General features: G+C 50.9%; 8 protein-coding genes, 1 long non-coding RNA gene and 1 other non-coding gene across 17 annotated transcripts; 5 read left to right on the top strand and 5 right to left on the bottom strand.

Moving 5' to 3' along the window:
* The first annotated feature begins 26037 nt into the window (after window positions 1–26037).
* On the top strand, window positions 26038–33411 carry KAT5 (lysine acetyltransferase 5). Of its 4 annotated transcripts, XM_061163460.1 has the most exons (14): window positions 26038–26182; window positions 26282–26348; window positions 26676–26744; window positions 26831–26967; window positions 27254–27409; window positions 27499–27573; window positions 27675–27749; window positions 28097–28345; window positions 28428–28517; window positions 30201–30341; window positions 30424–30517; window positions 32397–32556; window positions 32686–32767; window positions 32861–33411. In XM_061163460.1, the coding sequence occupies exons 1-14, from the start codon at window positions 26171–26173 to the stop codon at window positions 32993–32995; spliced, it is 1542 nt and encodes a 513-aa protein (XP_061019443.1). In that variant the 5' UTR covers window positions 26038–26170; the 3' UTR covers window positions 32996–33411. The 4 variants fall into 4 exon arrangements, with proteins under 4 accessions (XP_061019443.1, XP_061019460.1, XP_061019433.1 ...); XM_061163477.1 differs by lacking the exon at window positions 27254–27409 and having other exon boundaries at window positions 26041–26182; XM_061163450.1 differs by having other exon boundaries at window positions 26171–26348.
* Window positions 28955–34680, bottom strand: RNASEH2C (ribonuclease H2 subunit C). Of its 3 annotated transcripts, none has more exons than XM_061163509.1 (4): window positions 34438–34676; window positions 34066–34244; window positions 33861–33980; window positions 28955–29863 (listed from the first exon to the last, which is right to left on the bottom strand). In XM_061163509.1, exons 1-4 carry the CDS (start codon window positions 34607–34609, stop codon window positions 29855–29857), a joined length of 480 nt encoding a protein of 159 aa, XP_061019492.1. In that variant the 5' UTR covers window positions 34610–34676; the 3' UTR covers window positions 28955–29854. The 3 variants fall into 3 exon arrangements, with proteins under 3 accessions (XP_061019492.1, XP_061019475.1, XP_061019485.1); XM_061163492.1 differs by lacking the exon at window positions 28955–29863 and adding an exon at window positions 30543–31715 and having other exon boundaries at window positions 34438–34680; XM_061163502.1 differs by lacking the exon at window positions 28955–29863 and adding an exon at window positions 33462–33593.
* A 10779-nt stretch (window positions 34681–45459) lies between these two features.
* On the bottom strand, window positions 45460–57670 carry AP5B1 (adaptor related protein complex 5 subunit beta 1). Of its 3 annotated transcripts, XM_061163416.1 has the most exons (4): window positions 57441–57670; window positions 48176–48343; window positions 45853–48076; window positions 45460–45720 (listed from the first exon to the last, which is right to left on the bottom strand). In XM_061163416.1, exons 2-4 carry the CDS (start codon window positions 48323–48325, stop codon window positions 45593–45595), a joined length of 2502 nt encoding a protein of 833 aa, XP_061019399.1. In that variant the 5' UTR covers window positions 48326–48343; window positions 57441–57670; the 3' UTR covers window positions 45460–45592. The 3 variants fall into 3 exon arrangements, with proteins under 3 accessions (XP_061019399.1, XP_061019383.1, XP_061019391.1); XM_061163400.1 differs by having other exon boundaries at window positions 45460–48076; window positions 57441–57669; XM_061163408.1 differs by lacking the exon at window positions 57441–57670 and adding an exon at window positions 48709–48762 and having other exon boundaries at window positions 45460–48076.
* On the top strand, window positions 56359–67473 carry OVOL1 (ovo like transcriptional repressor 1). The gene is made up of 4 exons (XM_061163428.1): window positions 56359–56735; window positions 63146–63363; window positions 65012–65201; window positions 65369–67473. Exons 1-4 carry the CDS (start codon window positions 56636–56638, stop codon window positions 65662–65664), a joined length of 804 nt encoding a protein of 267 aa, XP_061019411.1. The 5' UTR covers window positions 56359–56635; the 3' UTR covers window positions 65665–67473.
* Window positions 67474–67973: 500 nt separating this feature from the next.
* Window positions 67974–98779, bottom strand: LOC133065972 (uncharacterized). The gene is made up of 4 exons (XR_009695047.1): window positions 97943–98779; window positions 95416–95512; window positions 90668–90952; window positions 67974–68121 (listed from the first exon to the last, which is right to left on the bottom strand). It is a non-coding gene; the product is annotated as an uncharacterized LOC133065972 (long non-coding RNA).
* Window positions 98780–108118: 9339 nt separating this feature from the next.
* Window positions 108119–108221, top strand: LOC133041106 (U6 spliceosomal RNA). Its single transcript, XR_009689140.1, has one exon. It is a non-coding gene; the product is annotated as a U6 spliceosomal RNA (small nuclear RNA).
* A 1165-nt stretch (window positions 108222–109386) lies between these two features.
* On the top strand, window positions 109387–113519 carry SNX32 (sorting nexin 32). The gene is given in 17 exon segments (XM_061158682.1): window positions 109387–109500; window positions 109503–109537; window positions 109919–110007; window positions 110200–110264; window positions 110267–110365; window positions 110738–110881; window positions 111033–111110; window positions 111112–111135; window positions 111328–111431; window positions 111528–111536; window positions 111592–111667; window positions 111882–111920; window positions 112688–112711; window positions 112713–112775; window positions 112866–113055; window positions 113104–113180; window positions 113466–113519. Coding segments are annotated over 17 exon segments (1284 nt in total).
* A 1405-nt stretch (window positions 113520–114924) lies between these two features.
* CFL1 (cofilin 1) lies at window positions 114925–118482 on the bottom strand. The gene is made up of 4 exons (XM_061163386.1): window positions 118324–118482; window positions 116150–116457; window positions 115799–115875; window positions 114925–115595 (listed from the first exon to the last, which is right to left on the bottom strand). The coding sequence occupies exons 1-4, from the start codon at window positions 118324–118326 to the stop codon at window positions 115483–115485; spliced, it is 501 nt and encodes a 166-aa protein (XP_061019369.1). The 5' UTR covers window positions 118327–118482; the 3' UTR covers window positions 114925–115482.
* A 2308-nt stretch (window positions 118483–120790) lies between these two features.
* On the top strand, window positions 120791–126623 carry MUS81 (MUS81 structure-specific endonuclease subunit). Its single transcript, XM_061163360.1, has 16 exons — window positions 120791–121239; window positions 121335–121464; window positions 121694–121795; window positions 122586–122683; window positions 122774–122842; window positions 122997–123082; window positions 123380–123520; window positions 123700–123795; window positions 123875–123996; window positions 124090–124187; window positions 124736–124852; window positions 124955–125050; window positions 125239–125367; window positions 125447–125550; window positions 126060–126143; window positions 126233–126623. The coding sequence occupies exons 1-16, from the start codon at window positions 121105–121107 to the stop codon at window positions 126297–126299; spliced, it is 1674 nt and encodes a 557-aa protein (XP_061019343.1). The 5' UTR covers window positions 120791–121104; the 3' UTR covers window positions 126300–126623.
* A 1-nt stretch (window position 126624) lies between these two features.
* Window positions 126625–134674, bottom strand: EFEMP2 (EGF containing fibulin extracellular matrix protein 2). Its single transcript, XM_061163374.1, has 12 exons — window positions 134231–134674; window positions 133807–133866; window positions 133381–133498; window positions 133107–133155; window positions 132246–132452; window positions 131545–131667; window positions 131162–131278; window positions 130898–131017; window positions 128888–129007; window positions 128674–128800; window positions 128241–128436; window positions 126625–127381 (listed from the first exon to the last, which is right to left on the bottom strand). Exons 1-12 carry the CDS (start codon window positions 134503–134505, stop codon window positions 127220–127222), a joined length of 1674 nt encoding a protein of 557 aa, XP_061019357.1. The 5' UTR covers window positions 134506–134674; the 3' UTR covers window positions 126625–127219.
* Window positions 134675–138205: the final 3531 nt, after the last annotated feature.

The raw sequence follows: 138205 nt of genomic DNA, 5'->3' as shown, positions 1-138205 counted from the left end.
TTTTATTTATTTTTTTTCTATTTTGATAATTTTTTTTAAAAAAGAAATCTTTCCCAAACTCAAGGCCACTGTGATTTTCTTCAGTTTTTTTCTAGAAGCCTTATAGTTTGAACTCTTACATTTGGGTCTATAATCCATTTCGAGTTAACTTTTGCACATGGTATTGAGTAAGAGCTTGCTTCTTTCTTTTCCTTTCCTGTTTTACACACAATTATTGAATTGTTTCAACACCACTTCTTGAAAAAAATTATTCTTTCTCCATTGAATTACTTTGGCACCAGCTGACCATATATATACACGGCTGTACTTTTGGACTCTCTGTTCCGTTGCTTGTATCTATATATGTTTGTTTTTTGCTAATACCACAAAGTCTCAATTACTGTGGCATTATAATACATCTTTTTTGTTTCCTTTTGCCCGGGAGACTCGGCCTGTGGAATGTTAGTTCCCTGACCAGGGATTGAACCTGTGCCACCTGCAGCGAAAGCAGGGAGTCTTAACCACTGGACTGTGAAGGAAGTTCCTCGATTTTATTTTTGTTCTTTTTTTTTTTCTTTTGCATTATATCTGGAAATTAGATACTATAATCCTTCAACTTTCGTCTTTTCTTTAAAATCCCTTGCATTTTCTTATGTTAGGATACAGCTTCTTAATTTCTACAATTTGGAGAGCATTGACATCTTAATATTAAGCACTGACATCTTAATATTAAGCATTGACATCTTGATAATAAGTTTCTCAGCCATGATCTCAGGTATATATCTAGCCTTACTTAGGTTTTCTTTAATTTCTTCACGCATTGTTTTGTATTTTTCAGTGTATAGGTCTTACACATATTTTGTCAAATTTATTCCTAAGTTTTCAATATTTTATGATATTTTAATTGTTTTTAAACTTTAAATTTATGATTGCTTATTGCTAGTATATAGAAATTTATTGTTGGAGTTGCATCCTGCAACTCTTGCTGAACAAGAATTTTAGTTCTTGTAACTTTTTTTTTTGTGTGTAGAGGGTAAATTTCTTAGGATTTTCTACACAGATGATCATATTGTTTATAATAAAAGCATCTTTGCTTTTTCCTTTCCAATTCATATAGCAGGATGCCTTTTAATCTCTTTTCTTTTTTACTTTATTGTACTGGGTGGAACCTCCAGTACATGTCTGAATAAAAGTGGTAGAAGTGAACATCCCGGTCTTTTTCCAGATCTTAGGAAGAAAGCATTCTCTTTCACCATTAAGCAACGTGTTTGCTGCAGGTTTTTCTCTAGAGGCTTTTAATTAGGTTGAGGAAGTTCCTTTCTATTACTACTTTTCTGAGAGTTTTGATCATGCTAATGAAATTTTGCCAAATGCTTTTTCTGCATCTATTGAGATGATCGTATTAAACATACATATTTAACTTAATAAAGCCTTTTTAAAAACATGTATTTATTTGGCTGTGCCAGGTCTTAGAATACACAGGATCTTTGCTCTTTCTTGTGACATGTGGAATCTAGGTTCCCTGACCAGGGATCAAACCCAGGCCCCCTACATTGGGAGATCGGAGTCAGCCACTGGACCACCACGGAAGTGCCCACTACGTCTCTCTCTTTCAGTCTTTTTAAAAACAGATTTATTTATTTACTTATTTATTTATTTTTGCTGCGCTGGGTCTTCATTGCTGTGTGGGCTCTCTCTTGTAGCAACTCTTCTCGTTGCAGAGGAGAGGTCCAGGGCATGCAGACTTCAGGAGTTACGGTACGTGGGCTCAGTCATGGAGCACAAGCTTAATTGACCAGCAGCACATCGGATCTTCCCGGACCAGGGATTGAACCTGTGTCCCCTGCATTGGCTGGTGGATTCTTAACCCCTGGACCACCAGGGAAGCACCACTATCTTTTGATATATTACCTCTCCTCCACACTTTCCATGTGTTCTTTCTGTGACTTATTCATAAAATGACTAGAAAATATTTGCAACACAAATACCTGAAAAAGTACTTGTATCCAGAATATATAAAGAATCCCTACATATCAATGATAAAAAAAAAGCAAAAGATTTGAAAAGAAACTTACACAAAAGAGAGATATATGCAGGATAGATTGGGAGTTTGGGATTGACATGTACACACTGCTGTATTTAAAATAGATAACCAACAAGTACTTAAACTGTACAGCACAGGGAACTCTGCTCAATACTTTGTAATAACCTAAATGGGAAAAGAATTTGAAAAAGAATCAGTTCAGTTTAGTTCAGTCGCTCAGTCGCTCAGTCGTGTCCGACTCTTTGCAACCCCATGAATCGCAGCATGCCAGGCCTCCATGCATATGTATAAGGGAGTCACTTTGCTATACACCTGAAACTAACACAACATTGTTAATCAACTATACTCCAATATAAAATAAAAAAATTTTAAAGATGCACAAATAGTCAATAAACACATAAAAAGATATTTATCAGTAGTCATCAAAGAGAATTTCCTGGCAGTCCAGTGGTTAGGACTCTGTGTTTTCACTGCCAAGGGCCCAGGATCCATTTCCGGTAGGGGAGCTAAGATCCAGCAAGGCCAAAAAAAAAAAAAAAAGTCATTAAAGATGCGTAAATTAAAACTACAATAAGACACCACTTCACATATACTAGAATCAAAACAAGCTAAAATATCAAATGAGCTCATGTGGAGCAACTGGAACTCTTGCTGGTGAGAAGGGAAAATGGTACAACCACTTTGGGAAACTGGCATTTATAAAGTTAAGTCTACATTCGCCCCATGACTAGCTATTTCTCTCCTATGTACTTTCCCAAAATAAAAATTTTAAAATACATTCCCAAAAAGTAAAAGGATGTTTATAGCTTTTTTATAGTATGACAAGCTGTAAACTACCTAAATATTTATCAACAAGTGAATGGACCAAGAGATTGGGGTACTACAGTGGACTACAGTTATTGTTCCCTGTACCTCCTGCCACAAGAAAAAGGTGCCATACCTGGTAGATATTGCTCGTATTCAGACAACAGCACACACTATACTCAGGAATTCGACTCGGTTCCGTTCACTGAGTGGCTTGAAGGCTGCCAGGTTTGGCAGGGCCCAGAGCAAGGGAGAGCTCTATGTATATGCAGGCTAGGGTACAAGGTTTGCTTCTGCTTCTGCTGTTAGTTCCAGCAGAAGTGGGAGCGATAGGAGTACTGAGTTCATTTTAGGACTAATTCAGCCTCTCTTGTGGGTTTAGTTCCAAACGGGAGCCTCAAAATCAGTGTTTTAAACTTCTTCTGAAAAAAATTTTTAATCAGAGTATAATTGCTTTACAGTGTTGAGTTAGGGTTCTGAGAATTTTTAAATGTTGGCCTAATGTTAATTATGTTTGTTAAATATTTAAGAATTACAACTTTATTGCCATTGTTGATAAAATTTCTGTTTCTACAAATGATGCACTTTGTATTAACACAGAGTTTAATAAAAGCAATGTAAAATTGGCTATAAAACAATCTAACTAAAAAAAAACCCAACAATCTAACTAGTTCTTTTGTTGGAGCTGATTGTTCTAACAGAGAAGAGTAAGAGTAAAACTAATCCTTGGACCTCCCTGCTTAGCTAAAGGACTTGGAACTAAGTTATCTGTCGGTTCTCTGAAATATATGAGAAATCTCTGCACCAGTTATGGATTTAGTATCTGTCTCAATGTGTTTGTCCCCAGACTCTTTGCAACCCCGTGGACTGTAGCCCTCCAGTCTCCTCTGTCCATGGGATTTCCCAGACAAGAATACTGGGGTGGGTTGCCATTTCCTCCTCCAGAGGATCTTCCTGACCCCAGGATGGAACCCACGTCTCTTGCATCTCGTGCACTGGCAGATGGATTCTTTACCAACTGGGAAGCCCATCTGTCTCTATAAATCTCCTAAAAATGGCACCTTCCCTATATCTGAATATTGTCCTGCCAGTGATGACTTGGATGAGTATGAATCAAAATTCTATCAAACTCGGACTTCCCTGGTGGTCCAGGGGATGGGAATCTGCCTGCAGGGGACACAGGTTCAATCCCTGGTCCAGGAAGATTCCACATGCTGTCGGCAGCTAAGCACTTATACAACTACTGAGCCTATAATCTAGAGCCCGGGAGCCGTAACTACCAAGCCCTTGTGCTGCTACTCCTGAAGCCTACACACCTAGAGCCCGTGCTCCGCAACAAGGGAAGCCACCACAATGAGAAGCCTGCGCACCTCAACAAAGAGTAGCCCCTGATCACTGCAACTAGAGAAAGTCTGCAAACAGCAACACAAACCCAGCACAGCTGTAAATACATACATGCATACATAATAACAAAATTTTAAAAATTCTATCAAACTAGAAGAGTGCACTCCAGTATTTAATGAGGGCACTGTTGTGTCCCTTTCTGGCCGCCCGCCCATTAATTCGCTTCTTGTGTGATCTGTCCTAGTTCACTGGGCTGTGAGCACCAGCTCCCCGCTCAGCAACCACCCCTCCCCTTCTCCACCACAGTAACGATAGTTAATGTTTGCTGAGCTTTGGCTGTGAGCCAGTTGTTGTGCTAAACGCTGCAAGTGGCTGAAGCTTTGAATCTAGTGCTTACAGCCAGCCTTTGGGGCAAGTGTTGTATCACTAGGATGGCTGTATTACAGATTTGGTAATAGGCTCAGAGACACTGGGTAAGACCTGCCCAAGGTCACACAGCTCAGTAGAGGAGCCAGGATTTAAACCCAGTTCCGTCTGACTCGAGAGCTGACATCTTGTTGCAGGAACCTATGGCTCGGGAGCCCCCTCCCAGATGCAGTGACTGGGAAGACACACAGAGGCCCTTTGGGTCTGCCTTGAGGCAAGTCATCTTCCCGCCCCGCCTAACTCTAGCTTCCATGTGGTCAGCTCAGGCGATATCAAGCTCACAGCAGCTCTGGGTTTTCACGGTCCTTTGTGACATAGGGTCAAAATCTGTCTCCTTCTGTGCTCCATGAGATGGTCAGTCTTCTGCTTATGGAGCCTCCCAGAAGGCACTAGTCCGTCTCCACCCTAGGGAATCCCCTCAGATCTTGACCCAAGCGAGGTATTCACTGTGTACCCACAATGCACATGGGACAGAGCAGTGAACAAGACCAAGCTCCAGCCCCGGTGGGATTGACATTTTAAAGGGAGAAATAAAAAGTTCCATTTTGACAGTGACACATCTACCCACCCAGCCCTTCTGGCCTTTCTGGACCACTGCAGATTTCCAGGTTCGAGACCCTTGGAAAGGTGGTCCCAGAGGAGGTAGCCACAGAAAGGCCAGGGCTATGGGGCTGGCTCGGGTGGTACGACACAAGATGCCCTGACTTGGAGCTGGGAGTGGCCGTCGGCCCAGGGCAATCCTAGAGCTTCACGCTGTTCAGATCTTGGCAAAGAGGGAAAGACAATCCTGCTGCCTTGCTGCCATTCACAAACAAGCAGCAGCAAGACAGGCCCATCCACCAGCCTCCCAATCCCCAAACTCAGAGTCCCCCTCCCCCACCCCCAGCTATCTCCTGCATCCGCCCCTCCTTCCCACGGGCACGTGGGACTAAACTCACTCCGCTTTCCCCAGCTCAGTTTGTTTGCCTGTGTTCAGTGCTCTGCCCCCCAGCCCAGCTTCCCAGTTCCTCTTCCCATTCTGGCCTCTTCTACCTTCCCAGTCTCTCTCCAGTCCAGCCATGGCCCAAGACCAAGTGTCAGTGCCATTCCACTGGCCCTCCTCAGAGGTATCTGGAAGAGGGTCACAGGTCAAACACAGACACACACACAAACACACACACTTCCTTTCCTCCGGTGACACTCCCCGTCTAGTCACTGACTCAGGTCACAGTGGAACAAAAGGAGCCACGAGGCTGGTTTCCGAGTCATGAACAATAGATTTGGAAGAACGACTGCTCAGCCACTGAGCCCATCAACTTCCCACCCTCCCCAAGGGGGGATAAGGAAAGAGGGGGAACAAGGAAGGAGCAGCAGAGGCTTCAGAAAGGAGCAGAGAAGTTGGGGTGTACCCAGGAAGAACCTATGTCCCAGTTCCCACTGGGCCCCGCCCTGGCTGAGGTGTAGAAATGAAAAGAGAACCCGGAGAGACTGGGTTGCTCCCAGCCCGGGCGCCTGCACTATGCTTCTGGGCTGGCTGGAGCCAGGGTCAAGCGTGTCTTCAAGGATAATGGCCGATGGGAGCCCAAGAGTGTTCACAGAGTCCCCAGGCATCAGCAGGGATCAGGGCACCGGAGAAGGCTTCCCCCAGCCACCAAGAGCTGGTAGACCTGGAGTGGTCCTGCTCCCAGTGTGGGGAGGACCAAGATGCACCCGAAGGGAGCAGGGCTTTCCCTAGGTGCAGCAGGCGCTGGCTGCCTCTCCGCCAGGAATACTATCTCGCCTCTGTGGAGGGCTTAGAACATGACCCTTCATGTGAATGAATCTCATGTAAACCTCTCAGAACAACCCCATACAATAGTATGATTCTCATTTTACAAATGAGTGAATTGAAGTACAGAGAAGGGAAGACAGTACAGAAGTGGCAGGGCAGGAATTTTCACTTGTTTTTTTTGTATGTGTGTATGTGTTTTATTTTTAAATGGATTTTCTCATACCGATTTATTTTTGGCTGCCCTGGGTCTTTGTTGCTGCGCTCAGGCTTTCGCTAATTGCAGCCAGCAGGGGCTACTCTCTAGTTGCAGTGTGCGGGCTCCTCATTGTGGTGACTTCTCTTGTTGTGGAGCACAGGCTCTGGCCGTGAGGGCTTCAGGAGCTGGGACACCTGGGCTTAGTCACCCCTCAGCATGTGGGATCTTCTCAGACTAAGGACGGAAGGTATTCTGTGTGTTGGCAGACGGATTTCTTACCACTGGACCACTAGGGAAATCCCTTTGGGGCAGTTTTAATCTATTAATTTTCCTTTTCATTATTGGGTCATATTTTCCTACACTTTTGCATATTTGTAACCTTTTGTTGGATATCAGGCCTGATGAATTTCAATTTTTTGTGTGCTAGGATATCCCTGTAATCCTACAAATAGTTTTGAGTTGTATTCTAGGACACATTTAAATTACTTTGAAATAATTTGTTACTTTGGATCTTGCTTTGAGATTTTGAAGGTTTTTTTTTTCCCCGTCACACCAAGCAATTCTCTGACACCAACTGGGTGTCCAACTATTCATTTCAATTCTAACACTAACTATTTGTAGATGATCCTCCTCCCTCAGGTTCAGTAAATCAGTAGAACAACTCACAGAGCTCCGGGAAATGTTGTATTATAAAGGGTATACCTTAGTAACCACCAAATGGAAGAGAAGGTAATGTATAGGGGTGGGTACAGACTTCCATGCCCTTTCTGGGCATTCCACTTTCCCAGCACTGGGTGCTCAGTTCAGTTCAGTTCACTTGCTCAGTTGTGTCCGACTCTTTACTGGGTGTTCACCCCCCGGGAAGCACTCCACACCCTGTTGTTTAGGAATTTTTCTGGAGGTTTCACCATGTAAGTATGATTGGTTAAGTCATTGGCCATTGGTGATTGAACTGAATCTCTATTCCTGCTCTTCCTCCTTCAAGGTTGGGGGAGGGGGCTGGAAGTTCCATGCACCAATCACAAGGGTGGTTTCTCAGGCTACCTGCTCCTATTCTGAAGTTATTTAGGAGCCCACCAATAGTAACCTCATGAGCACAAATTTGGCTATGGTTGAAAGGGACTTATGAATAACAAGACATTTGTATTACTCAAGACATACCAAGGGTTTTAAGAGCTCTGTGCCAGGAACTAGGACAAAGGCTAAATATATATATATAATGTATTACATATATAAAAATACATATAAATAAATTTATATAAATTTATATTTATATATAATAAATATTTAATACTTTATATATTTTGTGCCAGGAATCTGTTAGGTGGAAACAGAGAAGCCTTTAGCCAGGAGCTAATTATTCCTGACTTTTGAGGCATGACCTTTCTAGGAGTCAATGCTCCCTGTAACATTACAGAGTCTTCCTTTCTGACTGGGGGGAACAGGCACTATCTTTGACTGTGAATGTCAATTAGGTTAGGGTTCCCAGGAGGCTCAATGGTAAAGACTCCGTCTGCCAATGCCAGAGACTCAGGAGACTCAGGTTCCATCCCTGGGTCCACTCCAATATTCTTACCTGGGAAATCCCAGGACAGAGGAGCCTGGTGGGCTATAGTCACGGGGTCACAAAGAGTCAGACAAGACTGATCGACTGAGTACACACTCACGTCAATTAGGTCAACTTGGTCGATAGTGTTGTTCAGATCTTCTCTACATTCACTGACGTTCTCTGAACTTGTTCTATTAGTTACCCATGGAGGAATGCCGAATTGTGGTTTTCTCAGTTTCTCCTTTCAGTTCTGTTGGTTTTGGCTTCATGCATCCAGGAACTCTTATTGAGTACCTCCAATTAGGATTTTTATGTTTTCTTGAAATAACCCCTTTATAATTATACAATGTCTCTCCTTATACCTGGTAATACTCCTTATTTCAAACAAAGCTATGGCACTCAGCCACCAGGTCAAATGACCAACACCATGGCTCTGGGGGAGCCCTTCCTTCCTCTCCCTCTCTACCTTAGATGTAAGTCCACATCTCAAAAATTACTGAGATTAAGTACCCCACTCCCAAGGCATGGTTGGTCTCAAAACAGATATAAAGCTGAATAGCGGAGAAAATCAAGGTTCTCTGCTTTGACAGGAGCAATGTGACTGCTGCACAGAAGGATACTGCTTGATGTCAGAGGCTGACTCGACTCTAGTCCTCCTGTGAGGCAGCCAACCCCATAGCATCTCCTTCTTGAGGTGGGGGGGAGGGGGGCTGTGCCCGAGGGATCAATCCCTTTCGGAGTATTAAATCCCTTTCGGATCATCAGGGAATTCCCAGCATCTTCTTTCTCTACTTCAAAATTACTTTTTCCAGAGCCCTCCCATTCTCTTGCATACCCTCCACCAGCCAGATCCTTATGCTCTGCCCAGAAAAGTCCCTACTCTCTCCTTGATCCCTCCGTCTCTGAGGACCTCAGAAGTCCCATGGCTGTCACAAGGAAGAAATTCTGCATGGGCAGCTCCTCCCTGGTCCCCACTGTCAGCTATTCCAGACATTTACCTCCTTTTAAAAGCCTCCAGGGACTTCCCTGGAAGTCCAATGGTTAAGACTCTGTGCTTCCACTGCAGGCGGCGCGGGTTCAATCCCTGGTCAGGAAATGAAGATCCCACATGCTGTGTGGTAAGACCAAAAAGGGAAAAACATTTAAAGCTTCTACATCCATCCACCTGCTACATCCTGGTTTCCTGTGTCCCCCAGAAACAGAGACCAAGGAAGAGGCTCTCAAACCACAGGAGACCTCAGCAGTGCCAAAGCCCCACGATGTCGTAAGATAAATCTGCAGTCTTTGATTCAATGAAGTGTATTTTAGCATCTATTTATTGTATACTTACTCTGCTGGGCCTTTATGTTCAACAGTGATTTATTTCTCACAAACCCCAGTTGAAGGAGGTGTTGTTATTCACATTTTTTAGATCAGGAAATTGAGGTTCAGAGAAGTTAAATTACTCACCCAATCATATAGCTAGTAAGTGGCAGAGTAAGGATTCTTTCTGGAACATTAGGTTTATTCAATAGAGTTAAAACACTTTTATGACAGACCTCATTTCTTTAAATTTTAGCGTAAAGTAAATAAAGAAATAGCAATGTAAAATAAATTCTCATAAAGTAATACTGAAAGACTTGAAAGTAATATTGAAAGTGTATTATTCATTATACTAAATGTGAGAAACCGGATACTTGTAATAAAAGACAAACTGTCAGATCAAGTAAAAAAAAACAAAAACCAGCCAAATAATATAGTGGTAAAACCATCAGACCTTCTAAGAGACCAGAACGTAATGATTCCAACCACTAAAAAGAAAGGATGGTGATGTAAGGATGATGATGTAACCTGATGGGAACCTAACAATGGCTACAATGGCGATCATATTATAATAAATAAAATATCAAATTACAATGCTGTACAGCTTAAATTTCCACAATGTCATCTGTCAGATGTATTTCTCTTTCTTTGATAGATTTTTATTGTTTTAACACTTATTTATTTGGCTGCGCCGGGTCTTAGTTGCCACATGCAGGATCATTAGCTGCGGTAAGTGAACACTTAATTGCAGTGTCTGCAATCTAGTTCCCTGATCAGGGATTGACCCCTGGTTCCCTGCGATGGGAGAGTGAAGTCTTAGCCACTGAACTTAAAAAATTTTATTAAAGTATAGTTGATTTGCAATTTTGTGTTAGTTTCAGGTAAATGTATTTCAATTAAAAAAAAAAAAAAAGACAGACCTGCCAAAAGCACTGTGACCTTGGTGTAACAACAGATACATGGACTAATGGAATAGAGCCAAGATCCCAGAAATAAACCCTCACATTTATGGTCAATAAATTTTTTCCCATACAAAGTTAAAAGTACATTGTATTTCCTTCCTGACCACTTGCGCCCAGTCCCCATCTCATTGAGACAAGCTTCATCTAAATTATTTCATCTGATTGATGATTGTCATTTATAACTTTATTGCTACTTCTGTCTCAGGTATTTCTTTGAAAAAGGTGTATGGATTCATTACATATTCTAATGTATTGTCTATAGATTATAAGATAAAGTGAAGCATGTATCAGTTGATAGTTTTTGTTGACCTGTCTTTATACTTAGAAATGTCTCTTAATAGTAGGCTTCCCTGGTGGCTTAGGTGGTAAAGAATCTGCCTGCAATGCAGGAGACATGTGTTGGATCTCCGGGTCAGGAAGATCCCCTGGAGAAGGAAATGGCAACCCACTCCAGTATTCTTGCCTGGAAAATTTCATGGACAGAGGAGCTGGCTGGCTATATAGTTCATGGGACACGACTGAGCAATAGAATCGGACACAACTGAGTGACTATCGCTCACTCACTCAATTTTAGACAGGAGTGCCAGGACTAGTCAAAGGGGAAAGGACAGTCTTTCAACAAATGGTATTGGAAAAACAGGATATCCACATGCAAAGGAATGAAGTTGGACCTTTTACCTTATACTATATGCAAAAATTAACTCAAAATGAATCAAAGATAAATCTAAATTTAGCAAGAAAAGCACAAATCAATATGAACAGTCACATTTTTCAATATCATATTGAAAGACATGTTTTAAAATGGAACAAATAGAAAGCTATCCTAGATTTTTGGATGGTTAGCCATAATAGCATAAAATGATTGCTTGTCCCCAACATTAATATATACATTTAATGCAATTTAAATTAGTGTTCTACATTTTTTTGGCTACATGGCATGTGGGATCTTTGTCCCTAAGCAGGGATTGAACCCAGACCCCCTGCAGTGGAAGCTCAGAGTCTTAACCACTGGACAGCCAGGGGAGTCCCTAAGTTTCCTCTTTTAATAGCTTTAAATGATTCTAATGGCTTATCTCAAATAATACAAGTCTGGGATTAGTGAAAATATACAAAAAAGAATCGTGAAGGGGCCTCACTTTTCAAGAAAGGAGCCACTATAAGGACACTGTAATCACAGCAATTTGGTATTGGGAAAGAATTAGACCAGCAGATTTATGCAGCCGAATTAAGAATATAGAGTTGGGTTCCTATCTATTTTAGGATTTAATATATGACACATGTGGAGTGTCGATTTAGCAGAAAGGGGCTGTACTAAGTAATGGCAGGTGCCAGCACAGAGTTCACTACCCATCCAGAAGAAAATACAGTTGGGCCTATCTCTTATGCTAGCCTCCAAAATATAAATTCCAGAAGGATCTAACGCTTAAATGTAATAAATTTGTTGTTGTTGTGTTCAGTCACTAAGTCATGTCCAACTCTTTGGGACCCCATGGACTGCAGCACACCAGGCTTCCCTGTCCCTTACAATCTCCCCGAGTTTGCTCAGATTCATGTCCATTGAGTCAGTGATGCTATCTAACCATCTCATCCTCTGCCCCCCTCTTCTCCTTTTCTTACAAGATTTTTATTATGTTTTTTGTTAACATAATAAAAATCTTGTAAGAAAATGTAAAAAAATGAGAAGACTCTCTTAACCAAGACTGGAAACCTAGAAGTTATGACAGGAAGAATAGACATATTTGACTCAATAAAAAATGTAAATATATGAATGCCAAAAGATGCTGGAGACAAAGCAAAGAAACAGAGAACAGATTTAGAAAAAAAATATTTACAGTTACATCCCTGGCAGTCCAGTGATTAAGACTCCACTGGTTAAGTGGAGTGGTTAAGTCCAGTGGTTAAGCTTCCAATGCAAAGGGGCATGGTTTCAATCCCTGGTCAGGGAACAAAGATTCCACCTGCAGTGCAGTGCAGTGTGGTCGATAAAATATTTTTAAAAAAAGAAAGAAAAATATTTACAAAGCAGAAGTCAAGAGCAGCTTACTGTATGTGTGTATGTGTTAGCTGCTCAATTGTGACTGGCTCTTTGCAAACCCATGGATGGCAGCCTGCCAGGCTCCTCTGTCCATGGAATTTTCCAGGCAAGAATACTGGAGTGGGTAGCCATTCCCTTCTCCAGGGGAGCTTCCTGACCCAGGATCAAACCCCAGTCTGCTGCATTGTAGGAGGATTTGTTACCCTCTGAGCCACTAGGGGCCCAGCAGCTTACTATTGCTCTACAAATCAAGGACAAAGAACTCTACGGAAAAATGAACTGAGCATACAATGAGGCAGTTCACAGAAGGAAAATTCCAAATGGCAAAGGAAAAATGATTAAACTGAAAGGTTGGGAAACGCAAATTAAAATGATACAGTTCTGCTGCTTTGCTAACTTGTTTGGCAAAAATTTAGAAGAACTTTAGCATCTGTTGGCTGAAGATGATACAGGGAAACAGAAATTTCCATGCATTTTTTTGTGGAAATGAGATATGTTACTTAAAAAAAAAAGCACTCAGCTAATATTCAGCAAAACACAAAATTCTTGTATCTTTCAACCCAGCAATTCCAACCCTTAGACACTACGAAAGATTTATTGCAGCAATGTTCATATTGGCATACAACCAAGACCAAAGCAAAAACCTACAGGTAGCTGAATTCCACTTGTAGGATATTATATCCATTAAAAAAGAGTGAATTACAGCAATAGCAGTTGACTTGAAGAGAGTTCCACGAAGTATTGCTGAGAAAAGTGCAAAGGTGCATTTGGCACAAACACTTCTAGTAATGAGAAAACCAAACAAAACCCACATCCTGCATATGTACATTTGCACATACTTACAATTATATATAGATTTACTCCTGATTATGAGTATTGACAAAATATGACAGGATACACAGCAGAGTGTTAATCTGGGTTATGGGGGAGCATTGGTGGGAAATATGGGTGAAGTGAGGGAGAAGTCAATCAAAAAGGACAAAGGAAAATTTAGACTGTATAAAAAACATGTATTATGACCATGTATTCATTGGGATCTCCAGAACCAATAGTAGATATAGATATATATTCATATTTTTATATTTGCATTGGCTTCCCTGGTGGCTCAGATGGTAAAGAATCTGTCTGCAATGCAGGAGACCTGTGTTCAGGCCCTGAGTCAGGAAGATCCCCTAGAGAAGAGAATGGCAACTCACTCCAGTATTCTTGCGTGGAAAATTCCATGGACAGAGAAGTCTGGTGGGCTATAGTCCATGGGGTCATGGAGAGTTGGATACGACTGAGCAGCTAACATTTGCACATTTTTTCACTTCATATTTTATTATATATATATTTCTCTTCCTCTACATCTCTGATAAGGAATTGGTTCACATGATAAGGGAGGCTGGGACATCCCACCATCTGCTGTCTGCAAGCTGGAGGCCCAAGAAAGCCAGTGGTCTAGTTCTAGTCCAAATCTGAAGGTCTGAGAATCAATGGTGAGAGTTCTAGTCTGAGGTTGAAGACTGATGTTCCAGCTCACACAGTCAGACAGAGCCAGTTCTCCTCCTCTGCCATTTTGTTCAATTCTGGCCCAACGGATTGAAGGAGAGCCCCGCCAACAGTGAGGAGAGCCCTCTTTTTCACTAGGTCTATTGATTCAAATGCTAAGCTCATCCAGAAACACCTTCATAGACACACCCAGAAATAAGGTTTCATCAAATATCTAGGTGCCCTGTGATTCAGTCAAGATGACACATAAAATTAACCATCAAAGATCATATAGGCATTTATGTAAAATTTTAGATAAGGGATACATCTGAAAAAATTTTCAAACTAAAAAATCTGCCTGGAGTGACTGAACCCTAGGGGCAAGGAGTTGGGAGTTTATCCTCCTTCTCCCATCAGTTACTGGCTGAAAAGTAGCTTCTGAAGGTGTTCATTTCCAGCGTTCCCTATGCATGGGCTGGATACCCTCCTGTGGTCCAACGAAGTCTCTGTCAGAGCTGTAGGCATATGCAATGAGAGACCTTCCCTGTGTACAGAAGAACATGGAGGGGAGGGAGAGGAGCAGAGCAGCACCTCCTCTAGCATATGTTGCATTTTTGCAACGGCAGGCATAAGTGGGATATTGAGAACACTTAACCATGCTATTTGTGGATAAGACCTATTGATTTTTGAATGTTCACCATGCACTGAATATGGTACCCGACCTGCATGGGCATATCTGTAGATGTGACCATTATTACCCCTGTGATAGAGCAAGGAGTACCTCTCCAGTGCTTCCACACAGAAACTCTTCTAAACAGATGGAATGTAGACGGGGCCCCTGTGCTGGCGACATATAGAATGGAAGGCAGGTGCCATCTTGAAGAAGATTGCTCAACCTGACCAGAGGCCCATTTCCCCTAGCACTTTATTCATACCCTTCAAGCCCAAATCCCTGAAACTGATGTAGAAGTGTGGGCCTTTCTCTCTGCTAGCTACTTTGTATGTGGCCAATAAAGGATGGTGATACTGCAGGAGATAAACAGGATTTTTCTTATTTTTTTTTTTATTAGTTCTACCACTTTATTGCTACCAACCCATTTCCCTCCACCCTCGTGCACACATGCTCAGTCATGTAATCCCATGGACTTCAGCCCGCCAGACTCCTGTGTCCATGGACTTTTCCAGGCAAGAATACTGGAGTGGGTTGCCATTTCCTTCTCCATAAACAGGACTTTATAATGTTTGTGTCTAATCAGAGAATAGAAATCTTTTTAATTAAAAAAAAAGTTCATTTCATGTAAAATAAAAATTTTGAGCAGCTTCCCTGACGGTCCGGTGGTTAAGACTCTGTGCTACCACTGTAGGGCGGGTACAGGTTTGATTCCCAGCTGGAGAACTAAGATACTGCAAGTGGTGGGACATGGTAAAAAAAAATTTTTTTTAAAGCCTTCAAAAGCCCTCCATCTTCAGGAGAGTGTTCTAGGCAGCGCTCAAGTTAACCTACGGCTCAGAAGACCACCCGACCTGCCAAAGTGTGTTTATTTGAACAAATAAGAGTAAGCACCAACCAATTAATGCTACCTGACAACAACAATGAAAGTCCACTCTGCCAAAGAAGAATAACAGATAAACTTTAAGATGGCACACTTCAGGATCTCCTGCTCACCAGCCAGCTGCTGCTGTATCCACTTAGACCATGCCCCCAGTCTCTCTGCTGAGGTGGGGGATCTGGGTCTCAGCGTCTCTGCCCCACTGGCTCTGAATTTCCTGGAGCCAGGCTGCCAAGGGTTTGGAGAGTGGATTGGAAGGAAGGGCCTGTGTTTGAATAACGTCTCTGCTAATGCTTGCCTCCGTGGCTTGGTTGAGTCCTCAGAGTTCTCAGCCTTCATGGTTCACCTGTTAGCTGGGTACAGTACCTAACCTGAGGGGGATGTCAGGATCAGACTCACTCCTCTAGGGAATGGTCACTGACAGTCTCTTTTGTGCGGGCACCTGGCTGGCTCTGGGAAAATAGGGATGGATGGTGCAGAAATAGCCCCTGGCCCCATGAAGTCTGAGTTTGAGGAAGCCAGGAGGGAAGTAGATGTCACTGGTTGACAAGTAACCAGGGCTATGAGGTCCGGAGGTCTTCCTGAAGGAAGAGGCGTCTGATCTGAGAAAGCATGATGGAGGGTGAGACATAAAGAACAGGGAGTGGCCTCAGAGAGAGCTTGACGGGGGAAAGGATAGAGTCCAGGACATGGTTTGAGAGGCAACAGTCCTTACTTCGTCTCCAGCTCTAGAGAGTGGGTCTCTCTACCTCCTTCCCTCTCTCTCTCTTATTCTTTCTCTGTTATCCTCTCTCTCTCTCTTCCCTTTCCCCATGGAGGATCCTGCTAAAACCATGTTATTCTTTACAGTATTTTTCTCAATACTTTATATGTTTTTAAATAAAAATGACTGAAAAAAATAAAAATAAAAATGAACATATGTACTAAAAGTTTCTGAGGTTTCTGTAAAAAAAGATATAATAATAATTCAAACATTTATTATTATGAACCAATATATCATAAGACTATGTCAATGACAAGTAAAAATAATCTCTACCCGATTCAGACCTCTGACGATAGAAAAAAGAAAAGAATAAAAGAAAGGAAATAAAAAAAATTAAAAAATAAATTAAAAAAAAAGAAAGGAAATAAACATATTAAATGCAAATTATAAGCCAATGATTGAGAAATAATACTGGAAATATTTAACATTTAGAATTACCATTCTTAAAATGAAAAGGTAAAATATACAAAGCATTCATTGCCCTATCTGATAGTCTTGATAACTGTTTCATAACAAATATTCCAGATGTAAAAATTTTTCTTTCATTTTGCATCGACCTTGGTCAAATTGTTGAACGGGCATCCACAGCATCTTCAACTAGGGAGTACACATTCCTTTGTAAAATCTCACTTCCTTAATCAGGGAAGTATTTTGTCTACTAGTCCTGATTTTCATTTTGCTGTTGAAATCCATACTGTTAATTCAGATCAGTTTCTGGTTTCCTGTTGGAGTATAACATAACATCCACATCTTTTTTTTTTTTCTCTCTCTCTCATCTTAAAGTAGTCACAAAGAACTGTAGCCTACCATGAATATTTAAAATACTAGACTACTGTGAACACTGTTGGGTAGTATTTGAATAATGTTAATATTTGAGTCTTCCAGTAGGATTACCAGAACTACACAAAATCCCTTGGTGAAATGACCAAATTAAGAATTTATTTTACTTCCAAAAGGTGTTATTTCTTGAACGCTATTCACAAAACTTGTATAAAGAATGCAAGCCTATAAATTTATTCATTTATATTTTAGTTGCCAGAATGACTCATTCATATGGAAAATTGTTCAGTCTTAAAAAGGAATGAAAAAAAAAAAGGAATGAAATTCCGATACATGCTACAACATGGGCAAATCTTAAAAACATTATTCTAAGTGAAATAGCACGCGCGCGCGCGCGTGTGTGTGTGTGTGTGTGTGTGTGTGTGTGTGTGTGTGTTCCATTGTTTACGACTCTTTGCGACTCCAGGCTCCTCTGTCCATGGAATTTTCCAGGCAAGAATACTGGAGTGGTTTGCCATTTCCTCCTCCAGAGGATCTTCCCAACCCAGGGATCTAACCCATGTCTCTTGTGTCCCCTGCATTGGCAGGAGAATTCTTTACCACTAGCGTCACCTCCTTGCAGTCCAACTGCAAGGAGATCCAACCAGTCCATCCTAAAGGAAATCAGTCCTGAATATTCATTGGAAGACTGATGCTGAAGCTTAAACTCCAACACTTTGGCCACCTGATGCAAAGAACTGATTCATTTGAAAAGACCCTGATGCTGGGAAAGATTGAAGGAGGGAGGAGAAGGGGAGGACAGAGGACGAGATAGTTGGATGGCATCACTGACTCAATGGACATGAGTTTGAGTAAACTCCGGGAGTTGGTAGACAGGGAGGCCTGGGGTGCTGCAGTCCATGGGGTCGCAAAGAATCGGACACGACTGAGCGACTGAACTGAACTGAACTGAGCGCCACCTAGGAAGCCCAAGCCATATGCAAAAGGACAGATATTCTATGATCTCACTGTATGAGGCACATAGAGCAGTGAGATTCTTAGAGAAAGCCGAAAAGTGGCTATCAGGGTCTGGGAAGGGGGCACTGGGGAGTTAGTGTTTAGTGGATACAGAGTTTATGTTGGGGATGGTGAAGAGATTTGGAGATGGTTAGTAGAGATGGTTGCACAACAAAGTGAATGACAATGTCACTCAACTGCACATTCAAAAATGGTTAAAATGGTAAGTTTTATGTGATGTGTATTTTACCATAACTTAACAAAAAATGACTCACTGTTATTAGCTAGGACCACAAACCATGACTCACATATGGTAACAGCTATTAATACAAGAAGCAAGACTGACTTCATTATGATGACTTCTCGCTTTCATAGCCCTATTTCTGCTTTTTGCTTACCTGACATTGGTGAGTTCTTCTGAAGCAGAATTGCTAAGCCTTAACTGTTGAGGGAGAGTTATAATACCTTTTTTTTCCTGATTTTTTTTTTCCAGAATCAAGTCCAGCTGTGAAATTTGTGGGGCCTGGTACAAAATGAAAATGCGGAGCCCTATGTTCAAAAATTATTAAGAATTTTCAAGATGTCAGTGACAGAGCATTAACCTGAGTGCAGGGCCCTTCTAAGCTCTGGACCCCGGTTGCACTGGTCTTAGAGCCGTGAAGTCGGCCCTTCTCAGGATTTAGCAAAACACAAATTTCCTGAGAAGTACGAAGGTGGCATTCCCCCTGGAGACAGGAGGTGTGAAAGTAGAGCGTGTGGCCCAGTGACTGCAGCAAGCATTGGGCCACCCTAAGGGGAATCGTCTTGGACACAAAGCCAACACGCTGAGCAGGTGTGTGAAGGTGCCATCTTTGAGTCAGAGTTGCCCAGTCTTGGAGCTGTTCCACCTCCAGGGAGGTAAGAACTCCAGTTTATTTGAAGCTTGTTCTTTTGTTTCTTGTTATTTATAATGGATGTACATCTCATCTCTTTTTTTATATAATTTATTTATTTTTGGTTGTGCAGGGTCTTTATTGCTGCCCATGCCACTCTCTCTAGCTGGGTGAGCGTGGCTACTTTTCATTGCCATGCACAGGTTTCCCACTGTAATGGCTTCTTTTGTTGGGGAGTGTGGGCTTCCCTGGTAGCTCAGCTGGTAAAGTTGGTAAAGAATCTGCCTGCACTGCAGGAGACTCTGGTTTGATTCCTGGGTTGGGAAGATCCACTGGAAAAGGGATAGGCTACCCACTCCAGTATTCTTGGGCTTCCCTTGTGGCTCAGTTGGTAAAGAATCTGCTGGTCTGCCTGCAATGACGGGTTTGATCCCCAGGTTGGGAAGATCCCCTGGAGAAGGGAACAGCTACCCACTGTGGTATTCTGGCCTGGAGAATTCCATGGACTGTATAGTCCATGGGGTCACAGAGAGTCAGACATGACTGAGTGACTTTCACGTGGGCTCTAGGCACACAAGCTTCAGTAGCTGCAGCACACGGGTTCAGTAGTTGTGGCACACAGCCTTTAGTGGAATCTTCCCAGACCAGGAATCGAACCTGTGTTGAACTACTATGCATTGGCAGGTGGATTCCTATCCACTGTGCCACCAGGGAAGTCCTGACGCCTGCCTTAAAGAAAGGCCCTTTCTCATCCATGCAGCCCCCTCTGGTTCCCCTCTAATCACGCTCCTTAAAAAAAAAAGAATAGAAATATGTATAAAAATTCCAAAATGTATTAATAAAACTTCACCCCTGAAAAAAAAGAACAACTCATATTAAAAAAAATTTTTTTTTCTTTCAAATATTATCTTTCATGCAAACACAAACGTGCTGCTTCCATTTCCTTGGCCCCTACACAGCCTGACTTTCTCCCACCCCCACCTTTGCAGAAGGTGCCCCCGAAGTCTGGGATGACCAGTCAACTGCCTAGCCCAGCTGGCATTTTCCTACCCTTGCTGCCATCCACGCTGAGGAGTCCCAGACCCAGCCAGCAGCCTAGGAACCCCTGGAAAGTAGCCTTTACCCCTATGCTTTTGTTTGTGTTTGTTTGCCTTAATGCTTAAATAATTTTTTTTCATTTATTTATTTTTTTGTCTGCGTAGCCCAGGGACTGAATCCAGGCCATCAGTACTGAGGGCAGAGTCCTAACTACTGGACCACCGGGGAGATCCCAATTTCTTATTGTTAAAGTTCCAACCTACTGAGAAATGAACACCTTGTCAATCTAGAACAACACTGGCAGTCACTCCTCATGCACTTCAGTAAGTCCCCGGGCTGGTAGGATAAGGTTTATGTTATAACACCTCCTCTCCCACGGCCGCAATGACGGGCCCCTGCTGCCCTTGTTCCTCGCCCCATCCCCACCAACATTCACCTTTCCTACTCCCAAAAGTACAGCTCATGGCAACCTTTTAAAGAAAATTATTTTAATGGGTGTCCCAGCAAATTCACTTTTTAAAAAGCCCCCTCTGACAACCAGAGCTAAGGAAAATGAATTGTGTTCAAGGATTTCTTTTTTTGTAAGCCTTCCCTGGGTCAAAAAGGTGTCGTTCTGAATACTTGAGTTTTGTCTCGTGTACGTATTTTCCTTTAGATCCCCTGAGATCTCAAGCCCATTTTCCTCAATGAGCGAGCCTCTGAGCCCAGTAGGGCTCAGCTTCCCGGCCCCTTCCTGCCTTGGAGTCTTTCCCGGGAACCAGTCATTGCTTCCATGACACTGACAGGGAACGTTCCACAAAGGCCATGAGCCGGATCCCAGCCCACCTGCTACGACAACTCTTTGCTGGAAAACACATGAGCCAGAGAGCTCTCACCCAGAAGAAACATCTCCAGCTCTCAAGATCACAAGACAGAAGACAACAAAATTCTGTCAAGCAATTATCCTTCAATTAAAAAATAAATTAATTAAAAAACAATCTCTCACACATTGTTAGTGCAGTTTAGAGGAAATGTTTTTTACACCCACTTTGAATTCAGCCAGCATTTCGATGGCTCTGGATCTTATAAGCACAACCATAGCACATGCATTTGGAAAATAGATGTCTGTGTTCCTCTCTTCCAAAGAGACTATGGAAAAAGGGTTCTCATTCTTCAGAATCTGAGGCGCCCAGAGATCTGGGGCCCAGGAGGGCTGCCAGCCCCTGCCTTCTTGTGCCTGCCAGGCCTTCTTTCTCACCACACTGTTGGCCATACCTTAGTCTGCAGCCACTGTCAGTCCTTGCCCCTGTAGCAGCAAGAACCGTCTAGCTACACTCAGGCTGCTACTCATATCCTGTTCCCAGAAGCATCATTTCCTCAGGCATCTTTTGAACCTTTAATCAGATACATTATGTTCTCTCTTTGTTTTTAACTTTTTATGTTGGAGTACAGTTGACTAACAATATTGTGTTAATTTCAGGTGGACAGCAAAATGACCCAGCTACACAAATACATGCATCTCCTCTTTTTCAAATTCTTTCCCCATTTGGGTTGTTACATAACATTGAGCAGAGTTCCCTGTGCTATACAATGGGTCCTTGTTGGTTATCCATTTTACATACATGTGTATGTAACACTCCTAAACTCCCTAACTAGCCTTTCTCCCGACTCTTCCCCCATGGTAACCATTGGTTCATTCTCCAAGTCTATGAGTCTGTTTCTGTTTGATAAATAAGCTCATCTGTATAATTTCTTTTTAGATTCTGCACACAAGTGTGTGTGCTGCATATGAAGTTGCTTCAGTTGTGTCTGACTCTTTGCGACCCTATGAACTGTAGCCCACCAGGCTCCTCTGTCCATGAGATTTTTCAGGCAAGCATATTGGAGTGGGTTGCCATGCCCTCTTCCAGGCGATCCTCCCCACCTACAGATCGAACCCACGTCTCTTATATCTCCTGCATTATTTGGCAGGTGGGTTCTTTACCACTAGCGCCACCTGGAAAGCCCCGCATACAAGTGATATCATACCATAATTCTCTTTCTCTGACTTCATCAGTATGATAATCTCTAGGCACATCCATGTTGCTGCAAATGGCATTATTTCATTCTTTTTAATGGCTGAGTAATATTCCATTGTCCTAACCTCTAAAGTACTGTGGCTCAGATGATAAAGAGTCTGCCTGCAATGCAGAAGACCTGGGTTCAATCCCTGGGTCAGGAGGATTCCCTGGAAAAGAAAATGGCAACCCATTCCAGTACTCTTGCCTGGAAAACCCCATGGACAGAGGAGCCTAATAGGCTACAGTCCATGGGGTTGCAAAGAGTTTTACACGACTTAAGCTACTTCACTAAAAAAACCTAAATATTCCATTGTACATATGTACCACATCTTCTTTATCTATCCCACACTTAATCTTCTTGCTCTAAATTCTCCATTGACTCCCACTGCACTTAAAGCAAAACCTGACTTCCTTACAAAAGTTCCATAAAAGGCCAGGACTGGCCAGCTTTCCGATTCCTGGATCATCACTCTCCCCCAGCCCCAACCCCACCCAGGTTCTCTCTCCTGGGATACACTGAACTGCACCCCACCCCACCCCTGCAGGCGGGCCCTGGTTTGTGTACACCAGTAGAGTTCTCCTGGTCACAGAGATTGGCTGCAGCAGAGGCACATGTCCCCAAATGGTTCAATCCTAGGGCTTTCCTTCCACAGCTTTTCTCCATAGATGAGGCCCTGGACACATGTAGGCTCTAGAGCAGTGGTCCTCACCCTTCGTGGCACCAGGGACGAGTATCATGGAAGATAATTTATCCATAGACCGGGAGTGGGGTGGGTGGGGTGGGGACTGTTCAGGCAGAAATGAGAGTAATGGGAAGCTGTAGAGGAAGCTTCGCTGGCTTGCCTGCCGCTCACCTCCTGAGTGGCCCAGTTCCTAACTGGCCGTGAACCGGTACCAGTTCTTGGCTCAGAGATTAGGGACCCCTGCTCTAGAACTGTGGGCAGCTGTGCTGCGATCTTAAGAAGGGGCAACCTTGAATGTAGGAGGAGACTAACCCTGCGGAGGCCAGACCGGGAACACAGAACCCACATTGCTGGTGACTTCATCGAGTCTCCAGATGAGACCATCCTGAAGCCCACGCATGTTTGATCCACACGGATGGAGACATTCCCTCTGGAAGCAGCTGGCAAGGGACACTGTGTGACTCTCTGTGGTAGGAATTCTGCGTGACAGCTTTTAGAGAGGCCCCAGCTGACCAGCTCCTCACACTGTTTCCACGTCGTCACCGTACTCACCGCTGTCCGAAGGGGCTCTTTATGCTTTGGGTTGTCAGCTGCTCATGTCTGACCCACTAGAGCAGGGGACTCATCTGTACTTCAAGTTGCTCCTGCAGGGATGGCACACAGTGGGTGCTCAGCGAATACTGGTGAATGGCCGATGACCTGTTCACCAACTCTTTTATTCTGACCAGGCCGCATGGCTCGTGGGATCTTAGTTCCCCGACCAGTGGCCCCTGCAGTGGAAGTGCAGAGTCTTAACCACTGCCACCAGGGAAGTCCCATCACCAAGTGTTTCTTTTCTCTCTGCTGTTGCTGTCCTCACTGCCTGAAACAGTCCCAACCCCTTTCTCCAGCCAACGCTACCCCCGTCTCAACTGTGGGTCACTTATCAGATGCTCTGAGACCCCTGCCTGGGCCCCCACCTCAAATGGTCTTCCCTGAGTCCCAGGTTTCTCTCCCATCTTACAAGACTGATCACTCTTGGCAGCAAATGTCAGTTCACATCTCTGGCTCCCTATTCTTCATCCATTCGACAGTTTAGCTGAATACCTACTATGAGACAGGCGCTATGGAGGCTGGGAAAATAGCACTGGGAAAACTACATAAATACTGCATTCATGGATCTTACATTCTAGTGAGGGAAAGACAGTAACAAGTGAATAAGGAAAAGACATGATTTGACAGCTGAATACTAGGAAGGAAAATGAAGCAGAGGAGGGAGATGAGGTGGTGGGGGATGAGCAGACTTAACTGGGGAAGTCAGAAGTGACTTAAAGGGAAAGGTGACATTTCAGCAAAGACTTGAATGAGGTAAGGGAGTAAGCCAAGTGGCTAAATAGAGAGGTATAAACTTGAGAAACCTCAACATGTGAATGGTATTTAAAGCCATGAGCTTCTAGGGCATCATGAAGGGACTGATTGTGGATATACAGGTGGAGTCCAGGACCGAACTTGGGGCCTGGGAAGGTTTAGAGGTCACGAACAAGAGGAGCAACCCATAAAGGAGATAAGAAGCAATAGGAAAGCTGGAAAGAAATCAGGAAAGCCTGGAATCCTAGAAACCAGGACAGGAGAGTTTCAAGGTAGGAAGTAACCAACCATGCCAAATGCCATGGATAAAAGGTCTGAGAACTGGCCATTGGATGAAGAATATGGGGGTCACTGGTGACTTTGATAAGGGGGCAGAGACTGAAATTGCTAACATGTTGGGATGAATATGTGGAAAGCTGTATGTATCAAGATGCTCTTTGTGGCACTGTTTGTAAAATGGGAAATCTGGAACTTGAATATTCAACAAGATGAAATTGGTTGTGGCAGATAAGGTGCATATAAGCAACAAAACACTATGTAGCCATTAAAATAGTGCTCTAGAATGTGAGAAGTGTTCGATTTACGTTACTAAGTGAACAAGCTGGTCACAGAACAACATACACATTAAGAACCTATTTTTGTATTTGATATGTGTTAGTTGCTCAGTCCTGCCTGAACTCTTCCAGGTCCCATGGGGAACTCTTTGTGATCCCACCAGGCTCCTCTGTCCATGGGTTTCTCCAGGCAAGAATGCTGGAATGGGTTGCCATTTCCTCCTGCAAGGGATCTTCCCCACCCAGGGATTGAGCCCGTGTCTTCTGCATTGCAGCCAGATTCTTTACCACTGAGCCACCAGGGACGCCCCATTTGATAGCACAATAGAAGATAAAGCATGGGTTGGCAAACATTTTTTGTAAATGGCCAGACAGTAAATGTTTTAGGCTTTGTGGGCATTCAGCTTTAACGTGGAAGGTGTCATAGACAAAATGTCAATGAATGAGATGGTGGCTATGTTTCAATAAAACATTATTTACGGACCCTGAAATTTGAATTTCATGATTTCCATGTATCATGAAATATTCTATTTATGACTCCCCAAGCTTTAAAAAGAGTATAAAGACCATTCTTTGCCCACTGAGTGCAGAAAAACTAGAATAGGATTGGATCTGACCTGCAGGCCACAGTTTGCTTACCTATTCATTCCCTGCACCTTGTGTTTCGTTGTTGTTGCTTGTTTCCCAAAACACTTCTCGTTAATAGACTAGATAATTTATTTTAAAAATATATTTACTGTTTGTGATCCACACCCCTCTTTTCCCTCTCAGCCTCCAAGAATTCAAGTTCCAGGAGCTGCAAGTTATTTTATTCATTGATGTATCCCAGGCTCCTAGATAAATGCCTGGGACACGGTAGCATATTATTAAACAGTTGTTGAATGTATGAATGAATAATACATTAATCAATCCTAAAAGAAATCAACTCTGATTATTCATGGGAAGAACTGCCGCTGAAGATGAAAACTCCAATACTTTGGCCACCTGATGCGAAGAAAAGACACTGACGCTGGGAAAGTCTGAGGGCAAGAAAAGGGGAGGGCAGGGGATGAAAAGGTTGGATAGCTGACTCAATGGACATGTACTTATGCAAACTCCGGGAGATATGGAAAGACAGAGGGGCCTGGCAGTTCATGGGGGTCACAAAGAGTTGACACGACTTAGACGTCGGAACAATAACAACTCGTATAATTAGCAACCTAATATAAAAAACAACAAACCAAAAACCTTCTTCCGTGAGCCCCCAACCCTAAGAAAGCCCACAACTTGCAGGGGTCCTGGCGCCCACTTCTCGAGATCCGCCCCTCAACCCCCGAGCCGAGCACGCACGTCCACTCCCCGCGACGCAGCCTTGACGCCACTAGGAGACGCCCAGGCGGCCGCCCGCTAGGTAAAAACACCAGTCCCACGTGACCGGCGTCGCACCCGGTGAGCGTCACGTGACGGACTCAGTTTTCCTCCAATCGTTGCACATGTTGTGGGGATTCCACCCAGGACCTGACCTGAGCTTTAAAACACCCTATGCCCCCGCCAACCAAACCGGCCGGCTCCGTCAGCAAGCTGGGCGGCGGTGTCTCTTAAGAACCTACTCGTAAAGCCGCTTCGGAGAAGACCCGGCCTACAACGTGCTCAGTCCCGGAAGTGACGGCTCCCAGAGGGGCCGGAAGTGGCAGTGGAGGGAGGGAAGATGGCGGAGGTGGTGAGTCCGGTGCCCGGGGCGGGGCGGAGGGAGCCAGGGGAGGTGGGTAGAGCCCGAGGCCCCCCAGTAGCCGACCCTGGCGCCGCGCTGTCTCCCCAGGGGGAGATAATCGAGGGCTGCCGCCTGCCCGTGCTGCGGCGGAACCAGGACAACGAAGATGAGTGGCGTGAGTGACGTCGGGGGGCGGGGCTAAGGAACCTGAGGGCGAGGGGCGGGGGGAGAGTCAACAGAACCCCGGGGAGGGGGTGGGGCCTCTAGAATATTGGAGCGGGCGGGGCGCAGATACTCAGGAGGGGCGTGGCTTTTAGCCTTTAGAGCTGGACAGGGCAGGGCTTGAAGAGTGGAGGGCACTTGGTGACTAACCGGGGCTTGAGAGAGCATTTCCAAGTGCTGGGGCTTTAGGGTTCGGGCCTGGTGATGGAGTTCAGGTGGTAGGAGGGTGGAGGTTCATGGCCTGGCCCGTCTAAGGCCCTTGCCTTTGCTGTTCCCACAGCACTCGCTGAGATTCTGAGCGTGAAGGACATCAGTGGCCGGAAGCTTTTCTACGTCCATTACATTGATTGTGAGTTCTGGGCCGGGATGAGGTGGGGCTGGAGGGTTGGGGGGCAGCCTCTGGCACTCCTTCCTGAGCCATCCCCACTGCTGCAGTCAATAAACGCCTGGATGAATGGGTGACCCACGAGCGGCTGGACCTGAAGAAGATCCAGTTCCCCAAGAAAGAGGCCAAGACCCCCACCAAGAACGGACTTCCTGGGTCCCGACCCGGCTCACCAGAGAGAGAGGTGGTGAGTAGGTCCCCTGCTTCACCTCTTCTCTCCTGCCTACTTTTCAAATCTCTTGGCCTCAGTGGCTCCCAGATAGGCAAGAGACTGTGCCCTCCCACCCTGGCTTCAGCTTGTAAAGGATGGGGGCCAAACTGCAGATGTAGCTTCCAGAGTCCAGTGACTGTATCTGTGTCCTTGAGAGGGCAGAGGGTGGGGTTTGATCACTCTGTGCTGAGGGGGCCCTACTCCCCTTCCCCATCCCACCACCATCCCAGCCCCAGAGGAAGACCCTGGACTATCTCTACAGCCGGCCTCCGCCCAGGCCAGCGGGAAGACCTTGCCAATCCCGGTTCAGATCACACTCCGCTTCAACCTGCCCAAGGAGCGGGAGGCCATTCCCGGTGGCGAGCCCGACCAGCCGCTCTCCTCCAGCTCCTGCCTGCAGCCCAACCACCGCTCAACGGTACCCTCAGCAATTCCAGGGACCTTGCTTTCCTCTCAGGTCCCACCTTCTCTACCTTCTGACCCACCTGTCCTGGTTTCTCTCTGCAGAAACGGAAGGTGGAGGTGGTTTCACCAGCAACTCCAGTGCCCAGCGAGACAGCCCCGGCCTCAGTTTTCCCCCAGGTGAGTCCCCCAAGCCATCTCTTCTGCCCTCCTACCCTCTGGTAGCCCCTTTTGGGCTCACCTCACAGCCACTCCTTCTGTCCTTCCCTTATCATTTGCAGAATGGATCAGCCCGGAGGGCAGTGGCAGCTCAGCCCGGGCGGAAGCGGAAATCAAATTGCTTGGGCACTGATGAGGTAGGTCTGGGGGGGAGGGAAGCTGGGTGAAACGAAGGGGACATAAGGAGGACACGGGGTTTAGTGACTACTTTAAAAATGAACAAGGGGTACTGGGCAGAAATGGTGTTGGAATTGGGAGTGAGGCAGAACTGATTAAGATCTGGCACTAGGTGATCTTTTTCACCTTCCAGGTGAAAATCATCCAAGTCTGGGTTTCTTCAGTTGGCAAGTGGGGATTACACTACCTCCCCTAGGAGGGTTGCTGTTAGGTTTGGACAAGGAAACCTGTGGAAGGGCTGTGAGCTGTAGAGTGTGCTGCTTGAGTTGTCTTCTGTAACCTGGTATCTTTCATGGGCCCTGGGCAGGACTCCCAGGACAGCTCAGATGGAATCCCGTCCGCTCCTCGCATGACTGGGAGCCTGGTATCTGACCGGAGCCACGACGACATCGTCACCCGGATGAAGAACATCGAGTGCATCGAGCTGGGCCGGCACCGCCTCAAGCCGTGGTACTTCTCCCCGTACCCTCAGGAGCTCACCGCGCTGCCCGTCCTCTACCTCTGCGAGTTCTGCCTCAAGTACGGCCGAAGCCTCAAGTGTCTGCAGCGTCACTTGGTATGAGGAGTCCCAGGGGTCACCCTCCTAGCAGCCCACCCCTCACCTCAGCCCCTGTACCTGATTCTCCTCTCTTCCTCAGACCAAGTGTGACCTGCGACATCCTCCAGGCAACGAGATATACCGCAAGGGTACCATCTCCTTCTTTGAGATCGATGGACGTAAAAACAAGGTCAGTATCTGAGGGGCAGCAGGAAGTCTTTGGTGCCTGGAGTCAGGGGAAGTCGAGTGAGCAGCTTCTTCAGCTCAGGAAGACACTGACTGTTACAGCTAATAGATCTTGGGTGCTGGTAGATACAGAGTGACCAGGAGTTTGACAAAATCTCTGCTCTCTGAGAGCTCACAGGGGAAAACAAACAGGCCAGTAGCAGTTTGGATCCCAGTGTGACATGTTTCATGAGAAAAGTGGGCTGTCAAGATCTTGGGGTGATCAGCTAGGCTTCACAGAGGAGGTAACCTCTGAACCTTGCCACAAGGGTAGGGTGGGTACAGGAACCCCCAGCAGTGGGTTCTTAGGAGTGGATGTACTGGCAGAGCCCAGAGACCATGCAGGTTCAGTTCCAGACCACCGTGATAAGGTGAACATCAAAATAAAGCAGTCACACAAGATTTACTGGTTGCCCAGACTATATAAAAGTTATATTTATGCTGTGCCACAGTCTATTAAGTGTGTAATAACAGTATCTAAAAAAAATTATAGTGGTAACATCCAGAATCACTGATTATTGGAACAAATACAGTAATGAAAAGGTTTGGAATATTATTGCAAGAATTATGAAAAGGTGACAGAGATGTGATGTGAGCAAATGCTGTTGGAAAAATGGCACTGATAAACTCAGGGCAGGGTTGCCACAAACCTTTGTTAAGAAAAAAAATGCAATGTCTGTGAAAGTCATTAAAAAGAGGTGTGCCTGTGTAGATAGCCTCGAAGCGCTGTCCTTCCGGCTGGAGCACAGACAGGATGGGGGAAGGCTGTTACAAGGACAGAGTTCAGGTGGTGGGATTGAGGTCAGCTGAGAAAGGGGGACACTACAGGTCTGGGGCCTCACACCTGCCTTAGTCTGGCTGTGGGGAGGGAGGAGGGAATAGCCTGCAAGGACCTTTAAGAGTGAAAGGCCTCCATCCCTGGGGCCTGGAGGGTGGGGAGGGAGGGCCAATCACTGACTGGCAGGAGAGAGCTCTGGCTTGGGTGCTGGGGGAGCTTAAGAGAAAGATGCTGCTTTAGTCACTGTTTACTGTGTTAGGTGTGGACTTGGGTATCCAAGTGGCCATGCCTAGCAGGTGCTTAAAAAGCCTCTGGTGAAATGCAGGAGAGTTGTGAGCATGGAGTACAGTACCAAGATGAATTTTACTGGAGCAGTCCTTGAGAGACCCCAGACTTCTTCACCTGTGTTGTAGACGAGCAGATGTGTTTTCAGGAGGTGTGACTGGGCAAGAGAGTACTGTGGCTTTTTGACAGCAGAACTTCTGAGACTGTCATACAGGCAGAGTTCTTCTCATAAGCCTTGGTCAGTCTTCCTGCAGGGGCACACATCAGTTTGTTGACTGGTAACTCTGCAGAGGGCAGTGGAGGCCTTCCAGGCTAATTAGGTGGAGGTGCGGGGAGTAGGGGCAAACCTGCCCAGCTCACCAGGAGGTGGGTGCTTGAATACCATCACAGCTGCAACAGGGACTCCTAGACACTAAGAAGGGCCCGTGCCTAGGGACAGCCTGGCCCAGGGATGGGTTCAGGCACCAGGGAAGAAGGCTTATCCCCTTTCAGCCTGGGGGACAAAGAAGCTCCAGGCTGACCCCAGCCTGATGGCCACACTCCAGGAGAGCCACCCGGGGTGGTGACAGACCTTGTCTTTCGCAGAGCTACTCCCAAAACCTGTGTCTTCTGGCTAAGTGTTTCCTCGACCACAAGACGTTGTACTATGACACAGACCCTTTCCTCTTCTACGTCATGACAGAGTACGACTGCAAGGGCTTCCATATAGTGGGCTACTTCTCCAAGGTGAGCGCTCCTGCGGGCGGCGCCTCAGTCCTGCCCTGGGCTGGGTCCCTCCCCTCACGCTCACTCCGGCCGTCTTTTCCAGGAAAAGGAGTCCACGGAAGACTACAATGTGGCCTGCATCCTGACCCTGCCCCCCTACCAGCGCCGGGGCTACGGCAAGCTGCTGATCGAGTTCAGTGAGTACTCAGGCTGCTGGCCGGGGGCCAGGGTGGTAGCAGGCTGGCCCAGGCCCCAGGGGGCTGCACACACAGATGGATGGGGCTGCTGTGTTCCCAGCCGTGTCCTTGCAGCCCAGTCACCAGGAGAACTGGCCAGAAATAAAGGTGGGACCCTCCCAGGGTTCTCTCAGTTCTGGGGTGACTGCCCTGCTTGTCTGCACTAGGCTGTCAGTCCCTCGTAGTTCCTTGGCCACGGTGCTGAGCACCACTCAGCTGTTCCCAAATCTGACTCATCAGCCCCTGCCCAGAGCCATGGGCAGAAGCCGAGTGAGCCACTCCTGCTCAGCTGTCTGGTCCTGTGCAGTTGTACACGTTCCTGGGCAAGGACCTGTGGCTCATTTCCCCACTTGTTGCCTGAGCCGTGTGGACAGTGGATGTCACATCAACATGACTCACAGGGGATCTGGCCTCTGCCCCTTGTCAAATGTGAACTCCGCACTGGCTTCCAAGGGCCCCTCCACTGCCCAGCCTCCTTCCCTCATTCTGTTCACCTCACCATTCACTGCACCCTTGGAATAACCACGCTCTGACCTGGGAGATGAGGAGGGAGCCTTGGCTCCCTGACGAAGACATGGAGGCCTAATTTGATCACGGGTTACCTTGAGTTTTATTGGTAGAAAGATGCCAAGATGGGGTCACATCTTCAGGAAGCCCTCTGCCTGGCAGAGCAGGAGGATGCTTAGGAAACTCAGCTTAAGCCTTGGAGCTCAGACCCAGTGGAGACGTGATGTGTGTGGGGCCACCAAGGACATGTGCTCATTGTGCCTGGCGGGAGCAGACAGGATACCAGAAGCACCAGTCCAGGCAGCTCCTGAGGGCAGGGGGTGTTCACTGGGAGGGGCCAGGAGTCCCTGCCACTGAGGCGGCAAGTGTGGCCTCCAGTTGATTGGTCAGGACTCTGCGTGCCCGCCCAGCAAAGCTGAGTGAGAGTGCCAGTGTGCCCCTTCTCTCTTTCCTGCTTCCTGCCTCCGAAGCAGAGGCCTCTGTCTTCCACACCAGGCTGTTTGGTGGAAATCACAGGAGGCTGGGCAAGAGGGTCAGACTGGCTAATAAAGATGTATCAAAGGGAAAGCAGAAAGGCCACACTCCAACACAAGGCTTGTGATGACTGAGGGTGAAGAAGGGCTTCTAGAAATAGTGGAGACATCTCAGGGCCCTGATGGGAAAAATGAAGACTCTGTCCAACAGACGTGAAACCATTCAGGGTTTTGCAGGGCCTGAGGGTCTCACCAGGAACTGCCTGCCAGTACCTAGTGATCCCCAGGGTAGAGGAGGGCAGAGCAGTCGAATTGGGAGGGAAAGAGCCCCGGCAAAGGCAGTTACTGCTGAGGAACAGCCTCTCTGACTGGGAAGTGCTTTGGCATTACTTGCCTTACTTCCTCCCAGACACCCAGCCTGGTCTTAGAGCCACTGATGCTTCTCTGCTCACAGCTGGGAGACTGTTGTGACTGAGAATCTGAGCATCCCCTGGCCTGGAGCAGAGGGGGGGCCTGGCCCACTTCTCTCCTCACATACCCAGACAGAGAGTCTGGTAGGACCGAGGAAAACTGGAGGCACTTTATTTCCACAAGCCATCCTCTGCACTTCCCCATCCCTCCTGTAAGCCCTTGCTGGCTCCTGGTTGATTGCAGCTTCAGCACACAGCTGAAGAGTAGGCATGCTAGTCCTTTATGAGGAAACTAAGGCACCGAACAGACAAGCCACATACCCAGACCACAGAACCACCACGTGGCAGGCCCAAGGTGGGACCATGCAGTCTACCCGGTCGCCTGCGTTAAGACACTAGTGGCACAATACTGTGATTGTTTATCCACCTCCTCCTGCTCCATTGCTTTAGGCTACGAACTCTCCAAGGTGGAAGGGAAAACGGGGACCCCCGAGAAGCCCCTCTCGGACCTTGGCCTCCTGTCCTACCGAAGCTACTGGTCCCAGACCATCCTGGAGATCTTGATGGGGTTGAAGTCAGAGAGCGGGGAGAGGCCACAGATCACCATCAAGTGAGCCTGGCCCTGCCTACCCGGGGGTGCATGACATGACCTGTTCCTGGGCTTTTTCACTCCTCGGGCTACTGGGGCCTGGGGCAGAGATGGAGGCCCCCAGGGGATCTGATCTTTGCCCTCCCACAGTGAGATCAGTGAAATTACCAGCATCAAGAAAGAGGATGTCATATCCACTCTACAGTACCTCAACCTCATCAACTACTACAAGGTAGGGAGGCAGGCAGGGGGAGCCAGGTGTGTGCAGGGATGCTGAGTGCAGGCCCCATGTGGGCTGACCTGCCTGGCCCCATCTCCTGTCCAGGGCCAGTATATCCTCACCCTGTCGGAGGACATCGTGGATGGGCACGAACGGGCTATGCTCAAACGGCTTCTTCGGATCGACTCCAAGTGTCTGCACTTCACTCCCAAGGACTGGAGCAAGAGGGGAAAGTGGTGACCGGACACTGCCCTGGGAATGCTGGCAAAGGCAGCAGAACTGAAGCTGGCAGCCATCCCGCCCCCACTGGGGTCTCCAAGAGGCACCCCAAGGGAGACAGGGCTGAGGACCACTCCAAAAGGAGAGGACGGGCCTGGTCAAGGCCGGCTGGTGCCCAGCACCAAGGCGAGCTCAGGGCTCACGTCAACTCCACGGTCAGCTGGCAGCAGGCCCAGGCCTGCTGTGAACCAGGGACCAGAGGGAGCCAGGCAGCTGTGTATAGTAAGATGGGGGTGGGGGTGCCTTGTACAGGGGACTGGCAACTGTACAAACTTCTTTTGTAAAGTAGGAGCTGGGTTGTGGTGGGTACTGGCTGCAAAATTCTGGCCTCTTCTGCCCCATTGCCCCCTGGCAATAAATTGTTTCTAGAGGTCAGAGATATGGAAGGTTCTTGTGGGAGAAGGGGCAGTGCTGGCAGACTCACAGATTCTGTGAAAAGCTCCTTTATTGGGTGAAGGGCTCTGGCTTCACACTGAAGAAGAGGTTTACTGGGGTTCAGGGTTCGGTGGCTTTCAATGTAAAGCTCTGGTTCTCAGTCTTCGGGTACCTGTGCGTGAATCTGCAACAGGAATCACCTCTACTGTTGGATTTCTGCAGTGTAGTGACTGGGTGGCCCAGATATTCAGAATCATAGCCCTTCTAGAAGGCCAGAGTGCTGGGGAAGCCATGCTGCCCCTACCCAGTCTAATCCTCCAGTCAGACCAGGTCTCCATCTGCCCCGTTATTCGCCCCAGCCCCAAAGCCCCCAGATTCACTCCAGCGAGGGTGGGGCGGGGCGCGGTGTTAGATAAAGCCTGGGAGGGAGAGGGCCCATCATTCTACTCACCGCTGCAGCGAGGCTGGGCCAGCTTAGGGCCCCACGCAGTTTGGCATCCGGACCAGGGACAGATTCCAGGCCCCACACGGTGAAGCTGCTGAAACTGGCTGTGGCTCCCATAAAGCGGCCCTGGGGACGGGAAGGGGTCCCGGCTCAGCATCGAGGCTGCGGTTCCCACCCGCGCTCCCTCCCGACCCTATCCCCCAGTGCTCACGAAGTCCCGCTCCAGCGCCTCTGGGGGTACCACCAGTTCCTGCTCTTCTCGCTCGCGGTCATTCTGCTTCCCCACCAACACCTCTGCCTTCTCTTCTGTCATCACATATCCCACGAAGCCGGGGGGCACCACCACCTCCTCGCCACGTAGACTACGCCCCCGAAACGATGCTTCCAGTCCTGGAGGAGGCAGGCATAGGGAAAGCCTCCGTGAGGGTCTGATCCAGGCCTAAGGAAGCAAGCCTGGTGGCGGTCCTCCCGCCGCCTCCGGTGGACCACGATCCCCAGGAGGCCTTGCGCCGCTCCTCGCGGAGGAGAGGGCGATGCCGGCGCGGGGGCTGCCGGGAGCCGTAGTCCGGCCGCGAGCGCTCACCGTCGGGACCCAGGCGGATGGCTGGGGTGAAGAAGCGCCCCACCGGGGTGGGCCGGTTAACCGGGACCTCGCAGGGCAGAAGGTGCAGCGAGACGGGGGCGGGGTCGCGCAGTGTATCAGGGCGCAGGTGAACGCGGCGTTTGTCGATGCTTTCCTCGTAGCTGTTCTCCATAGTCCGTCGCGACTCCGCAGCTCGCAGGCTAAGGCCAAAGCTGGCGCGTAAAGCGCGCGGAGCCTGTCGGGGGCGGTCAGCGCAGAGCCTCGTGGGAAGCGTAGTTCTCTTAGGCGCCTCTGCAATCCTGTCTCCCGGCGTTGCAGTCCCAGGGTTTTTTTCTTGAAATTTCCGCCCCCCGCCCCCGCCACCGAAATACATTCTTATTGTAAAAAATTAAAACGATCTCTAAGAGTACACTTTTTACATTGATTAGTACAATGTGTTGTGTAAGGAAGGGACTCCTTCACATGTGAGGGTATTTTATCCGAGTTTGTCTTCCAAACCTGTATATTGGTCATTTTTATTACAGAGAAGACTTTTATTTATTTATAAGTCAAATATTCAATGTATCTGCCTTTTCTTTTCAAGCCTAGTTTTCACAGTACTCTTTGTTAATTTCTTAAAGTTAGTCGCACAGTCGTGTCCGACTCTTTGCGATCCCAAGGACTATGGCCCGCCAGGCTCCTCTCTCCATGGAATGCTCCAGGCAAGAGTACTGGAGTGGGTTGCCATTTCCTTCTCCAGGGGATCTTCCCGACCCAGGGATCGAACCCGGGTCTCCTGCATTGCAGGCAGACCCTTTACCAACTGAGCTACTAACTCTTCTCTGATGTTAATGTGTCCAGATACCCAACTTAGATAGATTTTGACAAGTACTCGCATAAAACGAACTCATACAAAACTGATAATTAAGATTGAAATTGCATTTAATTTATAGATTTGAGAAAGAGAAAAACATCCTTAGACTTCCAGGATCTGGCTTTGGTGTTCTGTTGAACAGGAACAATTTCATAGAACATCTGACGAGGTCACTCTGTGATGTGAGTAATGAAAACAAAAGCAAGATCATTCCGTACTCACCTGAACACTGACAAAAACACAAATATTGTCCAAAACACAAATAATGAACATTCTTCTATCTTGGATAATATAGTGACTGTTGCTACTTTACCAATTGTAGTGTTAGCTTCCATATAGTTAATGTTTGTTAACATATCCCATCGCAGAAATACTCCCACTCTCTGAAGGCATCCAATCCAGAGAAAAGTCCCACTTCTTTAAACACTCTCAAATTCCCTAAAACACAAGTCCAAATCCTAGAAATCCTTCCTGTTGTTTTTCAGTTGCTAAGTCGTGTCCTGCTCTTTGCAACTGCATGGACTGCAACACACCAGGCTTCCCTGTCCTTCAGTATCTCCTGGAGTTTGCTCAAACTCATGTCCATTGAGTCGGTGATGCCATTCAACCATCTCATCTTCTGTCGCCCCCTTCTGCTCCTGCCCTCAGTCTTTCCCAGCATGAGGGTCTTTTTCACTGAGTCAGCTCTTCGCATCAGGTGGCCAAAGTATTGGAGCTTCAGTTTCAGCAGTATGAAAAGGCAGAAAGCCTTCCTAACACCCTCTTACCGAGATACCCCACAGTGCAGAAGTAATAAGTACAGATGTGTTCCTGGTGATCTTTGGCTGAAGGGTACGGACAGTTTTTTTTTCTTTTAATATTTATTTATTTATTTGGCTGTGCTGCGTCTTTGTTGTGGCATGCGTGATACTTTTTTTTTTAGTTGCAGCATGTGAATTCTCAGCATGAGAACCCTCAACTGAAGCATGTGCGATTCAGTTCTCTGACCAGGGATTGAACCCAGGCCCCTTGCACCGGGAGTGCAGAATCTTAGCCACTGGACCCGCCAGCGTGGTTCCTTGACAGATTCGAGTTTTGCTTTAGTTTTCTACTAAGGTGGTGGTGGTGGTGGTTGTTGTTGTTGTTCAGTAGCTAAGTCATGTCTGACCTTTTGCGACCCCAGGGACTGCAGCACGCCAGTTTCCTCTGTCCTCCACCATCTCCTGGAGTTTGCTCAAATTCATGTTCATTGTGTCGGTGATGTTCTCCAACCATCTCATCCTCTGCCAACCCCTTTTCCTTTTGCCTTCAATCTTTCCCAGCATCAGGGCCTTTTCCAATGAGTTGGCTCTTTGCATTAGGCGGATAAGATACATAATACCATTTATTTATGTCTCCTTTTGTGTCTTATCTGTACAGTTGTGGGGTTTTCTTCTTTTATACATATTTTAAAGCTTATTCCTAGATATCTTATATTGTTTGTATTGCAAACAAGATTCTTTTTTTCCACTTCATTACTCTTAATTATTATTTATCTATAGCGGAAGTTGGCAAACCTCGAATTTGGACTCTGACACAATTACTCAACTTTGTCATTGTAGCATAAAAATAGCCACAGACAGTATGTGAACGAATAAGCCTGGCTGTGTTCCAGTTAAACTTTATTTGCAAAAACAGACAGTGGGGCTGGGTGGGGCCCGTCAGTGGCAGTTTCCAGGAAAACTGTTGATTCTTACATATTAATTTTTAAAATTAATTTATTTTAATTGGAGGCTAATTACAATATTGTAGTGGGTTTTGCCATACATTGACATGAATCAGCCATGGGTGTACATGTGTCCCCCGTTCTGAACCCCCCTCCCACTTCCCTCCCCATCCCATTGCTCAGGGTCATCCCAGTGAACCAGCCCTGAGCGCCCTACCCTGTCTCATGCATGGAACCCGAACTGGCAATCTATTTCACATATGGTAATATACATGTTTCAATGCTATTCTCTCAATCATTCCATACTTGCCTTCTCTCACAGAGTTCAAAAGTCTGTTCTTTACATTTGTGTCTCTTTTGCTGTCTCTCATATAGGGTCATCGTTACCATCTTTCTAAATTCCATATATATGCATTAATATATTGTATTGGTGTTTTTCTTTCTGACTTACTTCACTCTGTATAATAGGCTCCAGTTTCACCCACCTCATTAGAACTGACTCAGATGCATTCTTTTTAATAGCTGAGTAATATTCCATTGTGTATATGTACCACAACTTTCTTATCCATTCGTTTGCTGATGGACATCTAGATTGCTTCCATGTCCTAGCTATTGTAAACAGTGCTGCATTGAACATTGGGGTACACGTGTCTCTTTCAATTCTGGTTTCCTCGGTGTGTATGCCCAGCAATGGGATTGCTGGGTCGTATGGGAGTTCTATTTCCAGTTTTTTAATGAATCTCCACACTGTTCTCTATAGTGGCTGTACTAGTTTGCATTCCCACCAATAGTGTAAGAGGGTTCCCTTTTCTCCACACCCTCTCCAGCATTTATTGTTTCTAGATATTTTGATAGCAGCCATTCTGACTGGCATGAGATGGTACCTCATTGTGGTTTTAATTTGCATTTCTCGATTCTTACATATTAATTTTTTAAACATATATCTATTGAATTATTTGTTTTTCCTAATAGTTTTGTTTTCTTTCCTGGGTCTCCCAGAATTAGTTATCTCACTTTCAAATAATGATTATGATCATTTTACCCCCTCATTACATCACATGTCTTCTTTTCTAGCACATCAACAGACATCTTTTCCTTTTCCCCAACACTTTCTTGGGAATTTCACCAATACTCATGAAGTTGCTTTTCAACTTGTTTATATATATCTTATTAAAGCTGTACTACTAAGGGTTTTTTTTTTTAATCAATTACTGTTTTTATTGCAGTAGACTGGCTTTACAATGTTGTGTTAGCTTTTGTTGTTGTTTCCATCACTAAGTCGTGTGTGAGTCTTTTGAGACCCCATGGACAGTAGTCCACCAGGCTCCGCTGTCCATGGAATTTCCCAGGCAAGACTACTAGGTTGCCATTTCCTTCTCCATAAGGGTTTTTTAATTTGGAAGTAGATGTTTGATTTATTTTTACATTTTTGGTTTTGTTCAGTTTCCCATAGTCTGGATTTTAGTGATTGCATTCTCATAGTGTTAGGTTTATCTGCCCTTATTTCCTGTAAATTAGTAATTAGATCTAGAAGCTTCATCAGATTCTTTTGGGGAGGGGGTGAGAAAGACTGCTTCAAGGGAGTCTGTGTGCTTTTCCATCAGGAGGGACCTAATACCTCATGTTTCCCTTTTTCTGTGAAGTTAGCAGCCCTGGATGATCATTGACCAGCTGTTTCAATTCACTATGGGTTGCAAAACTGGTATTCTAAGTTCACATTTCTTCTTCATTTACTTTATTCTTGTTGTTCAGTGGCTAAGCTGTGTCTGACTCTTTGAGACTGCATGGACTGCAGCACACACGATCTCCCGGAGCTTGCTCAGACTCATCATGTCCATTGAGTCGGTGATGCTGCCCAACCATCTCATCCTCTGTTGCCCCCTTCTCCTTCTGCCCTCAGTCTTTCTCAGCATCAGGGTCTTTTCCAGTGAGTCACCTCTTCACATCAGGTGGCCAAAGAATTGGAGCTTCAGCATCAGTCCTTCCAATGAATATTCAGGGTTAATTTCCTTTAGGATTGACTGGTTTGATCTCCTTGCTGTCCAAGGGACTCTCAAGAGTCTTCTCCAGCACCACAGTTTGAAAGCATCAATTCTTCAGCACTCAGCCTTCATTATGGTCCAACTATCACATCCATACATGACTACTGGAAAAACTATAGCTTTGACTATACAGACTTTTGTCAGCAAAGTGATGTCTCTGCTTTTTAATATGCTGTCTAGATTTGTCATAGCTTTTCTTCCAAGGAGCAAGTGTCATGGCTGCAGTCACTGTCTGCAGTGTTTTTGGAGCCCAAGAAAATAAAATCTGTCACTGTTTTCACTTTTTCCCCATCTATTTGCCATGAAGTGATGGGACCAGATGCCATTTACTAGAATAGTTCTAAAAGGAAAAGTTCCCCTCATCAACTATTTGGTTCCCCCTTGGTACAGTGAGTATAAGAAGGGCACAATTACTGCTCGATACTTTCCTTGTATTTCTCAGTTTTTGAAATGACTTGTTCCCCTGTCATGCTTCCATGGTGACTTTTTTTTTAAAAAAAAGTATTATTATTAAATAATGTATTTTTAAATTTTGAATGCTTCAGTTACTTCTGTTTGTTACTCTCATTGATCCTGATATTGTCCCACCTTTTTCTAATGGGAACCTCTTCAAGTGAACTTCTGAGTCTTTTGATGTGACCCTAGTATTCTTGCCTGGAAAATACCAGGCAAGACAGAGGAATCTGGCAGGCTGCAGTCCATGGGGTCGCAAGGAGTCAGACACTACTTAGCAGCTAAACAGCAACAAAAAGTAGACTTTGATCGGTTTCCTTGTTTCCCAGAACCACAAGATATTTGTGGGTTGTCTTGAATAGTTACTGCTCCAGACTTGGAATCATCCAAGGATTCTTGGTTCCTTTCACTAAGAAGTGATATTTACTAATTCAGTTTGACACTAGTTGTGCTCATGACTGCTAGATTGTTTCTAGATGTTTTCAGTGGACATTTCTAAATGTTTTCCGTGAAAATATGTATTTTTCTCTTTCAAAAAGAAAATACATCATGAGTTTATGCTATTATATCTAGGATTACAGGGTTTTTTGGGCTTCCCTGGTAGCTCAGTGGTAAAGAATTTACCTGCTAACGCAGGAGACACCGGTTTGATCTCTGATCTTGGAAGATCCCCTAGAGAAGAAAATGGCAACCCACTCCAGTATTCTTGCCTGGAAATCCCCATGGATAGGGGAGCCTGGTGGGCTAGAGTCCATGGGGTCACAAAGAATTGAACGCAACTTAGCAACTGAACAATAACAGAGGGTTTTTCCTAACCTCAATGCTCTTACCTCAGTATCTTTTTCTCCCACATGAAACATCCCAGTGCTCAGCAGCCTTTTTCCACATTACATACACAATAATCTCAATAAAATAGCAACACTACAACTAACAATATGATTACCAGTTAAAAAATTATTTTTGTAGCTCTTTTTGTCCTTAAGATATATTTCACTAGGATGTACAGTCAGTTTACTGGTTTTAAGTTCTGTAATTATGCTACCAGTTGGATAAAAAGTTAGGCTCACGTGTTTCATGACTTTTGACTTTTAGAGATAGATTTTAAAAGATTTAGTTTTACTTTGTGTGATTATTTTCATTTCCAAAGTCAAACTACAAAGATATATTTAGAGAAAGCTAGTGTCTATCCTTGTTCCCTCTAACCTGTTCTTTCCTGCCCTGTGTAACTTTTTAAATATTTTAGTTTACTTTTCTGTTGTTTACTCTTTTCTAAAGTATTAGCATACATGTAAGTATACTGAATTCAATCTCCTCATATTTTACGGAGGATTTTTGTACCTATGCTCGAGTGATATTGTTCTGTAGTTTTCCTTTCTTGTGATGTCTTTATCCGGTTCTGGTATTAGGATAATGCTGGTCTCAGAGAATGAGTTAGGAAGTGTTGTTCCCTCTGCTTCTATTAATATTTTCTGAAAGAGATTGTAAAGAATTGCTATTGTTCTTTCTCAAATTTTTTTTCACAAGGAGAATTCACCAGGGAACTATCTCGGCCAGTTGCTTTCTTTTTTAGGAGGTTTTCACTATTTTTTGTTATCTTTCAAGAGATTTTTGTTTTCAACTTTACTGAGATATAATTGACATATAAAATTAGAAAACATTTAAAGTGTACATCATGATGAATTGACATATGTGTACAGTGTGAAAGGATTCCTCCCATCTAGTTTAACCCATCTCACATATTTATTATATTTTAATTATATATTAAGAACATATAATATTAACTATTATAATTATTAATTTACTTTCTCTAGAGATAGCTCTATGCAAATCTTTTTTTTCCTGTGTGTAAGGGTTTTTTTTTCCCCTTGTGTAAATTTTGTTACTTTGTGTCATTTGAGGAATTGGTCCATTTCATATAGTTATCAGACTGAGCATACAACTTTTCATAATATTTATTATCCTTTTACTGTCCATGGGCTGAGTGACGATGACTCCTCTTTTATTTCTGATATTAATGATTTGTGTCTTCTCTTTTTTTAGTTAGCCTGGCTAGATGCTGATCAATTTTACTGATCGTTTCATAGAACCAGCTTTTGGTTTCATTGCTTTTCTCTGTTGAATTTGTGTTTGACATTTTATTGATTTCCACTCCAGTTTTTGTTATTTAACTTCCTCTACTTGTTTTAGGCTTATATTACTCTTGTTTCTCTAGTATACTAAAGCAAAAATTTAGATAATTGATATTTAGATCTTTCTTCTTTTCTAATATATGCATTTAATGCCATAAGCCTCATTCTAAGTATTGCTTCCACTGAATCACACAGATTTTAACAAGTTATATTTTCCTTTTCATTTAGATCAGAGTATTTTAATATTTCTCAAGAGGTTTCCTCAACCCATGTTGTTATATGAAAGTATGTTGGTTAATCTTCAGATATTTGGGAATGTTCCAGTTATCATTCTGTCATTGATATCGCTAGTTTAATTCCAATGTGATTCAAGAGCAAATGTGTATTCTTTTAAATTTGTTAAGGTCTGTTTTATGGCTCAAAATGTGGTCTGTCACAGTGGATGTTCCATGTGTACTTGATAACATGTATTCTGCTCTTGTTGGATACAATATTCTGTAATCTATAAATGTTCTGTCATCTATAGAAGTATTCTATAACTCAATCCGGTTAACTGATGGTGCTGCTCAGTTCAACTACATCCTTACTGATTTTCTGCCTGCTTGATTTGTCAGTTACTGATTAAAAGATGTTAAAGTCTTCCTCAAACAGGGCATTTGTTTATTTCTCTTCACAGTTTAAAATACTGTTGGATTGTTGTGCTGCTTTCCACATCAGTTTTTAAAAGTCTATTACCCTTCCAGTTCTTTTGCCTTTGTAAGTTATTCAATCTTTCTGCCTAAAGATCTTGAAAAATTTTTTAAAAAATCTTTGAAATCTGTTTTGTTAGGATGTGTCTCAAAGTTGATCATTCTGGGTTAATTTCCCAAGGTTCCCAGTGGGCCCTTTGAATGTGCAGATTTTTTTTTCTTGGAAAGTTTTCTTATAGTCTTAAATACCAGTTCTGGTTCTCCTGGTGGCTCAGACAGTAAAGAATCTGCCTGCAGTGCAGGAGACCCAGGTTTGATCCCTGAGTTGGGAAGATCCCTTGGAGAAGGGAATGGCAACCTACCCCAGTGCTCTTGCCTGGAGAAACCCAGGGACAGAGGAGCCTGGCAGGCTATAGTCCACAGGGTGGTAAAGAGTCAGACACAGCTGAGCGACTAATACTTTCTGGTTCATTGTTTAGTTTTTCTCCAGGGACTCCAATAATACAAATGTGTTTCCTTTTTGACTGTCTTCTGTTTCCATTACTTTCTTCTGACCCCTTCTAGGTATTTATCTCATTTTCATTCTCTTGTTTTTCTTTCTTCAATGCCACTTGTTATATTTTTATTTGAGTCTGTTCTCCTGCAAGCATCTTATAATGTAATCTTTAGTTCTAGTTAATTTTGTCTGTTTCTTCCATTTCTTTCCTGAGTTTGATCTTGGGTGGCCTCCACTTGCAGTGGCTTGAAGCAGGGTTTCAGTTCCTGGTCAGAGATTGAGGTCAGGCCATGTCAGCGAGAGCTGACTCCTAGCCACGCAATCAGTGGCCAGTGACAAGGCCCTGGCCCTTTAGCTTTGCAGAAATGGATTCCCACAAAAACAGAAAGTAGTGAAACAAGCGAAGTGTTTAGTAGGAGGAAATGAGAATGGTATGTGTGCATAGACACACAGGTGGGCTCAGAGACAGTCGCACCTGCCGGTAGTTTGAATCACATTTATGGGGCATTTCTTCAGGGTTTCTTTTGATCGATCATTTTGATTTGTGTGGTTCTGAGCCTGTTTGTGGTATATCTCACGATCCTCCCTTGTGTGAGATGTGACCCTCCCTCACATGTCAGCCAAGGTGGATTCCAGTGGGTAGCCTGGAAGGTAGCCTTGGTATCACTCCCCTTTTGATCTCCAAGGAGCTTTCTAGACAGGAAGGTCCCTTTGACTTCAAGAATGAGAAATATGTGATCTCTTTTATATTTTATCTGGGCAGGGCCCATCCAGCCTCCTCTCTCAATTGTCCTATTGATCTTTTGGAGTTTCTGTCCACACGGCATGAACTCCAGCTGCTTACCTCCTGCCTCAAGTTCAATCAACTCTCCTTTCATTTCGTCTTGGGTTTTTAAATTTCTCAGGTGACTTTGCATGCCTTCAAATGCTTGTTTTAGTTCTGAGTGTTATATTACAGCTTTCTTTTGCTTCGTTGCTGTTTTTGTTCAGGAATGTGTGTGAACTGGGCTTCATAGATATGTCATGAAATTCATTTTCTCATATTTTGCAATAACTCTGTATGAACCTGTTAATCTTTTTCTTGTTCTGTCCTGTGGGGCTGGGTGTTTAAGAGCCCTAGTTTAGTGCGCCCTCTTCTGTCAACACTGAAAAGTCCAGACACTTCGAAGGATTTGTTTGTTTTGAGTGGGGGAGGAGCGTGGGTTGTCTGATTTTGTTCTTTTGTCCTGCGGAACTTGTGAAATTTCTCCATTTGTTTCCCCTTTTATACTCAAATGCCAAAGTATAATCCCTTCCCTTACACCTCTTTGCTCCCCAGAATTGACGTGTTTCAAAGGTCATGTTTCAAAAATCCTATAGACAACTTCCAGTCTCTTCCCCTAGTCCAAGCTCTAACCTACTCCAGACACTCGTTAACATTTGCAGACTTGGCTTCTGTTTCCTGGAACTGAACACTTACTGGTTTGGCAATGGCTTGCCCAGATCACATGGCAAGTTACTGCAGCAGCTCCAGCTTTGGACAGACCTCCTCCTGACCAGCTCTGCAACAGCCCTACTTGTCCTTCTTGAGCCCTTCTTTCCTGCCCTCGCCCACCCCAAATAGGAGGGGAAGATTGGGTGCCCAAGAGGCAGGGGCCAAAGAGCCCCTTTCCCCAGAGGAGTAAGGCCCAAGCCTCTGGCCATTCTCCACCCAGCACTCACCACTGCTGCTCCTACAGCCTCTGGGGGACATCCAGGGCAGGGAGGGGTGGGGACGCGGCCCTGTGGTAATGGAAACCTGCTCCACGATGACAAAACATGATTACCAACCAGCTGGGTGACTGTAGGAAAATCACTCAACCCCTCTGGCCTACAGATTTCCTCATCTGTGGGGCCCTACTGAGCTGTTGCAAGGATGAAGTGAGGCAATGTGCGAGGAAAACAGCTTGGTGACTAGTAGCAGAGTTGGCCTCAATACATCTGAACCCTAAGTTATCTTGCATGTTTGGAAAAAGGACTGGGGGAACTGTCTCCTTACCTGGCAAGATTCTTAGATCCACAGAGTGGGCTTATCCCTGGGTTGGGAATTTCCCCTGGAGGAGGACATGGCAACCCACTCCAATATTCTTGCCTGGAGAATTCCATGGAATGAGGAGCCTGGAAGGCTGCAGTGAGGAAAAGTCATCTTAATTTCAGCCCAGATCATGGGAGGTCCGTTCCATCAGCCCCCAAACCTTACTAGCAGATCCTTCCAAGTTGGCTCCAATCAACACAGCCTAGGAACCCCCTTCCCTAGGGCAGGGACCACCAGGCTGCTGCAGCTTGCTCTCACTGCTTCTCCCATCGGTCCACCGTCCTAGCTAAACTAAGCTCCGGGTGCAGGGACCTTGCAAAGCTCTGGAGTTGAAAAGCACTGGCTCATAGGTCAAGTCCAAACCCAGCTTCATTTCCATTCCGAACTTGCTGGGTGGTTTGGGGCAAGGCTTATCCCTCTCTGAGAAGCAAAGATGTGGCTCTTTTTTCTTCTACCTCCTGGGCAGGGATTCTAGAGAATGCTAGGCATATCTGGGCAGGAAGGAAGTTTGATGCCCTGCAGTCTGGGGGTTCCATAGCTTGGAAGCTCTCCTAGAGCCTCTGATCCCCATCCCAGTTGCCTGCCCCCAACCAGGGCCCAAAAGGAAACAAACCAGTCAGTGCTGTTAGCAAATGTCATTTTTTGTGTGTTTTAAAGAAAGGAGCCACAGTGCTGTGTCCTGGTTCTCAGCAGCCCTTCCAGGGCAAGAGCCTGCAAAGGCCACGGTCCTGTTCGCCCCCGGCCTGGCTCCGGGGCTCAGCCAGCCGCTGACAGCCCACGGAGGTAGTCCCCCGCCAGGGGCAGCACGGCCCAGTCGTCAGTCCGCAGGGCCACAGGCACTCCGTCCGCCTGGGCTGCCTCCAGCCGCAGCAGCAACCGCGAGTCTGGGGGCAGACGGATGGCTACAAGGTAGCTGACGGGGGGCTGGGCCACCACCACAAAGGGTTCCAGGTGGTGGGACACCAAGGCCTCCAGCCCCTCTGGCCCGAGAGGGCACCACAAGCGACTCTCGGTACCTTTTGGCAGGCAGGAGTCCCAGAGCTCCTCAAAGAAGTCCAGCTGGGCCCCCTCAGGGGGCTGGGGGAAAGGCAGGAAGAGGTCAGCGAAGGTCACAAGCAGGGGTGGCAGGTGAGCATGGCACGTGAGGCCGCTGGGTGTGCTATACAGGGCACGCACAGCCAGCCTCGCGGGAGCCGGGCGTCGAGGCTGCAGAGGCAGGAGCAGAGGGCGGGTGGGGCGGCCGGGGCACAGGCAGGGCACGTGGACAGCCCCCAAGGGTGCGTAGAGCTGTCTTTCCACACGGAAGCGCAGCTCCAGAGAATACACTGGCTCTAGCACCTCCACCTGGAGCTGGAGCACCGGGACTGGGCCCTCGGCTCTGCGGGGACCCACGCTTAGCCGAACCGGGGCCGGAGCCTCCTGCACCATCAGCGCCGCAGCAAAGCCCTGGTTCTCGGCCACCAGTGAGGAGGCCAGTGCAGGTGCGGCAAGGGAGGGGCCCAGGGCCACCCCCAGCTTGGGGCCTGCCAGGTGGGCCAGGAGAATGTAGTAGAGGCGTGCGTGGTCCTGCCCATCAGGGTCCTCCAGCTGCCTGGCCAGTGCCTGTAGCAAGTCCACCAGGCCTCCTCCAACGCCTGCCCGCAGCAGGGCCCGGCAGACCCGCAGCAGGGCCTGCTGGAGGCCCCAGTCCGTGCAGTGGGTGGCTGCAGCCCACAGAAAGTTGAGGGTGGCACTCTGGGCATCCCCGTCTGCCACCCTGGCCAGCATCAGCAGGTGCCAACGGAGGGCCTCCTCTCTGCCCGGCCTGGACACCACCTCCTGCCGCAAGGCCACCCTCAAGGGTTCCTGCAGCTCAGGGCCCACTCGATCCAAGAGATCTACGAAATGGGGAGCCAGCGCAGGCCGGGTTCGGTACAACTGGGCCAATCCCTGGGTCAAAGGTGTCAGTACCACAGGTTGCCCAGCCAGGCAGTGAGCAACTAGGTATGAGGCCTGGAAGCAGAGAGTAGCCAAGGCCCGGGGGCCACTGTCCAGGGCCGCCCTCTGCCGCAGGCCAGCCAGGAGCTCCTCCAGATAGTGCCGGGGACTCTGATCCTGGCCCTTTTCCTCCTTTTCTTCCTCTTCCATGCAGAGAAGACACAGCAGGTGCAGGCGGGCCAGGAGGGCCATTGGCTCATGCAGGAGGCTGGGCAGGAGGCCACAGCAGAGCTGGGACCCCAGCAACAGTGGGGCGGCCTCCTCACCTGTGGGTCCCAGCGGCCAGTTCTCAGGAAAGTTCAAGAGACAGTGCAGGTAGAAGAGATGGGTGGGCAGGGGCAGGGCTGGGTGCTGAGCAGCCAAGGTGAGCCGGCGAAGCAGCAAGGCCTCATCCTGGGCCGTGAACAGGGCCTCGCCGAAGGCCGCCTTCAGAGCCAGCGTGGCGTGCAGCAGTGTCAGCTGGGCTGTGCCCAGCAGCCGTACCAGTTGGGGCTTGAAGAGCACTGGTGGCTGTCCCCGAAGACCCCGCAGGGCCCAGCCCAGGAGCCACAGAAGCTGGGCCTGGGCCACAGGAGTGAGCAGGTAGGAGGCATCCAGAAGCTGGGCCACAGTGGCGCGCAGCTCCCGGGCCTCCTCAGGACTGAGCTCCAGTGCCGCAAGGCCACACTCGCCCTCCTCAGCCGCCGGCCAACTGGGTGCCTGGGGCTGAAGGTGGACATCACCCTCCTCAGCTAGCGTCCAGTTCCAGGATCCACCCTCCATGGAAGAGTCCCCAGCCGTAAGCAGGCCCTGCAGGCCGGCCCCGGCCCTGGCTTGTATCACCAAGGCGTTTCGCAGAGCAAGTGCCAGCAGCAGGCTGAGGGGCTGGACCGGGCCCTCGCGTCCCAGCAGGGCCCGCAGCAGCCCCAGGCAACCCCCCAGCAGCCCCGGCCGGCAGCTCTCCAGTTCCCGCAGGCATTCCCACGCTGTGGCCTGCAGGGGGCGCTGTTCCGAGGCAGGGCCGAAGCTTCGCCCCAAATCGCGACCCGAGGCCAAGCCTAGCAACAGGGGCAAGAGCCGGCGGGAGGCTCCCGAGGCGGGGCTCAGCGCACCTCCTGCCGCCAAGGCTGTGGTGGCCGCCAGCAGCAGGGGCCGCCGTAGAGCTGAGGGCCGCGGGGGTAGGAGGACCAGAGTGTCCAACAGAGACGTGGCGGCTGCTTCGGCTGCAGGAGCGTCCGGCCACAGCTGGGCTGGGTACTCCAAGCACAGAGCCAGCAGGGCAACCTGGAGATGGGGGAGGGCGTGGGGTGGGCATCACGAAGTTGAGGGTCAGGACACGGTGGGCTAACCACCTGGGGCCAGGGCTCGGGCAGGGGGGCCTACCTTCATGGGCTCGCTCAGCTTCTCACTCCTCAAGTCGCTCAGCAGGTCACGACCCAGATCCTCACCCTCGGGACCTGCCATGAAGGCGGACGGGCTGGCCCGGAAGGCGCCCAGGCGCTGGGCCCAGGTTTCCCGGCCGAGGGGGCCCATGGTCGGGCACACAGATCCCTGCAGAGAGAGGCAAGGGAGGGTCGAAGTGCGGCCCAGGGACGGGCAGGAGCCCCAGGGCCGCTAGAGGGCGCGCGAGCCGCTGCGCGGACCCCAAAGGGGCCGCCCTCGGCCGCGCGCAGACACCTGCGGGGACCCCACACCCGGGTCCCGAGATGAAACCCAGAGGCTTCGGGGTGACGCTGGGGCGGGCCGCCAGGCTCCCCGCGGGGCAAGAGCGCGGAGAGCAAGGGCGGGGGCGCCGGGCGGGCCGCTGGCGCGGGGTGCGTGCAGAGAGCTCATTAGGCCGCCTGCCCGCAACCGGCACCGAAACCACAGCACCGCCCCGGCCCCCGGCGCCCGCGGTAACGGGCCGGCCCTCTCACCCTGCCTGACTCAGCGGTCGCTGGCGCTGGGGCCGGCCGGCTCCTTCCGGGCTGGCGGCGCGGGGCGGGGCGCACGGCGCGTGGGCGGCCGAGACGGGGCGGGGCCCGCGCGGGGGCGGGGCCGTAACGGGGCCACCACCTCCCCCGCCCTCCCGGCCGGCAGGTGCCGACTCGCCGGTTTCGCTGGGGCTGAGTAACTGTCCCGCTCTGCGCAGGCCCCCCTTCCCCGAAACCGCCGCAGGCCCAGGCAGAGGCGGTGGAGTTGGGTGGGCCCGGGCTCGCCGACTGCAATCTCAGGGCGCTCGGGTGGCCAGCGGCCGGGGGCCCACGCGCCTGCCGGGATACCGAGAATGGCAACCCGCGCGCACCGCGCCGGCGCCCGGGCGCAGCGCACCCTAGTCCAGCGCCCGCAGACTCGGGGGTGAAGTGGATCACGAGTACTTGGGGCTCTCGGTGTGGCCGCTGGGGGGTGTGCGAGGTGCAGTCCCGGGCGGCCGCGGGCCTGGCGGAACCGGTCGGGCAGGCGCCTCAGGACTTGGCTTCGCTTCCCCGACGCCAGCCCCAGGCCCCCCACCCGCTCGGCTTGGGGGCGCGGAGCCGGCGCCGGGAACGAGGCAGGCGGAAGCTGTTGACCTTTGCCGGAGGCCGTGCCGACGGTCAGCTAGGGTAAAGCTGGCGGGGCCAAGTCACCAGCTGCAATGAAGCCGGAAGACAACGGGATGCAGACGTGCGGACTGGCAGGGCCCGGCGGGTCACGGGGCTCCTAGGACGCTTAGCACGGACCGGGAAACTGAGGCCTTGCCACCGCAGATCTGGGGTCAAGCAGTGCCCAAGCCCTGTACCTTGACTTCCAGAGGGCTGGACCAGGGCTCTTTGGGGGTACTCAGAAGGCTGAGCCTGGGGCTCACCTAGCAGCCTCTCCTGGGTCTGGGGCCCAGGCTGCAGACGCCCCACTGACCGCCGGTTTCCAGGGCAGAGAACCGCAGGTGTCCAGACCCCACACCCACAGCCCACCGGTCTGAGTAACGCTCCAGGCTCTAATTAGCCTGCTTTGAAGATGAAACAGGCCCGAGCCCCCATGCTAGCCGCTGCCAACTGGTTTCTCTCCTTTCCCCAGGCTTGGCAGGCCCCTCCCTACTCCCATCCTGCTGCCCTCCAGATGAGAGGTGGTAGGGAGTGGTGGGGTAGAGAGCGCTGGAGAAGAGGCTTTCTGGGTGCCCAGGGTGCCAGGCGGATCCACCCCAAGGGACAAGTCCAGCTGGAAAACCCAGTCCCAGCTCCTCTAGGCCCCGGCTCCACAGTTGACTCACAGGCGGCAGCCCCAAACTACTTCCCTCTAGGTGCCTCAGTTTCCCCACCTATAAAATGGGAGTGATGACTCCTGCCGGGGAGGCTGTGGGGTGGGGCTGCCGGCTAATTAAGTCTAAGATGAAAGAGGCCAGGATGACAGCAGCCCTGGGAGGGAAGGCAGCTTGGAGGTAACAAGGAGCCTGTCTGGTTTCCCTGTCTGAGGCCCAGAGGGTGCTGATAACTGCACATCCCCAGCCCTCACCACTTACAGGGAGGGAAGAATGATTATTAAGCCCCCTTTTACATAGGAGGAGCCAGGCTTCAAAGGGTCAGGAAATACTCTGCTGGCTCTGGCCCCCGCTCGGCCTCTGACAGCCGCCAGTCTTTCAGAGCCTTGGCTCCTTGGAGCCCTGGGTCTGGAGGGAGGGAGTTCCCGGCGCTGTGCTTCTGGATGCTGTGGTGGGAGCATCCGCATGGATTCATGGAGGTTCACAGCACCCCGAGGGACCCGAGGGTGGGGTCCATTCACAGAGAAGGAAAGGGAGGCCCAGCCAGGTGTAGTCACTTGCTCAGTCACAGAGCTCCTAAAATGTGGAGTCCACCCTTCAGGCAACAGCCCCTTGCTACTCTTGACTTGGCCTGCCACTCAGGGCAGCTACTCTCTGCCTTCACCTGCCTGCCCAGGTGTCTGCTCCCATGGGAGGGGGCTGCTGGTACTGCCCCTGGCAGAGGCCAGGTGTTACACTGAGCTCAGTCCACCAGCACTGAATCTGCAGTCAGCAAGCCCACCCCTAACAGTGACCTCCCAGCCCAGAGGCCCCGGGTGTGGGCTGCAGCAGGGAATTCCCTACTCCATCCCCCCAGCTCATTTCTTCTCTTTCTGCTAAGTTTCCATCCTCCTCAGGGCAGCCCTGTTCTGGGGAGACATGAGACACAAGGCTTAAAATAGGGAAAGTCTGTTTCCAGAGGGGTCCTGAGTCACGGTTTTCTCATCTGTGAAATGGGAGATAACCCGTCCTCACATCACTGGCACTAGGGATACAGAGGCGCTTTAAAAAGAGCACATCAGGGAGGTTCAAAAGAGAGGGGATATGTGTATATCTATGGCTGATTCATGCTGAGGTTTGACAGAAAACAAAATTCTGTAAAGCAATTATACTTCAGTTAAAAAATAAATTAATTAAAAAAAAACTACTTATGTAAAGAAAGAGCACATCAATTTGCAAATTCATAGAGAGCAGAGCCATAGGTACCAGGGGCTGGGGCGTGGGAGGAATGGACAGTGGCTGCTAATGGGTAGAGGGTTTCTTTAGGGGGCGATTAAAGTGTTTCTGAAGACAGTGACGACGGCTGCACAGTTCTGTGCAGATACTAAAACCCACTGAATTGGGAATTCCCTGCTGGTCCAGTGGTAGGTCTTCGTGCTCTCATTGCTGAAGGTGCGGGTTCAATCCCCGCTGGGGGAGCTAAGGTCCTATAAGCATGGCCAAAAACAAAACAAAACCCCACTCACTGACTTGTACACTTTAAAAGGGTGAATTTTATGGGTATGTGAACTATATCTAAATAAAGCTACTAAAAATGACGTTCAAAGAGGTCCCTCATGTACAGAATTTACACTGAGGAAGAATGGAACAGACAAGACAAATCAAAATTTCATGGAAAGAGATGCTGCAAAAAAGAATAATAAAATAAGGTAATGGGACAGAAGTGACTGGCAGGACAAGGATTTAGCTGGGGCACTCAGAGAGGCCTCTTAGAAGAGGGCATGTCTGGCTGAAACCTGAGTGAGGAGAGAGAGCCAGTCATCAAGTGGGGAAACGCCTTGGGGGAGAAGGAGCAGCGGAAGAGAGGCCTGAGCTGGGAACTGGCTTTGGCCAGGTCAGTGGACAGAGGGCCAACAGCATGGTGGGCACACAACGGGCCAGAGCTCGCTGGGCCCCAGGGACTCCATTCAGCTCCCGAGGATCGGAGTGGAACACATGGGGAGGGAGGTGCAGGCAGACGCCAGGCGCCCTGGGAACTGACAGGACAAAACTCGGCAAGCGATGGCGGCATCAGTGTCGCCCACCGCACGTCACAGTTTGTCAGGGGCTTTGCAGCATCCACGGGGCTCCTGTCAAACAGGGCTGGAAAGGCCACTATTTGAGCCAGGCAGAGGCCGCAGCGGCCCGGGCACCAGCAGCCTGCTTTAAGGCCGAGTCCATTCTCAAGGGCTGCTAGTCTTCCCGGCCAAAGCGAATCAGAAGCATCTCTTGACAGCAGAGTTGGAACTCAGAGCCCTTCGTACAGACGTGGCTGAGCCCAGGTCCCTGGCTAGGGCAGCCCGGCTCCAGGACTGGTGTTCTGCTTGTCCCCTCAGCACAGCTCTTCCACCTCCAGCTGCCATGCTTCTAAGCCTGTCCCACCCCACCACCCCCAGCTCCTCCCAGAAGCCTTCTTGAGAACAGGAAGGGGTTAAAACCTCTCCATCCGACTCCTGCCCTGGCTCTCCCCAGAGTTGCTCAGGACAGAAACCAGGCACTGAAGGTGGCTGCCAGCCACCAGTCTTTGGGGAGCATGGTCCTTACTTGCCTGTTGGGGTTCTGTCTCCTCACACCCCTGTCCACTGTATCAAAGAGGCAGGTCTGCTGAGGACACTTGAAATCAGCACTCCTGACCCAGGCCACCATCCCCTCCTGCTTGGACCACGACAGTAGCTTCCTCACTGATCTCCCTGCTGCTCCCCTCACCTGTTGATGCACTCCCCTCTCCCCATCGCAGACCCCAAGGCTGCCCATAGCCCTGAACCTCACATGACATGGCAGACCTGCCTCTCCCGGCTCAGACCTTACACCCTCCCATCCCCTCATGATCCAGCCACCTTTCCGTTCATCACACACAGACATACACACAGACACACACCCGGGGAGCACTCCTGTTCTGGGGCCAGTGAGCCATCTGATCCATCTACACTTCACGCTCTTCCCTGCTCTGCACAGCTGGCTCCTACCTCTCATTCAGATCTCAGTGCCCTTTGCCTGTCACCTGAAATCAGTCCTGACTATTCACTGGAAGGACTGATGCTGAAGCTGAAGCTCCACTACTTTGGCCATCTCATTCGAAGAACTGGAAAAGACCCTGATGCCAGGAAAGACTGAAGACAGGAGAAGGGGCGAGAGAGGAGGAGATGGTTGGATGGCATCACCGACTCAATGGACATGAGTTTGAGCAATCTCTGGGAATTGGTGATGGACAGGGAAGCCTGGTGTGCTGTAGCCTGTGGGGTCACAAAGAGTCAGACACGACTGAGCGACTGAACTGAACTGAACTGCCTGTCACCATCCACCACTAACTGAATGTCCTGTACACTAATCGTTTCCTTCTTTGTCTTGCATCATAGAATACCCAGTGCTAGCATATAGCAGGTGTTCAATGAACATTTGTTGACTGAATTAAGGAGAAAATGATACTGAACTGGCATTGTGTGAACAGAGCAGAAGGTGCTTGCCCTTATGGAGCTCACAGTTCAGTGTTTACCCAAGTTCACATACACTGTCTAGTTCTAGATGAACCAGAACCAGAGACCATGAACCAGAAGCCACACACTGACAGCCCATAGGTCAAATCTGCCCCACAAATGTATTTTATTTGACTCATTTTTTTTTTTTTTTTAAGTGAAGTCAGTGTTTAAAAACTGGTAGGTTTCAAGGAATTTCCTGGCAGTTCAGTGGTTGGGACTCCAAGCTTCTGGTGTTGAGGGCCTGGGTTCGATCCCTGTTTGGGGAACTAAGATCCTGCAAGCCACACAGTGAATCCGTAAATAAGTAAAGATAAAAATTGGTAGATTCCACACACAAATTTCGATTTCCAGTTCCCAAGTGGACAAAAGTGGCACCACTGGGTTTCTGAGCTTGAGTGACATCCTTGCCATTGGCACTCTAGTCACATTCTCCATGCCGCCCCCAATTTCCGAGAGCTGCCTTTTGTCACTGAACTGACATTATAGTTTTCCTTATAATAAAAAAAAAAAAACCTAGCTCTGCATTTATGCCTCTATTAGAGCAAAAGTTGGAACATGAAAGACTGTCACATGAGTCAAGAAACATAGGCTAGGGGCTTCCTTGGTGGCTCAGTGGTAAAGAATCTGCCTGCCAGTGGAACACAGGTTTGATCCATGATCCAGGAAGATCCCACATGCCGTGGAGCAGCTAAGCCTGTGGGCTGCAACTACTGAAGCCCGAGCACCTAGAGCCCATGCTCCACAACAAGAAAAGCCACCACGATGAGAAGCCTGCCCCTGCAACCAGAGAGAAGCCCGAGCAGCAACAAAGACCCAGAACAGCCAATAAATAAGTCATTTTTTTAAAAAAAGAAACTTACGCTATTCATCCATTCAATAAATATCCACTGACACCCACTATGTGCCAGGCGCCATTACGATGCTGTAGATAGAGCAGTGGACAACACAGGCAAATCTCTCTCCTTCCCAGGGCCTCATTCTGTACACTGGGTACACTGGGGAACTTTCTTTCCACAAGTGAAGACATCTGAGTTCTTCCCCCATGAGAAGGACTGCCCGTGTCCAGCGTTATCCATGAAGACTTCATCAGTTTCCACGAAGTCCCTATTGTGTCCCAGCCCCTGTCAAGGTCTGGTACAACCAGGGTGCTCAATAAACATTTATCGGATGTTTGAGAGTCCAGGGTAAGAGTCCAGGGTAAGAGTGGATGGCTAACAAGGTATAAGTGTGGGCTGTGGGAGGCAAAGCCTTGAGAAAGGAAGGGGAAGGGGGCAAACATTAATGCCCCTGCCAGATCTCACAGCATTTCATACACGGCCCCAGGAGGTAGACAATGGGATTCTCAGGTCATGGACAATACAGGCTGGAAAGGAAAGCTCCTCGGCCGGCCAGACTCCCGGGTTCCAGGAAGGTGTAGAAGAGGAGGCCCATCTGGCCCCTAAGTCCACCCTTACCCCACCCATCCAGGGTGTGCTCCACAGAAGTCCTGTGGAGGGATGTTAAGGGCCTCTGGAACCTCCCTCTTGAAAAACTACCTTCTTCCACTACATGCCTGAAAGTCCACCATAGGCAGGCTGCTCCTTTTCTGACTCCTGACTTTTGAACTGTGTGAATTCATTTATCAGATTCATTTCCTCCTAATCTGTTCTGGCAAACATTTAATATGTGAGAAAGGTGTGTGTGTGGCCGGGACTCTGAAATATTAGTTTATTTTACATGGGGGAAGCAGGGGAAGCTAAAAGAGGAAGGGGTCCCATCCCTGCCCTTACTAGTCAGCTGGTAAGAGAAGCCCCGTGGCCCAAGCGTCACAGTTACTGGGCCTCACGGAGGCCACCCAGTGCTTCTGAGGAGGGCGGGGGCTCCCTCCAGGTGAATGGTTGGAGTGAGGGGTCCCAGGCTGAACCTGAGCTCAGCGGAGGACACAAGCTCTTTGTCTGCCAATAAATAAGTCATAAATAAGTGCAGCCAGGCGAAGGAAGCTGGTCCTCCACCATCCGCTCCCCTCCAGTCTTGCTGCACCTGAAATCGGGCCATCTGGGACAAAGACGAGGGCTTTGGCGCACCCCAGTGGCTAAGGCGCTGGGGTCTTTCGGGAAGGCGGTGGACTCAGAGCGGTTTAAAAGACCCTTCCTCCACGAAGCCTTCCACACCTGCCCGGCCGAAAGGCGGATTCTCGGCGGCCCCGGGCCCGAAGGGTGCTCTCCACTTTGTATTGCGGCCTGCGCGGCCTGGCCTGCGGGTCCACCGGCCTGCGCGCTCCTGCGGCCCCGCGTGCCATTCCTCACGGAGCCGGCGACCAGCCAATACCTCTGGGCTGAGCCACGAATTGCTCAGCCAGGCCTTTGAGACCCGGGGCCGCCTGGGCCCAGGCCCGGTTCAACAAGTGTGGGCCGGGCCGCCCAGTCTCGCCCGACGGCTTCGCGCCTCCCCAGGCGCCCGGGGCGCGCCGGGCCCCGTCGGGAGAGTTTCATTTCATCACCCAGGCGTGCGAGCGCCGGATAACGTTGCCCCTTCCCCTCCCTCCCCTGCTCGTCGGCTCTCTCTCCGAAACTCCGGTTGGCGAACGCTAGCCCTCCCGCTGGGCGGCAACCGGGCCGGCCCGGCAGCCGGGTGCCCTGCGCCCGCCCCCGCCCGGCCACCCCGCCCAGGCCGCGAGGCCACCTCACCGGCAGCGGAATGGAAACCGGTTCGACAGGTAACAAATAGGTGGGTTGTCACCGTTATTTCCCAACGCATGCGCCGTCGCTCCCCGGGCCACTCCAAGCTAATTAGCTCCGGTCACCCCCTCCCCGCCCCAGCCACCAACACACACCGCCGCGAGCCAATAAAGCGTGAACCCGTCCGGCCGGCTCGCACTTTAAGACTCCGTGAGCGGCCGCGAGGGACGCCAGTCGCGCCGGGAGACGCTTCCCCGCCGCCCGCGGCACCTGGCTGCAGGGGACCTCATTGGGACCGGAGGACGCAACAGCTCGGCCGAGCTGAAACGGGCGCGCGCCGTCCCGGGCGCTTTGGCGACTTCTTCTCCGACCTGCCCCCTCCCCACCCCCCGCCCGCCTCCAGCCCGGCCCGGGAAAGGTGGGACGGCTCCGGCTTTAGTTGCGGAAGCGGCCCGTGTCGCGCAAGGAGGGTTCGACGATGCCCCGCGCCTTTCTGGTGAAGAAGCCGTGCGTCTCCACGTGCAAGAGGAACTGGAGCGAGCTCCCCGACGAGGAGCGCGGCGAGATCTACGTGCCAGGTGAGGCGCCCATCCAGCGCGCCCGGAGCCCCGCGCCGCCGAGAGGACGGAGGGCCCCGTCGAGCGGCCGGCGTGCGGGGCGCCGTGGCGCGGAGCCCGGCGGCCCGCGCAGCTGCGGCGCCCGATTTAATGTTTAAGCGGCCGCGGCCCCGTTAGCCCGCGCGGGCGCGGCCGACCCCGGGCGCCGGGGGGAGGGGAGGGGAGGGCGGGCGGAAGGAGCGGCCATGTAGGGGCGGGGGTGGGCGCGGGGACGACCTGATGCGGGGGGACAGCGGTTCCCAGGCCCCGGCGGGGGCGCGCGGGCTCGCGCGGGGTCGCCCTCCCCTCCACCGGCCTGAGCTGCGGCGCAGGGGAGGCAACGGGGTGTGTCACCGCCCCGGCGACCCTCCACTCTCGCGTCGTAAATCCAGAAAGCCAGGGCTTTTATGGGGCGGGCGGAGGGCACTGGAGCGGTGCCACTTTCGGGGGGGGGGGGGCGGGAGCGAGCTGGAGCTTGGGCTGAGGTTTGTGCAAAATGCAAGAGAAGACCCAGAGCGTAGGCCACCTTCATTGCTCTCTCCGTTTCCCCCACAACGCGGGTGGCCAGAAGGTCCCCGTGGGGGTCGGGCAGGCAGGGAGCCCCTAGCCGTGAGGAATGCCAGACGGCGGGGAAGGCGCCGGCTGCACCCCACCAGCCCTGAAGACAAAGGTGGGATCGGGTCTCACCTCGGTTAGAAACGCGCCTCCTTCAGCCTCGAAGAGGACACCAGTGAGCTGAAAGGGGGTTTAAAGAAGCCGTCCCACAGCCAGGGATCAGCCCGGGGGAAGCTGAGGCAGCCAGTTTATTTTCGGAAGACGCCTTGACAGCGTCGGAGGCAACTTGGAATGAGTAACCCCAGTTGTTTCTTGCCCCGGCGGCATCTTCCTTGTTAACCTTCTGTCCGCCCCACCCCCAACAGAATCTTTGGTCAGGAGCGAGCAGGTTTCCTTCGGAACTCCCCCTCCCCAGGCCTGGGGGGTGGGGCGGGGGATGCGCTGAACACCCTGCCCAGCGCCTCCAAGGGGGGAGAGGTTGTAATTAACCAACCGACTTTGACCCTTGATCTGCAGGCTCCCCGGCACCGCCCCAGGCCTTGTAGGAAAGTGGCGAAATGAGGGCGGTGAGGGGCCCTGTGAGGGCTTTTGCCTCAGTTTCTCTCCTGAATGCATGGTTGGAGACAGTGAGTGAAGCGGTGGCCTGACCGGTATCAGGATCCTATGGCCTAGGGTGCTGGCAGGGTGTTTCACAGCTTAGCCTTGTCTCAAGCGCCTTGGCCCCTGTCTACAGCCTCCTTAAGACGAGGGAATGTTCCAAAAGCCCTGATGATCCCAGTGGGGAAACTGAGACAGCAAGGGACCTGAGCAGGCCCAGGATTCTCTGTGCGGTTTATTGTTTCTCCAAGTTCCCCAGGGAGTTGATGGTGGTTTCAGGTCTGGAAGGGGTGAGGGTGAGGGCCGCAGGCCCCCTTCCTTGCTCCTGCTCCTCCCTCACCTGTGTTTGACTTGCTGCTTAGCTGCTCCTTGGGATCTGATAAACCGAACTTGGACTGTGTTAAAGGTGAGCGGAGCCTTGCTTGAGACTCAGTGTGCTGTTATTTTTAGTTTTATTTCACATCCCAATCAGTAACAGATCATGTGTTGACTTTTACAAAGGACAAAGAAATTCCGCTCGTTCAAATTGTTGGCTGCCTTGTGTGCTGGTGGTTTTCCCCACCGCATTTCTGGTGGCCACGGTGGGAGTGGCGGTGGGGGCGGGGGGCACCTACACCCAGGGGCAGGCCCGGCAGGTGCAGAGGAGGGCGTCTGGATGGTCTATGCCACCTGCTGCTGCTGTCCGGGTGAGCGGAGCCGCTCAGCCTGCAGGACCACCCTGGACGTAGGGTGGGGTCTAACCTGGACATGCAGGTGAGAAGTTGCCAGGCAAAGTCCTGTGGGGTCAAGCAAAGAGGAGAAGTCAAAGAACTGACTTTTGCCCCTCAAAACCATGTGGCCCACTAGCAAGTTTTCCCACAGTTTTTGGAAATGAGAAAGCGAATGTTCTCGGGCTACGCTCGGGCGCCTCAGATGGCTGAAGAGTGGGGAGTGTGTTTTGTGGTGGCCTGTCCCCTGACTGGGCCATTCCATCACCAGCGGACCGTGACCCCAGGAGCCGGCTGGGCACGTTTCCTTCACCCCACCGCACAGACTCAGCACGTTGTGACCAGCTAAGCGTTGACCCCGTCCGGTCCCACCGGGAGAGGCACTGGGAGGGCTGGGGAACGAAGCGTCTTGAGGTCTGACCTTCCCACCCCAGTCCTCTGAGACCCTCAGGGCAGCAAAGAATGCCTGGAAAGAAGGGCTTTACTGACTGAAGGCTCTGACTCCAGGGCCCCAGGCTGACCTGCATCTTCTCTGAGGCACAGTTCTAGAGGTTTCCCACCCTCAGTCCCCTGGCCTCAGTCTCCCCTGAAAGCTGAGGGAAAGGCCCAGAGGTGGGCACAGGGGCTGGAAGGCCGTGGGGGTGGGAGACGGTACCACTCCTGCCGGGAGCATTGAAAGGGCTCGTGGTTAAGAAGCCCCCTCTTTGGCCCCCTGCCCCCCCATCTCCCCAGCATTTCTCCTGTTGTGTCAGTACTGACTGTGGGAGGGATGCTGGTTTCTTGAGGATGAACTCAGGCACCTGTACCCAGGGGCTAAATTCCATCTCCTGGACCAAAGAGGAAGCTCCAGGAACAGAGGAATGGGGATGAAGCGGGGGTTCTCCTGGCCCCTGCTGAGAGGAATAGGGAAAGGCCAGGAAGGCCCTAGAGGGGCAGACCCTGCCTGGAAGCTGAAGGACATGCTCCAGCCATGAGCGTCCCGGGGCCTCTCCCCTCTCCCCAGCTTGGGACACAGAGTCTGTGGGCCCTTCTGCCAGTTCCCCAGCATGTGCCCTCCCCAGGGAGGCAGCCAGGCTGAGGTGGGGGAACTGGAGCTTCCCCAGCCTGGCTCTGACGAGGCCGTGCGGGTTGCTGGGCGGCTATCTTTCCTGGCCGGCCGAGATAGGAAGGCTGAGAAAGTCAGCTTGGGGCCCCAGAGTACACGTGTGGGGGTGGGACGGAGTGGAGCTGGGGCGCAATTATGCTTCTGATGGTAATTATTCTAATTCCTGGGAAGGGTTGGCAGTGAGGTCTCCGTGGAGCAAGGCTGGGAAGGTAGGCAGCCAGCCCACGGCTGGGAAGGGTGGGCTGGGTGGGCTTCCTGGCTGTCCCACGGGGTGACGTCACCCAAGCTGCCCTAGCTGTTTGTCCCTCGCTTGGGTGACCTGAGGCAGAATCCTGCCAGACTGTTTGTCCCAGAAAGAGAGCAGGTGAGGACGAGTCCTCTGGGCACCGGGAGGACAGGAGCAAAGCGTGGCCATTGTTGACGTCAGCTTTCCTCTTTAACTCTGTTCACTCTCAGCCGGGGCTGCGTGGCCTCCCACAGGGGGTCCCCGTGCTGCCCCGGGAGGATGGGCAGCACGCGAACACTGCCCAGTCCTGCGGCGTCCGCCCGGGAGTGAGGGCTGGGGTGCGCCGGGTGGCCTTCGCTGTGGACTCAGTATGAAAAATGGTTGGCGGAGAAGGGGGACGATCCCGCCGGAGGGGAACCCTTGGTGTTCATAGCGTGGGAACGACAGGCTGAGAGACGGGCCGGTTGCGTTTCCAGGGCTGCCCACCTCGGGCAGTTGGCTTCGCTGGCTTCCTGTGATGCCCTGCTAGCTGACCTGGCGGCGGGAGGAGACGGGTGTGGGGGACCCTGCCCTCCCTGATGCAGGTGCAGGGCTGCCTGACAGGAGCCTGGGCGTGCTGACACACGGGGCTCCCTCCGGCCTGCTCCAGGGCTGAGCTGAGCCCCGATCCCCTCCCAGGTTGGCACAGCCGCAGCCTCTGGGAGGCAGAGGCTGGGTGTCCTCACGCCTCTTTTGCCTGCTCTGCCCAGAGTCCGGCCCTGGCCTGAGGTCTCTCATGGGGAGGACCCAGCACCCTGTCTGGTATTTGGGCCAGGAGCTTGAGGGACTTGCTGAAGGCCGAGGCGGGGGGGGGGGGAGAAGACTTTGGCGGGGGGTGCTGCTGTGAACCCCTCATCCAGGTGGAGGCAAGCTGGGCGGACAGAAGGGGAGCCCTGGAACCCCTGAGGCTGCGGGGAGAGGGCCCGGCTGGCGCGGCCTGGCCACGCTCCTCCGCTGTGGGCGGGCGATGAGTAGCCACAGCGGCCGCCACCTTGCCGGAAACGTCTAATTAGGGGACAGAGAGCAGCGCCGGCAGGGCCCAACCAGTTCTGCTTCCTGCCACTCGGTGACACCCAGCCACAGGAGCTGCACGCGGGCGAGCGCTGCCTGTGCGTGCGGCGGCGGGACACACTCCTGGGGGTGGCGGGAAGACAGGTTTGGCGGGGCGGGTGGGAGGAGGCGAGCACCCCGCCCTGATGGCCTCACCTGCCCCTGGCTTGGGGTAGAAGCGGCGTGGAGGCAGGCCAGGCGGGCCCGCTCCCTGTCCCCAGCTCCCCGGCACCGTCACTTCGGGGGTTTCTGTGGAATGAGAGAGGCAGGCACTGGTCTCTTCCCAAACCAGCTGAGATCTCAGAAACCTGGCCTTGGACACCCCCACCCCCACCCCGAGTGGAGCAAGGGAGCCAAGGGTGACAAATCACTGGGGTGCAAGCCGGTTAACCCTTACCTGCTGTTACTCCTCCGTCTGCTGCTCCATGTGCAGGCGGTGTGGCCCGGCTCCAGCGCCGGGGAGCCTCGCTCATGCTACCCGATACTGAAAGACAGAGAGGGTAGAGGTTCCTGCTTATCTCTACCTGGATTGAGAAATGGAAATTGTCATCCAGCTTTGAATTCCCAGGCAGGATCTCCAATAGCCACATAAGCTGGCATCAGCTGAAGCTGCCAGCTCTTGGACACGCACCCCCTCAGCAGACCCCGTCCCTGTGGGAAGACTGGGGGGACCCCCGAGAGCTCCGGCCTGGCGTCCAGCCGCCCAGGGCTTGGAGAGAGGCCAGGCCAGGGCCAGGCGCTGGTGAATCAACTCCCAGAATGAGGTGGCTCATTAGAATCCCCAAACGGACAGACAGACGGCGCCAGTGCCAGCCGAACGGGTTTGGGTGTCGGGCAAGCACATTCTTCCCCGTCAGACCTTTGTTGTGCTTTGAGGGGGCGAGAGCTCGGGCCTCTCCCGAAACTGGGGTGCCTTCACAGCTGCCTCTCCTCCATCAGCATGTCCTCCGCCCCCTCGGGTCCCAGCCCTCCGCCTCCAGCCTTGAGCGATGTGTCCTGCCGTGGCCGGCCCTCCCCAGATCCCCATCCACTGTCTCACCGGCCAGGGGGCAGCGGCGCGGGGGGGCCTGTTCATGGTTCTGAAACCCTAAGTCCACCTCCCAAGTCCCCTTCTGGAAGCCCACTCATCCTTTCCTCCCTGTGCCCCTCTTGAGTTTTCCTTCTGAGGCTTGGAGAATGTTCCTAGCTTAGCCTCTTTGAGGGAAAAACACTAAATTGAAGCATTAGATTGTTTGCCTCGGCTCTGGGGGTGTGAGACTTGTCTCTTCTTTGTCACTCGGGAGACCTCCCCTCCTCTCTAGTCGGGGTGGGGTCCAAGCCCCCATGTGTGAGGTGTCTGCTCGCTGTTGCTGCTGTCACTGCCCAGGCGGGGAGCCCAAGCCCTCCAGGCGCCACCGTGAACTGAGCTCGGAGCGGCGAGGAGCGGTCCCTGCTGCGGGGGAGGCTTGCGTCACAGGCAGGCAGGCTGCCCAGGAGACTGTTAGGCCGCATCCACCTGCTGCTCCCTGACCTCCTCCCTGCTCCGCCCCACCCACCTGTCTGCCTGCCAAGCTGGGCCCGCGGGAGTGGGGAGCCTGGAGCCCCAAACAGCCGAGGTGTCAGGGACACAGCGGCCCGAAGGAGGGAGGGGTTAGGACCACCCAGTTTCCCACAACCAGCGGCTAAATCTGCCTGGAGGAGAGGCCCTGAGTAGCCCTGACCACCAGCACCCATCTGGGGCTGCGGTGAGTCCCGGGGTCCCGGGCCTCCCGTGTTGCCCTTTGTCCCTGTGGGAGCGTGGATGAGGCCTGGAATCCAGGGGGACTGGCCCAGGTGGGGCCAGCAGACGGCTCAGGAGGAATAATTGGCAGCGCAGGTTCGGTCCTCCCAGTTCCGCTAAGACACAAATTACTCAGCGGGCAGGCCTGTGGGCCGTGGCGCTTGGCTGGCGTCACCTGTAATTACCTTAATGGGGTGGGAGGGAGGTGTGGCGGGCAGTGGGCTGGGGGCAGCCCTGCTCTGCCACATGCCTGCGAGGGGCGGGACGGTGGCTTCCTGCCAGGGAGCCCTCCTGAAACCCCAGAGTCCCCTTTTCTCCTCCACGCCCTTCACCTGGCTGCTCTTCTCTTCGCAGTCAGCCTGGGCTTCTGTCCACCACAGCCCTACCAGGAACCAGAGCCGTCGGTGGCTGAACCCCCTTCTTGCCCCCTGGCTTTGGACATGAGCCTTCGGAACTCCAGCTATAGTGTGACCCCGGGGCCCTGCGTGGTTGCCCAGCTGCCTTCCGAAGACATGAGTCGCCTGGCAGGCCCGCAGAGCAGAGACCACGGCTTTCTGCGCACCAAGATGAAGGTACTGACCCTCACAGTGTCTCTGAGGCCCAGGGGCACGTGGGTCCACGTGGGTCCTGCCCACGAGGCATGGCCCAAATGAGATTAGGCAAACTGGCCTTGGATCTGGGTCCAGATTTCTATAGATGTGAGCCTCCCTGGGGCACAGACAGGGTGGGAAAGAAGACAAGTGAGCCTGAAGTGAGGATGACACGTGTTGGGGAGAAGCAGTGAGGTTCAAAAGACATCCAGCCCTGTGGAGTCCTTTGTGGGCATTGTTTAGTTTCGTTTCTGGCCTTAAGGGGAGGCACCCCTTACACAGAAGTCCTTGGAAAAGTGGGGAGGCGTGAGCCTGGCTCTGCACCCCAGCCTGGCCTGCGTCTCCGCCGCCACGAGAGTGAGGTCTGGGATCTGCTCGGTGGTCAGCTGTCCCCTGAGGTGTGTGCCCGGCAGTCTCTGCCTCCTCCAAGTGCACGCTTCCAACCCAGGGCCTTGCATCTCGGGCGGGGCCTGGTGAACCCGGGTTCAGCAGCCGAGGCAGGAAGAAGCACAAGGCGGCGGAAACGGCCCTGCTTTCCAGGAGCACGAGGCCTGTGTTCCTGAAAGTTCTGGAACCTGGAAGCACCTGCCAGTGGTGATCTAGTGGAAGGGCTGTCAATGGAGCTTCCTATGAGCCAGGAGACCAGAGAAAACTGGCAGGGAAAGGCTGCTCCTCCTCTCTCACCATGGAGGCTGGGTGTTGTAACCCGCCAGGAATCACCAGGAAATGTGCTGGGCAGCTGACAGGGGAGCTCACACAGTGCCCCGATCCCCGAGGGCCTTTCCTCCCAGCCCTTGAGCCCCAGCAGCTAAGGAGTGCGTGGAGGGAAAGCAGAGGGCACAGGACCATAGACGAGGCAGAGAAGTGAGTCCTGACCCCGAACGGCTTGCTCAGTGAGCAACACGGCCTTTACCTGGTGCCAGGAGCTGTGCGGGGCCAGGCAGCATGGGTGACGGGGGAGCACCTCGGGCCCGGGGGGCTCGGGTGGCGTGGCCATCGACAAGGCCCCCACGAAGCACAAGTAACCTCTGAGCGTTCAGAGGTAGGGCCCGGAGACCACGTCTCCACTTCTGAACAGATCTGAGGTGTTCCACAGTTACCCTGAAAATGAAAAACCTTTATAAAGAGAGTCATCAGGGTGGCAAAGGGACCCAACTAGACCATGTCAGGCTCAAGAAAGGCCGGGGCTGGGCCGGCCTGTGAGGCGAGGGAGCTCTGGGCCCCCAGCGGTGGCCTCAGCCCAGGAGGGCAGCACGGAGACCATGACCGTGTCGTGGAACCTTCCCCGTCCTGAGGTGCAGACGGAGAACTGAGCAGCAGCTAGAGGAAGCCTGGGCTCAGTGAAGGGGGCACTTTCTGTCAGGGAGAGTTGCCCTCTTTCTGTTGGGAGCTGGCCGCCTGCCTCTAGAGACGGTAAAGAAGGGCCTCGCAGAGGGACTCAGGAGCCCGACAAGAGGCTGACTGAGGACCCAAAGGCGGCTTCTGGCTCCACCACCCCATCTCCGGGAGCCAGTGCCCGGCGGTGTGGCCCCTGGGTGGGCAGCGCCCTCCTTGGGGCCGGGGGCTGGCGTGGTGCATCTTCCCGATCTGCCACCTGGGTGTCTGTCACACACCCCGCCCTCACCCACAGGTGACGCTGGGGGACGGTCCCAGCGGAGACCTCTTCACCTGCCACATCTGCCAGAAGGCCTTCACCTACCAGCGCATGCTGAACCGCCACATGAAGTGCCACAATGACGTCAAGAGGCACCTCTGCACCTACTGCGGGAAGGGCTTCAACGACACCTTCGACCTCAAGAGGCATGTGCGCACCCACACAGGTGAGGGGGGCCCGCCCAGCGGCGAGGCCCAGCAGCCGCGTGGCCATCGTGGGGGTGGCCGGGGCGCGCGGGGCGGACGTCCTCGTCCCCTCCGTCGGGCCGCTGGGGGGTCGGGGCTCCCGTACCCCAGAGCCGGGTCCCTGACGCTCCCGCTGCCCTCCCTGCAGGCGTGCGGCCCTACAAGTGCAGCCTGTGTGACAAGGCCTTCACGCAGCGCTGCTCTCTGGAGTCCCACCTCAAGAAGATCCACGGTGTGCAGCAGAAGTACGCGTACAAGGAGCGGCGGGCCAAGCTGTACGTGTGCGAGGAGTGCGGCTGCACGTCCGAGAGCCAGGAGGGCCACGTCCTCCACCTCAAGGAGCACCACCCCGACAGCCCGCTGCTGCGCAAGACCTCCAAGAAGGTGGCCGTGGCCCTGCAGAACACCGTCACCTCCCTGCTGCAGGGCGCCCACCACGTCTGAGGCGCCCCGAGAGGGCGGGGGCCGCCTCCCCGCTGCCCTGCCAGCCCGCCCTCCGCGGCTTCCTGCCGGAGCACCCGAGGGCAGGCCCGGAGCGGCCACGTGTGCTCGCTCAGGCTGGCACTGTTTGACCTCTGCACTGGTGTCTTTGGACAGAGGCCGCTCCGAGCCTGGGCAGACGTGCAGGGCGGGGTGGGGCCGGGGCTGCCTTCCCTGTGGAGCAGCTGAGTCCAGAGATAGGACTTCCTTCCCAGACGAGGTACGGGAAGGTGATTCTCTTGTCCGTCGCCTCTGAAGCCCGGGGCAGGGGCAGCTGGTTCCCTGTGGATGGCAGTCGGGTGCCCTGACAAAGGGCACCCCGGCAAACACTGGCGGTGGAGGAGCTGGCAATGGCCCACCCAGCCGTGTTCCTCTTGCTCAGGGCTGCAGGGCTCTGCTCGTCGACAGGGAGATGCACGCACGTGTGCACAGCCGTGGATGTGTGTACACGGGAGGCCTTGCCACATATCACCTCATTTTTAAGAAATCAACTACTGGTGCCAAGGAGGTTTTATTTTTTTTTTTAAAAGATGACAAGTGTACAGATATTAATATATTTTTGGTGCCGATGGCGACTGCTTTTAAGAGAGGATGGAGCTGGCTTTTCTCCTCCCCATGCAGTTCTATTTATCCTGGACATTTCACACCTCCCCTGTGCCTCGGCTTTGGGGTGGCCACCCTCACCCACCCTCATCTTTCCCAAGATATTTAATCGAAGACTTCCCTCCAGCCCTGGGGGAGGGTGCACTGCGCCCCGTTCTTTCCTCCTGACGGGACAGGCCATCACAGCTTCTGCTCTTTCCTCCTTGGAATTCTGCCTCCTTCCTACATCCTTTCAAGGCCAGCCTCCGGGTGACCGAGAGCCCCCTGGCCTCCTGATGACAGACCATGGGCGGAACAACTCACCATTCCAGAGGCCGAGGGTTTGTCTGGCTGGGGCCACGGGGCTAAGACCAGAGGTGGGGTGATGAGTCTGTGATGCGCCCAGGGGTCCCCCGCCGGCAGTAACAAGAAGAGTGCGGGGCCAGGCTGCGAGGTCTATTCTTTTCCTGGCTGAGTCAAAAACCTTAGGACAGGAGCAAAAAAGTAGAACAGAGTCATAACCAGACACATCAGAAACTTCTGGAGGGAGGACGGTGTGAGATGGTTAACAGGTTATCTTTGTAGCCTTTCTGCTGTTTTTCAGACAGCGGGGTTGGCCCTTGAGCCCCTGAGGAGGGAGCCACCCCTGCACGGGCTGCTCCGTTAGAAGGACTCGGCCAAGCTCCCCTGGCTTTAGCCGGGTTTCCTACCAAGAACAGGAAAGGGCTGTGGGTCAAAAGGGAGAGACAGGCAGGGGCTGGAGCTAGTCTGCCAAAGGATGAGAAGGCAAACTCGAAAGAGAACACAACGGAGCAGGTGGAGCTGCCCCGCGAAGCCACAGCCCAGGTGGACCCAGCCTTGGCCTGTCCTGCAGCATCCATACAGCCCGGGATGCGGGAGGGGGCCTTCTCCGGCACAGCTCTGAATGTGTGTGGATGGTTTTGGAAGAGTCTGGCTTCATTTTACTTTAGGGCCTGCAAGAGCTGCTGTATTCTCGAAGTTGTAATGTATACAATAACATTCTGGACGTTCTGTCTTGTTTACGTGTCTGTGTCCCTGTGTGCGTTGCCTGGTCATTGTCCATCTCTGTTCATTGCCATCCAAGGAGGCTGCAGAGCTCTGTTGTCTGTTTTATTTTATAACTTTTCCCTCAACTAGCAAAATAAAAGAACTGTCATTTTCTGTGTTTCAGCGTTTTTGTTTCATAGGCCTCTTTTTTCCACCTACAGGGAAATTAATCAAAACAATGGATGCATTCTATGCAAAGTCTCAGCCTTTCACAGGTAGCAGTGGCCCTCAAGTCCAGACAGGAACCTGCTCAATTAAGGGGCCTGCCCATGGTCTGAGCAGTCAGTGCCTGCTGACCCCAGGACCCCGCTCTGTTCTCCGTGGTGGCCACAGGTCCCATACCCTGCCAGGGCCATAGGAGGAAGAGCCGCATTCCCTAAATAGTAGGGCACGAAGTTCTTGTCAGTTCTGGGTCAGACACTTCGCTGTGGGGATGGTCACACCCAAATAGCCTTGGTTCCAGGCCAGGTACACTGTGTATTAGCACCCTTGACCTTCCAGCCACACTCTGGGATGGGCGCAGAGTGCTGATGGGGAGGTTGGCAGATGGCATGGCACCTCTAGGCAACTCAAAGTAGGGGGAAACTTAGAGATCACATGGCCGTGCCCATCACCTACCTAGGATCACTGGGGAGACCTGATCACTCTGGGACCCGGGTGCCTGAGTGCCTGTTCAGTGTTCTTCCATCACAGCCTCGCCAGGCATGGAGGAGGCGGCTGCCAGGCCTGGGCCCTTGGCGTACGTTCTGGGAGACGTTGGCAGCTCTGGTGCTGTGAGGAGAAAGGGAAACATTGATCTGACCTCCATAGCTCTCCCGTGTGAAGGCAGAGGGTGGAAGGGCCCCTAGCCCTCCCTGTGTCTCTTTAAATAGCCAGGCACAGAGGATTTCTCTTTATCTCTAGAAGCCTCCCAATGTGAAAGGCAAACCAAATCCCATTTTTCCATGTCCCAGGATGAGCAGAACCCATTGTCAAAGCCCAGATGATTAACTGCTATGTAAACTTTAGCAGGAGCAAGGTTTCCCGGAAGCCGGGGATGGGGGTTGGGGGGAGGGCTCCCTCTGAGGCTCTGCTCTCTCCCCCTCCTCCGCAGGGCTCAGGGGTGGGACACCGCCCGACAAGGTCAGGCCAGACGGTCACATTTTGCGGGCCCGTAGTGATCTCCAGCCTCTGCAGGATGGCTGCCGCGTGTGGGCCTCCGTGGACCAGGAAAGAGCCTGCCGCCAGGCAGAGGGGAGAGATTAATGCAAGTCAATGTATAACTACGGGTAAGTGGTGCAGGCCTACGACCAATGCAGTGGGACCCGAAAGGAGGCTTTTGGATTTGAAAGAGTAAAGATTTCTTGAAAGAGGTGGGGTTCAGCTGGGCCGGAAAAAATGGGAGGGTCTGAAGAGAACAAAAGAGGAGGGAAGGCGTTTCTGGGAGGGCGAGGGTAGGATCCGACCCAGAAGAGAGGAGGCGTGCGCCCTGGGCTGGGCGGAGGTCCTCACCGGTCCCATTGCCAGTCCCGACGCTGTCATTCATTCAGCCACACCACAGGTGTTTTTTGAGCCCTGCCCAGGTGCCAATAAGAACTGGTAACCAAACAAGAGACAGACTCTCTCTTCTGAGAGACAGAAGAGCTGGCTGGGACCTAGTAAGACGTCTGGCCTAAAGGAGGATGGAGGGAGAGTCCTATTTATACATCTAAAAGCAAAGCAACCAAGTGCAGGGCAGAGGGAACTTCACAACACCAGGAAATGCAGTGAAGATTTAGACTGTATATTTGTATGCATTTTCTAATGTTTTTACAATGAACATATATTATCTTTTATAATCAGAAGAAAATGAAGTTATAAAACAATTTGGGGCTTTTAGTCAACTTGAAGTTCAACACATCACTGGGAACGGAGCTGCCCAAAGGAGCGCCAGTGTGACCCGGAGTCCATGGGGGCGGGGAAAGAGCAGAGATAGGGCTTCCCTGGTGGCTCAGATGGTAAGGAATCCGCCTGCAATGGGGGAAAACTGGGTTTAGTCCCTGGGTCGGGAAGATCCCCTGGAGGAGGGCATGGCAACCCACTCTAGTATTCTTGCCTGGAGAATCCCCATGGACAGAGAAGCCTGGTGGGCTAGAGTCCATGGGGTCCCGGAGAGTCGGACACGACTGAGCGACTATGCACACAGGACTTGAGGCCCAGCCCTGTCTCTGGCTGGCTGTGGGGCCTTGGGCAAGCGACCAAACCCCTCGGTTTTTCATCTATAAAATGAGGCGGGTCCCCAAGTTGAAAGGTCCTTTCTGTCCTAACGACTTCATGTCTCTAGGCCCCCATCTCAATAAAACTCCTGAAGAAACTCACTGACAAACTGCAGCGGAAAGGAGGAGGTGCAGAAGGCTGAGAAGGTTGTCCTGTGAGTGGGGAAGACCAACCACATGGCTGCCGACTTAAAGCAGGGGGAAAGGCTCATTCCGGTGGATCCAGCGGGCAGAACCTGGGCAGAGAGGTGAGCATCAGAGGGGTGCGGGCCCCCACTGCGAGGAGCCCTGGGGCAGCAGCTCAGGAGGGAGGCACCCCCAGGCAGTGTGCCTGGGGTCTGCTGGCTGGGCCTGGGAAGCCATTTGTTAGGAATTTCTTCAGGGACTCAAGTGGGGGAGCTGAAGGCTGGACAAAATAATCTTCAACACTTCCACTCCAAGAATTCTAAGAGGTTGAGTGGTGGTCATGACTTCCAAGCCCAAAAAATGAGAGTGAAGAGAATGGAATGGAAAAGGAAACCCTGGATGGGGAAGACCAGTTGGGAGCCTGGGCTTGGGTGGTCTTGCCAAGAGAAGGGATACCCTGGCTGGTCTTTGGGGCCACCCAGGAGGAGCCCATTCCCTCAGGCAGGGGCAGTCACCTGACCCAGCATGTCCCACCCTCTTCATGTCCGAGACCAGCCTGCCCTCTGTGTCCTCATCCCAGCCCCCTTCCCTAGTTCCTAGAGTCTGCTTTGAATTTTTTCTTTTTGACCGCATGGCATGCAGAATCTTAGTTCCCTGACCCCCTGCACTGGGAGCATGGAGTGTTGACCACTGGACTTCCAGGGAAGTCCGCTCGAGTCTGTCTGACACTTCATCCGTCCACCCCCCAGTCATCTCCTCAGGGACGGCCCTCGTTGTCTGGCAGCCCCCTGTCCCCAGGCGGCTGACACTGACACGTGGAGGCTCAGGTCCCACACCAGCGCTGGAGGGGACGTGAGTCAGGTGTGGAGATTCTGGCCCTGGCCCGAGGGGGACGTAGACAATGATGTCTTCCAGTTTCTATTTCCTGAAAACGTATAAGAGCTGGGTATCAAGCGATCCATGTCCTCTCTTCCTCACATGTTCTCTGCACAGAAAATGAGGGAGACGATTTCTACCCCACCAAGTTTTCACAGTAGGACACACATCAGGCATCTAGAAACATGCTCAGAGATGTGAAGGGTGGGGAGCCAGCTGCACGGTGCAACCTGCCAAACCCTCAAGCGGGAGCATCCACCTGTCCGAAGACCTCACTGGTGACTTAACTTTTGCGGGTGGATCACCTGCCCCCCACCGCATTCCCACCTCCACAGAGAGGAAGCCAGGGCAGGGCGGCCCAGGGCAGAGAGCAAGTGAGTGAGCTCTGTGTCCAGGCTGCGGGTCCACACTGCCCGTCGGTGGACAGATGGACCGTGGCATTCAAGGTGGGAGACCAAACCGGGAGAGGCTCGGGGCACTGAGAGATGCCGCCTTGCTCACTGCTGAGCCTGGCACTCCTGGGGCCGCGTCACCGGCCCTTTAATAGCAGCTGATCACCACTGGCATTTATTGAGCTCCTACTACACACGGCGCTGCGCTTCCCCTCTGACATCATTGCTAACCACCACAACAACTCTGGGAGGTGGCTATTACTGTTCCTATTTTTAGACAAAGAAATGGAAGCTCAAGGAGATGAAATGCCTTGCTCAGGGTCACATGGGCTCCAGTCTGAGGCCTGACTCTCAGGCTGGGACTCCTGTCTCTCCAGCCCTTCACGATCAGGTGGCGGGAGAACCTTTCCCTCCATGAGCACCTACTCTGCGCTGAGCCCTGTGCTGAAGCCCTGGGGGTGCGGGGGGGCGGTGAGGTCCCTGCGCCCCGGGGTTCACCTTGCCCTGGTGGAGCCGCACTAGAGCCAGGGAGAAGGAAGGGGCGACCCCATGTCAGCAGAGCTGGGGAGAGACAAAGGTGGGAGAAACCCTGACACGGATGAGCCCCCACGACTGCCTGTCTGGTGATTGGTGCCCTAGCCCCAAGGTCTGAACTCTCCAGGTGAGAAACTGCACCTGCGTGCTCAGTCATATCTGTCTCTCTGCAACCCCATGGACTGTAGCCTGCCAGGCTCTTCTGTCGGTTGGGTTTTTTGGGCAAGAATACTGGAGTGGGTTGCCACTGGGAAAGCGACGCCTAGAAATGTCAACAGGAGGCCAAGTTCACAGTGGCTACCCGGCAGAGCCACCACTGTGCAGGCACCTGGCTGGAGCCTCGCAGCCTCTCACAGATGGGCGTCACACTGTATTCCTAGGAAATGTGTGAAAATATAAGAAAAGAGGGTCCCAGAAACTCCTAAGCCCAAAAGTCCTCGGTGAGAGCCCAAGGGGGCCAAGGGTGTCGGGGTCTAGCTCCAGCCACAGCCATCTTCAGATATTCCAAAGGACAGGCAGGGAGATGCTCGGGAGCCAGGATGTTCCAAACCGCAGGAACTCTGAAGGGAACTCCAGCACCTGCCCCCACGCCTGCCCTGACCTTCTCCCTGCAGACCCAGATTACCAGGTAGTGATCTTGGCCTGTAAGAAACTCATCCTTTCCTCACCCCCTCGGCCTGTCCAGTCCAGCCCGCTCCTCCGGGCCTCCCCCGCCTCTGGGGGGACTCCAGGCAACAGGCCTGGGCACCTCCCCCTCTCCACGCGCAGGTGGGTTGGTGAAGCTGGCCAGGAGAACTGGTAGGACTCCCATCCCTTCTGCCAGAGGCAGAACCTGCAGCGGTAATCACAGGGCAAAGGAGAGGGCCAGCCGAAGACTCAGGAAGAGGAGGGCAGGCTGGCAGCCCCGGGGCCTGCATTGGGGCTGGCTCAGAAGCAAGAGGGGCCCTTGGAGAGTCGGGTTCTCTGTTCCTGCCCAGACAGACCCGATCAGTACTTCCTGCCCTACCGGCCCCTGATACTAATACCCCGACACAGTCTTCTTCTCTGCCATCCTCCAGGCTTCTGAGAAGTTCACAGCTGGATTTTCTGATAGAACCTCTGAGGGGCCCACATCACCCCCAGGAAGCAGCCTGTGAAAAAGGAGTCAATGATGTCCTAGAAGTTGGGGGCAGAGGGATGGGGGCTTGGTGCCCAGGCAAAGAGGAATGACCTTCCCTAAGGAGGCCAGGGTGCTTCTGAGGGTGGACACTTGAGGAGGAGCCCTCTACAAAGTTTGCTCTGTTGGTGGGGAATTTGTTGAAGAGACAGTAGAGGAGAAAGAGCATCCATGGCCTGGTTGGGAGATGTAGGGGAAGCATTCCCACACTCAAAATGGTGCATGAAGACGTGGTGTCAAAGGACTTCCCTGGTGGTCCAATGGTTAAGAATCTGCCCTTCCCCTGCAGGGGGTGCAGGTTCAAACCCCTGGTCAGGGAACTAAGATCCTGCAGGCACAGTGTGGCAAAAAAAAAAGAGAAAGGGATTTCCCTGGTGCTACAGTGGATAAGAATCCACCTGCCAACGCAGGGGACACGGGTTCGATCCCTGGCCCAGGAAGATTCCACATGCCGCAGAGTAACTAGGCCCATGCACCACAACTACGGAGACTTCAGGCTACAACTACTGAAGCCTGTGTGCTTAGAGCCTGTGCTCTGAAACAAGAGAAGCCACGGCAATGAGAAGCAACCAGAGTAGGCCCTGCTCACAGCGATTAGAGAAAGCCTGAGCAAAGCAGTGAAGACTCAGTGCAGCCAAAGATAAATACATAATTAAAAAAAAAATAAAGAAGAAAAGAAAAAAGACGTGGTGTCAAAATGAATTTGACAGATAAAATTTTAGCCCTAAAATAAAGAATCCCTGCATATCAACAAGAAAAAGAAAATACAGAATATTGAAAACTGGGAAATAATATGCATGAGCTGTTTATGAAAGAGCTTCAAGTGATAAAAATCATGTAAAAAAAAACTTCATTCATAATCAAGTAAAGAAAAATTAAAATTAAAACCAGATATAGAAGTCTATCATAAAACTGATTATTTCAATGAGAAAGTAGGAAAAATCCAAATGTTTACCCCTAGGTTACCATCAAAAATTATAATGAAATGTTGTGTATCCATTAAATACGATGTTATGAAAGTATTTACCAAGGGGAAAATATTTACAATATATTAAGTTTAAAAATCAGTGTTATGGGTAGGTGCACTTTCCATTTTTGTAAACACAGGTAGGCTGATGTACACATCATAAAAGCTATAGAAGACCAGACAACGTGACATTCACAGCACTAAGTTATTCCTCAGTGGTGGAATTAGGATTTTTATTTTCTTTTGATTGTCTGTCTATATTTTGTACTTTTCTACAATGATCCCATGTCGGTTTTGTAATGAAAAGAAACCTTGGTGACTTTGAAAGGGTCCTTGGCAGAGGAGATGTAAGAATTGTTGCTTTCTGTGTACACTCATCCCCAAGAAGTGGCAGTCTTCTCCTGCTTGGTGATCATAAAGGTGGGGTAGGATGGGACTAGGGGAGGAAGGCCGAGGCCCAAGGTCAGCTGGGGGTCAGGAAAGGGATCCAGGAATCCCAACTCTGAAGGTGCTCTGAAGCCCCCAGGGGCCCATGACCTCCGATAGAAGACACAGAGGATTTGGAGGTAAAGAACATGAATGGATCCTAGGTCCACCAGTTGACACAAAGGAAGCAGCTTTATCTTTCTGAAACTCAATGTCTAGAAAGTGGAAGTAACAGTAATGTAGGATATTGTAAGGATCAAATAAGATGATTATTTTCTTTGCAAGGTAAATAGCCCTAAACAGGGACTTCCCTGGTGGTCCAGTGGTAAAGACTCTGTACTTCCACTGCAGAGAGCATGGATTGGATCCCTGCTTGGGGAACTAAGAACCCACCTGCCTCGCAGTGAGCACCCCAACCCCACAAAAGCCCTAAACAAATGTTAGCTGTTGTAGTTAATAACGTTCACCTCCGGTTGAGCCTGAGCAAGAAAGCTGGCCAGCTGCTGCCGTCAGGGCTGCGCTGGACATGTGGGAACTGAGGGGCAAGTGTCCATATGCGGTTCAGGAAAACTCTCGGATTTCCCGGTCTGGTCATAGCACGTAAAAATGAAAATAAAATGAGCCTGAAGGAAAGTGTGCAGCGATTCACTGTCTACTCTTTGAGGAAAGAATATGTAATAAGTGAAAAGAACTCCCTGGGAGTCTGGTGCTGGCGGTGAAAAGGAGGAGAAGATGGATGAAAAGGCATCCTAGGGTTGTTTACTGATGTTCTGGCAAAATGCTTGGGGGCTGAGGTGGGTGGACCAAGGATGCCACACTCGTCATCTAAGGAGACTGGGAGAGGCTGGGTGGTGGTTCCGGTTAGATGGGTCCCCACCCTGCGCGAGATGGGGGAAGCCATGGCTTGTGGGTGGAGGAGGCGGGCACGCCTGTGAATCACAAGCCCCTCTTGTTCAGAACCAGGGAGCTGGCTCCTACAGCGCCTTTCACAGCTTTCATGCAGGGTGGCCTCAAACATCTTCCAAGAGCACCACTTTCTGCATCCCACTAGAAGAAGGGGGTTTATTGCTGACAAGCTTTCTAATACTGACCATGTTTGGAGACTCAGTCTTGTTTTTAGTATTCATTTTTATTTATTTGGCTGTGGGCAGTCTTAGCTGCGGCATGTGGAATCATAGTTCCCTGACCAGGGATCGAACCCAGGCCTCCTGCCTCGGGAGCGGGGAGTCTTAGCCATGGGACCACCAGGGAAGTCCCTGGAGACGCCTTCCTGACTGCTCCTCCCCAAGTCCTCCAAATGACGTGCTTCGTCTTCAGGCTTCTTTTCTTGCTTTTTTGCTCCTATTAGGATGCCTTTCCTTCTGTTCACCCCCTTTTCTTCTTTGGGGTCATTTTGGTTGCTCTTCCTCTCCTCGATGCTCAGTATCCCCCCTTCTCCCTTTGTCCACCTCTCTCTGGTTCTGGGTTCAGCCAGCAGCTTCATCTGTGCTCTTCATGTCACAGATACTTGGAGTGACCTGATGCCTGAGCTACAGCACAGAGGACAACCGTGTGCTGAGGTTGCACAGACGGCCACTGGTCAGTAGCGGGGAGTGGGGGAGCCGCCCCCTCCTCCCGGGGCCACCAAACCTGAGGGTTCATGCACATCTCTCCTCGCCCCCTCACTAGTCCCTTCCTCAATTATCCAACAAGCCATTTAAAATCTTTCTCTGACTTTTTCTCATGGTACTCTTGCCAGCCCTACTTCCTGGCCCCCAGGCCCCTCCCCGATCTGCGGGAGCCTCTGATGTATCCAGGCCTTGCTGGTGCCGACATGCCTAGACTGAAAGCGCTGCTCGGCTGTGTGGTTTCGCCTGGTGAACAGAGTCACAGCCTCTTGTCTCCGAGGCGGAAGCAGCGGGGAGAGACCGGCAAGGGCTGTCCGGCGTTCCTGCTCAGCTCAGCAGCCTCTCTCCTGTTCTAGGCGCTTCTCGGCTTTTTGTTTGTCCCCGCTATCCAGCCAAGTGCCAGGACGAGAGTTTCTCCTGGTCTCCTTCATTCCTGAGAACCTCACCCCACTGTGTTTTTTTCTAATCCGAATCTCATTTCGAAATCTCCTGCCCAAGGGGTTTCCCGACACCTCCCAGTTTTGAATCAACCCGCTGTTTACAGCACACCCAGATCGAAAATAGAGATGTCAGGGGGGCCTGGATCTGACACTACGCCCTGAAGACACTCCTGTGCCCACGACAGCCGTTGGACAGGTTGCACCTGGACAAACAAATCTATTCTTGCCTTATCTCCCATGAAAGAGGGAACCAAGTTGGCTCCAAGCTGTGAACAAGGACTGGCTGGAAGGCTGATGCCAACTCAGCTGTATTCCTCCCCTGGGGGACGCAGAGGGGTGCTGTAACCACGGGTCTGGCCTGCGTCTGGGCCATCCTCTCCAAGCAGCCCACAGAACACTCTGCTCCGAAGTGTCCAGTCCCTCCCAGCTTAGCTCCCCATCCCTGAGAGAAGGAGTGGATTTCTGGCCTCAGGGATCCCGAGACATGAGCAACCGCAAGAACAAACAGGGAGAAGTGGGTCAGTGTTTTGAACAAGTGAAAATGGGTTGTTCTCTGCATACAAAGGTGACCCACCACCTGCCTGGTAACCTGAGCCCTGAGTGCGCCCAGCCACCTGCAAAGAGGCTCAGCCTGTGGTCCCAGCCACCGGCTATGCCAATTCTCCAGAGGAAGCAGTTTGGGATTAAAATGGCAACCTGGGTTTCCGTATCGTGTCCTTGCCAATTTTATCTTAAAAATCTAGTCAAAGCCCCAGTTGTGCCTCTAATTCCCAGAGAGCCAGTCCCTTCATCCAAGTGAGCAGAGCGACATTCAGACATCCAGCCAGCCTCTGAGGCTCTTGTCACCCTCTGACTGAGGCTGAAGGTGCCAACTGGAACTAAGCCTTTCTCTCTGCTCCTGTAACTCGAGGCAAGCAAGCTCCCGCTCCTGGCGCGTGGTGTCAACCCTACGTCATCTTGGTTCAGCGCAAAGCCTTCAACGATTGGTGGCAACGACACCGCAGAGGAGAGGACTCTCCTGCACTTCCCCCCACCCCACGCGCCAGGGCCGGAGCCCAGCTCTCCTGGAGGAAGGGCAAGGGTCCTGACAGAAGGACGTGCTCCAGGGCGAGGGGCCGGGAGCAAGGGCCCCCGAGCACGGCCTGGGCGGAACATCGGCGACGGGAACTGTGGGTTGCGGACTTCACCAACATTTTCTTAAAACTCAGAATTGCTCAGCAGACGACCACACACATGCACACAAAAACACTTCAGTGTTACCTGACATCAAAATGGCACATTTTATTGGCAGAAACACAGGAGACATCCACTCATGACTGGGAAGCCTGCCGGCCCTCGCTTTTTTTTCTTTTTTTTGCTTAGCTATGCAGCTTGTAGGATCTTAGTTCCCCGACCAGGGATTGAACCCTGGCTCAGGAGTGAAGGGCTTCCCTTGTGTGGCTCACTTGATAAGAATCTGCCTGCAACGCGGGAGACCTGGGTTCAGTTCCTGGGTTGGGAAGATCCCCTGGAGAAGGGAAAGGCTACCCACTCCAGTATTCTGGCCTGGAGAATTCCATGAACTGTATAGGCCATGGGGTCACAAAGAGTCAGACACGACTGAGTGACTTTCACTTCACTTCAGCAGTGAAAGCACTTATTTCTAACCACTTGGTGGGGAATCCTTGTCTCCCTCCTTTCTAAGGAATTTGCCCATCACACCTTTCTCAATCCCCAGTGCAGAAGTTTGCAATTTTTTCTGCTAAGAACTCCTTTTGGCCACCCAATGAAAATTTTATTCCCTTCAAGTGAGTCTAATTAATTAGCATAACTAAGCCTCTCCTCCTGTCGTCCTCCAGCTCCACAATCTCCTCAGCCTCTTCTCTGTCTCCCTTTCCTCAAACAATTGCCAGGTTCCTCTCAACAGGGTTTAATGAGCTCCCACTGGACTCTGGGCTCAATTCTACAAACCCCCTGAACTCCATTGTCTCCAGAAGATTCCTGTGTCCTTGGGGCTCTCCTGAGGCTCCTGAGGACAGCTCCTGAGGCTGTCCTGGGTTCACTGGTTCCTTCTCTAGGGATGCAGATTGAATGCTCATAAGAAACCCAGCTCCTTAAATGACCCAATCAAAAAATGGGCCAAAGAACTAAACAGACATTTCTCCAAAGAAGACACAGAGATGGCTAACACACACATGAAAAAATGTTCAACAAAACTCATTATCAGAGAAATGCAAATCAAAACCACAGTGAGGTACCATCTCATGCTGGTCAGAAATGGCTGCCATCAAAAAGTCTATGAAGAATAAATGTTGGAGAGGGTGTAGACATTAGGGAACCTTCTTAGACTGTTGGTGGGAATGCAAACTAGTACAGCCACCATGGAGAACAGTGTGGAGATTCATTAAAAAATCAGAAACAGAACTGCCATATGGCCCAGCAATCCCACTGCTGGGCATACACACCGAGGAAACCAGAATTGAAAGAGACACGTGTACCCCAATGTTCAATGCAGCACTGTTTACAATAGCTAGGACATGGAAGCAATCTAGATGTCCATCAGCAAACGAATGGATAAGAAAGTTGTGGTACATATACACAATGGAATATTACTCAGCTATTAAAAAGAATGCATCTGAGTCAGTTCTAATGAGGTGGGTGAAACTGGAGCCTATTATACAGAGTGAAGTAAGTCAGAAAGAAAAACACCAATACAGTATATTAACACATATATATGGAATTTAGGAAGATGGTAACAATGACCCTACATGTGAGACAGCAAAAGAGGCACAGATGTGAAGAACAGACTTCTGGACTCTGTGGGAGAAGGCAAATATGGAATGATTGAGAGAAAAGCACTGAAACATGTATATTACCATATGTGAAACAGATCGCCAGTCCAAGTTTGATGCATGAGACAGGATGCTCAGGGCTGGTCTGGGACAACCCGGAGGGAGGTGGGAGGGGGATTCGGGACGGGGGGACACATGGACACCCGTGGCTGATTCATGTCAATGTATGGCAAAAAACCACCACAATATTGTAAAGTAATTAGCCTCCAATCAAAATTAATTAATTAATTAAAAAAAAAAGAAACCCAGCTCCTCATGACCCATGAGGGAAGGTAGTTTGGAAGAGGCCTGACAGTCACAGACAGCACAGGTTTAGTGAAGGCACGCCCCGGGGGGAGCTGGTGTGGGGAGGGCCGCCTGCCCAGCACAGCCGCCCTTCAGTCACGTTCCCGCTGCGGCAGGCCACGCTGTCGCCAGCCGGGAGGGACAACAGCATTCGCTTACGAGGCCTGCAGTTTACCTCGATGGCCCCTGGTCCCCGGCCCCTGGCTGTCTAACTGGCTGTGTTGAGAGAGAGCCCCCAGGAAGGAGGGGTGTCCTTGTGCCCTCCCGTCAGAACTCTGACGCCTCTACATACAAGGGAGTGGGGCTCCCCAGTTCCCGGCTGCCTCATCCTTGAAAACATCTTGTCAACCTGCATCAGAGGACACACTCTTCTCATTCTGCCTCTGTTCCTGGAACACAGGTGGGAACTGTGCGGCCTGGCAAGTCATGCAGGGGTGGCTGAAGAAGTGTCAAATCACTGTTTATCCCACTTCTGGGGCTCAGTGTCAAGGCCAAGGTCAGGAAGGAGCAGTGCCGACCCACCCCACAGTACCACCTGGGGCCGTGTCCAGAGCATCTGCTCCTTGCTCTCGGGCCCCAACCCCAAGGCCACAGAAGGAAGCCCTGGACTGTGGAGACTGGTGAACTGACCCAAGTGCCACAGCGAGTCAGGCCATGCTCTTCCTAAAATACTTCTAACTACTTTATGACAAGTGTCTCATTGATCTGGCCAACAACTAACAAAAGAAAGGAAAAAAAAAGGAAAGGGAAGAAGAAGCCTTCTCATTTTACTGAAACAAAAGTGAATGGGGGGAAAAAAAAACTGAATGGGGGGACTTCCCTTGTGGTCCAGTAGCTAAGACTCCATGCTCCCAAGGCAGGGGGCCCAGGTTCGATCCCTGGTCAGGGAACTAGATCCCAGCACTGCCATATAAATTTAAAAATTTTTTTAATTTTTATTTTTTTATTTTAAAAAAAATTTAAAAAAAATTTTTTTAAAGTGAATGGAGAGGGGGAGCTTTGGGGTGAACTAGGAAGCCAATGAAAAAGTGTAAACAAACTAAAAAACCCTGACCCTGGCCCCAGGGCCACAGCAAATCAGATAGTTGAGGGTGTGCATGCGTGTGTATGTGTGTGTGTGAGAGAGAGAGAAATCAGAGAGGGAGACAGGGGTCCTCTACTCTGGTCTCTGACAGTTCAGACTGACTCCAAAAGATGGGCTGAATTTGACCCCTCTACACTCCCACCCCCGCCTTCCCCAAACTTTGTAAATAATAGAGACGCTCACTAGAGTAATTAGAAGTAAAAAATTGTCAGCCAAGTGGTTTAAGAAGGTGTGGCTGGAAGCATTCTGTGTGTTTTCTCTAAAGGAGGACTGTGTAGACAGTCAAACACGTGAGTTTAATAAGCTTATAAATTTAGAGTGACTCCACATCTTACAGTGAGGTCTGGGGTTCAGCTACGTCACCTGTGAAGTCAAAGAGGCGGCTGTGGGCTTCTCCTCCCTGGATGTGGCCTCCAAAGTCTGCGCCCAGGGTTTCTGCCTCAGTCTGTCTCTTTTCCTACGTAACTGACCCAAACAATTCAGCCCCTGGTGTTTTTGCAGAGGGAGGTAACAACTCCTGGTATTCAGAGATGTTTTCTGATGTCCTATCTCTTCCCTCCCCTCCTTAGTCTGCCCTGAGCTACCTGAAATAGCTCAATCAGCGCTGATCTCCTTCAGGAACTTACATGCTTCCTAGAAGAGACACGGACTTGTTCTGGATAACTCTTACAAATCCACAAGGTGCTCAAGTTCCAGGCACTCTGATCTCAGTAATCACTGTTTATTATAGTGCTTTTCTGGCCTCTTCTACCTACAGTATTTCTAAACATTAATTTAATTGAACTTAAAAGATATTGTGCATGATGTGCCATAATTCGGCAAGCAAATCATGTCAACGGTATCCTGCTGACAGGGTATGTGTAGGGCAGGAAACCACACTGTCAGCTGGAGTGTCCCACGTGTGACTCTGAGCCCCAAACAGCCGCAGTCTCGGGGCTCCCCACGAGGGAGGCACACGTGGGTAACGTCATTCATCTGGGCCCTCGCTGCTCCGCTGGATCTAAAGGTGCTCTCCCTTTCCAGGCGGTTTGTTCTGCAGAACTCACACTTGGGCTGCCCCTTCAATATTTTACTCTCTTTCTGGCACATGCCAGCCTGGACAAGAAGGCAGAGCAAGTCTGTAGCTGAATACTTTGTTAGCTCTTTTTACAGAGCACTGCTGATATTCAGGGCTTGCTGCCCCCATCATGCAACTATCTGTTAACAGATGGGACAGACAACCTCCTAACCAGGGCTGCTACATGTACTCTGACTCACGCCCTTGGTTCCATTCCTTTCAAAGATCATTTGGGTGGGGGGCTTCCCTGGTGGCTCAGTGGTAAGGAATCCGCCTGCCAGTGCAAGAGACACGGGTGCGATCCCTGGTCTGAGATGATCCTACATGCTGCAGATCAACTAAGCCCAGGCTCCACAACTACTGAGCCGGTGTCTAGAGCCCGGGAGCCGCAACTATGGAGCCCACCTCAACGGGAAGCCCACGCACCTAAACAAAGAGTAGTTACCACTCACTGCAACCAGAGAAAGCACTTGCCGCAACGAAGACCCAGCACAGCCATAAATAAGCAAATAAAAGGAGGAAATGATATTTATTTTTAAAGATTATTTAGAGGGAATTCTTCACTGGCCAATAATGCAGATTTGTTCTCCTTATGCCCCCAACCTGCACGCTTGGATCTGACCTGACAGCGTGAGCCTCCTCTTTGCATTGATGTTTTTCAGAGTCTGTCATTCTTGTGAGTTTTCCTTTGAGAATATAACTAAGACTGGACTTGCTTGGCGGTCCAGGAGTCAAGGCTCTGCCTTCTAATGCAGAGGGTGGGGTTTCAATCACTTGCCCAGAAACTAAGATCCCACATGCAGCAGGGTATAGCCAGAAATTCTGAACAAGCAAATAAATAAAAGTTGTTTTTAAAAAACGTAATTTGTAAAAAGAAGATGCATATACCCAAAACAAAAGAGAAGCCCCAGTCCTATGGATGCTGCATGAGTGGGTAAAAACTTTAAGATGAGGGAATTGAGCAGAAACCTCATAACATCCGAAGGATTCTTGGTGCAAAAGTTACTAAAGCCACTCCCTCACTCCCACAGCAGCCGGAGACACACACCTGCCCTTCCCCAGGCTGACTGAGCTGGACTAGATAGGCATCGAAAAGCTGTGCTACCTCCCTCCCGACTGAATCAGTGTCCAAGCGGTGCCTCCCTGGACTCCTCGGAAATATCACCAAGCAGAAGTTCTTCCGAGGGGTGAGCACAACCTTCGGGAAGACTAGCACCACCCGAGAGTGCCGCCCCAATCTCTCTGTCTTTGGTAGGTTCAGAGGAGGACTCAGGAAAGGGGGGTGTCCTGGAAGGAAGCAGCCCAGGTGCGCGTGAGGGACTGTGCCCGGGGGGCAAGGAGACGGGCTGAGAGTGAAGGCGCTTCCGGAGCCGCCGCTGCACACGCAGGTCTGAGCTGGAAGGCAGAACCAGAAACTGAGTGATGAAATAGAAACACATTCTTCGTGGTGATCGAACTCCCAGATTAAACCCGCTTTATTTCTTTTTTAAAAAATTCATCTCTGTAGCATCTGCTTGCCTCTGGGCATGTGAAGCTTTTGCCTTCTTGTTCAGTCCTTTTCCAGAGGCGAGAGGGGTGAGAAGCGTCACGTTCTCATTCGGCACCAGATTGGGTCACGAGTGGATGGATCGTTCTCCTTATAAATGCATCAAATCTGACCAATCAACATGTGGGTCTGACAGTCACTGAGTGTTTTGAACAAGAAACCACAGCAGTGAGGAGCTCTAAAAGGCCACAGCCTCTGCTTTGAGGCGCTTCTGTGGGACTGATCATGTCAGCCTGGCTACACCTGGCTTTATGCACCTGCCCTGATGTCTGCACAGGTCAGGGTTTTCTAAATGGAGATCTCAGCCCTTCCTGACTCACTGGTAATCAGACCCTTTGTTTTCATTTAAGACGTCCTCCACTAGTAACAGCTTTGGATAGTTATCCTCTGGTTTGTCTATCCTCCTACCTACTTACATCCTCCAGAAGAGTCTCATATTTAAATAAGCCCAAGCATGAATCTCTGGTAAAGAGAAGACTATTCCTGTAAAAAGGGTAAGTCTTCCCAGGTTTGTGTGCCTCAGCTGGGACTGCTGACACAAATAATTTTCTTTTCTTTCCTAGAACTGATCTCCATTGCATTTTCCTCTTCTTTTCATCTATGATTTTTTTTTTAATCACCAAAGAAGAGGTTTGTTGCCTAAACTGAAAAAAAAAGGTCAATAACCAATCTGTGTCTTGTTGTATCAAAAATTCTTTAAGGTCCTACAAATGCAGGTGATTATTACCAAAAGACTTGCATGATAAGGGAAGTGGAGGAATCCCGCAGGGAGCTTACGGCCTGGGTAAGGTCATTCCTGAGCAGGTAACAACTGTTTCACAGCGCTGCTCACAGGCTTCTCTGATGGCCATATTTTCAGAACGGAGAATTGGTGGCAGTCTGATGCACTCAGCAAAGGACCAGTGTCTTCTGCCTCAGAAATTGAGATTGTCCCAAAAGCTGAGGCCACATGGCTTCCCACAGCACGGCTCAAAGAAGCCTTTCTCTGTTGCACTCAGCTTAGTAGGTGAACGCAGGGATCTTGCAATCACTTCACACCTCAGTTTCCTCCCACTGCCTGCTCTTTTTGATAAACCAGAGTTTATCACGTTGAAGAAAGCAAAGGTTCATACAATCTTCCAAACTGACCTATCCACAATTTTCTTTTTTTTTCCCCCCACCAAATCAGCCCCCTTCCCCTTTAAAAAGAGATAGGTCAGCAGAACATGAGCATAGCTCCGCCTACTGACGATTCTTGGCAGGACGTGTTACTGCTCTGTATAAGGCTGGCACTTTTCAGATTAAAAAGCAATTCTTCCAAAACCGCAGTCCAAAAGCTATTAGGACCTGGACTTTGGACAAATGCCAAAGGTGACAGTCCCGGTCTTCTTCCAGAGAGAGTAGGAAAAAGACCCACTAGAAGGAAGAAATCTTCAATGATCACATAGAAAAGCTAAGTAAAATGTTGGAACCTGTTCAACCACCCTACTTCAGTTAGAAGGTACTTTTTAACAACATTAGGAAAGCGAAACTAGCTGTGGGTGGGGTGGAAATGTTGCCAGGTCATCCCGCCTGAAAAAAACCCCACGATTGTGCCTACATGACGGACGTGCCACGGCGGCACCATGGTGGCACCGCTGCGCCACGTGGCCGCGAGGACCACGCTAGCATTTTCTGTGGCTCCTGCCCAGGGGGCTGTTCCCCGTGTTTTGGTGACCACTAGCTCATCACTTGAGGTGACTGGGTTACTGATTTGTTATTCCACAGCGTGATTAAGAAACAATCATCTAGGAAAACACAGATGCACACATCAGTGTGTAAGAAAAGGCCCGAGGGTGCTGAGGGCTTGCTGGGTCAGGCGTCTTGGTGAGAAGGTGGGCGGGTAGGGGGCAGGAGGGCAGGACCCAGGGAGATCCGGCCAGGCGACTCCGAGGCCAGCCCAGCAGCGCCCTCTCCTGGAAGTCTGGAGCAGGCCCGGCGCGGGCGTGCACGCCTTCTTCCAACCAGATGCGCGACTGCCCCCTATTGGACAAAATGCTATTCAGCTTTGCCGGATAGACGGCTGAAGGGAGACATTGGCTATAAGGCGCGCCAGGTGGCTTCAGGCGAGGAAGGACCTTCTAAGTTTCAGTTTCCACATCTATAAAATGGAAGTGGTCGGTAACAGTATCTGGCCTTGCAAACGGCTGTTATCAGGAGGAAATGAATGAAGTACCAGTGTGTTCACCTCTGCCTGCCGTTCTGCTCTCTGCCCTGACAACATCCAAGTCACTTTCCTGAGGTGATCTTTCTCTCCAGTGTCTTTGAACCAGGGGCACAATCATAAAAACAATTTAGTCATGTTATTCTAAGCTCTAGTAGCTAGTGGCACCTCACTTCTGGTAGCTTTAATAATTTCACAAATGCTTTAAGAGTAATTCTGGAAGCACTTTTTTAAAAAAAGCATTTATCATGATTTAAATCAATTTTCTGATAATTTATGGTTAGTGTCTAAATCCTCCACTGGATTATGAGTCCCCTAAATTCGGGCACCTGTGTGTCTTCTGTATTACCGGTACCTACCAGCATGGTGCCTACTGCACAACACATGTGAGATAAATATCTATTGAATAAACACATAGATGAATCACAAGAATTGGTAAAGGCCAGCCAGAAAGGGCACAGTCAGATATGGGGGGAACAATCCTTTTTCAAGAATGCTAACAGGGACTTTCCTGGTGGTTCAGTGGCTAAGACTTCATGCTCCCAATGCAGGGGACCTAGCCTTACCCCTGGTTGGGGAACTAGATCTCACATAGGATCCTGCATGCCACAGCTGAAAAAGAAGAGAAAAAAAAAAAGATCCCACATGGCAACAAAAATTCAAGATCTCCCACGTTGCAGCTAAGATTCAGCACAGTCAAACAAATTAATTACAAATTAAAAAAAAAGAGTGGTGACAAACTAATATTAAAAATGAGAGACTTCCCAGGTGGTCCAGTGGCTAAGACTCTGTTCTCCCAACACAGCAGGCCCCGGGTCAACCCCTGGTCAGGGAACTAGATCCCACATGCTGCAACTGAAGATCCTGCATGCTGCAACTAAGACTCCTGTGCAGCCAAATAAATAATTTTTTTTTTTTTTTACAAATGAAAGGGTAGGGTGATGAAAAAATTTCGGAACTAAATAGAGGTAATGGTTGCACAATCACGTGAAGGCACTAAATTTCACTGGATCATACACTTTAAAATGGTTAATTATACATTACGTGGATTTCACCTCAATAATAAAAAAGAAAAAATGAAAGGGCAGAATCGTAAATAATCATGATCCATGATGATTTAGACATTCTACAAATATTTGATGAAGTCAATATAAAGAGAATAACTTTGATACAGTGTTTGATGGTTTACTTAAATGTCTCCATGTAAATGATTCATCTGTGCCTCTCAACCGGCCCATGGACTTGCCCAGGAGGAAACTGAGGAGCCCGGATGTTCCCACAGTGACTTCCTATTCCTCAGACGGGCTAGGAGCGCTCACCACTGGGAGGCGCTGTTCCCTCAGCCTCCTGCCTGAAAAGGACTTCCTCCAACCAGTTGCTTCTCTCTCACCCCTTTCTGGGCCTGACTTGGAGAGGCATCTCATCAGAAAGGCCTTCCCCAACCACTTTCTCTAAAAAACACAGTCCAGCCACTCCCCTCTGTCATTTTCTCTCTGCTACCCTGCTTGGTTTTTCTCAAAAATTCTTAGCTCATGTTACATATGGACACAGGTTTTCTGTCTCCTTCCACAATAGCATAAGCAACAGAACAGGGGTATTCGTCAGCTTTGTTCTCTGTTACAATCCTGACTTCTGGAATAGTGCCTGATAGGTGCTGAAGAAATACTTGTTAAAGAATGAAGAAGCAGTAGAATTTTACCAAGAACCTGTCTGGATCTTTGGGGGAGTCTAGGTTTTATAGGTGATACTACAAAAATGAAATTACAATATGTGTGTGTGCTCAGTCATGTCTGACTCTTTGCGACCCCATGGACTGTAGCCTTCCAGGCCCCTCTGTGGGAATCTCCAGGCAAGAAAACTGGAGTGGGTTGCTATTTCCTTCTCCAGGGGATCTTCCTGACCCAGGAATTGAACCTGTGTCTCTTTAGTCTCCTGTGTTGGCAGGTGGATTCTTTACCACTGAGCCAATTATAATGTGACTGAAATAAAGTACCAAGTTGGGGACAAGTTCCTCTTGTCCCCAAGGGTGGGGCACCTGTCTGTTGTGTCCCTGGCTCAGCATGGTGCCATCCACCTAATACGGGCATTTGTCTATATGATATCAACAAGACATGATGGATTCCAGGCGATACTGCCAAAAATGGCAGAACTGACCACAACACACATCCAGGTCCCACCCTGGGTGTGCACACCGGGGGACTGGGGCTGGAGAATTTCTGAGGAGGAGAGGAAGGGAGGAAGGAGAATATGCTGGGCAGGAGTCAGAGTCCAAGGAGCACCAGAGTGTGACCTCGCAAGCCTTAAGTAATCAGGGTAGGAATAGCTCCTGAGATCAAATTGATCTGCAGTGCAAACCTTGTGAGATTAATTTGGGCCCACTAGGGGGAAGATCCCAGGGCAGACCTCTTAAGAGTTGGGTCAGGGTGGTCTGACAACACGATAACCCTTGCAAGATGGACAATGAACCTCTGAGACCCAGTGGCCATCCCAGAGGAGTGCCCAGTGGCCTCTGAGAAATCCGTGCCCAGGAGCAGCAGCCGCCGCCTTCCTTCAGTCCCTGAGTCAGGCAGCCAAGCACAGAGGAAAACCTTCTGGGGTCGCATACAGGACACAGATTAGGAGCCAAACTCCTAAAGCTCTGCTGTCTCCTCCCTTGCACCTGTTTGCACCTGGGTCTCTTAAGTGCAGTTTACAAATTGCAAACAATCTCACACAAAGATAAAATCTATCATTTGTCCAAACTGGTGGCTGCTATGGCCCTTGTTACATCTTGGATGGAACAAAATAGTTAACGTGGACAGATACCTGTTTGTCATCCTGTGCCTCACATTCTAACTAAATGGAACAGAAACACGTTTCAACCTTTAGAAAATTGCAAAAACCTTTAAAAAATGTTCTGAACTTGAATGTCTACAGAGAATTCCAAGCTATGTAAGCTATGACACACACACATGTTTTCTCCAAAAACTTCCTTATAATATGTTCAAAGTTCACAGCTGAAAATTCCAGCAGGGACTTCCTTGGCGGTCCAGTAGTTAAGACTTCACTAAGCAGTGAGTAATGGGTTCCATCTCTGATTGGGGAGCTGAAATCCCACATGCCTCACAGCCAAAAAACCAAAACATTAAATAGAAGCAATACTGTAGCAAATTCAATAAAAACTTTGAAAATGGTCCACAGCAAAAAAAAAAAAAAAAAAAAAAAAACCTTTTTAAAAATTCAAGCAAATTAATCAATTACAAAACAAATTAAACACACAAAAAAAATCACAACATGATTTGCATAGCTCTCATTACTTTGGCCATTTTCCAAGGGGTGATTGACACTTCATTTTAATGGGTGTTGTTTCTGGGAACTATGACCATTGACCTTTGGCCTGTAGGTAAACCTCCTCCTTGTGGGCACTCAAGCATGGGTGGGTATTTACTTTTTCTCAATTCCCACAGCACGGAAGAAAAAACAAAGCAAAACGCATTACTGTTTTTATCTTATATTCCCTAACATTCAGAAAGAGTATTTGGCCATCAGTTGGAGGCCCGGGCTGACATGAGATCAAATGAACAGGCACAGCCTGGTGTCAAACTGAATCCAGCAAACTTGAGCATCTGCAGAGGGGCAGGGACCCAGGCAGGCTGGTGGGCTCTGGTCCACAGCCACCAAACGCAAGGCAGATGGGCAGCAAGAGTTGCTCTATGGGCCCGGGCAGCCAGAGCTTCTTACTTTTCAGGAAAAACCAGAAACCCAGGTTTTAATAGGAACTCTATTTTTAAACATTAGCAATTAGTTCTAAAAACTGCTTTCAGAATATTCTATGGGCCCAGTGACTCTCCTTGCGGTCCTGTGGTTAAGATTTTGCCTGTCCATGCAGAGGATGTGGGTTCGATCCCTGGTCAGGGAGCTCAGATCCCCCACATGTTGCATGGCCCCTCCCCAAAAAATCAAAACATAAAACTGAATCAATATTGCCACAAATTCAACAGACTTTAAAACTGGTCGCATAAAAAAAAACTTTTTAAAAAAAAAAAAAAAAAAGAACTTCTAAAAATTCATTTGAAAAAAAAATATGGGCCAAGCAGTACACATCTGTGGCCTAATACGGCCCTCAGGCAGCCTGGCTGTGAATCTGGGGGGCCTGAATCTGCCACTCTTTAACTGCGCCTGGCGGTTGCTTTCCTTCCTTCCCTTGGGTTCAAATCCTTGGATTCAAAGTGATATACCTGCCTAGACACTTTGACCACTCCAGGGCCCAACTTCCTCATCTATAAAATGCAGATAATAACATAACTCCTCTCATATGGTGATTATGGGAGAAAAGGAGATACTGCAGGCAAAGAATCTACCTGCAAAGTAGGCATTTGGTGAAAGACATCAGCTATGATTAGTTGTAAGCCTGGTGTCTCCCTCATCACCATCATTCAAAATTAATCAGCAAATTCTGTCAAATAGGATTTATCCTCCAGTCTGTCCTCTTGTTCTCATCCCCATTTTCTGTGCCTTAGTTTTTAGTCTCGTCCTCTCACTTCTGAACTGTTCATTCCAGTGATCTAATGAACAGACCTCCTGAGCAGGGGACTCTGTGCCAGGGACCTACTTAGTGTCCCATTTTGACCCACTCCCATGCTGCTCCCAGCTGACTCAATCTCTGCTCAGCAAATGATGAAAAGCAGACATGCTGGAGTCTTTTTCCCTGTCACCTACAGAACAAAGGCCAGTTTCCTTATTCTTGCATGCAAGGCTCCCCCCACCCCCAGCTCACCTCCTCCCAGTCTCTATAATCCTCTCCCTGTTCCAGCTGCACCAAACTACTTTTTTCACCTTTTCCCAAGTGAGTCACATGGTTTCTGGTCATCATACGTTGGCAACACTATTCTTCCTGCTTAGAATGTTTGTTGTCCTCTTCTCACCCAATGTCAACCCCTTCTCACCCTGCTAAGTCTAGCCCCAAATGGTCATCTCCACCAGGAAGCCTTCTGGGATCACCTCTCTAAGCAGTCACCCTGCCTCCTCTGCATTTCCCACCAGACAGAGTACATAGGTCCCTTCAAGTCCTCTCACAGTGCGTGGTAACTGGTTTACTAAGGCATCTCTCTCGGGATGAGACAGACAGGAAGCTGAGGGTAAGAACCTGGTCCCTTATATTTGTTGTATTTCCAGCTAGCACGTTGGTGAGTGTTCAGTGTTGGCTGAATGAATTAATGGGACCAAGAGGGCACTTGAACAAAAGCCATACAATAATGCCACTTTTATACAACTTGTTGTTAGAAACAGGGATCTTGGACTTCCCTGGTAGTCCAGTGGTTAAGACTCCAAGCTGCCACCGAAGGGGGCACGGTTTCAACCCCTGGTCAGGGAAGTTCCGACTGTCGCAATTTGTGGCCAAAAAGGAAAAGACAAAAGAAAGACAAAAACAGGGATCTTTGGGAATATGCAAAGAAAGAATAATAAAAAACATATAAAATCACCCAAGAGCCCACAATTCCCTGTAATGTGCACATTTTGGTAAAGTTTAGTAAAAAAATATATATATTATATAAAGTTCTAGCTACTCAGATGATTGAAAATATCTGCACTTACACAAGGTGGTGTCATGGTGTCTTGATCTTCACTTTTTCTTTCTGCGGTCTCAGTGGAATGCATCTCATATTCCAGGAGAAAATGTAATTCAGCCAAAGAACAAGTCTGATGATTTAGTTCACAGTTTATATACTGTGAAGCGCAATCTGAGAGACTCACGTAACAGAAAACTGTCCGTCTTGACTGGGTGCCTGTGCATGCCTCTTAGAAGAGGGGCAACAGTTTCTCTACACTCAGATATCACCAGAGGAGGCCCAGAGTGGTTGATCTTGGGAAGGCAGAGGTCTGAGAAAGAAAATAAAAATCATTGTCTTTTGGCATTTATGTTCTTAACTTGCCTCTGAAGCGTTCATTCAACAAGCATTCACTGGGACTTCCCTGGTGGTCCAGTGGTTAAGATTCCATTCTTCCACTGCAGGGGGCACAGATTTGATTCCTAGTCCAGGAACTAAGATCCTGCATGCCACGTGGCATGGCAAAAAAAAAAATAATAATAATTTTTAAGAAACAAGCATTCATTGAATGAACGGACAGGTGGCTCCACAACCTTGCTCCCTGACTCACAGCCAGAATGGTAAACCATGCTGTGAAAGGCTAGAACAGGTTGTCGGACTCAGCTAGCAACAGCAGAAGCAATTCAGTACAATGGTTCCCCATGCAGTTCTGGGTTCAGGCTTGCCTTGGCTCCGGGGCTGGCCCAGGCAGTTTCTAGCTAAGTAGAGCTGAGAGACTGACAGTTCTTATCTTAGAGGGTTGTTGGAAGGATTAGATGATAGAGAATATGTTAAGTGCTCAGTATAGTACCTACGAGATTATTTTGATTATTATAAGAATTCAGTCAATGTTAGCTATCCTCATTTGCTAAGATGATCCTACTGATAGGTTTAAGCCTTCTGTAGTTTATCTTTACAACTCTGTCCACACCCAATATCTCCACTTTACTGCCTTAACTATGAGATCAGAGTTCCTAGAGAATGCAAGAAACAGCAAGCTATAAACTTCTAACCAGGGACTTTCCTGGTGGTCCAGTGATTAAGACTCTGTGCTTCCACTACAGGGGGCAAGGGTTTGATCCCTGAACTAAGGGATCAGGGAAATAAGATCTCACATTTTGCGTGGTGTGGCCAAAAAAATAAACTTCTGACTGATAAATAAGCAGAAATAATGGATCCAAGGAGAAGAAAACAGGCCACATATACCAAACACCTGGTTGGGTACAGTGACTCAAGTATAAAATAGATCTGGACCCTTCATGGCCAGGGAGATATGGATAATAAAGAGGTATGCCTTCAAATTGCTAGGGGAAATTCCACACCTCTGCAAGCCTAGACAAGTGTGGAATGATATTTTCAGGAATTCAAGGCTTCAAAAAATCTGAGATATTCTAAGGAACAGCATAAATTATTATAGCAATTTCTCAATAGGTGTTAAATAGTATTGAGACAAGTAGTCACTGAATTGAAGGACTGATTCACACAGCACCTACATGCTGAGTACCTGTGATGCATTGGTTAGAGAACTGACTGGAACAGGTAACCCAACAGATACACGTTGATTCCCTCTGGAGCTTATATTCTAGTGGAGAGAGATAGTAAACAACCATAGAGGGGAAACTGATTCAGATGAATGCTCCAGAGAAAGATGGAGAAGGATATGGCAACCCACTCCAGTGTTCTCCAGTATGCCTGGTGAATTCCATGGACAGACGGGCCTGGTGGGCTACAGTCCATGGGGTTGCAAAGAGTCAGACACAACTGAGCGACTATCACTCATTCCAGAGAAAGAAAATCAGGGCTGAAAGCCTCCGTTTGGAGTATACAAGAACTGCAGCTGGTAGAGGATCCGGCTAAGTGACACAATCAGATAAATCCAGAATGCTGGCCAACTATAAGCACATGGGCCAGAGACTTTCCTTGCAGTCCAGTGGCTAAGGGTCTGGGCTCCCAGTGCAGGGGGCCTGGGTTCGATCCCTGGTTGGGGAACTAGATCGCATATGCCACAGTTAAAACCTGGCACAGCCAAATAAACGATCTGAAAAAAAAGTTAAAGAAAAGAATCGCCTTGCAATGCAGGGGATGCGGGTTCCTTCCCTGGTCAGGGAACTGAGACCCCACACGCTGCAGAGCAGCTAAGCCCAGTGCACTGATACTGCCAGTGCGTGTCGGAGCCCACGTGCCACAACTGGAGTCAGTGTGGCAAGAAAAGATCCTGCAGGACCCAACAGAGACCCGACGCAGCCAAATAAATAAATAAATGTTTAAAAAAAAAAAGAATATAGGCCAAGTTAGTTAAAAAGCTATCAAAGTTGTTAAAAAACAAAAGAAATGGGAGATTAATGTAAATTTAAAAGAGGCATCACCAACTGGATGGACATGAGTTTGAGTAAACTCCGGGAGTTGGTGATGGACAGGGAGGCCTGGCGTGCTGCGATTCATGGGGTCGCAAAGAGTCGGACACGACTGAGCGACTGAACTGAACTGAACTGAACAATCACATTCAACATATAAGCCTTGCTTGGATCCTAGGCCAAGGGAAAAAAAATTATAAAGTATATTTTGGGAACCAGGAAGGACTTTGGAATACAGATTGAATGTTAGATGATATTAGGGAATTATTCTTAATTTTTAACTTATTAAAGCTTTTTAACTTGCTTAGGTATTATGACTATGTAGGAGAATGTCTCTCTTCTTAGGAGACACACACTGAAATATACAGTGTGCTGTGTGCGCTCAGTCGCTCATCCACGTTCAGCTCTGCGACCTCATGGACTACGGCCTGCCAGGCCCCTCTGTCCGCGGAGTTCTCCAGTCAAGAATCCTGGAATAGGTTGCTATTTCCTATTCCAGGGGATCTTCCGAGCCAGGGATCGATTCTTGCATCTCCTGCGTCTCTTGCCTCTCCTGCCCTGGCAGGTGAATTCTTTACCAGCACACCATCTGGGAAGCCCCAAAATATATATAGAAAAGGCAAATAGGGCAAACTGTTAGTAACTGCTGAATCTAGAATATTTTATTGCCTATTGCTGTAATCATTAACTTTTCTGTATATATTAAAATGTCCAATATAGAAAAACTAGATAAAAAGGAATGGAGTAGGGCTCACTTAGTCGCGTCTGACTCTTTGTGACCCCATGGACCATACAGTCCATGGAATTCTCCAGGTCAGAATACTGGAGTGGGTAGCTTTTCCCTTCTCCAGGGGATCTTCCCAACCCAGGGATCTAACCCAGGTCTCCAGCAATGCAGGAGGATTCTTTACCAGCTGAGCCACAAGGGAAGTCCAAGAACACTGGAGAGGATAGACTATCTCTTCTCCAGGAGATGTTCCCGACCCAGGAATTGAACCGGGGTCTCCTGCATTGCAGGCGGGTCTTTACCAACTGAGCCATCAGGGAAGCCCAATCATTAACTTTTCTGTATATGTTAAAATGTTCAGTATAGGAGAACTGGATAAAAAGGAGTGGAGAAGGACTTTTCTGGTAATCCAGTGGGGAAGAATCCACTTGCCAATGCAGGGGATTTGGCTTAAATCCCTGTTTCGGGACGATTCCACGGGCTGAGGGGCAACTAAGCCTGTGTACCACAACTGCTGAGCGTGCATACCTAGAGCCCATGCTCCGCAACAAGGGAAGTCACCGCAACAAGAAGCCCATGCACTGCAACTAGAGTGGCCCAGGTTTGCCGCAACCAGAGAAAGCCTGCATGCAGCAGTGAAGACCCAGCACACACACACAAAACAAAAAAAAAAAACCTAAAAAAGATATATATATATATATATATATATAAGGAATGGAGGAGAAGTAAGCGTAGATAACTTTTTGGAGGAATTTAGCTGTGAAGGGAGTGTATTAGTTTTCTAGAGCTTGCTGTAAGAGATTATGACAAACAGTGGCTTAAAAGAACAGAAACATACTCTCTCACAGTTCTAGGGGCCAGAAGTCCAAAATTAAGGAACTGGCAGAGGCCACCTCCCTGCAGAGGTTGTAGGGAAGAAGCCAGTCTGTGCCCCCCACCTCTGGGGGCTTACCGGTGCCTCACTCCAGTCTCTGCCTCTGGAGTCACATTGCCTCCTCTACTTCTGCCTGTGTTTGATCTCTTTCTGTCTCTCTCTTATAAGGACACTTGTACTGGCCTATCAGGCTCACCCAGATTATCCAGAATAAGTTCCTCCTCTGAAGATCTTTAACTTAATCACATCTTTCACCATATAAAGTAATGTACATTCTTCTGCCACATAGGTGATATTCACAAGTTCCTGGGATTAGGAAAGGAATATATCTTTGGAGGGCCACTTTTTTGCCTAGCACAGGAAGAAAGAAAATGCAACAGTATCTAGAGAGGAATGTAGGGGCATGAAAGGTTTTGTTTTTAAGATGAGAGAAAAGATTGCATGTTTACAATAACTGGTTTGAGACATTTTGCTGTACACGGCAGTAACAGTACAATAATACAGTTGACTTGTTCATTGTGTTAGTCACTCACACACAGGTAAATTCATAAAGAAAACAGCAAAAAAAAAAAAAAGAAAGAAAGAAAAAAGAAAACAGCAAGGGCATCATCAAAAAGTCTACAAATAATATGTTCGAGAGGGTGTGCAGAAAAAGGAACTCTCCTACGCTGCTGGTGGGAGTATAAATTGGTACAGCCACTATAGAGGTTTCTCAGAAAACTAAAAACAGAGTTACCATAGGATTCTGTAATTCCATTCCTGGGCATCTATCTGGAGAAAACTATAAGTCAAAAAGATACCTGCAGGACTTCTCTGGTGGTCCACTGGCTAAGACTCCATGGTCCCAATGCAGGGGGCCAGGGTTTGATCCCTGGTCAGGGAACGAGATGTGGCATGCTGTAATAAAGATGGAAGATCCCACATGACTCAATTAAGACCCGGTGCAGCCAAGTAAATAAATAAATAATTTCAAAAATATGACATAGAGCTTACAGATCTTTTGGAGGCTGGGGAAAATTATAAAGGGATGTGTATAAAACTTTGTTTTAAAGGTTTACCAACATGCTTTGTATATAATTTTATGTATTTATTTATGGCTGTGCTGGGTCTTCGTTGCTGCATGGGCTTTTCTCTAGGTGTGGTGTGCATGCTTCTCACTGTGATGGCTTCTCTTGTTGCAGGACACAGACTCTAGGATGTGCAGGCTCTAATAGATGAGGCATGTGAGCTCAGTAATTGAGGTTCCCAGGCTCCAGAGCTCAGGCTCAATAGTTGTAACACATGGGCTTAGTTGCTCCGAGGCATGTGGGATCTTTCCGGACCAGGGATTGAACCCATGTCTCCTGAATTGGCAGGTGAATTTTTTACCACTGAGCCATCAGGGAAGTCCAGAAAACTTAACAGCTGAAAAAAAAAAAGACTATTATTTATATAAATTTGTTATGAGACTTACTTATGATATAATGAAATTTCTACCCCTTAGAAATTGTATAGATTTTTAAAAGTATATGGAGGAGAAAGGGTGAAGTATTCCTTTCATCCTAACTATCCATGACTGCTTTTCACCACCTCTTAGGTCCCTACTGGAGAGACCAAGTCTTAATACTGATGCTTTGACACTAGGTACTTAGGGAGTCTCCCCTCTTCCCTGGGGTGACAGTAGATGCTGGATGACAAGTGGAAGACATACAAGAAAGCCCCAAAGGAGACAGACGCAGGGGGAAACTCCATCTGACTAGATGAATAATTAAAAGTCAAAATGGAAACAATAATAATACAAAATAATTGAGACAATTTCAAATCAAGTATGAGCAATTCAAATTTGATGTGGAGGTAAGGGGAACTCGTGGAAATAGTGATCATGGTGAAGTGATTAAAATGGTGGAATCCATTGTATCATGATTGGTCAACAGGAAAATAATAGAATTCTATATCACCAAAACTACCATTTAATAGGAAAACCGGTAATCACTTTTTAAAATCCAGATGCATATCAGAAATATATTGGAATTTTTTGAAAAATACAAATGCCCAGATGCTACTTTTTTTTTTCTTTGCTACAACTCCAGATACGTTTCTAATGAGCAGCCATGTTTACAAAGAACTGGTCTATATCTAGCTTGTTTCACTTCTTCTATTTCATACTCGGTGCTCCCATTTCGTTTAGTTTATGCTTTCCAATTTCTCTATCTCTTTTCTTTTTTTTTTTGATGTACTTTCTCAGGCTTTTATCAAGCATAGTAGAAAAGCTCTTGAATACAGATATATAAATAATATGTATAATATATATATTAGAAAACTTACAAATTTTTGCCTAAAAAACTTATGACACTTTGATTCCACTTGTTTGACTTAACATAAATAGAATGCTAGATTTCTAATTTAAAAAAATACATATGTAACCAGCAACAAAGGTTTACTGTATAGCACAGGGAACTATAGTCAATATCTTGTAATAACCTATAATGGAAAATAATTTCAAAATAATATATGTGTATACATATAACGAATCACAAAAATAATTCTATTTTTTGAAATTTAGTAATGTTTATCTTTTTGCCAGTTTTCTAAAAGTCCTATGGACATCTAATAACATATGAGATACAAAATTTTAAATTTATTTGTGTAGGATATAAGATTAATATGAATAGAAATCTATTATATTTAAATTATTAATGACATCATTCAAGATGCTCCTATTCTTATTTTTTCTGAATTTCATACTCTCGGAGAAATGGTACTAAATCTCACTATGATTATATATTTTTTCTTTTCCCTTACATTTCTTCTGATTTTTGCTTTATGTTTCTTTGTTGTTAGGTGGCTAATGGTTTATGATGTCTATCTTCTCTGTGAATTGTACCTTTTATCATTAAAAATATTTTTTGTTTCATTTAAAAATAAATAACTAAATTTAAAATAGGGGAACCCATGGGGCTTCCCTGGTTGCCCAGTGGTTAAGAATCTGCCTTCCAATGCAGGGGACGGGTGTTCAGTCCCTGGTCAGGGAACTAAGATCCCACATGCAGGGGGCAACTAAGCCCCGTGGGCCACAATGAAGAGCCCATGTACTGCAATAAAGACCCAGCACAGCCAAGAAATAAAATAAAACAGGGCTATTCTGTTATTCTGGAAGTTATTCTGGATACAATTTGCAGGCTAGAGGGAAGATCAGGGAGGCTGGGCTTGGTCCAGATACACAGGACCCAGTGAGACGCCTGTCCCACTGCATTGTAAAATCAGCTACATGGGAGAGGAGAGAAACAGGGAAGAAATAACTTTAAAATCCAACAAACATGATTACTATTATGGGATATGGCTTCTTACTTTTTTCCGTCACTTCTTTATTTTCTCATCTCTGCTCTCGCCTTTGTCGAGCTCCTCATCCTTTAGGATCCTCTATCAGACATTGATCACTCCAGCCCACATCTCCTTCCACCACCTTCATGATCTATCCTCATCCCGCTGTCACTGTCCATTTTTCTCACTATGCATTCTCCTACGTCTCATAAACTCAATCATCTGTTAAACTAAATCTTTCTGGCCCATCCTCAATGCATTTCTCAAGCACTTCTCTACAAGCTCCTTAGTCACAGCTCTTTTCCAAGAAACCAATGTCCACTTTTCCTCTAGCTATCGACACATTAACAAATCTTCTCTTTCTTCCCAAAATGTTCCACTTCCCTTTATCAGACTTCTTCACTTCCTTTGGTCCTGGTGTCCACCTTCATTCCCAGTAGCTCTTCATTCCCACTCTTTCTTCTCTTAGGCTCAGATGCTTTCTCTATTGACCCCTTCAGGGTCAATAGCATTCTGCTTCACTCTAATTTCTCCTCTTTGACTTGCAAAACATCCCCTATTTGCTCCTCTTTCCTTCTTACATTCTCCATCTCCTCACTCACTTCTTCTTCCTCTATAATTGCTTTCTCTTCCATAGAAACAGATTCATCACTATTATCATTCTCTTCTTCCAAGATATCCTCCTCCTCCCCCACCCCTTCCTCATTCTCTTCTTCATCATTCGCCTCTACACCTTCAAAAGGAATTTCCATCTCAGCATTGGTAATTTCTATCAATCTTTCATCCCCAATCACTTCCACCACTTTCTCAATTTGCTCTTCATTTATGCTCCCCATTCTTGAACGCGCCAACTTGTCTCCACTAGTCCCCAGCTTCTCCCTACTGGATCGCTGCTTCTCTGTACTTGAACGCTGTTTATCTCCAGTGGATCTCAACTCCTCTCCACTTGTCCCCAGATCCCCTCCCCTGGATCCCCGCCTCTCTGCCCCGGATCTCCGCCTCTCAGCCCCGGATCCCCGCCTCTCTGCCCTGGACCCCCGCCTCTCTCTCCTGGGTACTAGCTTCTCTCCACTTGTTCCCAGCTTCTCTCCCCTGGATCCTCGTCTCTCTCCCCTGGATCCTCGTCTCTCTCCCCTGGATCCCCGCCTCTCTCCCCTGGATCCCCGCCTCTCTCCCCTGGATCCCCGCCTCTCTTCCCTGGACTCCAGCTTCTCTCCACTCAAATTCAGTTTCTCTCCACTCGATCTCAGCTCCTCTCCACTCGATCCCAGCTTCTCTCCACTCGATCTCAGCTTCTCTCCACTCGATCTCAGCTCCTCTCCACTCGATCCCAGCTTCTCTCCACTCGATCTCAGCTCCTCTCCACTCGATCCCAGCTTCTCTCCACTCGATCTCAGCTTCTCTCCACTCGATCTCAGCTTCTCTCCACTCGATCTCAGCTTCTCTCCACTTGACCTCAGCTCCTCCTCATTCTGCTTTACTTCGTATCCTCTGGATCTCAAGTCCTCTCCACTGGTTTCCACGTCAGTAAACTTCAACTTCTCTTTAAACTCAGGCCCCTTCCGAGATCCCGCTGCAGTCCCTGCACTCTCAGACTCAGCCTCTACTGTGTGTCTGAATTCTTGCTTTCCCCACACCTCCTTTGAGCTGTCTTTCCGCAAACCTGCCGAAATCTGTAATGCACTTGATACACTGCGCACTTGTTTCACATCCATCCTTTCCGGACTCCGGCCTGACTTTCCTCTTAAGACTGTCTTGTCTACATCTTCCAGTCTCCAGTTCTCAGACTCAAGCTTCGGGTCCCACGTTTTAGGTCTTTGCGTCTTTCTACCCAGGAGCTCCATTTTCCTCCCAATGACGATGAGCCCGTTCCAGGGCATCCATAACTTTTCTCGCATCGTCTGCGCCCCTCTGCTTCCCGGTTCCAGTTGCGACAGCCCGAAGGTCCTGGCCTGGCCTCGGGCGCCCTGGCAGCGGGCCTTGTCGCGCCCCCTTGCCGCTCTTTGTGGCTTACCGCGCCACTCCCTCCTGTCCCAGAGCGGATATCCAAACGGAGCCCCTTTCTCCAAAGACATTACTCCTCTCCCCTGTCCCTAGTCCGCCCACCCCACCCCAGCTCCCCATTCCCCCCACCCTTCCCACCCTCCCACCCAGCCCACTGGCCCGCCGCCCCGCCCACCGCCTGGAGGGAGCGAGCGTGGACTAGTGCGCACGCGCAGACCGCGCGAGGCCGTTGGAAGGCGCGGCCCAGAGCGCCAGCGAGCGGGAGTCAACCAGCCCGGAGGTGGGGGCTGACAGGACTCGAGACCTCGGCGACTGTAGCGCAACCCCCTCCCCATCCCCCCGCCTCCCGCCTCCACGCTTTGGCCTGTTCCCGGCCCTCTCAGTTCCGCGCTGCCCCTTAAAGGTGGGGCCTGGGCACAGGAACGACAGGCGTTGCAGCCAATGGCGTCCCGCACGGTAAACCTGCTACCCAATCACGAGGCGCGGCTGCGAGGGAACGGCGTGGGAACCACGCCCGGCTCCAGGTGACTCCTTGGCAAGGACGGGAGGGCGCCTCCGTTAGTGGATAGGATCCCCACTGGGTCCGTTCCTCGGGGCGAGGTCTAGCGGACCAAGCTGCCGCAGCGCGCGGGCAGTGACCCGCTGCGGAATCCTTTAGTGCTGTATTCGAGGAGAGTGATGGGGGAGCATCTAGAAGCTGGGAAGGACAGCAAGGTAGAGAAAGGATGCAACCCCCCTGCGATTCCTACACCTCCCTCCATAATATCCGCTGATGCCCAATCAGGGAGTGAGAGAGAGAGAGAGAGAGAGAGAGAGAGAGAGAGAGAGAGAGAGAGAGAGAGAGAGAGAGAGAGAGAGAGAGAGAGAGAGAGCTCACGCATGAGTTAGAGAAAAGAGCGATCTGAGCAAGGGAGTAGCATCTGCTTGGGGACTGGTGAGGAGGAAGGGTTTACCTTTACTCCGACAGATGGAAACGGACCCGTCACTCTTACTCCTCCCTCCCCTCCCCAGGGCTTACTCATGCTGGTTTCATGGAAGGATGTTATGGGTTGAGAAGGGGCTGGAATACTGCTTTCCCAAGGTGGGGGGAATACTGTTCACCACTAGTGGTTTACATGTGTATCTGTGTTATATAATCAGAAGACCAGTCAGTCTTCATTCTTGACTTCATTTGACAGACAGTTTCTGAGCATCCTTGTGCTAAGGATGGTTGGGCGTGGGCATACAGAGGTGCACACTTTTAAGGGTAGGAGATACGTACGTAATGGGCTGTGACTAAAAGGCCACTTACCCTATAAGGATGGAGCAGCCGTAGTCCATTTTTGAAGCCCCATCTCTCTCAAGCAGTTACCTAGAAAGGAGGCAGGGGACTTGGGGGCCAGTTGCACCAATGAACCAGACTGTCAGGGGCGGGGGGTGGGGGAGAAGATTGGGGGTGGGCAGTGCAGGCATATGGACAGAGGAAGAGCTTGCCCTGGGGGTGTTGGAGAAGCCAACAAGTGAGGAGTGGGGTTCAAGCGGAATTTGATGAAGTGAAAGGGACTGACAGACCAAAGTATAGAAAAGAAGGCATCGTTTCAGTGTTTACCTATGTTCATATTCATAGTTAAATTCGTTTATATATATGCCTGGCATATAGGAAGGGCAAATCTAAGTGTTAGCTATTGTAGTACTATTACTGTATAGTGAATGCTATGTGTTGGGAAGACTTCCTAGGCTGTCAAACTGATGGGCTTGTGGTTACAGCCCACTGGCACCTAATCTTTGTAGGTACCAGCCTCTCTGATAGTCTACTATTAGATCTTGTCCTTTAGAATAAGCATTACCTTCTTCAAAATTCTCCTTCTTCAAAATATAGAAAGCATTCTCTTCTTCAAAATATAGAAAGATGAATAATAAATGAACAGATAAGTAAAAATACAATAGAGAAAATGAAATAACATAAAATACTTGATTAATCTAACAGAATTCAAGAAAGAATAAAAGAACAAAAAACAGGAGACAAACAGCAAGATGGCAGGCTTATAGCCTGGTCTGGGAAGATCCCACATGTCGAGGAGCAGCTGAGCTTGAGTACTGCAACTACTGAAGTTTGCTCACCTAGAATCTGTCCTTTGCAACTAGAGAAGCCACAGCAATGAAAAGCCCGTGCACTGCAATGAAGAGTAGCCCCTGCTTGCCACACTAGAGAAAACTCACACATAGCAACAAAGACACAGGATAGCTGTAAATAATTTTATTTTGAAAAAGACATACTTTTAAGAACACAGAAATATTGAGAAACTAATGGAATATGTACACTGTGACCACACTAACCAAAAGAAAGCTGGTGTGGCTTTATTAATTTCAAACAAAGTAGACTGCAAGAGAAAGTATTCTAGAAAAAAAGGAGGGATATTTTATAATTATTAAAGAGTCAAAAAAAGAGCCAATTCAACAGGAAGATAAAACACTCCTCAATTTTATGTACTTCATAACATAATTTCAAATATGCAAAATAAAAAATTACAGAATTAAAAGAAGAAATCAACCCATGATTACAATTAGAGTTTTAGCACAACTGATAGCATATTAAAAAGCAGAGACACTACTTTGCTGACAAAGGTCCATCTAGTCAAAGCTATGGTTTTTCCAGTAGTCATGTGTGGATGTGAGAGTTGGACCACAAAGAAAGCTGAGCACGGAAGAATTGATGCTTTTGAACTCTGGTGCTGGAGAAGACTCTTGAGAGTCCCTTGGACAGCGAGGAGATCAAACCAGTCAGTCTTAAAGGAAATCAGTCCTGAATATTCATTGGAAGGACTGATGCTGAACCTGAAACTCCAGTACTTTGGCCACCTAATGCAAAGAGCCAACTCACTGGAAAAGACCCCAATGCTGGGAGAGACTGAAGGCAGGAGGAGAAGGGGACAACAGAGGATGAGATAGTTGGATGGCATTACCCACTCAATGGACATGAGTTTGAGCAAGCTCTGGGAGATAGTGAAGGACAGGGAAGCCTGACGTGCTGCAGTCTGTGGGGTGGCAGAGTTGGACACGACTGAGCAACTGAACAGCAGTGTCAGCAGACCAAAAAAACCCAGCATTTAGATTTAAATAGTGTGATTAATCAGCTGATTTATGTAGCACTCTATAACCTACAGCTGCAGAAGACACATTCTATTCAAGTGTACATGAAGCATTTACCAAAATCCATTATGTGTTTAGCCAGAAAACAAGTATCAACAAACTTTAAAAGACTGAAATGATACAGAGTATGATCTCTGATCTAGGAGACTCATCAAGGAATCAAAATAAAAAGATAACTACATTCCAAAGTATTTGGAAATTAAACAACATACTTCTAAATAATAAGTCAAAGAAGAAATTATAATGGAAATTAGACAATTTTTAAAGAAATTATTTTGAAAATATGACATGTCAAAACATATAAGATTGGAGAAGGAAATGGCAACCCGCTCCAGTATTCTTGCCTGGGAAATCCCATGGACAGAGGAGACTGGTGGGCTACAGTCTGTGGGGTTGCAAAAGAGTCAGACACGACTTATCGACTAAATAACAGATGGAGTCTTATGATGACTTCTGGCAGAATGATTGTCCCTAATATGTCTGTTTATGAATAATTGTGGTGAAAATGATAAGAAAAAGGAAGAAAATGTGACAGAATTCTGTACGTTAAGATGCTTTTTAATATCCAAACTTTAAAGAGATTTCTTTTCCTACAGACTTCCTGAGAATGTGATTGTGGCTCAGCTGGTAAAGAATCTGCCTGCACTGTGGGAGACCTGGGTCCGATCCCTGGGTTGGGAACATCCCCTGGAGAAGGGAAAGGCTACCCACTCCAGTATTCTGGCGTGGAGAATTCCATGGACTGTATAGTCCATGAGGTCGCAAAGAGTCGAACACGACTGAGTGACTTTCGCATCAAGTGTGAGTACAGTTTGACAAAGAAAGAAAAGTATGAGCAGATTTTTTAAAAAGTGCTGACTTATAAGCTGTAGCTAAAGCAGTGTCCAGAGAGCAATTTATACCTCCAAATGTGTATTTTAGAAAAAAAGAAAGGTTAAAAAGTTGTGATCTAATTTCAATATCAAGAAGCTAGAGAGGACATATCTAGTGGTCTAGTGGTTAAGAATCTGCCTGCCAATGCAGAGGACACCAGTTCGATCGCTGGCATGGGAAGATCGCACATGTCACAGGGCTATTAAGCTCTTGTGCCACAGTGTGCAAAACCTCTATGGAGAAACTATAAAACATTACTGAGAAAAATTAAAGAAGACCTGAATCACTGGAAAGATATCCGTGTTCATGGATTAGAAGATACAGTATTGTAAAAATGTCTATCCTTCCCAAATTGACCTATAGATTCAATGTAATCTCAATCAAATCTCAGAAAGTTGGGATAGACATTAACAAGCTGATGCTAAAATTTATGTGGAAATGCAAAAGGACCTATGGGAGCCAAAATGATTTTGAAAAAGAACAAAGTTAATTCTACATTATTTCCATATTACCTATCAATTCTAATAATCAGGATAGTGTGATATCAAAAATATAGATGTGTATCAGTGGAACAGAATAGGGAATACAGAACTGATCACTTTTGAAGTCAGTTGATTTTCTGCCAGGGTGTACACCAAAACAAATCATAGTGCAAATCAGTTCAGTTCAGTCGCTCAGTCGTGTCCGATTCTTTGCAACCCCATGGACTGCAGCACAACAGGCTTCCCTGTACATTACCAACTCCCAGAGCTTACTCAAACTCATGTCCATTGAGTTGGTGATGCCATCCAACCATCTCATCCTCTGTCATCCCCTTCTCCTCCTGCCTTCAATCTTTCCCAACATCAGGGTCTTTTCAAATGAGTGAGCTCTTCGGATCAGGTGGCCAAAGTATTGGAGTTTCAGCTTCAACATCAGTTCTTCCAATGAACATTCTGGACTGATTTCCTTTAGGACAGACTGGTTGGATCTCCTTTTAGTCCAAGGGACTCTCAAGAGTCTTCTGCAACACCACAGTTCAAAAGCATCAATTTTTCAGCGCTTATCTTTCTTTATAGTCCAACTCTCACATCCATACATGACTCCTGGAAAAACCATAGCTTTGACTAGATGGACCTTTGTTGCCAAAGTAATATCTGCTTTTTAATATGCTGTCTAGGTCATAACTTTTCTTCCAAGGAGCAAGTGTCTTTTAATTTCATGGCTGCAGTCACCATCTGCAGTGATTTTGAAGCCCCCCAAAATAAAGACTGTCACTGTTTCCATTGTTTCCCCACTTATTTGTCATGAAATGATGGGACAAGATACCATGATCTTAGTTTTCTGAATGTTGAATTTTAAGCCAACTTTTTCACTCTCCTCTTTCACTTTCATCAAGAGGCTCTTTAGTTCTTCTTCGCTTTCTACCATAAGTGTGGCGTCATCTGCATATCTGAGGTTATTGATATTTCTCCCTGCAGTCTTGATTTCAGCTCATGCTTCATCCAGCCCAGCGTTTCTCATGGTGTACTCTGCATATAAGTTAAATAAGCAGGGTGACAATATACAGCCTTGACATACTCCTTTCCCAATTTGGAACCAGTCTGTTGTTCCATGTCCAGTTCTAACTGTTGCTTCTTGACCTGCATACAGATTTCTCAGGAGGCAGGTCAGGTGGTCTGGTATTCCTATCACTTAAAGAATTTTCCACAGTTTGTTGTGATCCACACAGTCAAAGGCTTTGGCGTAGTCAATAAAGCAGAAATAGATGTTTTTCTGGAACTCTCTTGCTTTTTTGATGATCCAGCAGATGTTGGCAATTTGATTTCTGGTTCCTCTGGCTTTTCACAATCTAACTTGAACATCTGGAAGTTCATGGTTCACCTGCTGTTGAAGCCTGGCTTGGAGAATTTTGAACATTACTTTGCTAGTGTGTGAGATGAGTGCAATTGTGCAATAGTTTAAGCATTCTTTGGCATTGCCTTTCTTAGGGATTGGAATGAAAACTGACCTTTTCCAGTCCTGTGGCTACTGCTGAGTTTTCCAAATTTGCTGGCATATTGAGTGCAGCACTTTCACAGCATCATCTTTTAGCATTTGAAATAGCTCAACTGGAATTCCATCACGTCCACTAGCTTTGTTCCTAGTGATGCTTCCCATGACCCACTTGACTTCGCATTCCAGGATGTCTGGCTCTAGATGAGTGATCACACCATCATGGTTATCTGGGTCGTGAAGATCTTTTTTTGTACAATTCTTCTGTGTATTCTTGCTACCTCTTCTTAATATCTTCTGCTTCTGTTAGGTGCATATTGTTTCTCTCCTTTGTTGTGCCCATGTTTGCATTAAATGTTCCCTTGGTATCTCTAATTTTCTTGAAGAGATCTCTAGTCTTTCCCATTCTATTGTTTTCCTCTATTTCTTTGCATTGATCACTGAGGAAGGCTTTCTTATATCTCCTTGCTATTCTTTGGAACTCTGCATTCAAATGGGTATATCTTTCCTTTTCTCCTTTGCCTTTAGCTTCTCTTCTTTTCACAGCTATTTGTAAGGCCTCCTCAGACAACCATTTGCCTTTTTGCATTTCTTTTTCTTGGAGATAGTCTTGATCACTGCCTCCTGTACAATGTCATGAACCTTCGTCCATAGTTCTTCAGGCACTCTGTCTATCAGATCTAATCCCTTGAATCTATTTGTCACTTCCACTGTATAGTTGTAAGGGATTTGATTTAGGTCATACCTGAATGGTCTAGAGGTTTTCCCTACTTTCTTCAATTTAAGTCTGAATTTGGCAATGAGTTCATGATCTGAGCCACAGTTAGCTCCCAGTCTTGTTTTTGCTGACTGTATAGAGCTTCTCCATCTTTGGCTGCAAAGAATATAATCAGTCTGATTTCGGTATTGACCATCTGGTGATGTCCATGTGTAGAGTCTTCTCTTGTATTGTTGGAAGAGGGTGTTTGCGATGACCAGCGCGTTCTCTTGGCAAAACTCTGTTAGCCTTTGCCCTGCTTCATTCTGTACTATAAGACCAAATTTGCCTGTTACTCCAGGTATTTCTTGGCTTCCTACTTTTGCATTCCAGTCTCCTATAATGAAAAAGACATCTTTTGGGGTGTTAGTTCTAGAAGGTGTTGTAGGTCTTCATAGAACCATTCAACTTCAGCTTCTTCAGCATTATTGGTCAGGGCATAGACTTGGACTACTGTGATACTGAATAGTTTGCCTTGGAAACAAACAGAGATCATTATGTCGTTTTTGAGATTGCATCCAAGTACTGCATTTCAGACTCTTGTTGACTGTGACGGCTACTCCATTTCTTCTAAGGGATTCTTGCCCATAGTAATAGATATAATGGTCATCTGAGTTAAATTCACCCATTCCAGTCCATTTTAGTTCACTGATTCCTAAATTTGTCGATGTTCACTCTTGCCATCTCCTATTTGATCACTTACAATTTGCCTTGATTCGTGGACCTAATATTCCAGGCTCCTATGCAATATTGCCCTTTACAGCCTCAGACCTTGCTTCTATCACCAGTCACATCCGCAACTGGGTATTGTTTTTGCTTTGGCTTTGTCTCTTCATTCTTTCTGGAGTTATTTCTCCACTGATCTGCAGTAGCATATTGGGCACCTACCAACCTGGAGAATTCATCATTCAGTGTCCTATCTTTTTGCCTTTTCGTACTGTTCATGGGGTTCTCAAGGCAAGAATCCTGAAGAGGTTTGCCATTCCCTTCTCCAGTGGACCACATTTTGTCAGAACTCTCCACCATGACCCGTCCACCTTGGGTGGCCCTACACGGCATGGCTCATAGTTTCATTGAGTTAGACAAGGCTGGGGTCCATGTGATCAGATTGCTTAGTTTTCTGTGATTGTGGTTTTCATTTTGTCTTCCCTCTGATGGATAAGTGCAAATACAATGTTTTTAAACAAATAGTGCTAAAACCACTGGCTATTTATGTGGCAGAAATAAATCACAACCCACAGTTTACGCTATATACAAAGTGAATTAAATGGATCATAGACCTACATATAAATATATGAAAATGGATCATAGACCTAAAACTGTTTGTGGAAGAAAAAAAATAGAATATCTTCATGACTTTGGGGTGGGAGTGTTTCTTTAAGAGTACAAAAACATCCTTAACCACAAAAGAAAAGATTGGTTTGTTGAGCTTGTAGAATTATAAGCCATTAAGAGAGTGAAAAGGCTTGCTTCAGCAGCAGATATACTAAAACTGGAATGATACAGAGAAGATTAGCATGGCCCCTGCGCAAGGATGACACGCAAATTCGTGAAGCATTCCATAAATTAAAAAAAGAGAAAAAAAATAAGAGAGTGAAAACACATCCCATAGAGCTGTGGATATTGACAACACATATAACTGACAAAGGCACCTGGAACTTCCATACAGTGCTGGTGGGAGTGTAAATTAGAACAATCAGCTTGGGAAACTGTTTGGCAGTATCTATGAAAGCATTTTAAACATGTGCCTACTCTCTGACCAAGCAGTTCTCATACCCAACAGAAATGAGTACTTAGGTCCCTCAAAAGATAATATGCAAGAATGTTCATGGTAGCTTTATTTATAATAATCCAAATGAGCACCAACAGCAGTAGACTAGATAAACCATGATGTGGTCATAGAGTGGGACACCACACAGCAGTGAAAAAGAACCACCATGCTCAACGACATAGATGGGTATCGTTAAAGAACATGGTCACAAAAGAGTGTGTTCTGTGTAACTACATTGTTATATGAAGCTCAGGGCCAGATAAAATTAATCTATGAGTGATCCGTCAGCATCCTAAACATAGGCCAAAGCCCATGAGAGGAGACAGGGAGGCCTCTGAGGGTGAGAAGTGAGCTGTGCTTGGAGCGAGAGTGACTTCTGACCTTCTCCCTAGTACCTCCTGGCCCAGTGGTATGGACAGAGCAGGTGTTCAGTAAATGCATATTGAGATAGCTCAGTGCAAGAATGAACTAGTAGCTTGGTGCCTTAGGGATCTTTTCATTTGGAGAGATACAAGTGCTTGACCTATAAGTCTGTGCCTCTTGACACTAAACGTAGTGAATGGAATGGTCTCAGGAACCCCTCAGAAAGGGGTGGGACTGTCTTTACACCTGGTGAGAGGTACCTGAGGTAACCAGCTGGGAAGGGCTGGGCAGGTAGCTGAGGAAGCACGTGGGATGTGGAATTGAAAAACTGTTCCAATCTGCCCCTGCCATGTGGCAGCTGTGTGGTTCAGGCCACATTATTTCACCTCTCTGGGGGTGGCAGCCTCTGGGCCTATAAAATGGGGCAAATTCTGCCTACTTCAGAGGATGGCCGGGTGGGAAAGTATCATTGTGAAGCCCTGAGCAGTGACTTACCAGGATCTTTGGTGTGTGTGACGGGGTGCAGCCAGTGACCCCAGGGCATGGTGGAAATAACACTTTGAGGTGGCTCTGCAGGAGGACTGGAAGCCTGCGGCCAGGATGGGGGTGGCAGTGGTCAGTCACGTCAGGGCCCTCCCACAGGCCTCCTCCATGTCAGTGGGCCTGCAGGGAGACAGCTCCTTGCAGGTGGAGATCTCTGATGCCGTCAGCGAGCGGAGCGGGACAAGGTGAAATTCATTGTTCAGACCAAGGTAACATTGCACCGGGAGCAGGGGTGTGGTTCCGGTGGCTGCCGAAGGAGGCTTCAGGAGCCCGAGCAGCCTGGCTCACCCGGTGGGCAGATGCCAACAGAGCCTTTGGGCCCGGCCTCTCAACCTGGCTCTCGCCCCCTGGCCCTCTGAGAAAGAGAGCGTCTCATCTAGTCTCTGACTGCCTTTTCCCAAGGCCCCAAGTGCTACCATCCGTGTCTACCCTCCTGAGGGTGATCAGGAACACGAGAGCCCCAACTTGAGCCTCACCTGGCATGTGGGACAGGGGTGGCCCAAAAGTGGGTGCGCAGGAAGCTTGGTGGGTGTTGGACTTGCAGGGGGCAGGGGAGGGGAGACCCCTCAGATAGGCTTCTCAGCTTCCGGAGCTGCCTGCCTCACTTCGCCCAGACTGAGTTCTCCGTCATGCGACAGCATGAGGAGTTCATCTGGCTGCACGATGCCTACGAGGGAGGTGTATGCCGGCCTCCCTGTGAGGGGGAGCCAGCCTGGGAGAACAGGGGGTACGCCAGTCTCCCCGTGAGCAGGAGCCAGCCTGGGAGAACAGGGGGTATGCCAGTGTCCCTGTGAGGGGGAGCCGGCCTGGGCCCTCAGGGGAGGTGGGGAGGCAGGGCCAGGCTTCAGGGTGCGGGTGACGGCCATCTAGATAATGAGAGGTCTCCCAGCTCTGTCCTCCTTTGAGCAGATCCCCCTGCCCCTCCACGGTCAGACTCTTTGAGGCTTCAAAGGAAAAACTGCAGAAGCTGGATGAGGAAGACCGCTCAATCACACGGCAAGAGTTTGCCAAAATGAAGCAGGAGCTTGAAGCGTGAGTGCTGCCTCCTTTTCTTTCTTTTTTTTAACATTTACTTATTATTCTGACTTCGTCGGGTCTTAGTTGTGGTACACAGACTCTTAGTTGTGGTGCACAGGCTAGTTGCTCCTCAGAATGTGGGAATCTTTTAAGTTTCCTGACTAGGGATCCAACCTGCATTCCCTGCATTACAAGGCAGATTCTTAACCTCTAGGAAGTCCCTTGCCTCCCTTTCTTGTCTGCCTGACAAAGCCCCAGCCCAATCTCACCTGAGAGGCCCAGGGTTTCCCTCCTGACTACCCTCTGTGAATGTTTAGGGACCCTGCTCCTTACTCTGGGGCTGCCAAAGGGGAAGGGGCAGGATGATGGGAGCCAGCAAGGGACCTGTGAGCTGCCTCCTGTCCTCTGTGGGGAATACCTGGCTATCTTCAAGAAGACAGTTACGATCCATGAAGTCTCTCTGCAGCGACTGGCAGCTCACCCCACCTTGTGTCGAGACCACAACTTCTTTGTCTTTTTGGAATATAGCCAGGATGTGAGCTGGGGTCACCCCTGGGGTGGGGGACAGGACTCTTAAGTGGGCTCAGGCCTCCAACTCATCAGCTCTGAGAGTGGCATGTGCCTGGGGTGGGAGGTGCTAATGCCCTCCCCCTGCAACATCGACCCCCTCCCCATGTGTGTCTCAGCTGACTGTCCGAGGAAAGAACAGGAAGGAGCACCTTGGGTTTCTGAGGAATATCATGAAGTCTGCAGACGAAGCCCTCCATCACTGGGATGTCAGGGCTCAAGGTGACTCCTAGGCCCCTTCTCTGGATTCAACCCAGGGCCTCAAGTCCACAGCAAGGACTGAGGCTCTGGGTGGCTGTGGGAGGGAAGCCACTGGGGGTTCTGGCCTAGGGGGAGATTGTGCCACCCTTGGGAGCCCTTAGCTGCTCTGCTTCTGGTGGCTCAGTATAAGTGGGTCCTGTCTGGCTCCCATAGGAGGTGGATGACTTCTTTGAGCATGAGAGGACCTTCCTGCTGGAGTACCACACCTGCATCCAGGACGCCTGTCTGTGGGCAGACCAAGTCATGCACTCATGAGTGTACGCAGAACTCCAGGGGCCCTGGATTCCCCACCTTCTCTACCCAGTGGCATACTCCCCAGAGAGGAAATTTCCTGTGTCTGCCCATGGCCACAGACACCCATGGTGGGGCTTGACAGGTGGGCCAAGGGGCTCTGATGGGAGGCTGTATCCCAGCAAGCCTGGCAGATGATTACATGCCTATCTCAGCTGCACTGAGCAGTCTGGGATCACAGGAAGTCAAACCAGCTAAAGACGTGAGGATTCCCTCTGGCCCCTCTCCCCTTTCTATCCCTGTAATACTGTGTCTGTCCATCAGGGGTCACTATGTGGAAGTCTCCTATCAGCTCTAGTGGGAGGTGCAGAAGCTCCTGTTTGGCTTTGGTAGAGAAAGAGATTTCCCCTAAGGGCAGGGAGACTTTAAGCACCTGCTAAGACCCCTGCCCTAACTCCTCCCCACTGCCTCCTAAGAGCTTCTTCAAATTGGCAGAGCTCTTTGAACGGTTAAGGGTGAGTACTGCCTTCTGTGTTGAAAGGTGATCATGATCCTTTGCAGGGAAGAGAGTGTCCTGGGCTGGGGGAAGGCTCCAGGATCGTTTTGGGATCTTTCAGTGATAACTTGGGCCGGATGAAGCCCTGGGCTCACTCTCCACACTCTCACTTTTAGTGAGAGTGAAGTCAGGGATCCAGCCTCAAGTGTGTGCACATGTGGTGATGGGGGAGGAGGTGGGAAATGGGTTTGGCAAGGCCTTTACCAGGATGTGCCACGTGCCTTTGGCACTGTGCTGTGCTGCCAACATTCTGTCCCAGACACACTTCCTGAACTCTTCGCCAAGAAAGTCACTGCAGTGTGCCAATCTTTCTAAAATGTCCGTTGCTCCTCATCTCTTCCCTGCTCAGGGCCCTTCGGTGACCCTGTCCCTTCCAGGAACTGCCCAAGACACAAAGCCCAGAGTTCCTAGCTTGCATTTTAAGCCTGGTATGCTCTGGCCACTGCCACCCAACTGCCCTACTGAACTTAAAGTTCTCTAAAATCATACCTGGCTTGCACACCTGCAAAGCCTTTGCCTGTTGTCTAACCCCTACTCAACCCCAGAGATCTAGGTCTGAGGCCAACTGCTTTGTGAAGCCTTCACTGGCCTGCCCCCGTGAACATGAGTGCTTGACATAGAGTGGATATCAGGTGACTCTGCTAGGTATTTAGAGGGACAGCAGCACCCCTGTCCTTAGCAGCCCCTCTGCCAGCTCCGTCCCCAGCCTCCACCTTCTTGCTTCAGGAGCTGGAGGGCCAAGTGGCCTCTTAACGAGGACCTGAAGCTGTCGGATATGCTGAGATACTACATGCGAGACTCCCAGGCAGCCAAGGCTAGAGATGGCCCCAGAGCAAGCCTCCGGGCTGGAGGCCAGGGGGCTGAGCCACCCGGGGGGGCAGGCAGGCGAGGGCCATGGGTCAAGGATCCTGTGCCCTTGCCGGCCCCAGGACTGCTGTCCTGGCAGCTGCTGGCTCTGGCAGACTACAAGAATGCCAACAAGGCGCTGGACAGGGCCCGCACCATCAACCAGGTGTGGGCTACGGAGAGCCATCAACCCTGTGCCTCTCGGACTCAGCCAGGCAGGCTAAGCCCCGTGCCCCGCGAGCCCTGCTGCTGCACGGGCCACCCTGCCAGGGTCGTCATTGCTCTCCTCTCCAGAGCTGACTTCAAATCCCATGGATCTTCCTTCCATGAGAACCTCACTGAGCTGGGCGAGCTGGAGCTCAAACACACCAAAGTGAGCCCTCCAGCCTCACGGAGCCCTCTTGCTGTCTTCCTGGCCTCCCACCCTGGGTCTCTAGTTTCTTGGCACTTGGGAGCAGGGGTGGAGCTGGTGGGGGTGGGGGGAGTTGGCTGGCACAAGCACCCCAGCTGTGGAGGGCCAGGGTTCCCCGTTTTGACCAGGACCCTTCCCTTCTCATCAGTAGCAAGGCCTCAGTGAACAGTAGGACAGGACTGCGGACAGAGGAGTCATTCAAGGTGGGGCAACAGCAGGGAGGAGACGACATGAACTCCTCCACAGGCCAGCACCCTGCTTCTCCGGAGCACCCTTGTCATCCTCAAGGGGGAGCCTTAGAGCTACCAAAAGCCCCCAGATCTCCCACTCCAGACAGGCTGCCTTCCAGCCCTAGGAGCCACTTACTATGCCCCTTCTCAGGGCAAGCCCCACCCCTGCCCCAAGGTGCCAGGCCCTGCCAGAGGGAGTCAGAGCAGCATGGACACCACACTTGGCCAGAGCTAAGCAGAGCCCCAACCAGGGGAAGCCCGGGGACTGTGACCTCCCCTCCCTAGAGACAGGGACAGCCTCCACCCACTGCTGGTCCATTTGAGTTCATTTGTCTCCAGCTTGCTCACAAGTAAAAAACCTGGTTTTATAAGGAGGCTTGCTTGTCCTGACATTCCAGTTCCCGGGCCCACCAGGTACATCCTCTGCAAGGGGACCGTGGTAGAGGCCAGACCCTGGGACACACCCTGCAATGTCTTCAGCCACTCTCCAGAGTGCCAGGAAGCTCTGTGTATCAAGGGACAAGAGCCAGAACTTGGAACCCAGGAGCAGTCAAGGCGTGCCACCACCCCCTTATAAACCCTGGCACAGACCACACATAAAACTAATTAAAAATACTCTGCACCCATTTCCTAATTAGAAAATGGAATACGCCTTTCTGCCTCCCTTTCAGAAATACTGGCAAGTTCCAAGGAACAATCTTTAATTCCAGGCAGCTTTTTAGTTGATGGGGAAGCTGGGTGGGGGAAGTATAAATCCTGCATTACCACCACCCCTAGGGCAAGACTTCCACCTTTACCTGTGGGGCAGGTGGAAACCCAAAGTAGTCTGGAAAGAGCCCACAGCAAAGTTGGCAAGAGGCTTGAGGCTCCAGCCAACACCCTCCTGGTTAAACACCAGGAAGGTGGTGCCCAAGACACCTAGGTCTGAAGTCCTGGGCTCCACCTGGCCGGCCCCACCCTAGACCCCAGACAGCTGCTTAAGGCCAAAGGCTCAACCTGGCTTCTGACTCACAGCAGCCACTGGACCCAGCCCTCAATAATGAGTCAGCTACCCAGGGGAGAAGGCAGAGCAAAGACCAACTACTGAAGGCAGAGAACAAGCTCGAGAGGCAACCAGTGACTTGCAGTTTCACGGCCCACATCTGGGAAGGCTGCATGGGGAATAAGAGGACAGGCCTCGCCATCCTGTTGCCTGCCTGGATCAAGGCAACAGAAGCAGTCAGTTCAGGCAGGAAGCCCCTCTGTTCAAGGGACCCCTGCAGGCAGCAGCAGACACACCCTGGCTGAGCTACCTCCTAGACAGCCAGCCTGGTGCCAGCTATAAAATGAAGAATGGGAACTGTCAGAAAAGGAGGCTCAGCCAGTCACAGGGGTCAAATGAGGGTGTGTGGGGGCTGGAGAGGTGGGTACAGAGGAGATGCTGCTCATTCTCCCACCCCGCCTCCCGTACAAGGTCCCCAACCTTGAAACAAACATCCCATTAGTGAGCCTTTTTATTGTGGTTTTTCTTTTTTTTTTTTTAAATTGAAGGTCCCTTACTGGTCCTGCTTCCATGAGTGGCTGTGACCAGAGGAAAGGGGGGAGGGGAAGCAGGCGGCACAGGGAGGGGTCATCTCCACAACATTCCATTTATACACAGAACTAAATAGACAAGCACAGAGTCACTATTGCGGTTAGAAGTTGGCAGCATGGGAAAGGGGAGGAACAGGTGGGGGACTGGGGTGTCGTTAAAAAAAATACAGGCCCCCCCCCAAACAGGGGTTCCTGGAGGGGGGGCGGAACTTGGTCTGTTTCAACCCAAGAGGAATCAAGATCAAAAGCGGTTTGGGAAGGCCAGAACCGTCAGGGGTGGAGGGAGGAGGAAGGTCCAGGGGGTGGGGGGGTGGGACTGTTTGGCAACTGGGGTGAAGGGACTGCCCTCCCCCTGCTGGGATCCCCCCAGCCCCTCCGGTCTGGCAGGAAGGGGGCAGCCTGCAACCCCCGTGGGCAGGTCTGGGGCTGCCAGATGCTCCAGGCAGGGGGCTGGAGGGGGCTCACAAAGGCTTGCCCTCCAGGGAGATGACGGCGCTGCCCCCCAGCTTCTCTGCAAGGGTGCAGCGGTCCTTGACCTCTTCGTAGCAGTTTGCTTGTAATTCATGCTTGATCCCTGTGGGGAAGAAGGGGGAGCATCTGTGAGCAGGAAGGGTGGGGGTGGGGGGTGCTGTGGCTGGGAAGGAGCCAGTCTGAACAGATGGAGGGAACCAGGCTACCTTCCAGCAGGCAGGGATCTCCTGGGCCATGCCATTCACCCCACCCAGCAACCAAGGCCCGAGCACAAGGGCATATGGCACCACCAGTGCTGGCCCTTACCTGTCAGCTTCTTCTTGATGGCATCCTTGGAGCTGGCATAGATCATTTTGCTCTTAAGGGGTGCACACTCAGGGGCCCTGCAAGAAAACAGAATCAAGAGAACTTGCCTCCAAACCCAGCAAGTGCCCTCAAGCGATAAATAACTTCCAGAAACCCCTGAGCTGGGCCCGAGCATTCACGCTTTCATCAAGTTCCTCATTGACAAATTTTTTTTTTTTTTATTACAACACCCTCCTCTGACACACAGGCGTCTGGATTAAGCCAGAGCCACAGACCTTCCTGTCCTGGGAAAGGGGGGTGGGGCAGAGATCGAGCAGGTGAAAGGGGAAAGTGCCTGCAAGAGGAGCTCACCAGAAGATGAACACCAGGTCCTCCTTCTTGCTCTCCTTGGTCTCATAGGTTGCGTCATAGAGGGCGTAGCGGCAGTCCTTGTCTGGCAGCATCTTGACAAAGGTGGCATAAGGGTCGTCTACTGTCTGGCCCACGTCACCCACCAGGATCTCCTTGCCCTCCTCCAGGATGATGTTCTTCTTGTCCTCACTCAGGCAGAAGAGCACCGCCTTCTTGCGCTTCTTCACTTCCTCTGGTGTCGACGACTTACGCACTTTCATGTCGTTGAACACTTTGATGACCCCATCAGAGACAGCCACACCGGAGGCCTAGAGGATGAGCCACAAGCACCTCGTAAGGAGACAGGTCCTGGGACATGCCCTGAAGTCCCTCTTTTGCTTTCTTAGGAGATCTGTCTAGAGGCCAACAAAGCAAAGTCCTCAGCGCCAAGAGGTTACTACTAATCCCCTTCCCAGGACTAGTGGCACTATTTTCCCACCCAGGTCACCATCAAAGGATCAAATGTGACACAATCCTAGAATAGCAGCCAAAGAAAAAGGGACCTTTGATCACTTAATTCAACAGCATTCCTCTCCACCCCGACATCCTGCAGGCTAGAGATCCAAGACCTGTGAGAAGCAGAGCCTTGGCCAAGATGTGAGTCCAGAATTAACAGAACCGACAGACTACTGACCCCGTTTTCTACGCAGTCTCAGCTTTTGCATAAAGTGCTGACTCAGAACCTCACGTACAGCAGAAAGGGACCCAGATCCTAGTCATCTCTATAGAACCAGGACCCACCAACGGTGCTCAACTGTTCTAGTAAGCCCATCAGCACGGTTCAAAGCAGTTATTACACAAGGTATTCCCTTCTCTGCTGGGGTCTCCCCAAACCAAAACAACAAACCCCTAATTAAGGCCCTACACGGGAAAAATGCAGGCCCCCAAGTCGCTGATAGGAGTCAGCGGTCCAAATTCAAGTGCCCACAGTCTCTGAGAGCTCTTTAAACTTCTAGGTCGTGTTGGGGGACACCCTAGCCAGGAGAGGGAGTGACGGTCCACGGTGAAATCTGCCCCCGCTCCCGGAACTGCAGAGGAAGCCGGCCACGTGATTGAGCCGCTTCCGGAGTAGGCGGTGAAAGCAGATCGGCTAGAGTCAGCCCCCTCCCCGAAAAAAAATCTCGTACCCAGCGGCAGCTGCACCTCGGAAGGCCTCAACCCAATGGAATCGCCTGCGCCGACGACCTTATCGGCCCCCTGCGCTGCAGGCCTGGGCAAGTTACACAACCTTCGGCTCTCGCAGCCCTCAGGCCGAACACAGGGGACGGGGTGGTTTCCGGGCGGTGCCCGCCTGGGTCACTTCCCTAAACGCGGCTCCACCCTTAGGCCCCATCCGGGAGAGCCGAAGGCCCCGTTAGTCCACGGCTTCGGTCCCAGCGGCCAGGCCTGACTGTGTGCGCACGCGCCGGCCGGGAGCGCCGTCCCAGTCTCCGCCGGGTGTACTCTGCGAACCCGGCTCGCCTTCAGGGGCTCGCTAGCCTGGGAGGACGGCCGAGGTCTTCCTCGCGGTCCGCTCTGTGGTGCGCGGTGCAAGCCCCTAATCGTTGGCGCCTGCGCCAGGACACCCCCGCATCCCCCGCCAGCCGCGCCGCCCCCGCCCCTCGCGGGCATCCCTGCCACCTGCTCTCGAGACGGACCCCGCTCGAGAGGGAGGGTGACGCGGAGACAGGAACAGCCCTTGGGTGGGGCGCGCGCGCCAAGATCGCTCGCGCGCTTTTCCTCCGTCGCCCCCGGGCCAGGTTTGGATGCCGCGTGTTCCAGTCGAGACGCGCGTCCCCGAGAAGTGACTCTCGGAGGCCCCGCCGCGGCGCGCGACGCCGGCGGCCCCGCGAGGGGACGGGCGCGCACGCGCCCTGGACCCCTCCCCCATGGCCCTGGGCCGCGCGGGCGCAGCAGCCGGGTGGGGGAGGGGAAAGGGAGCCCAGGGGGCGCGCGAGCGACGTCCGAGCCAGCCCTCCCCGGCGCCCGCGGGCGCGCACGCGCGTCCCGGCGCCGCCCGCCCCTCAGCACGAGACCCTTGTCCAGCCCCGGGAGCTGGGGGAGGGGGTGCCGACGTCGCGCCCCCGTTCCCTCTCGCGCGCCCAGATGATCGACTCGCGGCCGCCTCCCGCGCGGCGCCATGGCCTGCGGCTCACCATGTTTCCGGAAGCGAAAAGGCGATAGCGAGGAGAGCCTACGAGACAAGAGCCGCTGCAGCTGCTGCCGGGATCCGACTGAACGCGGCCTCTCCCGGCCCCTTCCGTTTAGTACGAGCCGCACAATGAGGGGCGGGGCGGGCTTCCGGGGCTCCCACTACGGGCCGACGGGAAATGAAGTCCGAGGGCCCTGCGCTGTCTTCGGGCTCGCTGGGTAACAGAGTCTTTTTCGTCTGACGGCCGCCGCTCCCGGAACTGAGCGTTGCATCCTGGGAAAGGTAGTCCGAAACAGCAGAGAGAGGCGGGGCTGTGGCACGGAGAGCGCTCCCGTTGGTCGAATTTCCCAGGAAATGCTCCGAGCTCAGCGAAGGCCTCAGCGTTTGGTAATAAGACCTGAGAATAAACCTTGGCTTCGCGGCTCTTTACCCAGTAGCGAAACGCTTTTCCTAAGCTTCATCTTGGCACTTTCTGGATACCTTGGTAGGAAAAATTTCAGTGAGTTAGTATTTAACTTTTCTGAATTGAAGCACCTATTTATTATTTTTCCTGGGATCCAGTCCTAGAGCAAAGAGAATCGCCAAGTATAAGGCCCCTCCAATACAATAAGTATTCATGAAGCATCCTCCTTGTTGTCTACTGAGAAAAGGTGTATGCAATGTCAATAAACTGAGGGAAAAAAACACAAAGGAAAGGCTACAAGGAAATGTTTGGAAATAAGAGATTTGTACCGAAAGGTGTTTGGCAAATTCATGAGGCAATAAAGGGAGAAGGGGTTTTGTGCATTCGATTCAAAGAGTATGTGCTTTTCTACTAGACAGTGAAAAGAGAAAATAGATATTAAACCAGACTTGAATCTCATTCTCGAGTTGGTAACCAGGAATATGGTAAATTAATACCCTCAGAAATTGAGACAGAAGTTCTGTGAGAGCATAACCTTCAAAAAAACCAAACTGGGTTGGGGGATTCCGGGAACTTTTCGTCGGTCTCCAAGACCTCTTAGTCTGCAGGAAGAGAAGACAAGGTCCCAAACAAGAGGCCCGGGGCATTGATCCCACATGCAAAATAAAGGGTAGAACAATAAACAGCTGGAAGCCTGGTCTTCAGGAGCCGGCTAGCGACACCCGAGTAGGGTACGTCGCAGAGCATGCTGGGGGTTGTAGTCGGGGACATCCTGTCGCATCGCCCACCAACCGAGCTCCCAGGAGCCTCAGTGGGGGGCGCAGCTCGACCGCCGCCTCCGGCTAGAGACCGGCCGGAGATAAGGCTGGCTCCACCTTTTTAGAGTTTCGGGGTTTCCTAGAGCAACGAGGACGGGGAGGGAGACTTCGCAGTCACCCTGGAGACGCGCTCCCGCCCGCCCCTAGCTGCGGGATGCCCTAGATGTCCTTATTAGGACAAGAGACTAGAGGGGGCGGGGCCAACCCGAAGGCCGGCGGCAGGCTCCTTATAAGGCAGCGTCGGGCGGGAGGCGGGAGCGTGGAGCGTGATAGCGGGTGAGAGATTTGGGCTGGGCGGGGCTTGAAAGGAAGGGCCTGGAGCCCCGGCGCTCGCGTCTCAGCTCCGCTGCGCTCCGGTTCGGCCCCCGATCTGCATCTCCGCACTTCCGGAATAACCCCTGACTGCTGCTCTAACTCGCTGAGTAGACTCGGGCTCAACTGGGACCCCTGTGCATAGTTTCCATCTTAACCTCCCTGAGGGCCCCCACCTCCAACGAGTCACAAAAACGATGAAGTGTTTTCCTTTGTCCGAGCTTCTTACTCCGGGTGGCAACCCCGAATCCAACTACATGCCCATTTCAGCCCCTCTCACATCCCCCGATGTCTGGTGGTGGTGTAGTCGCTCAGTCGTGTCCTGACTCTTGCGACCCTATGGACTGTAGCCCACCAGGCTCCTCTGTCCATAGTATTCTCCAGGCAAGAATACTGGAGTGGGTTGCCGTTTCCTTCTCCAGGGGATCTTCCTGACCCACGGATCGAACCCAGGTCTTCTGCGCTGCAGGCCGATTCTTTACGACTGCGCCCCCGATGTCTAGCACGTCCTATTTGTTCCCTTTCTACTTGTTCTCTGTCCCCTATTCTCTGTCCTCCAAGCTTTGAAGGCCTTCCCTGCGTGTCCCCGGCTTCACGGCCTTCCCCCGTAGCCCAGGGTGGAGGAGCCCCAGCTCAGGATAGATAACCGTTTCTTCGAAGGGTTCTTCAGCTCTTCTTGAGTTATCTTTGTGTCCTCATTCCCTGTACCCATTCTTAAAGTCCCTCCTACAAAACTACCTGCATGCATTTGTTCCCCCACCTGTAAGGCGAGTGCGGAGAAAAAGAAAACGAGTCAGGTTCTCTACATAATCCTCCGCTATAGCGAGACTGAAATCACCTCGGTACGCGCCGCCCCAGCCAGACCTCCCAGCCACAGGGGGCGCTGTCCACATTGCCCCCCTCCTTCCCTGCACAAAGAGGACAACCCCTCGCTCTCGAATCTGTGGTGAGAGGAAGAGGCGGGTCAAGGCCTGGTAAAGGAGGAGCTGCGTCCAAAAAGCTGGTCTTGTCCGGGAACGGCGGGAGGGCGGAAGGTGGTAGATAACAGCGATCGGTACCAGCCACTTAAGAATAGTACAGGGGCGGGGAGGGCGGCAGAAGGCTGTCCTCTGGTTAATGCCCCGCGTGGGACCACGTGATTAGAGTGATCCCGCCCTCCTCCGCCGGAACCAGGTGTTCGAATCCCGTCTCCAGAACTAGCAGCATTTCAGTCCTACCGGCGTGAGGCGCCAAAGGACCCGCCCTGCGGCTCATGGCAGCGCCCGTCCGGCTGGCCCGGAAACGCCCGCTGCCTGTTTGCCCCAACCCTCTCTTCGTACGCTGGCTGACTGAGTGGCGGGACGAGGCAGCCAGCAGAGGGCGCCGCACGCAATTTGTGTTTCAGAAGGTGGGTTCTGGCCGGGCCGGATGGGGAACAGGTGCAGGCCAGGATGAACAGCCAGGCCCACCTTGACCCAATCCTGTACCCACTATCCCCGCCAGGCGCTGCGCTCCCTCCGGCGGTATCCACTGCCCCTGCGCAGCGGCAAGGAAGCTAAGATCCTCCAGCACTTCGGAGACGGGCTTTGCCGGATGCTGGACCAGCGACTGCAGCAGCATGAAGCATCAGGCGGTGAGCGCTGGGAGAAGGATTCGGTAATCCCCTGAGCCTTCCCCAGGTGCAGCTTTTGTACCCACCCAGGATACCTTGGCTTCTTCTGTCTACTCCAGTTCAAGTTGCTCTTTGACCTGGGGCTAGTGGCTCTTTCAAGAGCCCGACCGCTCTCACCAACCACTTGAGCCGGCAGCATCCTGCCTGCTGGATTCCAGAGTCCGGGTTTGACCCTCTTCTCCTCCCACAGGGGACCATGCCCCGTGTTCACCATCCGGAACCAAGAGCCCAGCCCGGGAAAGGCCACCTGCTGAACTCCAGGACCCTTCCATGCCAGTGAGGAAGGAGCAGGGAAGTAAAGGGGAAAGCAGGAGCTCCAGGAATAAGATTTTTCTGGCTTGGGGGACTTCGCTGTGCTGGGTCCTAATCCCACCTGGCTCCGGGCAAGTGACTTATTCTGTTTGATGCTTAGTTTTCTCATCTGTAGGTGTGGATAGTGTTTCACCTCACAGATAGTGATTTATAATACAGTCAGTTGAGAGAGTTCCATAATCAAGCCATTCAGGGGGCTAAGCCCAGTAAGTTCTAGAATTTGCTGTTGAGTCTTCTTGCCTTACGTCCTCTGTCCTGTGCTAGAACTGAGGCTAGGTCAGGCAGATTACACCCCCACCCCAACCCCATCCCCCGAGACTGTCCACCATCTCTTCCCAAGTTTGCAGATCATCTTGTCACGTGGCCTGTGTGACAAACTAGAGAGTTACAAACTAGTTACAAAAACTTGAGAGACAGCTGAGTGACTTGTGTTGTATTGTGCTTAGTCGTTCAGTTATGTCCGACTCTTTGTGACCCCATGTACTGCATCCTGCCGGGCTCCTCTGTACATGGCGATTCTCTAGGCAAGAATACTGGAGTGGGTTGCTGTGCCCTCCTGGAGAGGATCTTCCCAACCCAGGGATCGGACCCAGGTCTCCCTCATTGCAAGCGGATTCTTTTACCATTTGAGCCACCAGGGAAGCCCCGCTGAGTGACTTGCCCAGGGCTATTTAGCCTGCTGAGATAGGACCTGAACCTCAGCTCTGCCAGCGATTCTGTCTACAATAGCTGGTTGGTTTGGGGTTCAAAGCCCCCCTGTACCTTTCAGGTCCCAACCCAGCTCAAAGCAGGCGGCCCTGGCAGCTACTGGCCAGCTCGGCACTCGGGAGCACGAGCAGTCCTGCTGCAGCTATACAAGGAACACCTGGTGAGCGCCTGCCAAGATAGGAGTTGGGGAAACAGGCGGTGGGGCTGCTGCTTGGGCACCGTGTTGGTTATGTTTCTGTCTTGGTTACAGAATCCTAGCGGCCAGGGCTTCCTAACCAAGGAGGAGCTGTTGCAGAGGTGTGCCCCAAAGGTTTCCAGGGTAAGCACAGGGGGGAGAAAGGAGCCAAGTGGCTGTGGATCTGACCCTGAGCCCTCCAGAGGCTGCCCTTGGGAGAAAGCAGCGGCACGGGGCACGGGGAGTGGGCACATGGTAGACCTGGGCGCTCTCTAAGGGTCTCCTTCCCTGTGAACAGGTGGCCCCTGGAAGTGCTCGCCCCTGGCCAGCCCTCCGTTCGCTCCTTCACAGGAACCTGGTCCTCAGGACACACCAGCCAGCTAGGTGGGGCAAACTCCATGGCGTGCGGGAGGCAGGGCGGGGGAGCAGGCATGCCGTGCTGAGGGTGGCCGTGCAGTCGGAGATGTGCTTGTTGTCAGCCTGAGGAACGGCCCTGGGCAGGTCCAGGGGGAGCTGATCTGAGGGGCGAGAACTCGGCCGGAAGGAGGGAGGTTGGGGAGCCCGGGACTTGTTTGTAAAAGGTCGCCAAGACGGGTGAGGCCAGCCTAGCTGGGGGGCCGGCAGGAGAGCCTGCCAGGCATGAGTGAAGAACGGAGATGTGTGTTCTTCTCCACCCGCCAGGTACTCACTGACCCCGGAGGGTCTGGAGCTGGCCCAGAAGCTGGCTGACTCAGAGGGCCTGAGCTTGCTGAATGTGGGCAGCAGGCCGGAGGAGCCCCTTGGGGAGGAGCCTGAAGTGCCAGGAGCGGCTTCAGCTGAGCTGTGAGGAGGAGGGAATGAGGGGGAGAACAGGGGAGCAGGAGGGGTCCCCGAAATGAGGCCAAGACCCCACCCTGCTTCCAGCAGCTCCAGCTGAGCTGTGGCTGCCCCGCATTCTGTGGGTTAGGGGAACAGCAGCCCCGGCCTGGCTCAGGCCAACACCCACCTCTTCTCCCTGGTAGTGGCACCAGTGAAGGGAGCGTCCAGCAGCCCCTCCTGGAGCTGGGGCCTGGAGAGTACAGGGTGGTGTTGTGTGTGGACGTCGGTGAGACCAAGGGGTGAGTGAGGTGGGCCTGGGGAGGGAGAGGGTCGGGGAATGGCCGACGCTGACTCGGGCCTCCCACCGTGCAAATCCAGGGCGGGCCACAGGCCAGAGCTGCTCCGAGAGCTGCAGCGGCTGCACGTGACGCACACGGTGCGCAAGCTGCATGTCGGGGACTTTGTGTGGGTGGCCCAAGAGACCAGTCCCAGAGACCCAGGTAAGGGATGTGGACACGCAGGTGGAGGTCAGAGGCAGGGCATGGTGGGTGAGGGGCTGTGAGCTAACGGGACCCTTCTTGGCCTCTGGGCAGCACGACCTGCAGAGCTAGTCCTGGACCATATCGTGGAGCGAAAGCGGCTGGACGACCTATGCAGCAGCATCATCGATGGCCGCTTCCGGGAGCAGAAGGTCCGTCACGGGGCTCACTGCCCCTGCCCGCTCGGGGGCACTTCCGGGTGGTCTCCAGGCAGAGCTCCCGCAACTCAAGCCACATCCCCTCTTCAGCTGGTCTACGGTGGCCTGAACTCAAACTCCCTTGGGCCCCTCTGGGCACACAGTAGGTGTGCAGGGTCACTGGGCAGAGCTGAGGAGCACGTTAAGGACCCTTAGGGGGTCCAGCTCCTGCAGTCCAGGGTTGACAAGGCTCTCCTCTCCAGGATGGGGCTGTGTTTCTATGCTGGCTGCTGGGCTGGCTCCACGGTGAAGCCACACGTAGGACAAGAGAGGCTTGAGAGGGATGGGCATCACTCAGATGGTGCTGGGGCTTTCCATGGGAGGGCAGCAGTGTGAGCCAGGGTGTGGAGGCCCCTGTGAGGCAGGTGGAGAAGCTTGGGAGGATGAGGTGGCGGGCGAACTGGTGGGTCCAGGGTCTCGTGACGGTTTTGAGGGTGACATGACAGACACCTAGCGTATGAGCTTCTAGGCCTGACCTGCCCGACCCCCGTCTGCCTGCCCAGTTCCGGCTGAAGCGCTGTGGCCTGGGGCGCCGAGTGTACCTGGTGGAGGAGCATGGTTCTGTGCACAACCTCAGCCTTCCTGAGAGCACACTGCTGCAGGCTGTCACCAACACTCAGGTGAGCTGGGAGGGCGGGGCCGGGCCGGGCCGGGCCGGCAGGGAGCTTGTGGTCCGTGACTCTGCTCAGGAGCTGCCTCCTCCCTTGGCTCCCCTTCCCCAGGTCATCGATGGCTTCTTTGTGAAGCGCACAGCGGACATTAAGGAGTCGGCCGCCTACCTGGCCCTGTTGACACGGGGCCTGCAGAGGTTCTACCGGGTGAGCAGACCCCAGCAGGTGCCATCTGTCACCACTGGCCCCTCACTTGGGTGCTGTGCTCCCTCAAGGAAGGCGAGCAGACCGAGTCCCCTGGTCTCAGGCTGGCCCACTGAGGCCTGGGGTGGGGCAAGGCCTGGCTGCTGGTGTCCCCAGAGCTCTGGCCTGGCCTCAATCCCCTCTTCCCTCAGGGTCACACCCTCCGCAGCCGCCCCTGGGGCACCTCTGGGGACCCTGAATCAAAGGCCGGGCCCTCCCCAAACCCTGTCTGCTCACTCCTCACCTTCAGCGACTTCAACGCAGGAGCCATGAAGAACAAGGTACCGCCTCTGCCCAGCCCCTCCTCCTCCTAGGCTCCGGCCCTCCGCCACTCCTGATACGGCACTGCCCCCACTGCAGGCCCAGTCCGTGCGGGACGTGTTTGCCAGGCAGCTCATGCAGGTGCGCGGGGTGAGCGGGGAGAAGGCGGCGGCCCTGCTGGCTCGGTACAGCACCCCTGCCAGGTAGGTGCTCACGGGACCCCGTCCTCTGCTGTCCCCCACACCCACCCTCGGCATGGTCATCAGCTCAACCGGTGCCTCGTGGCTGGTCAGGTGCTATGAGGGCTGGACTGACCCCACTGACACCCGAAGAGTTCATGGAGGTCAGATGGTGAGGAAGACAGAGCCACCCAAGACCAGACAGAATCTTGGGCATTGCGGGGGGGAGGGGGGGGTCGGAGAGACCAGGTATGTAGTAGAGAAGGCTTCCTGGAGGAGGGGGTGGACCATGAAGACTGGGCCAAGAACAGCCATTCTGGGAAAACATTTGCAGCAGCATGAAAGGAGGGTGAGCAAGAGGGAGCAGGGCCTTGAATGCCGGGTTCGGAAGGGCGGCGGTGGTCCTGACTCCTCTCACCCAGGCTGACCCCTTCTAGCCTGTCTGCTGTGATTCTGGCCCGAGCCACTCAGGGTGGGCCAGCAGTCAGCCGTTGTCAAGACTTAGAAAATCAAACTCCCCATCCCGCCCTCAGCTTACTGGCCGCCTATGATGCCTGTGCCACCCCAAAGGAACAGGAAATGCTGCTGAGCACCATCAAGTGTGGGCCGCTGCAGAGGTGAGGGCAGGAGACGGAGCCTGCAGGGGGTAGGTGGGTTGCGGTCACCCTCACCCACCTGACTCTTACCTGCCTCTCTCTTTGCACAGGAATCTGGGGCCCGTTCTGAGCAGAACCTTGTCACAGCTCTACTGCAGCTATGGTCCCCTGACCTGAGCTATGCCACAGGACAGACCCCCATCTGCCCCCGTCTTCCCAGACTACCAGTCTTTTAACCAGAATTTTTGGGCTACAGTAAAAACCTTAAATGTTTGCATTTTTATGTGTTAGAAGGAGGCCCCAAGGGTCTTGAAAGATATCCAGGTAAGAACAGGGGAGACAGTCATGTCCAGTTTTTAAACTGAGCTCCTCGGGACCCTTTTGGTTCCCTTTCAGAGCCCTGAAACTGCTAGGGAGATGGAGTCAGTGAGGCGTTGCAACGTTGACTCTAGTTCATGTCATCAGAGTTCTCTGATCAAATAAAATTTCCTTTGATGAGAAGTTCTGTAGCTTGGAAAAGAAAAGTTTATAAAGCGCTAACAATCCAGTGGCCTCATTTTACGGATTGGAACACTGAGACTCAGAAAGCTGCTAGGATTTCTCCACACTGATAGTTTGAGCCCAAGCTGGGATGGAAACCTAGGGCCTCCTGGCACTGGCTAGAGCAGGATTCTTCAGGCCCGCTGCAGACCAGCCAAGTCCAAGTTTCTGGGCTGGGGCCTAGAGTCTGCAGCCTCGTTACCTCCTCCCTTCTTGGGTGATTCTGGTGCCCATGGTATGTAGGCCAGTCCCAGCCTTGGGGGTGCAGCTCCCAGCTCCTGTCAATGGGGCCCTTCAGCCTGGGCAGAAACACGCCCGCCTTTAGGTGGGTGTGGCCCGCCTCCCGTAAGTCTGGCCTTTCCCCGCTCTGGGGTTCACTGCAGTGTGACCCACCCACCTCAGCCACCAGAACTCCTTCTTTCTCCCTTTATTGCCTTTCTCTCTCTACTACCCTTCACAAGAGCATCTTCCCTTTTAGCAGAACACAGTCATCCCTGAGCCCCAGGCTCCTCAGCTACAGAGAACCTCCCCTTCCCTGAGGGCCCCCCACCCACCCCTCAGAAGGTGTAGGCCCCCACGAAGACGGTGAGTCTCAGTACAGAGCTGGCCCGGTAGCTCATGAGGGAGTTCATGGTGACCATCTCCAGGTCCAGCACGTACTCCCGGGGGCCTGTCACGGGCCGCGCGAGGACCAGCATGGCGCTGACATTGTTGATTTGCTGCGGGGTACAATGGGTGGGGGGGGGGACACGTGGATTGCATCAATGTACGCACCCGAACCCTACCCCCGCATCACCTCCCTGCCCCGTGTCTGGCACCCACAACCAGTGGGCTGCACAGTGGAGAGTGCCCCGGCCAGCCTGCGACCCCAGGCCCTCATCCAGCTCTGTGACCCCCTTGACATCTGCACCCTGCCCCCAAGAAATACCCTTCTGGTGCTCTGCCTGCCCTTTGCAGCTAGTTCTTTTGTCAACCACGGTCAGCTGATGATTCAAGGCCTGGGGTGAGGTTCTTGGGAACAGCGGGGCCTTTAGTGACTGGGGCAGGTAGACTCACCTTCAAAACACTGAATTCCAGAACGAAAAAGCCAACACTGGTGCCAGACAAAGCCTTAGGGCCCTCACTGTGAGTCACATCTGGACCGCTCCCTCAGCTCCACCAGCCCGGAGCTAGAGTCTCAGGCCCCAGGCTCTGTACTAGCCCCTGCTGCCTCTCTCCCTCCAAGACCCAGCTCCACTTGCCTGCCTTCCCACACTCCGCTGCGTCTGTTACCTCCGGCCTCTTCAGCCAGTCCCTCATCCTAAGGGTGAAGCAATCCAAGCCGGATACGCAGACCGTTACAGAGACTCACACCCCAGTGTCCGAGCGCCTTGCTAGGATTGCGTTTAACTATCTGTCGTTTGTACCAACTTATAACACTCCTACCTTTCTATAGAAATTGACCCCTGGGGTTAGGGGGGACTTTCAGAGGAGAGGCAGGGTATGGTGGCATAGTTGAATCTTCCACTTAAGGTTTCCTGGAACTCAAGTTGGGGATTGTGCAAGTCACTTGAGGGATGGTGTTAGGGAGAGCCTTACCCTAATGTAGAAGTCTCCCTGCGAGTTTCCAGCACGGATCTGAAAGGCATTGTAGGCACCAGGGTAGACGGAGGTTGCTTGGATTTGGAACACGTCCGCCGGTACGCTCCGCTCCGAGGTGATGCTCATATAGCGGTGCACGATGGATGAGGGCTGCTCCCGGCACAGGGGGTTGGAGGCCGGACAGAGACAGCGACTGGAGACCCCAAGATGGGGACACAAATGAGGTTCTAGCCCATCCCCCAAATTTGGCCCATCCCACCCAAAATCAAGGATCTTCCCACTGCTGCTAGAACAGCATGTGTGGTTTAGTCACGAAGGACTACAACTCCCATCAGCTTTCAGAACTTGCCAGTCCAAATAGGTGCCAGGCAGCCGCAGAGCTCTCTGGGAGTTGTAGTTTCTCCCATGGCCTGGCATGGAGTTGACTCACTTGTCGGACACCTGGACGTAAGGCTCCACACAGCGGTTGGTGTCCACACAGCGGTAGCCCCCGTGGAAGTTGACACAAGTCTGGGCCTCAGAGCACTGGTGTGCACCCGACTCACACTCGTCAATGTCTGTGCCAGGGGAGAGGGGCTGGAACCCAGGTACCAAGCCACCAGCTCCTCACGCCACCCTGCCCACTCTACCCGGGCAACCTGTACCTTGGCACAGGCGCGTGGCCAGCAGCTGGTAGCCCTGTGGACAGTGGCAGGAGAAGCGGCCTGGCTCGTTGACACAGCGGTACTGGCAGAGGTAACTGGAGTAGCTGCACTCATCGATATCTGGGGGAGGGTGGGGCTGAGGACAGGGCCGGGGCCGGCCTCCCAGCTCAGCCCCACACGGGCTCATCTAGAGAGCCTGGCCCCAGGTTAGGCTCAGTACAAGAAGAGGCAGAAGAGATAAACCCTGCAGCTTAGCAAGGGACAGAGGGTTCAAGAACCGACTGCCCAGGGGACTTCCCTGGTGGTCTGGTCTTTAAGAATCAGCCTGCCAATGCAGGGGAGCACAAGTTCGATCCCTGGTCCAGGAACTATGACCCCACATGCCCCGGGGCAACTGAGCCCATGTGCCACGTGTGCCCTCACACCCTAGAACCTCTGCTCTGCAACAAGAGAAGCCATCACAATGAGAAGCCCGTGCACCGCAACTACAGAAAGTCCTGGCAAGCAACAAAGACCCAGTGCAACCAAAAATAAATAAATTATTTTTAAAAATGCACTTTTCAATGCAGGGGATGCAGGTTCGATCCCTGGTCGGGGAACTAAGAACCCACAGGCCACAGAGCAAGTAAGCCAGCGGGGCTCAACTACTGAGCCCACGCACCACAGACCCATTGCTGCCAAAAGAAATAAAAAAGACTGCCCCGCTCACAGACCTGTCTCTGCCCCAAGACTAAGATGATACTAAATGAGAGGACTGGGAAACTGGAGGTTTGGCTTTAAATCCTACTGACTGAGTTTGAGGAACCTCTGCTTCCTTTCAGTAAGTAAGTGGATTAGGCCGGATGAGCCCTTGACACATCCCAGACTGCTCTGGGTTTCAACACTTTGCCTGATTCCTGCAACCTACGATCTGCCCAAGCACACAGTCACCTCCTGCCAACTGTGAGCAGCGCAGGCCAGAGCCAGGTTTTCTCCTCTGTGCCCTTTATGCTGCCCGGCACCGAGCCAGGTACCAGTCGGGCCTTAACTTGGCAGCAAAGTACAAAGCTTAACAGAAACAGGGTACATGGCTAGTTGACAGGGAGAGAGAGAGCCCAGGCCCCACCTCACCCCAGCTACATGACCCTGCGCAAGTCACTCAACCTCTCTTCGTTGAAATATTTTATTTTTTGTAATTGTCCCCCCCAAAAACTTGAGGGAGGTATTAATGTCAATTTGCAGGGAAGGAAAAACTCATATTTATTTCATTAGGATGTGAGATAAATACTTTGGCTGCCTGATACTAAGAAGCGACTCATTGGAAAAGACCCTGATGCTGGGAAAGATTGAAGGCAGGAGAGAAGCGGGTGACAGAGGATGAGATGGTTGGATGCACCCACTCAATGGACAAGAGTCTGAGCAAACTCCAGGAGACAGTGAAGGACAGAGAAGCCTGGTGTGCTGCAGTCCATGGGATTGCAAAGAGCTGGACACAACTTAATGACTGAACAAGAAGAACAATCTCACAGGATTGTTGGCAGACTGCACAGGGCAGGTTCTCAATAAATGCTCATTCACTTTGTAAAACGTTGCTGCTTGGACAGTATAAGGTCTGCCTGTTGTCATTTTCTCATTTAATTCTCAAGACAACCCATTCTACAGAAGAAGAAATGGACTCAGAGAGAAGAGTGACTTGCCCTGGTCCAGGATTTGCACACATATCAGCCTGACTCCCAGGGACGGAGGCACCTCCATCTTCGCTCAGTCTCTCTGCTGAGCTTCAGTGGGGACCTAACTGCTCCCCTCCATGCCTTCCGCAGCAGGCTGGGAGTTCTCATGGGCAGCTCTGCGGGTGCCTTGCCCCCTGCTGGGGTGGGGTACACAGGAGGCACGTGGGTGCCGGGTGGATGGGACATAGAGGCATCAAATGGAGAGCTGTGTGGCAAGAGGCTAGGCATGCACAGGGCCTGGGGAACCAGCAGAAGCCAGTGGAGACCAGTGGGGAACCAGTGTCGGGGGTGGAGCGCTCACCACTGCAGGAGAAGCCATCCCGGTGCAGCTCATAGCCCTGGTGGCAGCGACACAGGAAGGTCCCATAGGAGTTGAAGCAGCGCTGCTCACATGGAGCCCCCATGTCACATTCGTTCACATCTGGGGGTGCCAGGAAAACGGGGGAGGGGTGAAAACCAAGGAGCAGCCCAGAGCCCCCACTGCACCTGGGCTGATCCGAAAGGGAGTTCCCCCACCTCACACCCCTCTGCCCAGGACCCTGAGCCTGGCCCAGCCCAGCCTCACCCACACAGGAGCGGTTGTTGGGCCCCAGCTGGAAGCCTGGCTCACACTGGCAGCGAAAGGAGCCAGGCAGGTTCACGCAACGGTGCTGGCAGTAGCGGTACCGACACTCGTCTATATCTGGGATGCAGGCAGGAGAAGGACAGCAGAGGGCAGAGTCAGGTGCCACCCAAGCCAGCTGGGACCCCGCCTCATCACCCACCGTCTTGCCTGAGTCTGGGGGGGCTGGGCCGGGCCAGATCGGGCAGGACTCACACATTACATGCATATAGCTCTGTGTCTGGTGACGCAGGCAGAGGTGGCAGGGGGCGGGGGTGAAACCTGGGGATGGGTTGGAATGGGGGTCAGGCGCTGGGGTGAGAGCCAGGCCACGGGCACAGACTTACCCACACACTCGGGCCCGATCTTGCGATAGCCGTCGGGACAGGTACACTGGTAGGAGCCAGGCAGGTTATGGCACTCCTGGCTGGGGCGGCAGTCGTGCAGGGCCTGGGCACACTCGTCCACGTCTGCAAGACACACCACTCAGCTCCCGCCTGGGAGCCCGTGCACCACCCAACACGACAAGACTCCTCCACGTGGGAGGACACGGGTCAGGTACCACTCACATAAGTGTGTGGGTGACTGACACCCCCAAAACAGGAACACGTGGGCCCATCATGCAACAGCACAAATAAGAGTCTACTAGCCTGGAGCTAAAGAGAAAGGCACCTCTAAGCGGGGAGACCCCAAGTCAGGGATACATAGGACAAAGCCCTGCCCATACTCCCGGGGCACTGATTCCAGACCCTTCCTCCAAGGTCTGTGCCTCCCAGGGGTGGGGTCCAGACCCAAAAGGGCCAGAGCAGAGGCTGAGGGCAGAGCTCTTGCAGGGCATCTGCAGCAGTTGAGGTGGGGGTTCCACAGGGGGCTGAGCAGAGGGATGGGCAGAGGAACTGGGACCACCTGTGGCAGGTAAGGACCTGGGCAAGGGTCTGGATGTTATCCCAGTGCCCTGAGGAAGCTTTGGAGCAAGGGAGGAAGACACGGCATGAGTTTTTAAAAGGCAGTCCTAGACACCTGTTAGGAAGATTGGCAGCCTACTCACCCACGCAGCTCTCTTGCTCGTCGGGCTCATAGCCCGGGAGGCAGGGGTGGGGGTGCTCGGCAGGGGGCACGGGCGGTGGGGGCCCCTCTCCATGTAGGTCATTGATGACAGCAGCCGAGCGGGGCAGGCACAAGTAGCCCCCGTAATGGTTGATACATTTCATTTCCCCCTTGCAGGCCTCAGGAATGGTCAGGCACTCATTGACATCTGCGGAGAGGGGCCTGCTGGGCACAGCCAGTCTCCAAGGGTGGGCCGTGGAGGGCAGGGGAGGCAGGAGCCCAGCTCAGCCTGCTCTAAGCTATGTGATCCGCCAAAGCCTTCCCTCTCTACTCCAAAAGCTAAGGCTGCCTGCCCGGGACTCCTTCCGGGGGGCTGCCAGGGCTGTTCCCTGCCCCTCGTGGGGCAGCTGTTCCCACGGTCACCCCCATTCTCTTGCCCACAAGAGGGTCTCTATCCCCCCCTGAAGCTTCGGCCCTGACTCAGCCTAAGAGTGATGTGCAGGCCTCCTGACCGCACCCCCACCCCGCACTGCTCGCCCAGGGCCATGATGGCGCAGGGCGAGATAGCAGAGTGATTAGACGAGGTGTCCAGGAACCAGTCCTGTGGGCAGCGCCCTGTTGGTCTCTGGACTCTAGGGGGTGGCTGGGGGGAAGGGTGCCCCATGTTTCTCTGAGGGGGAGGGGCCTGGATGGCTTTTCTATCCCAAGCCAAGCTGGCCCCCTGAGAACCATAGCAGGCGACATACGGCCAGGCAGAGCAGGGCAGGGGGCAGCCACAGGGCTCCTGCAGCCTCTCTAGGAGCTGGGCTTTGTGATCCCCTTTCCGTTTCTAGGGGGCAGGTCGGCCCCCAAGCATACTTACCCCTGCAGTGCTGGCTGTCAGGGTCCCACTCATAGCCATCTGTGCATTCCTACAAGGGGGACCAGAGGTGGCCAGTGGTCACCCCTGGTCCTAACTGACCAGGCCGAGACCAAGGCCCAAGCCCGGCCACCCTCCCGGCCTGCTCCAGACAATGGCCCCAGCAGCTCCACCAACCAAGGGAGGGCACAATCTTCCCCAGCAGCAGCCACCCCAGGATCCTGGCCTCGGTGTCCCTGCCCAGCCCAGCCCAGGCCAGCGGCCCCACTGTCCCCACCGTGTAGCTGTCGGGCTCCTCGGAATCCTGGGGAGACGCTGCTCCCAAGAGCAACAGCAGCAGCGCCCAGAGCAGTAGAGACCCGGGGAGGCAGGAGGCGAAGGGGAGCATCCTGGGGCTGGGAGGTGGTGGGCAGGGGTCAGGGCACCTCTGCCACAGCAACCCCCAAACCCTGTGCCAGGACTTCGAGCCCCAGCCCCTGCCGCCTCCCGCCCGGGACCGCGCTTGGGGCCCCGGAGCCTCCCTGGGCCGAGGGCCCACTCCTCGCGCGGGCCGGGGTTCAGGGCCCACTCGCCTGGGGCCGCCCCGCCCCCGCCCGGTCCCTCTGTGGCTCCGGCCGGGGAGCGCGGGCCTCTCGGCTCCTTGCTGACGCCGACTCGGCCTAGACTTCTGGCTCGCGCCCTCCCGCCATGGACGGCCACTCACTTGGGCCCGCGACGGCCCCGCGGCCCGCGGCTCCGGCGGCTCGGCTGGCTTCGGCAGTGCCTGCGGCAGACGGACAGGCGGACGGCGCAGCTCCCTGGACGCGCGGCCCCAGGAAGCGCCCCCCGCCCGCCCGCCCGCCGCGGCGCGGCCCACCCCGGCGCCTCCGCCCGCCCCTCAGCGGATTCCTGAGCCCGCGCCAGGGGGAGGGACCCCGACCCCCCGCTTCTCCGCCCCCGGCCGGCCGCAGGCCCCCACCCGGTCCCCCGCGGCGCCGCCCGGAGCCGCCTCCCGGCGCCTGACCAGGGTCCCCCAGTGCTCAATCCTGGGGGCACTGGCCCTGATGCCAGGCCCCCGGCTCACTTAGGAGTCCGCAGGCTTTCACTGTGCGCACCCCAAAATGTCATCCTGCGCACCTAGACCCTACCTAATTTGTGCCCCAGGAATTCTTGGGCACCCACACCGCAATGCCGGCGGCCCCAGACTCTGCGCCTCCCAGAATGTCACCCTGGGCATCTGGACCCCACCAAATAACCCTGGGACTTCCGGATTCTCACTCTGCACCCTCCGGAATGTGATTCTGGACACCTGGACAGTCACTCTGGAAATACCAAAACTTTGTCCAGGGTTCCCAGACCCTCGCCCTAAGAAAAGATGCTCCCGGGTCCAGAACTGTCCATCTCGGTCCCTTCTCCCCTCCATCCCCAGGGTTGTCGTCAGCCAGGCGGCCCCTTCACTCCAGAACTGCCTCCTCCGAGTCCTCAGTCCGCGAGACTACATCAGATTGAGGCGGGGGCGGCAATTCACATTTGGCCGAGAATGAATGGAAGCCCCTGAGAAGGCGGGCAGGGCTGAACTCGGGCGTGCTGGACGCCAGGGTCAGGGTCCGGTGCCCTCGCCTTCCTGGCCATCCTCCCGCCAGCGTCCCCCACTACCCACACACCCTGCCCCCAGTCCCCGGGTTTGTGCCTACTCCCGAAGCAGCGGGAGAGCCTTAAGGGGCGGGGTTTGGGCGGAGCTGGCTCCCAGGAAGGGGCGGGGTCTTGCCCTGCCCACGTCTCAGGGCGGGGCCAGACGGGAAAGGGCTGCGTGTCCAGGGATCTCCCTGCTGGAGGCAGGCGGCGTGCGGGAAATGCCGAGTTCTCGGTTCCCTTTCCCACCCCTGTTTATCCTCACACTCGTCCCCATTAACAGCCCTGCCCGGTGAGTAGGGGAGGACGTGCCGGTGGGTCCTAGGATGAGCCTTCAGGATTCACTGTGAACTGCAGAGCATCCTCCCACCTCCAAATTCTTCCCAGCACCACCACCCGCCAGGGGTGGGGGAGAGGAGGCTAAAAATAATAAGTCTTTAAAACCCAAAAGACAGTAACAAGTGCTGGAGAGGATATGGAGAAATTGGAACCCTCACACTATGAGTGGGAATGTAAGATGCGGCGGCTGCTGTGGAAAACAGTCTGGCAGGTCCTCAAAAATGTTAGCACATGACCCAGCAATTTCACTCCCAGGTGTACATACGCAGGGGTATTGAAAACATGTGTCCATACACACACACACAAATCTGTACACAGTGTTCACAGTAACACTATTCATAAGCGTTGAAAATATAGAACCAATGGAATATTCATCTATTGATAAAAGGAGAAACAAAAAATGATATGATAGAATATTCAGTTCAGTTCAGTTCAGTCGCTCAGCCGTGTCCGACTCTTTGTGACCCTTTGAACCGCAGCACCCCAGGCCTCCCTGTCCATCACCAACTCCCGGAGTTTACTCAAACCCATGTCCGTTGTGTCGGTGATGCCATCCAACCATCTCATCCTCTGTCATCCCCTTCTCCTCCTGCCCTCAATCTTTCCCAGCATCAGGGTCTTTTCCAATGAGTCAGCTCTCGGCATCAGGTGGCCAAAGTATTGGAGTTTTGGCTTTAACATCAGTCCCTACAATGAACACCCAGGACTGATCTCCTTTAGGATGGACTGGTTGGATCTCCTTGCAGTCCAAGGGACTCTCAAGCATCTTCTCCAACACCACAGTTCAAAAGCATCAATTTTTCGACGCTCAGCTTTCTTTATAGTCCAACTCTCATATCCATAGGTGACTACTGGAAAAACCATAGCCTTGAGTAGATGGACCTTTGTTGGCAAAGTAATGTCTCTGCTTTTTAATATGCTCTCTAGGTTGGTCATAACTTTCCTTCCAAGGAGTAAGCGTCTTTTAATTTGATGGCTGCAATCACCATCCGCAGTGATTTTGAAGCCCAGAAAAATAAAGTCAGCCACTGTTTCCATTGTTTCCCCATCTATTTGCCATGAAGTGATGGGACCAGATGCCATGATCTTAGTTTTCTGAATGTTGAGCTTTAAGCCAGCCTTTACACTCTGCTCTTTCACTTTCATCAAGAGGCTCTTTAGTTCTTCTTCACTTTCTGCCATAAGGGTGGTGTCCTCTGCATATCTGAGGTTATTGATATTTCTCCCGGCAGTCTTGATTCCAGCTTGTGCTTCCTCCAGCCCAGCGTTTCTCATGGTGTACACTGCACATAAGTTAAGTAAGCAGGGTGGCAATATAATGACAGAATATTATTCGGTCATAAAAAGGAATGAAGTACTGATATGTGCTACAACATGGATGAATCTTGAAAATGACACTACTTGAAAGAAGCCAGACACAAAAGGCCACATATTCCATTTATATGACACAACCAGAATAGGCAAATCTGAAAAACGAACTAGTGTTTGCCAGGGGACAGGAGAATGTGAGAATGACTTCTGACGGGTATGGGATTTCTTTTGGAGTAATGAAAATGCTCTGAAATTAGACAGTGGTGATGGTTGCACAGTTATGCAAATACATGAAAAATCACTGAATTATCTAAACACTTTAAAAGGGTGAATTTTATGGCATGTGAATTATACCTCCATAAAACTTTATTTTATTTATTTATTTAGACTGTGCTGGGTCTTCACTGCTGCCCGAGGACTTTCTCTAGTTGCAGTGAGTGGGCTTCCTGCTGCAGTGGCTTCTCTTGTTGCAGAGCACAGGTTCTAGAGTACGCACGCTTCAGTAGTTGCAACTCCCAGGCTCTAGAGCATAGGCTCAATAGTTGTGGCTGATGGGCTTAGTTGTCCTGCAGCTTGTGGGATCTTTCCAGGCCAGGAATTGAACCTGCATCTCCTGCATTGGCAGGCAGATTCTTAACTACTGGGCAAGCAGGAACCTAAAGCTGTTATTATAAACCTCCAGCTCTGGGGGTGACAGGTAGGGGGGCCCTTAGTCGTTGATCACACACGGCTAAAACCAGCTTGGGACACGTGACTGGGGAGGAGAACCATGGAGCCAGGTGCCCTTCTGTAGACAGTCTGTCTACTACATTTTTTCAATTTATTTATTTATGGCTGCGCTGGGTCTTTGGTGCTGCATGCGGGCTTTCTCTAGTTGCAGTGAGCCGGGCTTCTCTCCTTTGTGGTACACAGGCTTTTCATTGAAGTGGCTTCTCTTGTTGCAGAGCACAGGATTTAGGTGCACGGGCTTCAGTAGTTGCAGTACATGGGCTCAGTAGTTTTGGCTCCCCGGCTCCAGAGCAAAGGCTTGGTAGTTGAGGTTCGCAGCGTTAGTTCTTCCTCTGCATGTGGCATCTTCCTGGATTCCGGGGATTGAATCCATGCTCCCTGCATTGGCAGGCAGATTCTTATCCACTGAACCACCAGGGAAGTCCTCTACTGCATTTTAATAAAGTCAGCATCATTCTCTTTTTTTTCCCCCAGGGGAGACCCTTGGCTTACTACATGGTAAGTGTGTGTGTGTGGGAGGGGGTGGTGCGGAAAAAGGGACCTCATGGCTTTGGGAAGATTCCCAATGATCGAAGAAATGAGATAATCAGCACATGAATGAATGGATCCCCTCCCCTGCTCCTATCCCCATGGAAACCCTGGAAAACCAGTTTTTTTCTCGCCTGTCTCTGGTCTTAGATGCTGGTTCCCAGACTGAAGGTCCATGTGAAAGCCCCCGAACCCAAGGACCCACATCAAGGCACAAGTGACAGGTGTAAACACCCCTGCCCAGGCCTCAGCCTCCGGCCTGGCTCTGTCTGAGGTGCCAATCCTGCTATCTTCCTGCCCCCTGAGGCCCATTTACATACCTCCTCCCCTCCCCGTTCCCAGACTGTGACAAGAATGAAGAACAGAGGAGGTTGTAGCTTCCACTTGCTGTCCCCTGGACCCTGAACGTTTCTAGTTAAAAAAGACGACTAATCACTAAGCCAGCAAATCCCCCCTGAGCCAGCTCTGCATGCGGCCCCTTCCTGGGTGCTCAGGATACAAGCAAGGCAGACACATCCGGTGTGGCTGGGATGCAGATGCCCAGTAGACACAGGCAGACCAGGGGTTCAAGGGGCTGCAGGTCA

This window comes from Dama dama, chromosome 2, assembly GCF_033118175.1.
Source record: "Dama dama isolate Ldn47 chromosome 2, ASM3311817v1, whole genome shotgun sequence".
In the NCBI taxonomy this organism is placed as follows: Eukaryota; Metazoa; Chordata; class Mammalia; order Artiodactyla; family Cervidae; genus Dama; species Dama dama.
The sequence above is the reverse complement of the archived record's forward strand: the minus strand, read 5'-3'. Positions and strand labels throughout refer to the sequence as shown.

Excerpts from the sequence above, each read along its gene's own strand:
- KAT5 (XM_061163450.1), top strand. The coding sequence starts at position 26,171 with ATGGCGGAGGTGGTGAGTCCGGTGCCCGGGGCGGGGCGGAGGGAGCCA. Across the intron at positions 27,574-27,674 it reads CGGCCTCAGTTTTCCCCCAG|AATGGATCAGCCCGGAGGGC; the intron begins GTGAGTCCCCCA and ends TATCATTTGCAG. Across the intron at positions 28,518-30,200 it reads TCGATGGACGTAAAAACAAG|AGCTACTCCCAAAACCTGTG; the intron begins GTCAGTATCTGA and ends TGTCTTTCGCAG.
- RNASEH2C (XM_061163492.1), bottom strand. The coding sequence starts at position 34,609 with ATGGAGAACAGCTACGAGGAAAGCATCGACAAACGCCGCGTTCACCTG. Across the intron at positions 33,981-34,065 it reads AGGCGCTGGAGCGGGACTTC|GGCCGCTTTATGGGAGCCAC; the intron begins GTGAGCACTGGG and ends TCCCGTCCCCAG. Across the intron at positions 31,716-33,860 it reads GGCCCAGCCTCGCTGCAGCG|GGCCCTGAGATGTCTCCACT; the intron begins GTGAGTAGAATG and ends TTTTCCCATCAG.
- AP5B1 (XM_061163400.1), bottom strand. The coding sequence starts at position 48,325 with ATGGGCCCCCTCGGCCGGGAAACCTGGGCCCAGCGCCTGGGCGCCTTC. Across the intron at positions 48,077-48,175 it reads AGCTGAGCGAGCCCATGAAG|GTTGCCCTGCTGGCTCTGTG; the intron begins GTAGGCCCCCCT and ends CCCCATCTCCAG.
- OVOL1 (XM_061163428.1), top strand. The coding sequence starts at position 56,636 with ATGCCCCGCGCCTTTCTGGTGAAGAAGCCGTGCGTCTCCACGTGCAAG. Across the intron at positions 63,364-65,011 it reads TTCTGCGCACCAAGATGAAG|GTGACGCTGGGGGACGGTCC; the intron begins GTACTGACCCTC and ends CCTCACCCACAG. Across the intron at positions 65,202-65,368 it reads GCATGTGCGCACCCACACAG|GCGTGCGGCCCTACAAGTGC; the intron begins GTGAGGGGGGCC and ends CCCTCCCTGCAG.
- CFL1 (XM_061163386.1), bottom strand. Across the intron at positions 115,876-116,149 it reads GACCTGGTGTTCATCTTCTG|GGCCCCTGAGTGTGCACCCC; the intron begins GTGAGCTCCTCT and ends GTTTTCTTGCAG. Across the intron at positions 115,596-115,798 it reads CATCAAGAAGAAGCTGACAG|GGATCAAGCATGAATTACAA; the intron begins GTAAGGGCCAGC and ends TCTTCCCCACAG.
- MUS81 (XM_061163360.1), top strand. The coding sequence starts at position 121,105 with ATGGCAGCGCCCGTCCGGCTGGCCCGGAAACGCCCGCTGCCTGTTTGC. Across the intron at positions 121,796-122,585 it reads GCCAGTGAGGAAGGAGCAGG|TCCCAACCCAGCTCAAAGCA; the intron begins GAAGTAAAGGGG and ends GTACCTTTCAGG. Across the intron at positions 123,997-124,089 it reads GACCAGTCCCAGAGACCCAG|CACGACCTGCAGAGCTAGTC; the intron begins GTAAGGGATGTG and ends GCCTCTGGGCAG.
- EFEMP2 (XM_061163374.1), bottom strand. The coding sequence starts at position 134,505 with ATGGAGGGGAGAAGGGACCGAGATGGACAGTTCTGGACCCGGGAGCAT. Across the intron at positions 128,437-128,673 it reads TACGTCCAGGTGTCCGACAA|TCGCTGTCTCTGTCCGGCCT; the intron begins GTGAGTCAACTC and ends TGGGGTCTCCAG. Across the intron at positions 127,382-128,240 it reads AGGGAGACTTCTACATTAGG|CAAATCAACAATGTCAGCGC; the intron begins GTAAGGCTCTCC and ends TGTACCCCGCAG.